Source organism: Pongo abelii, chromosome Y, assembly GCF_028885655.2.
Source record: "Pongo abelii isolate AG06213 chromosome Y, NHGRI_mPonAbe1-v2.0_pri, whole genome shotgun sequence".
Lineage (NCBI taxonomy): Eukaryota > Metazoa > Chordata > Mammalia > Primates > Hominidae > Pongo > Pongo abelii.
In genome coordinates this window covers 50,662,906-50,784,801 of record NC_072009.2, presented here as the reverse complement: position 1 = coordinate 50,784,801, position 121,896 = coordinate 50,662,906, and the positions used below count along the sequence as shown (strand labels likewise).

Here is a 121,896-nt window from a genome sequence, read left to right as displayed (position 1 = left end):
CCATTGCCGCTCTAACCGATACCACGGCTGCTGCTGCTGCTGTTGATACTCTTCTCCGGAAAGTATTCTCTGCATTCCCTTCTTTACAGCATCAGTAGTCCCCTGTTAAAAATTTGGGATGGGTGCATCTCACTGATGTTTGTAGGTTACCTGCCCAAGATGTAGCTGCAAGACAGGCTGAGAAAATAAGACTATTTATTCATAAGGTGAAGCATTCTCAAATCCAGAGGGGTGCAACTTGTTTATGACAAGCGCTCTCTATGGCAATGTTTCTCGACCGTCAGTGTGCCCATGGGCCATTTGGAGATCTTGTTAAAACGCAGATTCTGATTCGGTAGGTTTGGCATGGGACCTGAGATTCTACAGCACCCACGTGATGTGAAGTTGCTGACCTGAGGATCATACACTGAGTAGCAAGCCTCCATAGCACCAATAGCACCAATTTTCAAATTTGGCTCCATATTGGAGTAACAAGAGAAACATTTCCTTAAAAAAAAAATATTGACTTCTGAGCCCTGCCCTCAGCTGATTTAATTGGTTTGGGGTGAGGCATGGACACACAAATTTTTTAAGTTTCTAATATACTCAGATAGCTTTCACTGCAGGATCCAACTTCTTGTCTCTTTGCAAGGTTATTTTAATTTCATTTTTCTGAGAAGGAGTCTCACTGTGTCACCCAGGCTGGAAGGCAGTGGGGGCAATCTTGGCTCACTGCAACCGCCACCTCCCAGACTCAAATGATCCTCCCACCTCAGCCTCCTGAGGAGCAGGGACCACAGGTGCACACTGCCACACCCAGCTAATTTTTGGTATTTTTGGTAGAGACAGGGTTTTCCCATGTTCCCCAGACTGGTCTCAAACTCCTGAACTTAGGCAATCCATCGGGCTCAGCCTCCCAAAGTGTGAGAATTACAGGTGTGAGCAAATAAGCCCACCTGCAAGGTTACTTCTTTTCTCCAGCTTCCAGGACTTCCACTTCTCCCCCCCACCCCCTTGCTTGGTTTCTCCCCTTGTAATTTGATTATTCTCATTTATTAGGCAGAACAATTTGAAACTCTACTCTTTAGTCCCTTGGGCCTAACTTTGCATACCTAAAGCTCTATAGAGTTCTGCCAATCCAGTGTTTCCCAACTGTGCTTTAGGAGCACAGAAGAACTGGCAGAGGTGTTCAAAGACACCAGCATGTATACATCTTCTCCCCCAACGTATAAGAAAGAAATATAGAGATTTATTTCTGAGCTGATACAAATTACGCCACTAATCTTACTTAACACATTGAAATGGATACAATCAGTTTTGATCCTAAAAGTTTTTTAAGAGATTTCATAAGATTTCAAGAAAACAGCACCAGCCTTTGAAAAATTCATGATCTAAAGAAAAGTAAATTCTAAGAATCACTTATGAAATATAAAATACAAATAATGTTTGATCCCTTGACCAGCTAACCTTTAACAAGAAAATGGGTGAAACTGTTCAGAACTGTTAAGAACTAACACACAAATCCAGAAAACGTTAAAACTCCTAAGCAGGAGAAATTTTTTAAAACTCCACACCTACTTACATCACTGTGAAAGTTCAGAACACCAAAGAAAAACTGATCTTACACAGCAAAAAGACTGGCAGCAGATTTCTCAGCTGCAATAGAAACTAGAAGATAACAGAGTAATATGCTCAATATTCTGAGAGGGAAAATACTTTTAGACCTAGAATTATGTATTCAGTAGAATTATGAAACAACAGGGAAAAATCAAAATATTTTAGGTAGAAAAAAACCCAAGGGTTTACCACATCACACTGTCACACAAGGAAATTATAAGGAATTTGCTACAGGCATAAGGAAAATGATTCAGAAGGCAGATCTGACATATGCAAAGGAATGGTAAGCAAAATGTTATTACATATGTGGATGCGTCTAAAAAACGATGTCTAATTTATATGACGAAACCAGGATAGAGCTAAAATAGTGAATAACATATAAACTGAGAGAGGGGAGGGTTTCTAGAGCTAAAACATCCTGAAAGCCTTTGTATTATTCAAGAGGAGAGTAAAGCTATGTATTAGCTTTATATTTTAAGTTTACATTTTAAAATAGTACAACAGTCACTTAAAAATATAGACTGCATTACTCCAAATAAGTTGAGGAAAAAAACAACGTGAGAAAAAGAAAACAAAAAAAACACACCAAAAAAACGCGTACACACGTGAGCATATTACTGTTATCTTCTAGTTTCTATTGCTACTGAGAAGCTTCTTCTGTAAGTTTTAACTTTCTTGTTTGTATGCCATTCTTATTCAAGGTAAGTAGTGTTCTACAAATTTTTACTGTGAGCGTGTCCTTAAAGGATCACTTTCTTTCAGCCTAGGTTGTAGAAGGATTCATCCAAGTCGGCTTTACGTTTGCTTCTGCCAGGCATTCTAGATGCCCCATGTCTAGGACCTCTTTAGGCAGGAGAGAGGGTGATGGTGTAGGAGGACCCATTTCTTGGCTTGCAGATTCCAATAACACGTTATAGATTTAAACCCCAAACTTTGATGAAATGCAGGTCTAGGGTTTCAAAATTTAATGAGAGTTAAATACGTATTTTCTTCATCCAGAGATGGGGCAGGCTTCCTCATCTGCTCGTTCATGGGTGATGATTTACATTTTCCCCACTCTATCCTTTTCCTAAGGATTTTAGGGACAACGGCTTTTCGCAGAGTACTCAGCTCCAGCTCCCACCTTCAGCCCTTAACCTCCTGCCCCTAAACATCCAGAACTCAAGTTAGAGAGAGTAACATTTTGCCCACACCTAGGAGGACCAATCCTTCTGGTTTCCTTAGGGACACAGGAATTTCTCAGTGCTAAAACCAGTAAGTCCTGGGCAAACCAGTATGACTGGCTGCCGTACAACCCAGCCCCCATATCCAGGGCAAGAGAAGAATCAGTTGAACAATTCATTGCTCTGGTTTTCAGTTTATTTTTGGTACTTGGAATTTCCCTCCTTTTTTTTTTATGGGTTTATCTGCCTATTGGAAACAAAACGTTATTATTTTTTGTTTTTTATCCCGCATTACTAGATGTCAGTAGTGAGACACTTCCCACGTTATAGAAGTCCAGCATTTTGCCAGTTCAAAACGTCACATTTTAATTCTTTCCGTCAGTACAGAAGTGAAGTTTGAGGATAAAGGTCATAGCCACTTAGCCCTGTGTGTATAACAGGGTGCTGGAGTGGTCCCCAAAGTTATGTGATTGGCTCCACCACCTGCCCCACAGCTTGCTCCCGCTCTAGGCCCTTGCTCTGATCTTGAGAATGTTCTATAAGTCTCTAGGCAGGCCTAGCGTCTTCCTGTAAGTCCTAGAAGGTGAATTCTCCCATTAAAATGTAAAATCCCTGAGCAAAGAGATACTATTTTATTCTGTTCACTCCTGCATCTGCAGTAGCTGGTAATCACAAGCACTCAGTAACTACTTCTTGAAAGAACGAACACCCTGAATGTCAAAACTGGCATTTCCTCCCATCCAATCCCTTGTATCTCAAACTTGACAGAAAGGAGTCCAAGTTTCTGGCCTGTTGATGTCTCCCTCCCTTTTCCACAGACTTGCTACTATTTATTTCTGTAGGTACTTTAAAAGATTTTGGGGTGGGTGTGACGCTAACAGTGATTGTGCTAAACCTGTGCATTCCAGAAGCCATTTTGAAACTACAGCCCAGACACATTCTCGTTTTTTAAAACTACACCATATATTTCAGTATGCATACTTATTTCAAGGGTGTTTTGGAGGCGATGCGTGTGCCTGTCGGTCTACGTGAGGGCGGTGCCTGCCTGGGACCAGCACACACGCACTGCGTACCCTGCGTCCTCTACCCACCCACAGCGTGGGGGACGCCGTCATCCCCCGCAGGCCTCCACCCTCCAGGGGGCGTGAGCGCTGCCACCCATTGGCTGAGGCCGATACCACGCGCCCCGATACCCGGCACAGGAGCCACCTCCCAGAGGCCCCCGGTCCACGCCTCAGTCGGCCTGCGCGCCTCAGCCTGGCGGTTCTACCTCCGAGGGTTCACCCGCCCTTGGTTTTCCTTACACCTTCGCCTTTGGCTCCTTTGACCACTCGAAGCCCCACAGCGGGTTCCAGCGGACTTCACCAGCGGACCCAGAAGTGGTGGGTGAAACACAGCCTCTGTTCCTCCTTGAGCCTGTGGGGAGCTGCTGCCTGCCGCCATCATGGTGAGTTGAAGGAAAGACCTGAGGGGCGAGGCCTGTGGGGTTTTCACCGGTGGGTGAAACCAGGCTGCGCCTTATCCTCGGTTTTCCTGTTTCGGGGCCACCCGCCTGGACGCATTAGGAGCCGTGACCCGCAGGGTGGGGCGAGGCGGCCTGGCAGCAGTGCGGCCCACACACAGAGAGAGGCAGGCACAGAAGTGGCGGGACAGCGAGCATGGCGTGGGTCCCCAGGACGCGCTGCCTCACAGTTCGCTTGCAAGGGCCACAGCCTTCGTGCAGAACCCATTTCCTGCCCCAGGTTCTCTCCTGGTAGCGATTTGGGGTGTGGGTTCCCCACCCCCACGCGTCCCCACCTCCACTCCTAGGCGCCCTTTCCCCCTCCCCGACTCCCATGCGCCCCCACCCCGCCAACTTCATTTCTGACGCTCTCCCGGTGGCTCTGCAAGATGGCCGCGGGCCTGCTGAGGGACTTGGCTCCCTTCAATTGGGAGGGCCGGAACTTCTTCAGGAAGTGGTTCCCTCCTGGTGCTTGTACTGGGTGGGGTGGGTTGGTGGGGTTTGTGGGGGCCTGAGTGTGCTTGTACTGGGTGGGGTGGGTTGGTGGGGTTTGTGGGGGCCTGAAGGCATGGCCCACTAGCTGAGGGGGCTGGGTGGGAAGTGCCTCTGGTCCTTTCGCGGCTAGCGGCTGCTGGGGACTTGCTGATGGCGGCTCCCTCCTGCGGCGGCGACAGGCACAAAAGCTCACTCGACGCTATCTTTGTGGCAAGAGGTTGGCTTCAGTAGTTACCGTTGAGAATTTTAGAATTTTTAAACTCCAGGCACAATTTTTCCCTTCTAGATAAACCAGGAATCTTTGACAAAATGTCCAATTGGTAGATAATGTTGGGTGTGCATTCCTGCGAGTTTGGTAAATGCCCAGCGTTCGTTGAGCGCCGTCACAGATGTGGCTCTGAATACGCTGACCAAACACTGAGTCAAACACACGTGTTACATGCTCTGTGTGTGTGTGTGTCTGCATTGATAATTCTGTCTTTTCATTTTTAGAGATAAAAGGAGTTTTACACACGGTTTATATTACCATGTATAAACATTAAATATATATAAGCAACTATTATGTGTCATAAGTGTGCAACATGTTATCCATGCTAATAAAAAGTCACCTTGATTTATAAGTTACAATTATTTACAATAATACTTTTCATTTTTAGAGGTAAAGGGAAGAAATGCTTACAGTTTCATTAGGTTTTTTTCCTGATTATAAAAGTAGTATATTTACTCATTTGAAAACAATCACAGTAAGAAAATAGCAGTCCATCTTAATACCAACACATAAAACCACAGTTAAATTTTGATGCATGAATGCCCTTCCAGCTTATTTTTGTGCGTGTATTGCGATTGCATATAGATAGGCCAACTTTTACAAAAGTCACATAGTACTGCTTAATACTATTTTACAACTTGCAGCTTTCAGTTAATGTGGGTATTATTCTGAAGATAACTTTCAGTATATCATGTTAAAAATTATGCTGTTGTTTTACTGAATTCCCTTATGATGAATACTTTTTCAGTATTGAAACTATCATGGGCTGGGCGCCGTGGTTCACGCCTGTATTCCCAACACTTTGGGAGACTGAGGTGGGCAGATCACTGGAGGTCAGGATTTCGAGAACAGCCTGATTAACATGGTGAAACCCCATCGGTACTAAAAATACGAAAAATTAGCCAGGCATGGTGGCGTGCACTTGTAATCCCAGCTACTCGGGAGGCTGAGGCAGGAGAATCATTTGAACCTGGGAAGCAGGTTGCAGTGAGCTGAGATGGTGCCACTGCATTCCAGCCTAGGCAAGAAAGGGAGACTCAGTCTCAAAAAAAGAAAAAAAAAATGCTGTGAATGTCGTTGTGTAAATTAATCTTGGCACACTTGTACTATTAATTCCTTGAGATGAATTGCTGTAAGTGGCATTGCTGGGTGGAAGTGCTTTGCCACTTCATAACAATTTTAAATTATGCTCCTCATTAGTATAGTGGTGAGTATCCCCCTATCAAATTATGATAGACCTTTTCCAAGGTACTCTTGGTAAAGCATGTGTCAGTATTTTCCCACTGATGGTGGGTAGAGTGATCTCTGTTCCACACCCTTTCTAATGAACGGTATTAGGATTTTTTACATTGTCAACCTAATAGCTGGATAATATTACACTATGTTGATGTGCACTTTTTTAAATCATCAATGAAGTTGATCATTGATCATTAGCTTTTTAAATTTCCTTTTTAATTTTATTTCCCTTATTGACTCATAAAAACTCTGTATTAATACTCGCAGTTGTCATACATAGTGGGAAAATACATATAGTAGTAACGATGAGGAGCCGTGGTGCCCTTACCTTATTCCTGTTTTCAGTGGAGATGGCTGTAGTATTTCACTGTAAGCTTAACGATAGGGTAGAATTAGATTGATAGAAAATAAGAATCCTCTATTTCTATTTTACTTAGGTTTTTAAAAGATTGAAAAATGAATGCTGTATTTTATTAAATACTTTTTCAATGATGAATTAAAGTAGCGTATCCTGCGAATGGAGTATTCTTGCATTGCCAATATAAACTATATTCTTTACTACTGGAGTTTTGCATTTGTGTTGAGGAGAGGGTTGGACCATCTTGATGAGGCTTTGTTGCTTATATGCTGTTGACCTTTGTAAAATGCATTGAGAAGTACTTTTTTCCTCTTTGAAAATTGAAGAAAAGAGTTTAAATTTCTTAATCTCTTCTTCTGTGTCTTCTATCTTTACTTCAGGTTTCTGGTATCTGTGTGCACCTCTCTCTGAAACACCACATACACCCAAGTTGCCTGTTTCTTCACAAGTTGAAAAAACTCCCAGGGAAACTAAGCCAAATACCATTGGGTGTTCTTTTTCAAGATTGTTTGGGAAAAATTAAAATTTCTGTACAAGTTGACCATGTCGTTGATTTCAAAATTTATCCCTATAGAGTTTGTGCATAACATTCTTTTGTGACCACGGGCCACAACCCATTTTTCAGGTCTCAATATATATTTTTGCTTTTTCTTGCTTAGTTTTGCAAGGATTGTTTATTGCTTGAATTTCATCCTTCCCGCCCAGCACTCCCTGAGAATCTGCTCTTGGATTAACTTCTGATTTTCACGTCGTATTTTCTTAATTTTAGCATTCTCTTTATTTGTTCCTCTTCCTATTGTTGTGAATGTAACTTTGATGACTGCAAATGATGGGCTTTTTCCTGGCCGGTTTATGTAAATATCAGTTTGCTTACATGTTCACATAGTAATTGCATTAGATAATACTGGCAAAGGAGCTGACGTCGCAGGAGTTTAATGATAATTTTTTCCAGCTTTTAGCTGTCTTTGTCACTTGATTGTCCGTCCGCATATAACAAGAAATGTGCTTGCTAGAAATTTGCAATGAGAGTTGTGTATATGATGGTCTTGAAGCTTACCCCTGTTTACTATTCCAACATTTCTCATTTCAAAATTCACCAACTCACTTGAAGGTATGATTAAGAAAATTACTTCTTTAAAGCAGTTTGTTGGCAGGATGCTATTGACGGTTATGATGGTACTTTCTTTAAAATTAAACTTCAGCTTATCCTAAGCATTCCTTTATATTTTTGACCATAGTTTAGAAATAAGCAAAGGCTATCTATTGATTGTGTTTTTTTTTTTATATATATATATGTACATTATATAATTATGTATAAATACACACAGAGTCGGAATTGAACAATCCCTGCTAGTCAAGCCGTGGTAAAAATGAGGTACATTGCCAAAAATGAAGTACATGGCTTACTTTGTTAGCTTTGAGCGCCACCTGCTCGCTGAGGACTAGGACGTGATGGTGACTTGCTTAATTTAAAATGTTGCCACGCTGTTAAAGAGATTCAGTGAATTTTATATGTACGATTCCAGTTAAGCAGGCAGCCAGTTTGTAAGATCCAAGCTAAAGTCAAACTTCTTATAAAGTCAAATGCCTTTTTTCCTCTTTCCCAAACTGAGTATCCATTTTACTAATTATGTATAGAGTATGAGAATCAGAAGAGACACCCGAGGCCTTTTCCGGCCATTTTGTTTTCAAGCAAGGAAACTGAAACTGAGGTCATGAAAAGATTCACTTTCGTGAGCAATGGAAATCAGGTTCTTCCCAAACAAGAATTTTCCTCTTCAATTCTTGTGTCACTGTCACAAGGTTTCTTAACCAGACCCTTTGCAAATTTGGCACCAAATAATTCTTTATTGTAGGAGGCTGTCTTTGCATTGTAGGATGTGCAGTAGTATGCCTGGCCTTCAGCCCATCAGATTCCAGGAATACCTCTCAGTTGTGACAGCCAATCTCTAAACGTCGCTGAATGCCCCTGGGGCTCAAAAATCTTGCCCAGTTGAGAATCAGTGCATTTCCATAACCTGTCATGATCTGACGCAGGTTTCTGCCAGATGTTACATTTCTAAATTAAAATACATCCAAACACTGTGGTGCAGAGACAATACCGTAATATAGCTTGCTTATCAAAGAAAAACATATCCAAAGTTCATCCACAAATCAAGGGGGAGTTGAAAAGGAGAGAAAGAAACTACAAGAGTTTCAGAATTTCTTTTGTTTTGTTTTGTTTTATTCTGTTTGGGATTTCTGAATGAAGTGAGAAGGAATCGGTAAATTGTCTACAAGGAAGGGCAATCTAAGCAGGTTCCCAGTAGTTCAAGATAATGCAGCTTAATGTCATTTGGAAAAAACAATAATGGAAGACATTTTTAGAAAGGAAAAACTTTAAAAATAGTGTTGTAAATTTTTCTTCCACATCATTGTCATGAAATAACGCTGTTAAAGGAAAGAATTAGGAATGAGTTGCAAACCCAAAATAGCAGGTACAAGCACGAAAGAATAGAGAAATGCAGTAACCTCGGCTTTAGTTGATGTGACAATTTAGATTTCATGTGTAGTAAAGCTGTGTAGACTCAGTAACTTCTAGCATCTAATTAGCGAAGCAGGAACCCACCTTTCTTCTTAACTTCTGTAACATTACTGTGTTGTTCAAAAAGATGTACAGTTTCTTTCGTCTTTTGTTTTCTTTCAGACAGGTGTATGTGTAATAGTTTTGTCTTTTGCAGCTGTTTGTACTTACCTTTTAAAGTCAACAGCACTTCATCAATGATTTTTAAGTTATTGATGTGTCATAGTTTCCTGATGTTTCAATTAGTTCTTAATTAAAATTTTTTTCAAAATAAGTCAGCTAAATAGTGAAGCCAAAAAAGAAACTTGAAAACAAATCGGCTGAAAAGAAATTCAAATAACAGGACACTAACTTACATTGGCATTACCACTTTTACCACTTTATACGTACAAAATGAATTCACAGATGTTATCTCATTTCATTCTCAAAGCAGTTTGCCCACACATACGCAGTTGGCAAATAGGTGGCTTTTAACCACTTACCTGTAAGTGACATAAACCTAGATCTCCTGACTAAATTAATTTTTGTTTCACTGTGCTATATTGTTTGTCCAACATATATATTAGTTACGAATACTACTTCAGAAAATTTTACCTTAACCTTAGAGTCAACAGTGGAAAGAATAAAGACAGTTCTGATCAGAATCTAGAAAATTAATGAGTTATATGTATGTGTTTTTTTATCTGAAAATAAAGATGGCATGATTTATATCTATCAGCCCACTGTGAAAATTAGAATTATCAGATGGACTGATTTCGTGTTACTCAGGAAGAAAAATGTTATTTCAAAAGACGCTTTGAACACCCTAGCGTTAGGGAAGAGGATTATAAGAAATTGGTTTAAAACATTGAGGCTTATTTTCTTTCTGGTGCGGCTTTTTTGTTTGTTTGTTTGTTTTGTTTTTGTAAGGTTTATCTTTAGTCTACTCAGTAAAGTGAAAAGTTGTTCATGAATATAGAACAGGATGATTTTAATAACTTTAACTTTTACAAATCTAAACTTTCTAGTTTGGGGTGTCTTTTTTAACTACTTCACAGAGTATTTTCACAAATACTGACTGAGTATTCTTCCACAGCATTATACAAGACTCGGTGATGGGTGGCAGTAGGTTTAAGAAAGTACTATATCCTTTGGTTAAAATTCCATGCTGATGTCCTCTGATTAGTTTAAATCCTGAGCCTGCACTGAGCTGCACTGGTGACTAATTGACAATGAAAGTAATTTATATAAAATATACTTAAAATACAAAAATGATATTTCACATTGTGTATGGGTTTTGCCTGCATATGTAATTATGATGTCTACTTTCCAAATTACAGTCTGCTGCAAATCCTGAGACTCCCAACTCAACCATCTGCAGAGAGGCCAGCACCCAGTCTTCATCAGCTGCCGCTAGCCAAGGCTGGGTCTTACCAGAAGGCAAAATCATGCCAAACACTGTTTTTGTTGGTGGAATTGATGATAGGGTATTGTATTCATACCTCATTTTTACCTTAAAATACATTATGAACAATGGGATTTGGGCCCTGTTACAAACTTAATGTGTTTTTGTACTTCATGGAGGTTTAGAATTGCTTTTAGGTTTGACCCATAGGTACTAAAAATATCTTTGACAAAGAGCTACTGGTCATTTTGGGGATAAATGGGGAAGAAATTTCCCCCTCATGGTAGTAAAATTGTAGTAAAGTTGAAATTTTTGAATGCTGAATTTTTACTCTGACGTTCAATTCTGTTCCATAGACGGATGAAGCTGAGATCAGAAGCTGCTTTGGTAGACACGGTTCAGTGAAAGAAGTGAAGATGATCACGAATCGAAGTGGTGTGTCCAAAGGGTGAGTAATTTTATCAAAAATATCTGAACTCTAGTCCCCTGTTCTATAGGTATGAGACAAGACTTCAAAACTGATATTCTGACCCTTGTATAAATGAAATTGTTGCGGTGTTAATTTCTTTCACGTAGGGGATAAAAGGTTATTACCAGTTCTTTTATTTAATCATTTTTCTAATGTTTGATTTGAGATGTCTGCAATTTTTATTTCATACAGATGAGTTAATCAGTTTTCTCACATAATTGTTTTTTTCATACGCTGCACCGCATCTTAAATTTTAACCACCTTGTCTTAGATAGTAAGTTAAATTCAGGTTCACAGATGTGAACTCTTTGTCAATCAATGAAGTTTTCACACTGCCCTAATCTAGCACATTTTGACATAGTTCTGCTTAAGAAAAAGTAGTATTTGTAGAGGATCTGTCATGTGCATGTTAGCAAATACTTATCATGGTATATTATTCAACTTTGGTCATGATCACTTCTGTATATAGAATAGTAGACGTTCTGAACCATGTACTGTATGATGGTGATTTTATGCTTCATTTATCTGCCTTTATAGCTATGGATTTGTTTCATTTGTTGATGACGTGGATGTCCAGAAGATAGTAGAAGTAAGTAGTCTAATAGAAAAATCTCTTATTTATCTTACTGATACGACGTTGAGTGTTAGTGATATACTCAGACTTGTGTAAAATTTGGAGAAAGCTAGACTTCCTGTTCAAAATCCAAACTCAGAGTAACCTCCCATAACTTGATAGATGCTGTTTATTTTTGACTGGACACCTAGGTTCACGAACTACAGACAGGAAGGGTTGGAGTCAGGGTGATGAAAAGTTTTTGATCAACTTTCACTTGATGCCTCTTGACACTGATTAGAGTGGCAAGGGTAAGTAAGGTAGCTTCATGATGACAAAATTTAATTTGGTGCGTAGTTGTCACTGATCGTCTATGATGATAGGCACTTTAGAAGACGTTAGGTGTTTACCCAAGTCTTGGAAGCTAAGACTTGAAAATGGATTCTAGTTTTGTTACTGTTCTCTTTTCAGTCACAGATACATCTCCAGGGTAAAAAGCTGAAGCTGGGCCCTGCAATCAGGAAACAAAAGTTCTGTGAGTAGGAAAAGAAATTGTTCTTTTTTGACCCGGGTAGCTTTTCAAATAACTAAAAGTAGGCTTTTTTCTTCTTGCTTTTCAAAAAGGTGCTCGTCATGTGCAGCCATGTCCTTTGGTATTTAATCCTCCTCCTCCACCACAGTTTCAGAACGTCTGGAGGAATCCAAACACTGAAACTTGCCTGCAGCCCCTAATCACGCTGAATCCTGTAACTCAGTACGTTCAGGTAAGAACTGCTTATGTTCCTGTTCTCTTGTTTATTGTAGTCATCCTTGCGTCTGTGGAATTGTATCTACACTTTCCATAGTAAGTGGCAATGGAATCCCTGTTTGAACAGTGTGAGTAATGGGAAATTTGTTACTTTTGTTAGAAATTTCTTATTCTTAGTGTTGGTTATTTGAGCTAAAAATCTTGCCAAGTATATATTGGCAAGGCTTTCTCTCAGAAATGACCTCTTTAGACACATGAACAAATCTCTTCCTATCTCTTCCTTTTTCACCCCATATAACTAGTTCCTAAAGTATTTGGAAGCCGCTCTCCTTATGTGTCTGCCTAATTTATTGTTCTCTAAGGTTAGGAGTTAACCCAGCTATTCTTTGCTTGCAATGCTTTCCAGATGCCTCGTCATATAAATTGCTGACTTCTGGATATATTCTGGTTCTGGGATGGGTAGATTTCTGATCTCTTTTACTCTATTTATAAATCCCGTGAGTTTCTGGCATGTCATTTCTCTGATGCTGGTTGCTTTGATATTTAAAGTGGGATTTGACATCCTCTGTCACTTAGTGGTGATAAATAAGGTTTATTTTGTTCTTCGTTCCTTTCATTTCTGTGTGTGTTTAAAAGACCTTTTCTTTGACGGAAAATAAAGTAACAAAATAGTAGTGAAATAGTTCTTCAGTGTCTCTCATTTGTTGATATTTTCCGTGTACTTGAAACGTGTAGGGTACACGTCGTCTTCTTTTTCCTTCTCGGAGCAGTGGCTAGAAGAAAAGCCCTACTTGTTTCTAGCATTTACGGTGAGCCATTACTGAATGTGGGTGTATTCATGAATGCTGCTACCTGTGTGTTTTTAATTAGTAAGTATTTATTGAAACGTCGAGGACATTATACTGTCTCTTTTCCATTTGTGGTGTATATACTGCCCTTACTTTTAGGAAATGAAGTACAGAGAAAGCCGTAACATCTGTCGAAGAACTACAGTATTACCCTATAGTATTGTCAAATACAAAACAGTCTGGAAGTATTTTGCCAAAGAAGGAGCGAATGTATTAACTTAACTTAGGTTGAAATCTGTCTTAATAGAGCCTTATCACCAGTGTAAGAAATAACTTCTGGGTGGGCATAAGTACGCAGTATAAATAAAGTAAACTTTGGCTGGTGCAATAGTCACTTCTTTTGTCATTTGTCTCTTCCTCCTCCCCACCCAAAGGGTAGCGCTTGACAGAGAATGTTTGTTTCTTCATGAAGTCAGTCATTCTTTTAGAATTCTACATTGCTGTGTATAGAAAAGTAATTACTATTTCAAAGTTTTTCGTATTTTTGTTATATTGGGAATGGTAATTCTTTCTAATTAAAAAAAAAATGTTTTACCGTATTAATCCGTTCTTTCTGTAAACTTTATTTTCAGGCTTATCCTGCTTACCCAAATTCAGCAGGTCAGGTCATCACTGGATATCAGTTGCTTGTATATAATTATCAGGTAATTGAAGAGGGAGTAAAACGATTTACTTTCAGCTACTATTGAGGCCTCCCACTTGTTTATACAAATTGCCTGAATAGTTTGTCATTTTAAACTAGTGAAATGTACCTAAAATTTAAGAAAACACTTAGAATTAGCGTAATGAAGCCCTCTGTATCGTTTAGAAGTGATGAGAGAGTATTGTGACAGGAGGGTACTTAGCAATAACTTTTCTGTAGAACAATTTCTGAGATTTGTGTTTCCGTCTTTGTTTCAGCATGTATTTTGTTATGTTTGCTGTTGAGGGTACCTAGCGATAACTTTTCTGTAGAACAATTTCTGAGATTTGTGTTTCCGTCTTTGTTTCAGCATGTATTTTGTTCTGTTTGCTGTCTAAGAGCTGAAACATACAGACTGACTTTGCTGAATTTTATAGAGATACAGAGTGAAATAAAAGCTTTACCCAATTCTTAGAGCACGGAATTCCAGTTGTATTTTTATTTTAGCTTGCTGCTTCATGTTAGTAGTTCTCTGGGTGTCGTTTCAACGATACGACTATATCTGTGACCCATAATCATATGTGTGGTAACAAATTCAAAGAATTAATATCTTTGAGAGTTCCACAATGCCATTTCCAGAAAATTGGGGAAAAGGTGAGGTTTTGTATGTAGAAGTAACCACAAGAAACTTCAGGGATTAGAAACCTAAAGTACTTCTTTTTTGTATTCTGTTTCTTTTGTTCTATTATCCAAGGAGCCAGCATGAGAAGTACTTCAATATTGTGTATCTCATGTGTTTTTGAAAATGTACAGGAATATTTGAATAATTTTGGTTTCCTTTTTTTTTGCTTGCTTTTTTTTTTTTTTTTTTTTTTCCCCAAGATGCCACCACAGTGGCCTTTTGGGGAGCAAAGGAGTTATGCTGTACATCAGGTGAAGTGAATGCGCCAAACGTATACTCCCTGTTCTTCCTTGATTTTTTTCTATGTCATATATGCCTGTAAATTTTTTAAATCATTCTTTGTATTAAAGTGGCACGTTTTGTTACTTTCTTTTAACCCAATTATAAACTCCTATGGGAGCAACAGTGCCTTTTTCTCTCCCAGGTTTTTGCATGCTTAAGCAGTGGCTGGTCCACATAATGATAAGAATTCAGTTACTTTTTGATAGACTATACAATCCATGAAAGGTAGTATTAATGTGGCTTTAGAATGAGCATGTATCTGCCTGGAATCTGCCTCTGGCTTTACCCTCCGTAAGAAAAATCTGTTAAAGAGAAACAGAAATGTTTTGCTATTAATTACTCTTAAATAAGAATAGGAAGAAAAAAGAGTATTACCTCTAAATCAGCCGAACTGCTTTCCCCCCATATAACTAGTTCCGAAAATATTTGAAAGCAGCTGTCTTCATGTGTCTGCCTAGTTTATTCTTCTCTAAGGTTAGCAGTTCATCCAGCTATTCTTTACTTGCAATGATATCCAGATGCCTCCTCATGGAGATTGCTGACTTCTGGATATATTCTGGTTCTGGAATGGGTAGATTTCTAATGTGTTTTACTATATTTATAAATCCCGTGAGTGTCTGGCATGTAATTTCTCTGATCCTGGTTACCTTGATATGTAAAGTAGGATTTGACATACTCTGTCACTTACTGGCGATAAGTAACGTTTATTTTCTTTTTAGTTTGTTTTATTCATGTCTTAGTTTAAAAGACATTTTCTTTGATGGAAAATAAAGTAAGAAAATAGTGGTGAAATAGTTCTTCAGTGTCTCTCGTTTGTTGACATTTTCCATGTACTTGAAACAGGTAGGGTATACCTCTGCCTCTTTTTCGTCCTCTGAGCGATGGCTAGAAAAAAAGCCCTGTTTCTCACATTTACTGTGAGCCATTCTGTAATCTGGGTGTATTCATGTGTCATGCTGCGTATGTGTTTTCAGTCAGTAAGTATTTATTGAAACGTAGAAGACATTATACTGTCTCTTTTCCAGTTGCGGATTATATACTGCCCTTAGTTTTTTGAAATGAAGTACAGAAAAAGCCATAACGTTTGTAGGAGAACTTCATAATTCCCTATAATATTGTCAGATACGAAACCCTTTAGAAGTATTTTAACAAAGAAACAGCAAATGCATTAATTTAACTTACATTGAAGTCTGTCTTAATAGAGCCTTATCACCAGCGTAAAAAATAACTTCTGGGTGGGCATAAGTACACAGTATAAATAAGGTAAACCTGTCTGGCGAAATAGTCACTTCTTTTGTCATTTGTCTGTTCCCCCTCCCCACCCAAAGGGCAGCACTTGACAGACTCTTTCTTTCTTCATAAAATCAGTCACTCATTTAGAATTCTGCAACGCTGTATGTAGAAAAATAATGTTTTAAAACTATTTCATAGTTTTTTATATTGGGAATAGTATTTCTAATTAACAAAATGTTTTATCATATTCGTTCATTCTTACTGTAAACTTTATTTTTAGGCACATCCTACTTACCCAAATTCAGCAGTTCACGTCATCACTGGATATCATTTGCCTGTGTATAATTATCAGGTAATTTAAGAGGGAGTAAAATGATTTACTTTCAGATACTATTGAGCCCTTTTTTTGTACAAATTGCTTGAATAGTTTGCCATTTTAAAGTAGTGAAACGTACCTAAAATTTACGACAACACTTAGAATTAGTCTAGAATGAAGGCCTCTGTATTATTTAGAAGTAATTGCGTTACATTTTGACACGAATGTACTTAGCAAAAACTTTACTGTAGAACAGGTTTTTGAGATGTGGTGTCCCTTTCTATATTGTAGCATGTTTATTTTCATCTTGCTGTCAAATAGCTGAAACATCCAGACTGACTTTTATCAATTTTTTAGAAAGACAGAGTGAAATAAAATTACTACCCACCTTTTAGAGCACAGAATTTGAATTATATTTGTATTTTAGCTGGCTGCTTCACATTAGTCGTCCTCTGGGTCTCTTTTCATAGCCGTGACTGTATATATGACCCATAATCATATCTATGGTAATCAATTCCAAGAACTAATATCCTTGAGATTTCCACAATACCAACCCCAGAAAATTGGGAAAAAGTTGAGGTTTTACATACAGAGGTAACATCAAAAACGTCAGGGATTAGAAACCTAAAGTAATTCTTTTTTCCGTTCTGTTTCTTTTATTAGAAGAACAAATTAAAGGAGCCAGCATATGTTCTTCAATATTGTGTATCTTAAGTGTTTTTGAAAATGTGAAGGAATATTTGAATGATTTTTGTTTCCTGCCTCTACTAAAAGTACAAAAAATTTTGCCAGGCGTGGTGGCGCACACTTGTAATCCCAGCTACTCGGGAGGCTGAGGCAGCAGAATCACTTGATCTTGGGATGCAGATTGCTGTGAGGTGGGATTGTGCCACTGCACTCCAGCCTAGGCTGCAAAGAGAGACTCAGTCTCAAAAAAAAAAAAAGATGCTATGAATATCTTTGTGTAAATATCTTGGCACGCTTGTACTATTAATTTCTTGAGATGAATTGCTATGAATATCTTTGTGTAAATATCTTGGCACGCTTGTACTATTAGTTTCTTGAGATGAATTGCTATCAGTGGAATTGCTAGGTGAAAGCACTTTGCCCCTTTTATAACAATTTTATAACTAATTCTCCTTTTTAGTATACTGGTGAGTATCCCCGCTTATCAAATTATGATACACCTTTTCCATAGTACTCTTGGTAAATCACGTATTAGTGTTTTCTCACTGATGGTGTGTAGAATGCTGTCTTTTCCACACCCATTCCAGTGAAAGTTATTAGTATTTTTTAAATTGTCAGCCTAATAGCCGGAAAATACTACATTATGTTGATGGGCACTTTTTAAAATCATCGTTGAAGTTGATCATTGATGTTTAGCTTTTTAAATTACCTTCTTAATTTTATTTTTCTTACTGATTCATAAAAAGCTTTTTGTTAGTATTCACTATTCTAATACTAATAGTATTCACTATTAGTTATACATAGTGGAAAAAACATATAGGAGTGATAAGGAGGTGACCTGGTGCCCTTACCTTATCCCTAATTTCAATTGAGTTGACTCAACTAGTTCACTTGTAAGCTTGATGATAGGGTAGAATGAGATTGATCGAAAAGAAGATTCCTCTTTCTCTGAAATTTGACTTGGGGTTTTAAAAAATTTAAAAATGAGTGCTGTATTTTATCAATTGATTTTCAGTGGTGAATTAAAGTAATGTATCCTGCAAATGGAGTATTCTTGCATTCCCAATATAAACTTAGACTCTTTATATACGGCTGGAATTTCCCATTTGTGTTGAGGGCAGGGATGGATCATCTGGATGAGGCTTTGTTACTTATATGCTTTTAGCTTTGTAAAATGCGTTGAGAAATACTTTCTTCCTCTTTGAAAACAGTTTCTGCATAGCACTCTTTTATTATCTGTGGCCACAACCCATTTTTCAGGTCTCATATATACTTTTGCTTTCTTGTGTTTTCTTGCTTTGTTTTGCCAGGATTGTTTGTTGCTCGAATTTCATCCTCCCCACGCACCACTCCCCGAGAATCTGCTCTTGGATTTACTTAAGGTTTTCATTCTGATTTTCACGTCATATTTTCTTAATTTTATCACTCTCTTTATTTGCTCCTCTTCCTATTGCTGTGAATGTAACTTTGCTGACTACAGATGATAGGCTTTTTCCTGATCAGTTTATGTAAATATTTATTCCTATAGAAAAATAATATATATAATATAAATTTATTCCTATAGAGATTGCACGTAGCATTCTTTTGTAACCGCTGGCCACGACTCATTTTTCAGGTCTCGTATATATTTTTGCTTTTTCTTGCATAGTTTTGCAAGGATTGCGTATTGCTTGAATTTCATCCTTCCCACGCAGCACTCCCCAAGAATCTGCTGCTGCATTAACTTCTGATTTTCCCGTCATATTTTCTTAATTTTAGCATTGTCTTTATTTGCTCCTCTTCCTGTTGCTGTGAATGTAACTTTGATGACTACAAATTCTAGCCTTTTTCCTGGCCAGTTTATGTAAATATCAATTTGCTTACATGTTCACTTAGTAATTGCATTAGATAATACTGGCAAAGGAGCTGACATCGCTGGAGTTTAATGATAATTTTCTCCAGCTTTTAGCTGTCTTTGTCACTTGATTGTCTGCATATAACAAGGAATACGCTTGCTAGAAATCACAGTGAGAGTTGTGTATATGATGGTTTTGAAGCTCACCCGTTTACTATTCCAACATTTCTCACTTCAGAATTCACCAACTCACTTGAAGGTATGATTAAGAAAATTACTTCTTTAATGCAGTTGGTTTGCGGGATGCTATTGACAGTTACGATGGTACTTTCTTTAAAATTAAACTTTAGCTTATCCTAAGCATTCCTTTATATTTTTGGCCATAGTTTAGAAAAAACCAAAGGCTATCTATTGATTGTGGATTTATATATATACATATATATACACATATAAAATATTTATATATAAATAAATATATTATATATAAAAATAGATGTAGAAAATATTTATATATAACATTTATGTAAAATATATATAACATTTATATAATATCTATATATATAACATTTATATAATATATATAATTATAGATATATATAATATTTATATACACATAATATTTGTATAGATATATAATATTTATATAGATATATATACCTTACATAATTATGTATAAATACACACAGAGTCGGAATTGAACAATCCCTGCTAGTCAAGCCATGGTAAAAATGAGGTACATTGCAAAAAATGAAGTACGTGGCTTACTTTGTTAGCTTTGAGCGCCACCTGCTCGCTGAGGACTAGGACGTGATGGTGACTTGCTTAATTTAAAATGTTAGCACGCTGTTAAAGAGATTCAGTGAATTTTATATGTACGATTCCAGTTAAGCAGGCAGCCAGTTTGTAAGATCCAAGCTAAAGTCAAACTTCTTATAAAACCAAATGCCTTTTTTCCTCTTTACCAAACTAAGTATCCATTTTACTATTTGTGAATAGAGTATGAGAATCAGAAGAGACACCCGAGGCCTTTTCCGGCCATTTCGCTTTCAAGCAAGGAAACTGAAACTGAGGTCATGAAAAGATTCACTTTCGTGAGCAATGGAAATCAGGTTCTTCCCAAACAAGAATTTTCCTCTTCAGTTCTTGTGTCACTGTCACAAGGTTTCTTAACCAGACCCTTTGCAAATTTGGCACCAAATAATTCTTTATTGTAGGAGGCTGTCTTTGCATTGTAGGATGTGCAGTAGTATGCCTGGCCTTCAGCCCATCAGATTCCAGGAATACATCTCAGTTGTGACAGCCAATCTCTAAACGTCGCTGAATGCCCCTGGGGCTCAAAAATCTTGCCCAGTTGAGAATCAGTGCATTTCCATAACCTGTCATGATCTGACGCAGGTTTCTGCCAGATGTTACATTTCTAAATTAAAATACATCCAAACACTGTGGTGCAGAGACAATACCGTAATATAGCTTGCTTATCAAAGAAAAACATATCCAAAGTTCATCCACAAATCAAGGGGGAGTTGAAAAGGAGAGAAACTACAAGAGTTTCAGAATTTCTTTTGTTTTGTTTTATTTTATTCTGTTTGGGATTTCTGAATGAAGTGAGAAGGAATCGGTAAATTGTCTATGGGGAAGGGCAATCTAAGCAGGTTCCCAGTAGTTCAAGATAATGCAGCTTAATGTCATTTGGAAAAAACAATAATGGAAGACATTTTTAGAAAGGAAAAACTTTAAAAATAGTGTTGTAAATTTTTCTTCCACATCACTGTCATGAAATAACGCTGTTAAAGGAAAGAATTAGGAATGAGTTGCAAACCCAAAATAGCAGGTACAAGCACGAAAGAATAGAGAAATGCAGTAACCTCGGCTTTAGTTGATGTGACAATTTAGATTTCGTGTGTAGTAAAGCTGCGTAGAATCAGTAACTTCTAGCATCTAATTAGACTCAGTAACTTCTAGCATCTAATTACCAAAGCAGGAACCCACTTTTCTTATTAACTTTGATAACATTATTGTGTTGTTCAAAAAGATACACAGTTTCTTTCGTCTTTTGTTTTCTTTCAGACTGGTGTATGTGTAATAGTTTTGTCTTTTGCAGCTTTTTGTACTTACCTTTTAAAGTCAACAGCACTTCATCAATGATTTTTAAGTTAATGATGTGTCATAGTTTCCTGATGTTGTTTCAATTAGTTCTTAATTAAAATTTGTTTCAAAATAAGTCAGCTAAATAGTGAAGCCAAAAAAGAAACTTGAAAACAAATCGGCTGAAAATAAATTCAAATAACAGGACACTAACTTACATTGGCATTACCACTGTTACCACTTTATACATACAAAATGAATTCACAGAGGTTATCTCATTTCATTCTCAAAGCAGTTTGCCCACAGATACATAGCTGGTAAGTAAGTAGGTGGCTTATAACCACTTACCTGTAAGGGACATAAACCTAGATCTCCTGACTAAATTAATTTTTGTTTCACTGTGCTATATTGTTTGTCCAACATATATATTAGTTATGAATACTACTTCAGAAAATTTTACATTAACCTTAGAGTCAACAGTGGAAAGAATAAAGACAGTTCTGATCAGAATCTAGAAAATGAATGAGTTATATGTATGTGTTTTTTTAATCTGAAAATAAAGATGGTATGATTTATATCTATCAGCCCACTTTGAAAACTAGAATTATCAGTCGGACTGATTTCGTGTTACTCAGGAAGAAAAGTGTTATTTCAAAAGATGCTTTGAACACCCTAGCGTTAGCGAAGAGGATTATAAGAAATTGATTTAACACATTGAGGCTTATTTTCTTTTTGGTGCGGGGTCTTTTTTTTTTTTTTAAGGTTTATCTTCAGTATACTCAGTAAAGTGAAAAGTTGTTTATGAATGTAGAACAGGATGATTTTTTAAAAAATTTGTTCATTCATTTATTTATTATTATTATACTTTAGGTTTTAGGGTACATGTGCGCAATGTGCAGGTTAGTTACATATGTATACTTGTGCCATGCTGGTGCGCTGCACCCACTAACTCGTCATCTAGCATTAGGTATATCTCCCAATGCTATGCCTCTCCCCTCCCCCCACCCCACAACAGTCCCCAGAGTCTGATGTTCCCCTTCCTGTTTCCATGTGTTCTCATTGTTCAATTCCCACCTATGAGTGAGAATATGCGGATTTTGGTTTTTTGTTCTTGGCGATAGTTTACTGAGAATGATGATTTCCAATTTCGTCCATGTCCCTACAAAGGACATGAACTCATCATTTTTTATGGCTGCATAGTATTCCATGGTGTATGTGTGCCACATTTTCTTAATCCAGTCTATCCTTGTTGGACATTTGGGTTGGTTCCAAGTCTTTGCTATTGTGAATAATGCCACCATAAACAGACACGTGCTTGTGTCTTTATAGCAGCATGATTTATAGTCCTTTGGGTGTATACCCAGTAATGGGATGGCTGGGTCAAATGGAATTTCTAGTTCTAGATCCCTGAGGAATCGCCACACTGACTTCCACAAGGGTTGAACTAGTTTACAGTCCCACCAACAGTGGAAAAGTTTTCCTATTTCTCCACATCGTCTCCAGCTCCTGTTGTTTCCTGACTTCTTAATGATTGCCATTCTAACTGGTGTGAGATGGTATCTCATTGTGGTTTTGATTTGCATTTCTCTGATGGCCAGTGATGGTGAGCATTGTTTCATGTGTTTTTTGGCTGCATATATGTCTTCTTTTGAGAAGTGTCTGTTCATGTCCTTCGCGCGCTTTTTGATGGGGTTGTTTGTTTTTTTCTTGTAAATTTGTTTGGGTTCATTGTAGATTCTGGATATTAGCCCTTTGTCAGATGAGTAGGTTGCGAAAATTTTCTCCCATTTTGTAGGTTGTCTGTTCACTCTGATGGTAGTTTCTCTTGCTGTGCAGAAGCTCTTTAGTTTAATTAGATCCCGTTTGTCAATTTTGGCTTTTGTTGCCATTGCTTTTGGTGTTTTAGACATGAAGTCCTTGCCCATGCCTATGTCCTGAATGGTAATGCCTAGGTTTTCTTCTAGGGTTTTGATGGTTTTAGGTCTAATGTTTAAGTCTTTAATCCATCTTGAATTGATTTTTGTGTAAGGTGTAAGGAAGGGATCCAGTTTCAGCTTTCTACATATGGCTAGCCAGTTTTCCCAGCACCATTTATTAAATAGGGAATCCTTTCCCCATTGCTTGTTTTTCTCAGGTTTGTCAAAGATCAGATAGTTGTAGATATGCAGCGTTATTTCTGAGGGCTCTGTTCTATTCCATTGATCTATATCTCTGTTTTGGTACCAGTACCATGCTGTTTTGGTTACTGTAGCCTTGTAGTATAGTTTGAAGTCAGGTAGTGTGATGCCTCCAGCTTTGTTCTTTTGACTTGGTGATGCGGGCTCTTTTCTGGTTCCATATGAACTTTAAAGTAGTTTTTTCCAGTTCTGTGAGGAAAGTCATTGGTAGCTTGATGGGGATGGCATTGAATCTGTAAATTACCTTGGGCAGTATGGCCATTTTCATGATATTGATTCTTCCTACCCATGAGCATGGAATGTTCTTCCATTTGTTTGTATCCTCTTTTATTTCCTTGAGCAGTGGTTTGTAGTTCTCCTTGAAGAGGTCCTTCACGTCCCTTGTAAGTTGGATTCCTAGGTATTTTATTCTCTTTGAAGCAATTGTGAATGGGAGTTCCCTCATGATTTGGTTCTCTGTTTGTCTGTTGTTGGTGTATAAGAATGCTTGTGATTTTTGTACATTGATTTTGTATCCTGAGACTTTGCTGAGGTTGCTTATCAGCTTAAGGAGATTTTGGGCTGAGACAGTGGGGTTTTCTAGATATACAATCATGTCGTCTGCAAACAGGGACAATTTGACTTCCTCTTTTCCTAATTGAATATCCTTTATTTCCTTCTCCTGCCTCATTGCCCTGGCCAGAACTTCCAACACTATGTTGAATAGGAGTGGTGAGAGAGGGCATCCCTGTCTTGTGCCAGTTTTCAAAGGGAATGCTTCCAGTTTTTGCCCATTCAGTATGATATTGGCTGTGGGTCAATATTGTCATAGATAGCTCTTATGATTTTGAGATACGTCCCATCAATACCTAATTTATTGAGAGTTTTTAGCATGAAGGGTTGTTGAATTTTGTCAAAGGCCTTTTCTGCATCTATTGAGATAATCATGTGGTTTTTGGCTTTGGTTCTGTTTATATGCTGGATTACATTTATTGATTTGCGTATATTGAACCAGCCTTGCATCCCAGGGGTGAAGCCCACTTGATCATGGTGGATAAGCTTTTTGATGTGCTGCTGGATTCGGTGTGCCAGTATTTTATTGAGGATTTTTGCATCAGTGTTCATCAAGGATATTGTTCTAAAATTCTCTTTTTTGGTTGTGTCTCTGCCCGGCTTTGGTATCAGGATGATGCTGGCCTCATAAAATGAGTTAGGGAGGATTCCCTCTTTTTCTATTGGTTGGAATAGTTTCAGAAGGAATGGTACCAGTTCCTCCTTGTACCTCCGGTAGAATTTGGCTGTGAATCCATCTGGTCCTGGACTCTTTTTGGTTGGTAAGGTATTGATTATTGCCACAATTTCAGATCCTGTTATTGGTCTATTCAGAGATTCAACTTCTTCCTGGTTTAGTCTTGGGACAGTGTATGTGTCGAGGAATTTATCCATTTCTTCTAGATTTTCTAGTTTATTTGTGTAGAGCTGTTTGTAGTATTCTCTGATGGTAGTTTGTATTTCTGTGGGATCGGTGGTGATACCCCCTTTATCATTTTTTATTGCATCTATTTGATTCTTCTCTGTCGATTTTGTTGATCCTTTCAAATTTCTTTTGAAATTTCTAGGAATTGAAATACAAATTCCTTTTGTATTTCTGTGGGATCGGTGGTGATATCCCCTTTATCATTTTTTTATTGCATCTATCTGATTCTTCTCTGTCAATTTTGTTGATCCTTTCAAAAAACCAGCTCCTGGATTCATTAATTTTTTGAAGGGTTTTTTTGTGTCTCTATTTCCTTCAGTTCTGCTCTGATTTTAGTTATTTCTTGCCTTCTGCTAGCTTTTGAATGTGTTTGCTCTTGCTTTTCTAGTTCTTTTAATTGTGATGTTAGGGTGTCAATTTTGGATCTTTCCTGCTTTGTTTTGGGGGCATTTAGTGCTATAAATTTGCCTCTACACACTGCTTTGAATGCATCCCAGAGATTCTGGTATGTTGTGTCTTGGTTCTCGTTGGTTTCAAAGAACATCTTTATTTCTGCCTTCATTTCGTTATGTACCCAGTAGTCATTCAGGAGCAGGTTGTTCAGTTTCCATGTAGTTGAGCGGTTTTGAGTGAGATTCTTAATCCTGAGTTCTAGCTTGATTGCACTGTGATCTGAGAGATAGTTTGTTATAATTTCTGTTCTTTTACATTTACTGAGGAGAGCTTTACTTCCAAGTATGTGGTCAGTTTTGGAATAGGTGTGGTGTGGTGCTGAAAAAAAGGTATATTCTGTTGATTTGGGGTGGAGAGTTCTGTAGATGTCTATTAGGTCCGCTTGGTGCAGAGCTGAGTTCAATTCCTGGGTATCCTTGTTGACTTTCTGTCTCGTTGATGTGTCTAATGTTGACAGTGGGGTGTTAAAGTCTCCCATTATTAATGTGTGGGAGTCTAAGTCTCTTTGTAGGTCACTCAGGACTTGCTTTATGAATCTGGGTGCTCCTGTATTGGGTGCATGTATATTTAGGATAGTTAGCTCTTCTTGTTGAATTGATCCCTTTACCATTATGTAATAGCCTTCGTTGTCTCTTTTGATCTTTGTCGGTTTAAAGTCTGTTTTATCAGAGACTAGGATTGCAACCCCTGCCTTTTTTTGTTTTCCATTTGCTTGGTAGATCTTCCTCCATCCTTTTATTTTGAGCCTATGTGTGTCTCTGCACGTGAGATGGGTTTCCTGAATACAGCACACTGATGGGTCTTGACCCTTTATCCAGTTTGCCAGTCTTGTGTCTTTTAATTGGAGCATTTCGTCCATTTACATTTAAAGTTAATATTGTTATGTGTGAATTTGATCCTGTCATTATGATGTTAGCTGGTTTATTTTGCTCGTTAGTTGATGCAGTCTCTTCTTAGTCTCGATGGTCTTTACATTTTGGCATGATTTTGCAGCGGCTGGTACCGGTTGTTCTTTCCACGTTTCGCACTTCCTTCAGGAGCTCTTTTAGGGCAGGCCTGGTGGTGACAAAATCTCTCAGCAGTTGCTTGTCTGTAAAGTATTTTATTTCTCCTTCACTTAGGAAGCTTAGTTTGGCTGGATATGAAATTCGGGGCTGAAAATTCTTTTCTTTAAGAATGTTGAATATTGGCCCCCACTCTCTTCTGGCTTGTAGAGTTTCTGCCGAGAGATCCGCTGTTAGTCTCATGGGCCTCCCTTTGAGAGTAACCCAACCTCTCTCTCTGGCTGCCCTTAACATTTTTTCCTTCATTTCAACTTTGGTGAATCTGACAATTATGTGTCTTGGAGTTAGTTGCTCTTCTCGAGGAGTATCTTTGTGGCGTTCTCTGTATTTCCTGAATCTGAATGTTGGCCTGCCTTGCTAGATTGGGGAAGTTCTCCTGGATAATATCCTGCAGAGTGTTTTCCAACTTGGTTCCATTCTCCCCGTCACTTTCAGGTACACCAATCAGACGTAGATTTGGTCTTTTCACATAGTCCCATATTTCTCGGAGGCTTTGCTCGTTTCTGTTTATTCTTTTTTCTCTAAACTTCCCTTCTCGCTTCATCTCATTCATTTCATCTTCCATCGCTGATACCCTTTCTTCCATTTGATCGCATCGGCTCCTGAGGCTTCTGCATTCTTCACGTAGTTCTCGAGCCTTGGTTTTCAGCTCCATCAGCTCCTTTAAGCACTTCTCTGTATTGGTTATTCTAGTTATACATTCTTCTAAATTTTTTTCAAAGGCTTCAACTTCTTTGCCTTTGGTTTGAATATCCTCCCGTAGCTCAAGAGTAATTTGATCGTCTGAAGCCGCCTTCTCTCAGCTCGTCAAAGTCATTCTCCGTCCAGCTTTGTTGCGTTGCTGGTGAGCAACTGCGTTCCTTTGGAGGAGCAGGAGAGGCCCTCTGCTTTTTAGAGTTTCCAGTTTTTCTGCTCTGTTTTTTCCCCATCTGTATGGTTTTGTCTACTTTTGCTCTTTGATGATGGTGATGTACAGATGGGTTTTTGGTGTGGATGTCCTTTCTGTTTGTTAGTTTTCCTTCTAACAGACAGGACCCTCAGCTGCAGGTCTGTTGGAGTACCCGGCCGTGTGAGGTGTCAGTCTGCCCCTGCTGGGGGGTGCCTCCCAGTTAGGCTGACCGGGGGTCAGGGTCAGGGACCCACTTGAGGAGGCAGTCTGCCCGTTCTCAGATCTCCAGCTGCATGCTGGGAGAACCACTGCTCTCTTCAAAGCTGTCAGACAGGGACATTTAGGTCTGCAGAAGTTACTGCTGTCTTTTTGTTTGTCTGTGCCCTGCCCCCAGAGGTGGAGCCTACAGAGGCAGGCAGGCCTCCTTGAGCTGTGGTGGGCTCCACCCAGTTCGAGCTTCCCAGCTGCTGTGTTTACCTAAGCAAGCCTGGGCAATGGTGGGCGCCCCTCCCCCAGCCTCGCTGCCGCCTTGCAGTTTGATCTCAGACTGCTGTGCTAGCAATCAGCGAGACTCCGTGGGCGTAGGACCCTCTGAGCCAGGTGCGGGATATAATCTCCTGGTGCGCCGTTTTTTAAGCCCGCCGGAAAAGCGCAGTATTCGGGTGGGAGTGACCCAATTTTCCAGGTGCCGTCTGTCACCCCTTTCTTTGACTACGAAAGGGAACTCCATGACCCGTTGCACTTCCCGAGTGAGGCAGTGCCTCGCCCTTCTTCAGCTCGCGCACAGCGCGCGCACCCACTGACCTGCGCCCACTGTCTGGCACTCCCTAGTGAGATGAACCCAGTACCTCAGGTGGAAATGCAGAAATCACCCGTCTTCTGCATCGCTCACGCTGGGAGCTGTAGACCGGAGCTGTTCCTATTCGGCCATCTTGGCTCCTCCCCTAAATTTTCAACTCAGGATGATTTTAATAACTTTAATTTTTACCAGTCTAAACTTTCTAGTTTTGGGTGTCTTTTTTAACTACTTCACAGAGTATTTTCACAAATACTAAATGAGTATTCTTCCACAGCATTATACAAGACTCGGTGATGAGCGGCAGTAGGTTTAAGAAAGTACTATATCCTTTGGTTAAAATTCCATGCCGATGTCCTCTGATTAGTTTAAATCCTGAGCCTGAACTGAGCTGCACTGGTGACTAATTTACAGTGAAAGTAATTTATATAAAATATACGTAAAATACAAAATGATATTTCACATTGTGTATGGGTTTTGCCTGCATACGTAATTATGATGTCTACTTTCCAAATTACAGTCTGCTGCAAATCCTGAGACTCCCAACTCAACCACCTGCAGAGAGGCCAGCACCCAGTCTTCATCAGCTGCGGCTAGCCAAGGCTGGGTCTTACCAGAAGGCAAAATCATGCCAAACACTGTTTTTGTTGGTGGAATTGATGATAGGGTATTGTATTCATACCTCATTGTTACCTTAAAATACAATGGGATTTGGGCCCTGTTACAAACTTAATGTGTTTTTGTACTTCATGGAGGTTTAGAATTGCTTCTGGTTTGACCCATAGGTACTAAAAATATCTTTGACGAAGAGCTACTGGTCATTTGGGGATAAATGGGGAAAAAATTTCCCCCTCATGGTAGTAAAATTGTAGTAAAGTTGAAATTTTTGAATGCTGAATTTTTACTCTGACGTTCCATTCTGTTCCATAGCCGGATGAAACTGAGATCAGAAGCTGCTTTGGTAGATACGGTTCAGTGAAAGAAGTGAAGATAATCACGAATCGAAGTGGTGTGTCCAAAGGGTGAGTAATTTTATCAAAAATATCTGAACTCTAGTCCCCTGTTCTATAGGTATGAGACAAGACTTCAAAACTGATATTCTGACCCTTGTATAAATGAAATTGTTGCGGTGTTAATTTCTTTCACGTAGGGGATAAAAGGTTATTACCAGTTCTTTTATTTAATCATTTTTCTAATGTTTGCTTTGAAATGTCTGCAATTTTTATTTCATACAGATGAGTTAATCAGTTTTCTCAAATAATTGTTTTCTTCATACACTGCACCGCATCTTAAATTTTAACCACCTTGTCTTAGATAGTAAGTTAAATTCAGGTTCACAGATGCGAATTCTTTGTTAATCAATGAAGTTTTCACACTGCCCTAATCCTAGCACATTTTGACATAGTTCTGCTTAAGAAAAAGTAGTATTTGTAGAGGATCTGTCATGTGCATGTTAGCAAATACTTATCATGGTATATTATTCATCTTTGGTCATGATCACTTCTGTATATAGAATAGTAGAAGTTCTGAACCATGTACTGTATGATGGTGATTTTATGCTTCATTTGTCTGCCTTTATAGCTATGGATTTGTTTCATTTGTTGATGATGTGGATGTCCAGAAGATAGTAGAGGTAAGTAATAGAAAAATCTCTTTCTTATCTTACTGCTACGACGTTTAGTGTTAGAGATATACTCAGACTTGTGTAAAATTTGGAGGAAGCTAGACTTCCTGTTCAAAATCCAAACTCAGAGTCACCTCCCATAACTTGATAGATCCTGTTTATTTCTGAGTGGACACCTAGGTTCACGAACTACAGACAGGAAAGGTTGGAGACAGGGTGATGAAAAGCTTTTGATCAACTTTCACTTGATGCCTCTTGACACTGATTAGAGTGGCAAGGGTAAGTAAGGTAGCTTCATGATGACAAATTTTAATTTGGTGCGTAGTTGTCACTGATCGTCTATGATGATAGGCACTTTAGAAGACTTTAGGTGTTTACCCAAGTCTTGGAAGCTAAGACTTGAAAATGGATTTTAGTTTTGTTACTGTTCTCTTTTCAGTCACAGATACATCTCCAGGGTAAAAAGCTGAAGCTGGGCCCTGCAATCAGGAAACAAAAGTTCTGTGAGTAGGAAAAGAAATTGTTCTTTTTTGACCCGGGTAGCTTTTCAAATAACTAAAAGTAGGCTTTTTTCTTCTTGCTTTTCAAAAAGGTGCTCGTCATGTGCAGCCATGTCCTTTGGTATTTAATCCTCCTCCTCCACCACAGTTTCAGAACGTCTGGAGGAATCCAAACACTGAAACTTGCCTGCAGCCCCTAATCACGCTGAATCCTGTAACTCAGTACGTTCAGGTAAGAACTGCTTATGTTCCTGTTCTCTTGTTTATTGTAGTCATCCTTGCGTCTGTGGAATTGTATCTACACTTTCCATAGTAAGTGGCAATGGAATCCCTGTTTGAACAGTGTGAGTAATGGGAAATTTGTTACTTTTGTTAGAAATTTCTTACTCTTAGTGTTGGTTATTTGAGCTAAAAATCTTCTATATACTTTGTGAGACTTTCTCTGAGAAATGATCTCTGTAGACATACGAACAAATCTCTTCCTATCTCTTCCTTTTTCACCCCATATAACTAGTTCCTAAAGCATTTGGAAGCCGCTCTCCTTATGTGTCTGCCTAGCTTATTGTTCTCTAAGGTTAGCAGTTAACCTAGCTATTCTTTGCTTGCAATGATTTCCAGATGCCTCCTCGTATAAATTGCTGACTTCTGGATATATTCTGGTTCTTGGATGGGTAGATTTCTGTAGCTCCTCTTTACTTGCAATGCTTTCCAGATGCCTCCTCATATAAATTGCTGACTTCTGGATATATTCTGGTTCTGAGATGGGTAGATTTCTGATCTCTTTTACTCTGTCTATAAATCCCGTGAGTTTCTGGCATGTCATTTCTCTGATGCTGGTTGCTTTGATATTTAAAGTAGGATTTGACATCCTCTGTCACTTACTGGTGATAAATAACGTTTATTTTGTTCTTCGTTCCTTTCATTTCTGTGTGTGTTTAAAAGACCTTTTCTTTGATGGAATATAAAGTAACAAAATAGTAGTGAAATAGTTCTTCAGTGTCTCTCATATGTTGACATTTTCCATGTCCTTGAAATGTGTAGGGTACACCTCCTCTTCTTTTTCCTTCTCTGAGCAATGGCTAGAATAAAAGCCCTGCTTGTTTCTGGCATTTACGGTGAGCCATTACTGAATATGGGTGTATTCATGAATGCTGCTACCTGTATGTTTTTAATTAGTAAGTATTCATTGAAACGTCGAAGACATTATACTGTCTCTTTTCCATTTGTGGCTTATATACTGCCCTTAATTTGTGGAAATGAAGTACCGAGAAAGCCGTAACATCTGTCGAAGAACTACAGTATTACCCTATAATATTGTCAAATACAAAACAGTCTGGAAGTATTTTGCCAAAGAAATAGCAAATATATTAATTTAACTTACGTTGAAATCTGTCTTAATAGAGCCTTATCACCAGTGTCAGAAATTACTTCTGGGTGGGCATAGGTAGACAGTGTAAATAAGGTAAACTTTGGCTGGTGCAATAGGCACTTCTTTTGTCATTTGTCTCTTCCCCTTCCCCACCCAAAGGGTAGCACTTGACAGGGAATATTTGTTTCTTCATAATGTCTGTCATTCATTTAGAAATCTGCATTGCTGTAGGTAGAGAAACAATTACTATTTCAATGTTCTTCCTATTTTTGTCACGTTGGGAATGATACTTCCTTCTAATTAAAATAACAGTGTTTTACCGTATTAATCCATTCTTTCTGTAAACTTTATTTTCAGGCTTATTCTACTTACCCAAATTCACCAGGTCAGGTCATCACTCGATATCAGTTGCCTTTATATAATAATCAGTTAATTGAACAGGGAGTAAAATGATTTACTTTCAGCTACCATTGAGGCCTTCTGCTTGTTTATACAAATTGCCTGAATAGGTTGTCATTTTAAACTAGTGAAGTGTACCTGAAATTTTAGAAAACGCTTAGAATTAGCGTAATGAAGGCCTCTGTAGTATTTAGAAGTGATGAAATAATATTTTGACAGGAGGGTACTTGGCAATAACTTTTCTGTAGAACAATTTCTGAGATTTGGTGTTCCCATCTTTGTTTTAGCATGTATTTTGTTATGTTTGCCGTCAAAGAGCTGAAACATGCAGACTGTCTTTCATGAATTTAGAGATACAGAGTGAAGTAAAAGCTTTACCCAATTCTTAGAGCACAGAATTCCAATTGTGTTCTTATTTTAGCTTGCTGCTTCATGATAGTAGTTCTCTGGGTCTCTTTTCAATGATACAACTATATCTATGACCGATAATCATATGTGTGGTACCAAATTCAAAGAATTAGTATCTTTGAGAGTTTCACAATGCGATTTGCAGAAAATTGGGAAAAAGGTGAGATTTTCTATGTAGAAGGAAGAACAAGAAGTTGAGGGATTAGAAACCTAAAGTACTTATTTTTTCTATTCTGTTTCTTTTATTCTATTAACCAAGGAGCCAGCATGAGAAGTACTTCGATGTTGTCTGTCTCACGTGTTTTTGAAAATGTGTAGTAATATTTGAATAATTTTGGTTTCCTTTTTTTTTTTTTTTTTTCCCCCAAGATGCCACCACAGCGGCCTGTTGGGGAGCAAAGGAGTTATGCTGTACCTCAGGTAAAGTGAATGTGCCAAACGTACACTCCCTGTTCTTTCTTGATTTTTTTCTATTTCATACGTGCCTGTAGTTTTTTTAAATCGTTCTTTGTATTAATGTGGCACATTTTGTTACTTTCTTTTTAACCCAATTTTAAACTCTTATGGGAGCAACAGTGCCTTTTTCTCTCCCAGGTTTTTGCATGCTTAAGCAATGGCTGGTCCACATAATGATAAGAATTCAGTTACTTTTAGATTGACTATACAGTCCATGAAAGGTAATATTAATGTGGCCTTAGAATGAGCGTGTATCTGCCTGGAATCTGCCTCTGGCCTTTCCCTTCGTAAAAAAAAAAAAAAAAAAAAAAAAAAAAAAAAAAAAAAAAGTGTTCAAGAGAAACAGAAATGTTTTGCTATTAATTACTCTTAAATAAGAATAGGAAGAAAAAAGAATACTACCTCTAAAACACCCGAACTGCTTTCCCGCCAAATAACTAGTTCCAAAAATATTTGAAAGCAGCTGTCTTCGTGTGTCTGCCTAGTTTATTCTTCTCTAAGGTTAGCAATTCATCCAGCTATTCTTTACTTGCAGTGTTTTCCAGATGCCTCCTCATATAGATTGCTGACTTCTGGGTATATTCTGGTTCTGGAATGGGGAGATTTCTGATGTGTTTTACTATATTTATAAATCCCGTGAGTGTCTGGCATGTAATTTCTCTGATCCTGGTTACCTTGATATTTAAAGTAGGATTTGACATACTCTGTCACTTACTGGTGATAACTAACGTTTATTTTCTTTTTAGTTTGTTTTATTTATGTCTTAGTTTAAAAGACATTTTCTTTGATGGAAAATAAAGTAAGAAAATAGTGGTGAAATAGTTCTTCAGTGTCTCTCGTTTGTTGACATTTTCCATGTACTTGAAACGGGTAGGGTATACCTCTGCTTCTTTTTCGTCCTGTGAACGATGGCTAGAAAAAAAGCCCTGTTCCTCACATTTACTGTGAGCCATTACGTAATCTGGGTGTATTCATGTGTGATGCTATGTATATGTTTTCAATCACTAAGTATTTATTGAATCGTAGAAGACATTATACTGTCTCTTTTCCAGTTGCGGATTATATACCGCCCTTAGTTTTTTGAAATGAAGTACAGAAAAAGCCGTAACATTTATAGGAGAACTTCATATTACCCTGTGGTCTTGTCAAATACAAAACCCTTTGGAAGTATTTTAAGAAAGAAAGAAAGCAAATGCATTAATTTAACTTACATTGAAGTCTGTCTTAATAGAGCCTTATCACCAGAATAAGAAATAACTTCTGGGTGGGCATAAGTACACAGTATAAATAAGGTCAACTTGTCTGGTGAAATAGTCACTTCTTTTTTCATTAGTCTGTTCCTCCTCCCCAGCCAAAGGGCCTCACTTGACAGAATCTTTCTTTCTTCATAAAATCAGTCACTCATTTAGAATCTGCGGTGCTGTATATAGAAAAGTAATGTTTTAAAACTTTTTCATAGTTTTTTATATTGGGAATAGTATTTCTAATTAACAAAATGTTTTACCGTATTCATACATTCTTGCTGTAAACTTTATTTATAGGCATATCCTACTTATCCAAATTCAGCAGTTCACGTCATCACTGGATGTCATTTGCTTGTATATAATTGTCAGGTAATTTAAGAGGGACTAAAATGATTTACTTTCAGATATTATTGAGCCCTTTGTTATACAAATTGCTTGAATAGTTTGCCATTTTAAAGTAGTGAAATGTACCTAAAATTTAAGACAACACTTAGAATTAGTCTAGAATGAAGGCCTCCGTATTATTTAGAAGTAATTGCATAATATTTTGACAGGAATGTACTTAGCAAAAACTTCACTGTAGAACAGTTTTTTGAGACTTGGTGTCCCCTTCTATATTGTAGCATGGTTTTTTTTCATCTTTGCCGTCAAATAGCTGAAACATCCAGACTGACTTTTATCAATTTTTTAGAAAGACAGAGTGAAATAAAATTACTACCCACCTTTTAGAGCACAGAATTTGAATTATATTTGTATTTTAGCTGGCTGCTTCACAATAATAGTCCTCTGCGTCTCTTTTCATAGATATGACTGTGTATGTGACCCATAATCATATCTGTGGTAATAAATTCCAAGAACTAATATCCTTGAGATTTCCACAATACCAACCCCAGAAAATTGGGAAAAAGTTGAGGTTTTACATAATAGAGTTAACAACAAGAACGTCAGAGATTAGAAACCTAAAGTAATTCTTTTTTCTGTTCCGTTTCTTTTATTATAATAACAAATTAAAGGAGCCAGCGTATGTACTTCAATATTGTGTTATCTCATGTATTTTTGAAAATGTGAAGGAATATTTGAATGATTTTTGTTTCCTGTCTCTACTAAAAACACAAAAAAATTAGCCAGGCGTGGTGGCGCACACTTGTAATCCCAACTACTCGGGAGGCTGAGGCAGCAGAATCACTTGATCCTGGGACGCAGGTTGCTGTGAGCTGAGATTGTGCCACTGCACTCCAGCCTAGGCAGCAAAGAGAGACTCAGTCTGAAAAAAAGCGATGCCATGAATATCTTTGTGTAAATATCTTGGCACGCTTCTGCTATTAATTTCTTGAGATGAATTGCTATCAGTGAAATAGCTAGGTGAAAGCACTTTGCCCCTTTTATAACAATTTTATAACTACTTCTCCTTTTTAGTATACTGGTGAGTATCCCCGCTTATCAAATCATGATGCACCTTTTCCACAGTACTCTTGGTAAATCACGTATTGGTATTTTCTCATTGACGGTGTGTAGAGCGCTCTCTTTTCCACACCCATTCCAGTGAAAGTTACTAGTATTTTTTAAATTGTCAGCCTAATAGCTGGAAAATATTACATTGTGTTGATGCCCACTTTTTAAAATCATCGTTGAAGTTGATCATTGATCTTTAGCTTTTTAAATTAGGTTTTTAATTTTATTTTTCTTACTGATTCATAGAAGACTTTGTATTGGTATTCACTTTTGTCATACATAGTGGAAAAAATATATAGGAGTAATAAGGAGGTGCCCTGGTGCCCTTACCTTATTCCTATTTTCAGTTCAGTTGACTCAACTAGTTCACTTGTAAGCTTGATGATAGGGTAGAATGAGATTGATCGAAAAGAAGATTCCTCTATCTCTATTTTACTTGGGTTTTAAAAAAATTTAAAAATGAGTGCTGTATTTTGTCAAATGATTTTCAGTGATGAATTAAAGTAATGTGTCCTGCAAATTGAGTATTCTTGCATTCCCAATATAAACTTAGACTCTTTATATACTGCTGGAATTTCCCATTTGTGTTGAGGGCAGGGATGGATCATCTGGGTGAGGCTTTGTTGCTTATATGCTTTTAGCTTTGTAAAATGCGTTGAGAAATACTTTCTTCCTCTTTGAAAACAGAGTTTCGGCATAGCATTCTTTTATTATCTGTGGCCACAACCCATTTTTCAGGTCTCATATATACTTTTGTTTTCTTGTGTTTTCTTGCTTTGTTTTGCCAGGATTGTTTATTGCTTGAATTTCATCCTCCCCACGCACCACTCCCCGAGAATCTGCGCTTTGATTTACTAAAGTTTTCATTCTGATTTTCACGTCGTATTTTCTAAATTTTATCACTCTCTTTATTTGCTCCTCCTCTTTTGCTGCCAATGTAACTTTGCTGACTACAAATGATAGGCTTTTTCCTGGTCAGTTTATATAAATACCAATTTGCTTACATGTTGACACAGTAATTGAATTAGATAATACTGGCAAAGGAGCTGACCTCCCAGGAGTTTAAATAACGATAATTTTTTTGCAGCTTTTAGCTGTCGTCGTCACTTGGTTGTCCACATGTAACAAGGAATGTATTTGCTCTATGTGGCAATGAGAGTTGTGTATATGATGGTCTTGAAGCTCACTCCTGTTTACTATTCCAACATTTCTCATTTCAAAATTCAACAACTCACTTGAAGATATGATTAAGAAAATTACTTCTTTAATGCAGTTTGTTTTCAGGATGCCATTGACGGTTACGTTGGTACTTTCTTTAAACTTAAACTTTTCTTATCCTAAGCATTGATTTATATTTTTGGCCATAGTTTAGAAGTAACCAAAGGTTGTCTGTTGATTGTGGATTTTTATATATACATTATATAATTATGTATAAATACACACACGTGGGAATTGAACAATCCCTGCTAATCGAGCCATGGCAAAAATGAAGTACATTGCAAAAAATGAAGTACGTTGCTTACTTTGTTTGCTTTGATCGCCACCTGCTGGCCGAGGACTAGGACATGATCATTACTTCCTTAATTTAAAATATGATGACTCTATTAAAGAGATTCGGTGAATTTTATATGTACGATTCCAGTTGAGCAGGCAGCCAGTTTATAAGATCCAAGCTAAAGTCAAACTTCTTATAAAACCAAATGCCTTTTTTTTCTTCTTTACCAAACTACGGTTGTTTCGGGTATCCAAATGAGTATGAGAATCAGAAGAGGCACCAGAGATCTTTTCCAGCCATTTGTTTTGAAGCAAGGAAACTGAAACTGAGGTCATGAAAAGATTCACTTTCGTGAGCAATGGAAATCAGGTTCTTCCCAAACAAGAATTTTCCTCTTCAATTCTTGTGGCACTGTCACAAGGTTTCTTAACCAGACCCTTTGCAAATTTGGCACCAAATAATTCTTTATTGTAGGAGGCTGTCTTTGCATTGTAGGATGTGCAGTAGCATGGCTGGGCTTCAGCCCATCAGATTGCAGGAATACATCTTAGCTGTGACAGCCAATCTCTAAACGTCGCTAAATGCCCCTGGGGCTCAAAAATCTTGCCCAGTTGAGAATCAGTGCATTTCCATAACCTCTCATAATCTGATACAGGTTTCTGCCAGATGTTAGATTTCTAAATTAAAATACATCCAAACACTATGGTGCAGAGACAATACTGTAATGTAGCTTGTTTATCAAAGAAAAACATAGCCAAAGTTCATCCACAAATCAAGGGGGAATTGAAAAAGAGAAGAACTACAAGAATTTCAGAATTTCTTTTGTTTTATTCTGTTTGGGATTTCTGAATGAACTGAGAAGGAATTGGTGAATTGTGTATAGGGAAGGGAAATCTAATCAGGTTCCTAATAGTTCAAGATAATGCAGCTTAATGTCATTTGGAAAAAACAATAATGGAAGACATTTTTAGAAAGGAAAAACTTAAAAATAGTGTTTTAAATTTTTCTTCCACAACACTGTCATGAAATAAAGCTGTTAAAGGAAAGCATTAGGCATTAGTTACAAACCCAAAATAGCAAGTACAGGCAGGAAAGAAAAGAGAAGTGCAGTAACCTCGGCTTCAGTTGATTTCACAATTTAGATTTCATGTATAGTAAAGCTGTGTAGAATCAGTAACTTCTAGCATCTAATTAACAAAGTAGGAACTCCTTTCTTACTACTATAACATTATTGTGTTGTTCAAAAAGATACACAGTTTCTTTCGTCTTTTGTTTTCTTTCAGACAGCTGTATGTGTAATAGCTTTCTCTTAGGCAGCTTTTTGTGCTTTCAGAGTCAACAGCACTTCACCAGTGATTTTTAAATTAATGATGTGTCGTAGTTTCCTGATGTTTCGATTAGTTCTTAATTAAACTTTTTTCAAAATAAGTCAGCTAAATAGTGGAGCCAAAAAAGAAACTCGAAAACAAATCTGCTGAAAATAAATTCAAATAACAGGACACTAACTTACATTGGCATACCACTTTTCCACTTTTACCACTTTATACGTACAAAATGAATTCACTCATTTATATCTATCAGGCCACTGTGAAAATTAGAATTATCACTTGGACTGATTTTGCGTTACTCAGGAAGAAAAATGTTATTTCAGAAGATGCTTTGAACACCCTAGCGTTAGGGAAGAAGATTATAAGAAATTGGTTTAAAACATTGAGGTTTATTTTGTTTTTGGTGCGGCTTCTTTTTTTTTTTTTTAAGGTTTATCTTTAGTCTACTCAGTAAAGTGAAAAGTTGCTCACGAATGTAGAACAGGATGATTTTAAAACTTTAATTTTTACAAATCTAAACTTTCTAGTTTTGGGTGTCTTTTTTAACTACTTCACAGAGTATTTTCACAAATACTGAATGAGTATTCTTCCACAGCATTATACAAGACACGGTGATGAGCGACACTAGGTTTAAGAAAGTAGTATATCCTTTGGTTAAAATTCCATGCTGATGTCCTCTGATTAGTTTAAATCCTGAGCCTGCACTGAGCTGCACTGGTGACTAATTTACAATGAAAATAACTTATGTAAAATATATTATACTTAAAATACAAAAATGATATTTCACATTGTGTATGGGTTTTGCCTGCATACGTAATTATGATGTCTACTTTCCAAATTACAGTCTGCTGCAAATCCTGAGACTCCCAACTCAACCATCTGCAGAGAGGCCAGCACCCAGTCTTCATCAGCTGCGGCTAGCCAAGGCTGGGTTTTACCAGAAGGCAAAATCATGCCAAACACTGTTTTCGTTGGTGGAATTGATGATAGGGTATTGTATTCATACCTCATTGTTACCTTAAAGTACATCATGAACAGTGGGATTTGGGCCCTGTTACAAACTTAATGTGTTTTTGTACTTCATGGAGGTTTAGAATTGCTTTCAGGTTTGACCCATAGGTACTAAAAATATCTTTGACAAAGAGCTACTGGTCATTTTGGGGATAAATGGGGAAGAAATTTCCCCCTCATGGTAGTAAAATTGTAGTAAAGTTGAAATTTTTGAATGCTGAATTTTTACTCTGACGTTCCATTCTGTTCCATAGACGGATGAAACTGAGATCAGAAGCTGCTTAGGTAGATACGGTTCAGTGAAAGAAGTGAAGATAATCACAAATCGAAGTGGTGTGTCCAAAGGGTGAGTAATTTTATCAAAAATATCTGAACTCTAGTCCCCTGTTCTATAGGTATGAGACAAGACTTCAAAACTGATATTCTGACCCTTGTGTAAATGAAACTGTTTGCGGTGTTAATTTCTTTCACGTAGGGGATAAAAGGTTATTACCAGTTCTTTTATTTAATCATTTTTCTAATGTTTGTTTTGAAATGTCTGCAATTTTTATTTCATACAGGTGAGTTAATCAGTTTTCTCAAATTGTTGTTTTCTTCATACACTGCACAGCATCTTTAATTTTAACCACCTTGTCTTAGATAGTAAGTTAAATTCAGGTTCACAGATGTGAATTCTTTGTTAATCAATGAAGTTTTCACAGTACCCTAATCCTAGCACATTTTGACATAGTTCTACTTAAGAAAAAGTAGTATTTGTAGAGGATCTGTCATGTGCATGTTAGCAAATACTTATCATGGTATATTATTCATCTTTGGTCATGATCACTTCTGTATATAGAATAGTAGAAGTTCTGAACCATGTACTGTATGATGGTGATTTTATGCTTCATTTGTCTGCCTTCATAGCTATGGATTTGTTTCATTTGTTGATGACGTGGATGTCCAGAAGATAGTAGAGGTAAGTAATTCAATGGAAAAGTCCCTTATTTATCTTACTGATACGACGTTTAGTGTTAGTGATATACTCAGACTTGTGTAAAATTTGGAGAAAGTTAGACTTCCTGTTCAAAATCCAAACTCAGAGTAACCTCCCATAACTTGATAGATCATGTTTATTTTTGAGTGGACACCTAGGTTCATGAACTACAGACAGGAAAGGTTGGAGACAGGGTGATGAAAAGTTTTTGATCAACTTTCACTTGATGCCTCTTGACACTGATTAGAGTGGCAAGGGTAAATAAGGTGGCTTCATGATGACAACATTTAATTTGGTGCGTAGTTGTCACTGATCGTCTATGATGATAGGAACCTTAGAAAGCTTTAGATGTTTACCCAAGTCTTGGAAGCTAAGACTTGAAAATGGATTCTAGTTTTGTTACTGTTCTCTTTTCAGTCACAGATACATCTCCAGGGTAAAAAGCTGAAGCTGGGCCCTGCAATCAGGAAACAAAAGTTCTGTGAGTAGGAAAAGAAATTGTTCTTTTTTGACCCGGGTAGCTTTTCAAATAACTAAAAATAGGCTTTTTTCTTCTTGCTTTTCAAAAAGGCGCTCGTCTTGTGCAGCCACGTCCTTTGGTATTAAATCCTCCTCCTCCACCACAGTTTCAGAACATCTGGAGGAATGCAAACACTGAAACTTGCCTGCAGCCCCTAATCACGCTGAATCCTATAACTCAGTACGTTCAGGTAAGAAGTGCTTATGGTCCTGTTCTCTTGTTTATTGTAGTCATCCTTGCGTCTGTGGAATTGTATCTACACTTTCCGTAGTAAGTGGCAATGGAATCCCTGTTTAAACAGTGTGAGTAATGGGAAATTTGTTACTTTTGTTAGAAATTTCTTACTCTTAGTGTTGGTTATTTGAGCTAAAAATCTTCTATGTACTTTGCAAGGCTTTCTCTCAGAAATGACCTCTTTAGACACATGAACAAATCTCTTCCTGTCTCTTCCTTTTTCACCCTATGTAACTAGTTGCTAAAGTATTTGGAAGCAGCTCTCCTTATGTGTCTGCCTAGTTTATTGTTCTCCAAGGTTAGCGGTTAACCTAGCTATTCTTTACTTGCAGTGCTTTCCAGATGCCTCGTCATATAAATTGCTGACTTCTGGATATATTCTGGTTCTGGGATGGGTAGATTTCTGATCTCTTTTACTCTATGTAAATCCCGTGAGTTTCTGGCATGTCATTTCTCTGATGCTGGTTGCTTTGATGTTTAAAGTGAGATTTGACATCGTTTGTCACTTACTGGTGATAAATAACATTTATTTTGTTCTTCGTTCCTCTTATTTCAGTGTGTGTTTAAAACACCTTTTCTTTGATGGAAAATAAAGTAACAAAATAGTAGTGAAATAGTTCTTCAGTGTCTCTCATATGTTGACATTTTCCGTGTACTTGAAACGTGTAGGGTACACCTCTTCTTCTTTTTTCCTTCTCTGAGCAATGACTAGAAGAAAAGCCCTACGTGTTTCTAGCATTTACGGTGAGCCATTACTGAATCTGGGTATATTCATGAATGCTGCTACCTGTATGTTTTTAATCAGTAAGAATTTATTGAAACGTAGAAGACGTTATACTGTCTCTTTTCCAGTTATGGCTATATACTGCCCTTAATTTGTGGAAATGAAGTATAGAGAAAGCCGTAACATCTGTCGAAGAACTACAGTATTACCCTATAATGTTGTCAAATACCAAACAATCTAGAAGTATTTTGCCAAAGAAATAGCAAATGTATGAATTTAATTTACGTTGAAATCTATCCTAATGGAGCCTTATCACCAGTGTAAGAAATAACTTCTGGGTGGGCATAAGTACCCGGTATATATGAGGTAAACTTTGGCTGGTGAAATAGTCACTTCTTTTGTCATTTGTCTCTTCCCCCTCCCCACCCAAAGGGTAGCACTTGACAGACAATTTTTATTTCTTCATAAAGTCAGTCATTTAGAAATCTGGATTGCTGTACGTAGAAAAACAATTACTGTTTCAAAGTTTTTCATATTTTTGTTATATTGGGTATGATATTTCTTTCTATTTAAAAAAAATGTTTTACCGTATTAATCCATTCTTTCTGTCAACTTTATTTTCAGGCTTATTCTACTTATCCAGATTCACCAGATCAATTTATATCTATAAATTCCGTCATCCCTGGATATCAGTTGCCTGTATATAATTATCAGGTAATTGAAGAGGGAGTAAAATGGTTTACCTTCAGCTACTATTGAGGCCTTCAACTTGTTTATACAAATTGCTTGAATAGTTTGTCATTTTAAAGTAGTGAAATGTACCTAAAATTTAAGAAATCACTTAGAATTCGTGTAATGAGGACCTCTGTGTTACTTAGAAGTGATGAAATCAGATTTTGACAGGAGTGTACTCAGCAATAACTTTTGTGTAGAACAATTTCTGAGATTTGTGTTTCCGTCTTTGTTTCAGCATGTATTTTGTTATCTTTGCTGTCAAAGAGCTGAAACATCCAGGCTGACTTTCATGAATCTTGCAGAGATATAAAGTGAAATAAAAGCTTTACCCAATTCTTAGAGCACAGAATTCCAATTGTATTTTTATTTTAGCTTGCTGCTTCATGGTAGTAGTTCTCTGGGTCTGTTTTCAACGATACAACTCTTATCTATGACCCGTAATCATATGTGTGGTAACAAATTCAAAGAATTAATATCTTTGAGGATGCTACAATTCTATTTCCAGAAAATTGGGAAGATTGAGGTTTTCCATGTAGAAGTAACAACAAGAACTTCAGGGATTAGAAACCTAAAGTACTTCTTTTTTTCTATTCTGTTTCTTTCATTATAACAAAGGAGCCATCATGATAAATACTTCAATATTATGTAACTCACGGGTTTTTGAAAATGTGTAGGAGTATTTACATAATTTTGGTTACTTTTTTTTTTTTTTTTTAAAAAGATTCCACTGCACTGGCCTGTTGGGGCGCAAAGGAGTTATGTTGTTCCTCTGGTAAAGCGAATTAGTGAAACATATACTTCCTCTTCTTTCTTGATTTTTTGTGTGTCGTATGTGCCTATAAATATTTTAAATCATCCTTTATATTAATGTGTTACGTTTTGTTACTTTCTTTTTAACCTCCCATGGCAGCAACAGTGCCTTTTTCTCTCTCAGGTTTTGTATACTTAAGCAATGGCTTATCCACGTAATGACAAGTGTTCAGTTACTTGTTGGTAGATTATTTAATGTAAGAAAGGTAGTCCTAATGTGGCTTTACCTAAGAACGGTAGTATTAATTTGGCTTTAGAAGAGCATGTATCTGATTAGAATCTGCGTCTGGATTTACCAAGCATAAAAAATTTGATAAAGAGAAACAGAAATGTTTTTCTGTTAATTACTCTTAAAGAAGAGTAGGATTAAAAAGAGCATTACCTCTATAACACCTGAGCTGCTTTCCCCCATGTAACTAAAATATTTGAAAGCAGTTCTTCTCATGTGTCTGCCTACTTTATTCTTCTCTAAGTTTAGCAATTAATCCAGCTATTCTTTATTTGAAATGATTTCCAGATGCCTCTGCATATAAATTGCTGACTTCTGGATATATTCTGATTCTGGAATGGGTAGAGTTCTGATAGTTTTAGATATCTGTAAATCCCATCAGTTTTTAGCATGTAGTGTCTCTGATCCTTGTTACTTTGCTATTTAAAGTAGATTTGACATACTCTGTCACTTATTGGTGATAAATAACGCTTATTTCCTTCTTAGTTCAATTTATTTATATCTTAGTTGAAAAGACATTTTCTTTGATGGAAAATAAAGTAACAGAATAGTAGTGAAATAGTTATTCAGTGTTTCTCATTTGTTGACGTTTTCCCTGTGCTTGAAACACATACGGTATACCTCATCTTCTTTTTCCTTCTCTGACCAATGGCTAGAATAAAAGCCCTACTTTTAACATTTACTGTGAGCCATTACCGAACCTGGGCGTATTCATGCCTGCTGCGTACCTATATGTATTCAAACAATTAGTATTTATTGAAACATATGAGACTTTATACTGTCTCTTTTCCAGTATTGGATTATATACTGCACTTCGTTTTTCAACATAAAGTACAGAAAACGCCATAAATTCTGTAGAACTACATATTACCTTATAATATTGTCAAACACAAATCGGTCCGGAAGCATTTTTACAGCGAAATAGCAAATGTATTAATTTAACTTACATTGAACTCTGTCTTCATGTAGCCTTATCACCAGTGTAAGAAATAACTTCTGGGTGGGCATAAGTACACAATATAAGTAAGGTTAAGTTTGCCTGGTGAAATAGCCAGTTCTTTTGTCATTTGTCTGTTCCCCCTCCACGCCCAACCGTAGGACTTGACCGAGAATAATACATTCTTCATAAATCAGTCAGTCATACACAATTCTGCATTGTTGTATATAGAAAAATAATTAGTATTTCAATGTTTTTCATATTTTTGTTCTACTGGGAATATTTCTTTCTAATTAAAAAAAAAGTTTTACCTTATTAATTCATTCTTTCTGTATAATTTATTTTCAGGCATATCGTACTTATCCAAATGCACCAGTTCAGGTCATCACTAGATATCAGTCGCCTGTATATAATTATCAGGTAATGTAAGAGGAAGTAAAATGATTTGCTTTCCGATATTATAGAGGCCTTTAACTTGTTTATACAAATTTCCTGAATAGTTTGTCATTTTAAACTAGTGAAGTGTACCTAAAATTTAAGGCAACACTTAGAATTAGTGTAGAATGAAGACCTCTGTCTTATTAAGAAGTAATGAAGTAATATTTTGACAGGAATATACTTGGCAGTAACTTTTCTGTAGAACAGATTTCTGAGATTTGGTGTCCCCTTCTTCATTTCTGGATTGTAGTATTCATCTTTGCTGTCAAATAACTGAATGAAACATCCAAAGTTGACTTTGCTGAATTTTGTTAGGGAGATAGAGTGAAGTAAAATTATGATCCACTTTTTAGAGCACAGAATTCCAATTATATTTTCATTTTAGCTGGCTGTTTCACGGTAGTAATTCTCTGGATCTCTTTTCATAGATAGGACTATGTCTGTGACCCATAATTATATCTGTGGTGATAAACTGAAAGAGCTACTATCTTTGAGGTTTCCACATTGCCAACTCCAGAAAATTTGGAGAAAGGTGAAGTTTCATATATAAAAGTAACAAGAATGTCATGGACTAAAAACATAAAGTACTTAAGTTTTCCATTCTGTTACTTTTATTATAATGAAAAAGGAGACAGCAGGATAAGTACTTCAATATTGTGTTTCTCATGTGTTTTTGAAAATGTGTAGGAATATTTTAATAGTTTTGGTGTCCGTTTTTTTTTTGGTTTTTTTTGTTTGTTTGTTTGTTTTTTTAAAGATGCCACCATAGTGGCCTGTTGGAGAGCAAAGGGATTGTGTTGTACTTGACGTTAAGTGAATTAGCCAAACGTACACTTCCTGTTCATTCTTGATTTTTTTCCATGTCATATGTGCCTATAAATATGTTTAAATGATTCTTTATATTAATGTTTTATTTATTTGTTTTTTTACTTTCTTGTTAACCCGATTATAAACTCCAATGGGAGCAACAGTGCCTTTTTTGCTCTCAGGTTTTTATGTGCTTAAGCAATGGCAGGTCCACATAGTGATAGACTATATAATCAAAGAAAGGTAGTATTCACGAGGCTTTAGAATTAGTATGTATCTGCGTAGAATCTGCCTCTGGCTTTACCAGCAATAGAACATTTGTAGAAGAGAAACAGAAATGCTTTGCTGTTAATTACTCTTAAATAAGAATAGGAATAAACAGGAGTATTACCTCTAAACCACCTGAGCTGCTTTCCCCCCTTATAACCAGTTCCTAAAGTGCATGAAAGCAGCTCTCCTTACGTGTCTGCCCACTTTATTCTTCTGTAAGTTTAGCAGTTCATCTAGCTACTCTTTATTTGAAATGATTTCCAGATGCCTCCTCATGTAAATTGCTGACTTCTGGATATATTCTGGTTCTGGAATGGGTAGATTTCCGATGTGGTTTGATATATATATATAAATCGCGTGAGCTTCTGGCATCTGATTTCTCTGATCCTGCTTACATTGATATTTAAAGTAGGATTTGACATACTCTATCACTTACTGTTGATAAATAATGTTTGTATTCTTCTTAGTCTATTTTATTTGTCAGTTTAAAAGACATATTCTTTGATGGAAAATAAAGTAACAAAATAATAGTGAACCAGTTGTGCAGTGTCTCTAATTTGTTGACATTTTCCACGTGCTTGAAACATGTATGGTATACCTCTTCTTTTTCCTTCTCTGAACAGTGGCTAGAAAAAAAGCCCTACTTGTTTGTGTCATTGACTGTGAGCCATTACTGAATCTGGGTGTATTCATGTATGCTGCTGCCTGTATGTTTTCAAACAATAAGAATTTATAGAAACATACAAGACATACTTTCTCTTCTGCACTATTGGATTATAGACTGCACTTAGTTTTTCGGAATGAAGTACAGAAAAAGCCATAACATCTATAGAACTACATGTTACCCTATAATATTGTCTAATACAAAACAGTCTAGAAATATTTTTACAGGGAGATAGCAAATGTGTTAATTTAACTTACATTGCAATCTGTCTAAGTGGAGCCTTATCACCAGTGTAAGAAATAACTTCTGGGTGGGCATAAGTACCCGGTATATATAAGGTAAGCTTTGGCTGGTGAAATAGTCACTTCTTTTGTCATTTGTCTCTTCCCCCTCCCCACCCAAAGGGTAGCACTTGACAAGAGAATTTTTATTTCTTCATAAAGTCAGTCATTTAGAAATCTGCATTGCTGTACGTAGAAAAACAATTACTGTTTCAAGGTTTTTCATATTTTTGTTATATTGGGAATTGTATTTCTTTCTATTTAAAAAAACGTTTTACCGTATTAATTCATTCTTTCTGTCAACTTTATTTTCAGGCTTATTCTACTTATCCAGATTCACCAGGTCAATTTACATCTATAAATTCCGTCATCCCTGGATATCAGTTGCCTGTATATAATTATCAGGTAATTGAAGAGGGAGTAAAATGGTTTACTTTCAGCTACTATGGAGGCCTTCCAACTTGTTTATACAAATTGCTTGAATAGTTTGTCATTTTAAAGTAGGGAAATGTACCTAAAATTTAAGAAATCACTTAGAATTCGTGTAATGAGGACCTCTGTGTTACTTAGAAGTGATGAAATCAGATTTTGACAGGAGTGTACTCAGCAATAACTTTTGTGTAGAACAATTTCTGAGATTTGTGTTTCCGTCTTTGTTTCAGCATGTATTTTGTTATCTTTGCTGTCAAAGAGCTGAAACATCCAGGCTGACTTCCATGAATCTTGCAGAGATATAAAGTGAAATAAAAGCTTTACCCAATTCTTAGAGCACAGAATTCCAATTGTATTTTTATTTTAGCTTGCTGCTTCATGGTAGTAGTTCTCTGGGTCTGTTTTCAACGATAACAACTCTTATCTATGACCCGTAATCATATGTGTGGTAACAAATTCAAAGAATTAATATCTTTGAGGATGCTACAATTCTATTTCCAGAAAATTGGGAAGATTGAGGTTTTCCATGTAGAAGTAACAACAAGAACTTCAGAGATTAGAAACCTAAAGTACTTCTTTTTTTCTATTCTGTTTCTTTCATTATAACAAAGGAGCCATCATGATAAATACTTCAATATTATGTAACTCACGGGTTTTTGAAAATGTGTAGGAGTATTTACATAATTTTGGTTACTTTTTTTTTTTTTTTTTAAAAAGATTCCACTGCACTGGCCTGTTGGGGCGCAAAGGAGTTATGTTGTTCCTCTGGTAAAGCGAATTAGTGAAACATATACTTCCTCTTCTTTCTTGATTTTTTGTGTGTCATATGTGCCTATAAATATTTTGAATCATCCTTTATATTAATGTGTTAAGTTTTGTTACTTTCTTTTTAACGTCCCATGGCAGCAACAGTGCCTTTTTCTCTCTCAGGTTTTGTATGCTTAAGCAATGGCTTATCCACGTAATGACAAGTGTTCAGTTACTTGTTGGTAGATTATTTAATGTAAGAAAGGTAGTCCTAATGTGGCTTTACCTAAGAACGGTAGTATTAATTTGGCTTTAGAAGAGCATGTATCTGATTAGAATCTGCGTCTGGATTTACCAAGCATAAAAAATTTGATAAAGAGAAACAGAAATGTTTTTCTGTTAATTACTCTTAAAGAAGAATACGATTAAAAAGAGCATTACCTCTATAACACCTGAGCTGCTTTCCCCCATGTAACTAAAATATTTGAAAGCAGTTCTTCTCATGTGTCTGCCTACTTTATTCTTCTCTAAGTTTAGCAATTAATCCAGCTATTCTTTATTTGAAATGATTTCCAGATGCCTCTGCATATAAATTGCTGACTTCTGGATATATTCTGATTCTGGAATGGGTAGAGTTCTGATAGTTTTAGATATCTGTAAATCCCATCAGTTTCTAGCGTGTAGTGTCTCTGATCCTTGTTACTTTGCTATTTAAAGTAGATTTGACATATTCTGTCACTTATTGGTGATAAATAACGTTTATTTCCTTCTTAGTTCATTTTATTTATATCTTAGTTGAAAAGACATTTTCTTTGATGGAAAATAAAGTAACAGAATAGTAGTGAAATAGTTATTCAGTGTTTCTCATTTGTTGTCGTTTTCCCTGTGCTTGAAACATGTACGGTATACCTCATCAATGGCTAGAATAAAAGCCCTACTTCTAACATTTACTGTGAGCCATTACCGAATCTGGGTGTATTCATGCCTGCTGCGTACCTATATGTGTTCAAACAATTAGTATTTATTGAAACATATGAGACTTTATACTGTCTCTTTTCCAGTATTGGATTATATACTGCACTTAGTTTTTCAACGTAAAGTACGGAACACACCGTAAATTCTGTAGAACTACATATTACCTTATAGTATTGTCAAACACAAATCAGTCCGGAAGCATTTTTACAGGGAAATGGCAAATGTATTAATCTAACTTACATTGAACTCTGTCTTCATGCAGCCTTATCACCAGTGAAAGAAATAACTTCTGGGTGGGCATAAGTACACAATATAAGTAAGGTTAACTTTGCCTGGTGAAATAGCCAATTATTTTGTCATTTGTCTGTTCCCCCTCCACGCCCAACCGTAGGACTTGACCGAGAATAATACGTTCTTCATAAATCAGTCAGTCATTTACAATTCTGCATTGTTGTATATAGAAAAATAATTAGTATTTCAATGTTTTTCATATTTTTGTTCTACTGGGAATATTTCTCTCTAATTAAAAAAAAGTTTTACCTTATTAATTCATTCTTTCTGTATAATTTATTTTCAGGCATATCGTACTTATCCAAATGCACCAGTTCAGGTCATCACTAGATATCAGTCGCCTGTATATAATTATCAGGTAATGTAAGAGGAAGTAAAATGATTTGCTTTCCGATATTATAGAGGCCTTTAACTTGTTTATACAAATTTCCTGAATAGTTTGTCATTTTAAACTAGTGAAGTGTACCTAAAATTTAAGGCAACACTTAGAATTAGTGTAGAATGAAGACCTCTGTCTTATTAAGAAGTAATGAAGTAATATTTTGACAGGAATATACTTGGCAGTAACTTTTCTGTAGAACAGATTTCTGAGATTTGGTGTCCCCTTCTTCATTTCTGGATTGTAGTTTTCATCTTTGCTGTCAAATAACTGAATGAAACATCCAAAGTTGACTTTGCTGAATTTTGTTAGGGAGATAGAGTGAAGTAAAATTATGATCCACTTTTTAGAGCACAGAATTCCAATTATATTTTCATTTTAGCTGGCTGTTTCACGGTAGTAATTCTCTGGATCTCTTTTCATAGATAGGACTATGTCTGTGACCCATAATTATATCTATGGTGATAAACTGAAAGAGCTACTATCTTTGAGGTTTCCACATTGCCAACTCCAGAAAATTTGGAGAAAGGTGAAGTTTCATATATAAAAGTAACAAGAATGTCATGGACTAAAAACATAAAGTACTTAAGTTTTCCATTCTGTTACTTTTATTATAGTGAAAAAGGAGACAGCAGGATAAGTACTTCAATATTGTGTTTCTCATGTGTTTTTGAAAATGTGTAGGAGTATTTTAATAGTTTTGGTGTCCGGTTTTTTTTTTTTTTTTTTTTTTTTTTTTTAAAGATGCCACCATAGTGGCCTGTTGGAGAGCAAAGGGATTATGTTGTACTTGACGTTAAGTGAATTAGCCAAACGTACACTTCCTGTTCATTCTTGATTTTTTTCCATGTCATATGTGCCTATAAATATGTTTAAATGATTCTTTATATTAATGTTTTATTTATTTGTTTTTTTACTTTCTTGTTAACCCGATTATAAACTCCAATGGGAGCAACAGTGCCTTTTTTGCTCTCAGGTTTTTATGTGCTTAAGCAATGGCAGGTCCACATAGTGATAGACTATATAATCAAAGAAAGGGAGTATGCACGTGGCTTTAGAAGTAGTATGTATCTGCGTAGAATCTGCCTCTGGCTTTACCAGCAATAGAACATTTGTAGAAGAGAAACAGAAATGTTTTGCTGTTAATTACTCTTAAATAAGAATAGGAATAAACAAGAGTATTGCCTCTAAACCACCTGAGCTGCTTTCCCCCCTTATAACCAGTTCCTAAAGTGCATGAAAGCAGCTCTCCTTACGTGTCTGCCCACTTTATTCTTCTGTAAGTTTAGCAGTTCATCTAGCTACTCTTTATTTGAAATGATTTCCAGATGCCTCCTCATGTAAATTGCTGACTTCTGGATATATTCTGGTTCTGGAATGGGTAGATTTCCGATGTGGTTTGATATATATATATAAATCGCGTGAGCTTCTGGCATCTGATTTCTCTGATCCTGCTTACATTGATATTTAAAGTAGGATTTGACATACTCTATCACTTACTGTTGATAAATAACGTTTGTATTCTTCTTAGTCTATTTTATTTATGTGTCAGTTTAAAAGACATATTCTTTGATGGAAAATAAAGTAACAAAATAATAGTGAACCAGTTGTGCAGTGTCTCTAATTTGTTGACATTTTCCACGTGCTTGAAACATGTATGGTATACCTCTTCTTTTTCCTTCTCTGAACAGTGGCTAGAAAAAAAGCCCTACTTGTTTGTGTCATTGACTGTGAGCCATTACTGAATCTGGGTGTATTCATGTATGCTGCTGCCTGTATGTTTTCAAACAATAAGAATTTATGGAAACATACAAGACATACTTTCTCTTCTCCACTATTGGATTATAGACTGCACTTAGTTTTTCGGAATGAAGTGCAGAAAAAGCCATAACATCTATAGAACTACATGTTACCCTATAATATTGTCTAATACAAAACAGTCTAGAAATATTTTTACAGGGAGATAGCAAATGTGTTAATGTAACTTACACTGCAATCTGTCTTAATGGAGCCTTATCACCAGTGTAAGAAATAACTTCTGGGTGAGCTTAAGTACCCGATATATATAAGGTAAACTTTGGCTGGTGAAATAATCACTTCTTTTGTCATTTGTCTCTTCCCCCTCCCCACCCAAAGGGTAGCACTTGACAAGAGAATTTTTATTTCTTCATAAAGTCAGTCATTTAGAAATCTGCATTGCTGTACGTAGAAAAACAATTACTGTTTCAAAGTTTTTCATATTTTTGTTATATTGGGAATTGTATTTCTTTCTAATTTTAAAAAACGGTTTACCGTATTCATTTTTTTCTGTAACCTTTATTTTCAGGCATTTCCTGCTTATCCAAATTCACCAGTTCAGGTCACCACTGGATATCAGTTGCCTGTATATAATTATCAGGTAATTGAAGAGGGAGTAAAATGGTTTACTTTCAGCTACTATTGAGGCCTTCCAAGTTGTTTATACAAATTGCTTGAATAGTTTGTCATTGTAAAGTAGTGAAATGTACCTAAAATTTAAGAAATCACTTAGAATTCGTGTAATGAGGACCTCTGTGTTACTTAGAAGTGATGAAATCAGATTTTGACAGGAGTGTACTCAGCAATAACTTTTGTGTAGAACAATTTCTGAGATTTGTGTTTCCGTCTTTGTTTCAGCATGTATTTTGTTATCTTTGCTGTCAAAGAGCTGAAACATCCAGGCTGACTTTCATGAATCTTGCAGAGATATAAAGTGAAATAAAAGCTTTACCCAATTCTTAGAGCACAGAATTCCAATTGTATTTTTATTTTAGCTTGCTGCTTCATGGTAGTAGTTCTCTGGGTCTGTTTTCAACGATAACAACTCTTATCTATGACCCGTAATCATATGTGTGGTAACAAATTCAAAGAATTAATATCTTTGAGGATGCTACAATTCTATTTCCAGAAAATTGGGAAGATTGAGGTTTTCCATGTAGAAGTAACAACAAGAACTTCAGGGATTAGAAACCTAAAGTACTTCTTTTTTTCTATTCTGTTTCTTTCATTATAACAAAGGAGCCATCATGATAAATACTTCAATATTATGTAACTCACGGGTTTTTGAAAATGTGTAGGAGTATTTACATAATTTTGGTTACTTTTTTTTTTTTTAAAAAAAGATTCCACTGCACTGGCCTGTTGGGGCGCAAAGGAGTTATGTTGTTCCTCTGGTAAAGCGAATTAGTGAAACATATACTTCCTCTTTCTTGATTTTTTGTGTGTCGTATGTGCCTATAAATATTTTAAATCATCCTTTATATTAATGTGTTACGTTTTGTTACTTTCTTTTTAACCTCCCATGGCAGCAACAGTGCCTTTTTCTCTCTCAGGTTTTGTATACTTAAGCAATGGCTTATCCACGTAATGACAAGTGTTCAGTTACTTGTTGGTAGATTATTTAATGTAAGAAAGGTAGTCCTAATGTGGCTTTACCTAAGAACGGTAGTATTAATTTGGCTTTAGAAGAGCATGTATCTGATTAGAATCTGCGTCTGGATTTACCAAGCATAAAAAATTTGATAAAGAGAAACAGAAATGTTTTTCTGTTAATTACTCTTAAAGAAGAGTAGGATTAAAAAGAGCATTACCTCTATAACACCTGAGCTGCTTTCCCCCATGTAACTAAAATATTTGAAAGCAGTTCTTCTCATGTGTCTGCCTACTTTATTCTTCTCTAAGTTTAGCAGTTAATCCAGCTATTCTTTATTTGAAATGATTTCCAGATGCCTCTGCATATAAATTGCTGACTTCTGGATATATTCTGATTCTGGAATGGGTAGAGTTCTGATAGTTTTAGATATCTGTAAATCCCATCAGTTTCTAGCATGTAGTGTCTCTGATCCTTGTTACTTTGCTATTTAAAGTAGATTTGACATATTCTGTCACTTATTGGTGATAAATAACGCTTATTTCCTTCTTAGTTCATTTTATTTATATCTTAGTTGAAAAGACATTTTCTTTGATGGAAAATAAAGTAACAGAATCGTAGTGAAATAGTTATTCAGTGTTTCTCATTTGTTGACGTTTTCCCTGTGCTTGAAACACGTACGGTATACCTCATCTTCTTTTTCCTTCTCTGACCAATGGCTAGAATAAAAGCCCTACTTTTAACATTTACTGTGAGCCATTACCGAGTCTGGGTGTATTCATGCCTGCTGCGTACCTATATGTATTCAAACAATTAGTATTTATTGAAACATATGAGACTTTATACTGTCTCTGTTCCAGTATTGGATTATATACTGCACTTAGTTTTTCAACATAAAGTACAGAAAACGCCATAATTCTGTAGAACTACATATTACATTATAATATTGTCAAACACAAATCAGTCCGGAAGCATTTTTACAGCGAAATAGCAAATGTATTAATTTAACTTACATTGAACTCTGTCTTAATGTAGCCTTATCACCAGTGTAAGAAATAACTTCTGGGTGGGCATAAGTACACAATATAAGTAAGGTTAAGTTTGCCTGGTGAAATAGCCAGTTTTTTTGTCATTTGTCTGTTCCCCCTCCACGCCCAACCGTAGGACTTGACCGAGAATAATACATTCTTCATAAATCAGTCAGTCATACACAATTCTGCATTGTTGTATATAGAAAAATAATTAGTATTTCAATGTTTTTCATATTTTTGTTCTACTGGGAATATTTCTTTCTAATTAAAAAAAAAGTTTTACCTTATTAATTCATTCTTTCTGTATAATTTATTTTCAGGCATATCGTACTTATCCAAATGCACCAGTTCAGGTCATCACTAGATATCAGTCGCCTGTATATAATTATCAGGTAATGTAAGAGGAAGTAAAATGATTTGCTTTCCGATATTATAGAGGCCTTTAACTTGTTTATACAAATTTCCTGAATAGTTTGTCATTTTAAACTAGTGAAGTGTACCTAAAATTTAAGGCAACACTTAGAATTAGTGTAGAATGAAGACCTCTGTCTTATTAAGAAGTAATGAAGTAATATTTTGACAGGAATATACTTGGCAGTAACTTTTCTGTAGAACAGATTTCTGAGATTTGGTGTCCCCTTCTTCATTTCTGGATTGTAGTTTTCATCTTTGCTGTCAAATAACTGAATGAAACATCCAAAGTTGACTTTGCTGAATTTTGTTAGGGAGATAGAGTGAAGTAAAATTATGATCCACTTTTTAGAGCACAGAATTCCAATTATATTTTCATTTTAGCTGGCTGTTTCACGGTAGTAATTCTCTGGATCTCTTTTCATAGATAGGACTATGTCTGTGACCCATAATTGTATCTATGGTGATAAACTGAAAGAGCTACTATCTTTGAGGTTTCCACATTGCCAACTCCAGAAAATTTGGAGAAAGGTGAAGTTTCATATATAAAAGTAACAAGAATGTCATGGACTAAAAACATAAAGTACTTAAGTTTTCCATTCTGTTACTTTTATTATAATGAAAAAGGAGACAGCAGGATAAGTACTTCAATATTGTGTTTCTCATGTGTTTTTGAAAATGTGTAGGAATATTTTAATAGTTTTGGTGTCCGTTTTTTTTTTGTTTTTTTTTGTTTGTTTTTTTTTTTTTTTTTTAAAGATGCCACCATAGTGGCCTGTTGGAGAGCAAAGGGATTGTGTTGTACTTGACATTAAGTGAATTAGCCAAACGTACACTTCCTGTTCATTCTTGATTTTTTTCCATGTCATATGTGCCTATAAATATGTTTAAATGATTCTTTATATTAATGTTTTATTTATTTGTTTTTTTACTTTCTTGTTAACCCGATTATAAACTCCAATGGGAGCAACAGTGCCTTTTTTGCTCTCAGGTTTTTATGTGCTTAAGCAATGGCAGGTCCACATAATGATGGACTATATAATCAAAGGTAGTATTCACATGGCTTTAGAATTAGTATGTATCTGCGTAGCATCTGCCTCTGGCATTACCAGCAATAGAACATTTGTAGAAGAGAAACAGAAATGCTTTGCTGTTAATTACTCTTAAATAAGAATAGGAATAAACAAGAGTATTACCTCTAAACCACCCGAGCTGCTTTCCCCCCTTATCGCCAGTTCCTAAAGTGCATGAAAGCAGCTCTCCTTACGTGTCTGCCCACTTTATTCTTCTGTAAGTTTAGCAGTTCATCTAGCTACTCTTCATTTGAAATGATTTCCAGATGCCTCCTCATGTAAATTGCTGACTTCTGGATATATTCTGGTTCTGGAATGGGTAGATTTCCGATGTGGTTTGATATATATATATATATAAATCGCCTGAGCTTCTGGCATCTGATTTCTCTGATCCTGCTTACATTGATATTTAAAGTAGGATTTGACATACTCTATCACTTACTGTTGATAAATAACGTTTGTATTCTTCTTAGTCTATTTTATTTATGTGTTAGTTTAAAAGACATATTCTTTGATGGAAAATAAAGTAACAAAATAATAGTGAACCAGTTGTGCAGTGTCTCTAATTTGTTGACATTTTCCACGTGCTTGAAACATGTATGGTATACCTCTTCTTTTTCCTTCTCTGAACAGTGGCTAGAAAAAAAGCCCTACTTGTTTGTGTCATTGACTGTGAGCCATTACTGAATCTGGGTGTATTCATGTATGCTGCTGCCTGTATGTTTTCAAACAATAAGAATTTATAGAAACATACAAGACATACTTTCTCTTCTGCACTATTGGATTATAGACTGCACTTAGTTTTTCGGAATGAAGTACAGAAAAAGCCATAACATCTATAGAACTACATGTTACCCTATAATATTGTCTAATACAAAACAGTCTAGAAATATTTTTACAGGGAGATAGCAAATGTGTTAATTTAACTTACATTGCAATCTGTCTAAGTGGAGCCTTATCACCAGTGTAAGAAATAACTTCTGGGTGGGCATAAGTACCCGGTATATATAAGGTAAGCTTTGGCTGGTGAAATAGTCACTTCTTTTGTCATTTGTCTCTTCCCCCTCCCCACCCAAAGGGTAGCACTTGACAAGAGAATTTTTATTTCTTCATAAAGTCAGTCATTTAGAAATCTGCATTGCTGTACGTAGAAAAACAATTACTGTTTCAAGGTTTTTCATATTTTTGTTATATTGGGAATTGTATTTCTTTCTATTTAAAAAAACGTTTTACCGTATTAATTCATTCTTTCTGTCAACTTTATTTTCAGGCTTATTCTACTTATCCAGATTCACCAGGTCAATTTACATCTATAAATTCCGTCATCCCTGGATATCAGTTGCCTGTATATAATTATCAGGTAATTGAAGAGGGAGTAAAATGGTTTACTTTCAGCTACTATTGAGGCCTTCCAACTTGTTTATACAAATTGCTTGAATAGTTTGTCATTTTAAAGTAGTGAAATGTACCTAAAATTTAAGAAATCACTTAGAATTCGTGTAATGAGGACCTCTGTGTTACTTAGAAGTGATGAAATCAGATTTTGACAGGAGTGTACTCAGCAATAACTTTTGTGTAGAACAATTTCTGAGATTTGTGTTTCCGTCTTTGTTTCAGCATGTATTTTGTTATCTTTGCTGTCAAAGAGCTGAAACATCCAGGCTGACTTCCATGAATCTTGCAGAGATATAAAGTGAAATAAAAGCTTTACCCAATTCTTAGAGCACAGAATTCCAATTGTATTTTTATTTTAGCTTGCTGCTTCATGGTAGTAGTTCTCTGGGTCTGTTTTCAACGATAACAAGTCTTATCTATGACCCGTAATCATATGTCTGGTAACAAATTCAAAGAATTAATATCTTTGAGGATGCTACAATTCTATTTCCAGAAAATTGGGAAGATTGAGGTTTTCCATGTAGAAGTAACAACAAGAACTTCAGGGATTAGAAACCTAAAGTACTTCTTTTTTTCTATTCTGTTTCTTTCATTATAACAAAGGAGCCATCATGATAAATACTTCAATATTATGTAACTCACGGGTTTTTGAAAATGTGTAGGAGTATTTACATAATTTTGGTTACTTTTTTTTTTTTTTTTTAAAAAGATTCCACTGCACTGGCCTGTTGGGGCGCAAAGGAGTTATGTTGTTCCTCTGGTAAAGCGAATTAGTGAAACATATACTTCCTCTTCTTTCTTGATTTTTTGTGTGTCGTATGTGCCTATAAATATTTTAAATCATCCTTTATATTAATGTGTTACGTTTTGTTACTTTCTTTTTAACCTCCCATGGCAGCAACAGTGCCTTTTTCTCTCTCAGGTTTTGTATACTTAAGCAATGGCTTATCCACGTAATGACAAGTGTTCAGTTACTTGTTGGTAGATTATTTAATGTAAGAAAGGTAGTCCTAATGTGGCTTTACCTAAGAACGGTAGTATTAATTTGGCTTTAGAAGAGCATGTATCTGATTAGAATCTGCGTCTGGATTTACCAAGCATAAAAAATTTGATAAAGAGAAACAGAAATGTTTTTCTGTTAATTACTCTTAAAGAAGAGTAGGATTAAAAAGAGCATTACCTCTATAACACCTGAGCTGCTTTCCCCCATGTAACTAAAATATTTGAAAGCAGTTCTTCTCATGTGTCTGCCTACTTTATTCTTCTCTAAGTTTAGCAATTAATCCAGCTATTCTTTATTTGAAATGATTTCCAGATGCCTCTGCATATAAATTGCTGACTTCTGGATATATTCTGATTCTGGAATGGGTAGAGTTCTGATAGTTTTAGATATCTGTAAATCCCATCAGTTTCTAGCATGTAGTGTCTCTGATCCTTGTTACTTTGCTATTTAAAGTAGATTTGACATATTCTGTCACTTATTGGTGATAAATAACGCTTATTTCCTTCTTAGTTCATTTTATTTATATCTTAGTTGAAAAGACATTTTCTTTGATGGAAAATAAAGTAACAGAATCGTAGTGAAATAGTTATTCAGTGTTTCTCATTTGTTGACGTTTTCCCTGTGCTTGAAACACGTGCGGTATACCTCATCAATGGGTAGAATAAAAGCCCTACTTCTAACATTTACTGTGAGCCATTACCGAATCTGGGTGTATTCATGCCTGCTGCGTACCTATATGTGTTCAAACAATTAGTATTTATTGAAACATATGAGACTTTATACTTTCTCTTTTCCAGTATTGGATTATATACTGCACTTAGTTTTTCAACTTAAAGTACGGAAAACGCCGTAAATTCTGTAGAACTACATATTACCTTATAGTATTGTCAAACACAAATCAGTCCGGAAGCATTTTTACAGCGAAATGGCAAATGTATTAATTTAACTTACATTGAACTCTGTCTTCATGCAGCCTTATCACCAGTGAAAGAAATAACTTCTGGGTGGGCATAAGTACACAATATAAGTAAGGTTAACTTTGCCTGGTGAAATAGCCAATTATTTTGTCATTTGTCTGTTCCCCCTCCACGCCCAACCGTAGGACTTGACCGAGAATAATACATTCTTCATAAATCAGTCAGTCATTTACAATTCTGCATTGTTGTGTATAGAAAAATAATTAGTATTTCAATGTTTTTCATATTTTTGTTCTACTGGGAATATTTCTTTCTAATTAAAAAAAAAGTTTTACCTTATTAATTCATTCTTTCTGTATAATTTATTTTCAGGCATATCGTACTTATCCAAATGCACCAGTTCAGGTCATCACTAGATATCAGTCGCCTGTATATAATTATCAGGTAATGTAAGAGGAAGTAAAATGATTTGCTTTCCGATATTATAGAGGCCTTTAACTTGTTTATACAAATTTCCTGAATAGTTTGTCATTTTAAACTAGTGAAGTGTACCTAAAATTTAAGGCAACACTTAGAATTAGTGTAGAATGAAGACCTCTGTCTTATTAAGAAGTAATGAAGTAATATTTTGACAGGAATATACTTGGCAGTAACTTTTCTGTAGAACAGATTTCTGAGATTTGGTGTCCCCTTCTTCATTTCTGGATTGTAGTTTTCATCTTTGCTGTCAAATAACTGAATGAAACATCCAAAGTTGACTTTGCTGAATTTTGTTAGGGAGATAGAGTGAAGTAAAATTATGATCCACTTTTTAGAGCACAGAATTCCAATTATATTTTCATTTTAGCTGGCTGTTTCACGGTAGTAATTCTCTGGATCTCTTTTCATAGATAGGACTATGTCTGTGACCCATAATTGTATCTATGGTGACAAACTGAAAGAGCTACTATCTTTGAGGTTTCCACATTGCCAACTCCAGAAAATTTGGAAAAAGGTGAAGTTTCATATATAAAAGTAACAAGAATGTCATGGACTAAAAACATAAAGTACTTAAGTTTTCCATTCTGTTACTTTTATTATAGTGAAAAAGGAGACAGCAGGATAAGTACTTCAATATTGTGTTTCTCATGTGTTTTTGAAAATGTGTAGGAATATTTTAATAGTTTTGGTGTCCGTTTTTTTTTTGTTTTTTTTTGTTTGTTTGTTTGTTTTTTTAAAGATGCCACCATAGTGGCCTGTTGGAGAGCAAAGGGATTGTGTTGTACTTGACGTTAAGTGAATTAGCCAAACGTACACTTCCTGTTCATTCTTGATTTTTTTCCATGTCATATGTGCCTATAAATATGTTTAAATGATTCTTTATATTAATGTTTTATTTATTTGTTTTTTTACTTTCTTGTTAACCCGATTATAAACTCCAATGGGTGCAACAGTGCCTTTTTTGCTCTCAGGTTTTTATGTGCTTAAGCAATGGCAGGTCCACATAATGATAGACTATATAATCAAAGGTAGTATTCACATGGCTTTAGAATTAGTATGTATCTGTGTAGCATCTGCCTCTGGCATTACCAGCAATAGAACATTTGTAGAAGAGAAACAGAAATGCTTTGCTGTTAATTACTCTTAAATAAGAATAGGAATAAACAAGAGTATTACCTCTAAACCACCTGAGCTGCTTTCCCCCCTTATCGCCAGTTCCTAAAGTGCATGAAAGCAGCTCTCCTTACGTGTCTGCCCACTTTATTCTTCTGTAAGTTTAGCAGTTCATCTAGCTACTCTTCATTTGAAATGATTTCCAGATGCCTCCTCATGTAAATTGCTGACTTCTGGATATATTCTGGTTCTGGAATGGGTAGATTTCCGATGTGGTTTGATATATATATATGTAAATCGCGTGAGCTTCTGGCATCTGATTTCTCTGATCCTGCTTACATTGATATTTAAAGTAGGATTTGACATACTCTATCACTTACTGTTGATAAATAACGTTTGTATTCTTCTTAGTCTATTTTATTTATGTGTTAGTTTAAAAGACATATTCTTTGATGGAAAATAAAGTAACAAAATAATAGTGAACCAGTTGTGCAGTGTCTCTAATTTGTTGACATTTTCCACGTGCTTGAAACATGTATGGTATACCTCTTCTTTTTCCTTCTCTGAACAGTGGCTAGAAAAAAAGCCCTACTTGTTTGTGTCATTGACTGTGAGCCATTACTGAATCTGGGTGTATTCATGTATGCTGCTGCCTGTATGTTTTCAAACAATAAGAATTTATTGAAACATACAAGACATACTTTCTCTTCTGCACTATTGGATTATAGACTGCACTTAGTTTTTCGGAATGAAGTACAGAAAAAGCCATAACATCTATAGAACTACATGTTACCCTATAATATTGTCTAATACAAAACAGTCTAGAAATATTTTTACAGGGAGATAGCAAATGTGTTAATTTAACTTACATTGCAATCTGTCTTAATGGAGCCTTATCACCAGTGTAAGAAATAACTTCTGGGTGAACATAAGTACCCGATATATATAAGGTAAACTTCGGCTGGTGAAATAGTCACTTCTTTTGTCATTTGTCTCTTCCCCCTCCCCACCCAAAGGGTAGCACTTGACAAGAGAATTTTTATTTCTTTATAAAGTCAGTCATTTAGAAATCTGCATTGCTGTACGTAGAAAAACAATTACTGTTTCAAAGTTGTTCATATTTTTGTTATATTGGTAATTGTATTTCTTTCTAATTTTAAAACACGGTTTACCGTATTCATTTTTTTCTGTAACCTTTATTTTCAGGCATTTCCTGCTTATCCAAATTCACCAATTCAGGTCACCACTGGATATCAGTTGCCTGTATATAATTATCAGGTAATGTAAGGAGTAAAATGTTTGCTTTCAGATATTATCGAGGCCTTAAAGTTGTTGATACAAATTTCCTGAATAGTTTGTCATTTTAAACTAGTGAAGTATAGGTAAAATTTAAGAAAACACTTAGAATAAGTCTAGAATGAAGACCTATGTATTACTTAGAAGTAATGGAATAATATTTTGACAGGACTATACTTGGCAATAACTTTTCTGTAGAAGAGTTTTCTGAGATTTGGCCCTTCTATATTTCAGGATATAGTTTTCATCTTTGCTGTCAAATAGCTGAATGGAACATCCAGAATGACTTTCATGAATTTTTTAGGGATATAGAGTGAATAAAATTATTACCCAATTCTTAGAGCACGTAATTCAAATTATAGTTTCATTTTAGCAGGCTGCTTCACCACAGTTGTTGTCTGGTTCTCTTTTCATAGTAGATAGGACTCTATCTATGTCCAATAATCATATCTGTCATAATAAATTGAAAGTAGTAACATCTTTGAGATTTCCACAATGCCAAATCCAAAAAATTGGGGGAAAGGTGAGGTTTTATATTTATATGTGGAAGTAACAAGAATATCAGGGATTAGAACCATAAAGCACTTCTTGTTTTCCATTCCGTTTCTTTTATTATAATAACAAAGGAGCCAGTATAAGTACTTCAATATTATATATATCATGTGTTTTTGAAAATGTTTAGGAATATTTGAGTAATTTTGATTTCCTGTTTTTTTTTTTTTTTTTTTTTTTTAAGATGCCACTGCAGTGGCCTGTTGCGGAGCAAAGGAGGTAGGTTGTACCTCGGGTAAAGTGAATTAGCCTACCATGCACTTCCTGTTCTTTCTGGATTATTTTCCATATCATATATGCCTATAAGTATTTTTAAATGGTTCTTTATATTAATGTGTTACATTTTGTTACTTTCTTTTTAACCCAGTTGCAGTCTCCCATGGGCACAACAGTGCCTTTTTCTGTCTCAGGTTTTTGTGTGCTTAAGCAGTGGCTGGTCCACATAATAAGTGTTCAGTTACTTGTTGATAGACTGTGTAATCTAAGAAAGATAGTATTAATGTTACTTTAGAATTAGCATGTATCTGCCTAGGGTCTGCCTCTGGCTTTACCAGCCACAAAAAACTTGTTGAAGAGAAACAGAAATGTTTTGCTGTTAATTACTCTTAAATAAGAGTAGGAATAAAAAAGAGTATTACCTCTAAAACACCTGAGCTTCTTTCCCCCCTTATACCTAGTTCCGAAAATATTAGAAAGCAGCTGTTCTGATGTTTCTGCCTAGTTTATTCTTTAAGGATAGCGATTAATCTAGCTCTTATTTACTTGCAATGATTTCCAGATGCCACCTCATATAAACTGCTGACTTCTGGGTATATTCTGGTTCTGGAATGTATAGATTTCTGATGTCATTTACTATACCTATAAATCCTGTGAATTTCTGGCATGTAATTTCTCTGATCCTGATTACTTTGATATTTAAAGTAGGATTTGACATACTCTATCACTTATTGGTGATAAATAACGTTTATTTTCTTCTTAGTCCATTCTCTTTATGTGTTAGTTGAAAAGACATTTTCTTTGATGGAAAATAAAGTAACAAAATAGTAGTGAAATAGTTCTTCAGTGTCTCTCATTTATTGACATTCTGCATGTACTTGAAATGTGTAGGATTATACCTCTTCTTCTTTTTTCTTCTCTGAACAATGGCTAGAGAAAAAGCCCTACTTGTTTCTAACATTTACAGTGAGCCGTTACTGAATCTGGGTGTATTCATGTATGCTGCTTCCTATATGTTTTCAAACAATAAGTATTTATTGAAACATATAAGACATTGTACTGTCCTTCTCCAGTTTTGGATTGTATACTGCCCTTAGTTTTTCGAAATGAAGTACAGAAAAAAACATAACATCTGTAGGAGAACTACATATTACCGTGTAGTATTGTCAAACACAAAACTATCTGGAAGTATATTGACAAAGAAATAGCAAATGTATTAACTTAACTTACATTGACATCTGTCTTAATGGAGCCTTATCAGCAGTGTAAGAAATAACTTCTGGGTGGGCGTAAGTAGACAGTGTAAGTTAGGTAAACTTTGCTTGGTGAAATAGTCACTACTTTTGTCATTTGTGTGTTCCCCTGCCCCACCCAAAGGGGCTTAGCACTTGATAGAGAATATTTCTTTCTTCCTAAAGTGATTCATTCATTTAGAATTCCGCATTGTTGTATTTAGAAAAGTAACAAATATTTTAAAGTTTTTCATTTTTTTTTTTAAATTTTGGGAATAATATTTCTTTCTAATTTAAAAAGATGTTTTACCGTATTCATTCTTTCTGTAAACTTACTTTCAGACATATCTTACCCAGATTCACCAGGTCAGGTCACCACTGGGTATCAGTTGCCTGTATATAATTATCAGGTAACTGAAGAGGGAGTAAAATGATTTATTTTCAGATACTGTTGAGCCCTTTAAGTTGTTTATACAAATTTCCTGAATAGTGTGTCATTTTAAACTAGTGAAGTGTACCTAAAATTTAGGAAAACACTTGCAATTGGTCTAGAATGAAGCCCTCTGTATTATTTAGAAGTAATGGATTAACATTGTGACAGGAATATAGTTAGCGATAACTTTTCTGTAAAACAGTTTTCTGAGATTCTCTGTAAAACAGTTTTCTGAGATTCATTGTCCCCATCTGTATTTCAGCATGTAGTTTTTCATCTTCACTGTCAAATAGCTGAAACATCCAGACTGACTTTCATCAATTGTTTAGGGAGATAGAGTGAAATAAAATTATCATCCCATTCTTAGAGCACAGAATTCCAATTATATTTCTATTTTAGTTTGCTGCTTCATAATAGTAGTTCTCTGGGCCTCTTTTCATAGATGTGACTATATCTGTGACCCATAATCATATCTATGGTGATAAGTAATAAATTGAAAGAACTCGTATCCTTGAGATTTCCACAATGCCAACTCCAGAAAATTGGGAGAATGGCGAGGTTTTACATATAAAAGTAACAAGAACGTCAGGGGTTAGAAACATAAGTACTTCTTTTTTCTACTCTGTTTCTTTCATTTTAGTAACAAAGGAGCCAGCATGATAAGTGCTTCAATATTGTGTATCTCATGAGTGTTTTAAAATGTGTAAGAATATTTTAATAGTTTTGGTTTCCTTCCTTTTTTTTTTTTTTTTTTTTTTTTAAAGATGCCACCATAGTGGCCTGTTGGGGAGCTAAAGGGGTTATGGAGTAAAGTGAAATTAATGAAACATAGACTTCCTCATCTTTCTTGACTTTTTTTTCTATGCCATATATGCCTATAGATATTTTTAAATGGTTCTTTATATTAATGTTTTATGTTTTGTTACTTTAACCCAATTGTAAACTCCCATGGGAGCAACAGTGCCTTTTTGTCTCTCAGGTTTTTGTGTGCTGAAACAGTAGCTGGTCCACATAATGATAAGTGTTCAGTTACTTGTTGATAGACCATATAATCCAGGAATGGTAGTATTAACTTGGCTTTAGAATTAGCATGTATCTGCCTAGAATATGCCTCTGGCTTTACTAGCCATAAAAAATTTGTTGAAGAGAAACCGAAATGTTTTGCTATTAATTTCTCTTAAAGAGGAATCGGAATAAAACGTTTTGCTATTAATTCCTCTTAAAGAGGAATTAGAGTATTACCTCGAATACACCAGAGCTGCTGTCTTACATCACGACCGGATATTTGAAGGATATAATAAGTGTTAAAATTCTCAAACACTCCCGTACTACCTTTGTTTCTTAGAATCCTTCTACCTCTGATTATGTTGATGCCTGGAAGAGATTTTAAAACCAAAGGCTGCCTTAATGTATTTCGACTTTTCGTTTAAAACAAGGTTTCTGAAGTAGCCCAATTGAATTTCAACACAACCTACGTTGAAACTTTTGATACCAGCTCACCTTTTTGAGGAATAAATAAGTAGCTTTTAAACGTATCTGTGTATCTGTTTAATTACACTTTCATTATTTTAAATATAGGCCTTATTCAGCTCTTAACTATCACTGTGGAGAAGTTGATAACAGGAGGTGATGTTGTGCCAAATGAATGCTCAATTCATGAAGCTACCACACCCTCTGGAAATGGCCCACAGAAGGAAGGCAAACATCTAACTTTGAATTTTTTTAAAATATGTATTTTGTGTTTTTTTCTAGTTTTAATAACTTTTTTTGAGAAGCAAACAGTTTTGCCCAAATTTTAAGATGTTAGCCATAAATCACGGAGCTTAAATAATGGACCGATACTCAGAAGTTAATGTGAAGGTTGTTGAAATTTCAGATACCCCAAATATTCAGTATGTACATAAAGTTTCTGATTCAGCAGTCGTTTCCTGTATTTCAGTTCCACTAATTTTAAAAAGCCATTCTTTAATAAATACTGTATTAATATGATTTGGAAGAATGCTATGGGAGGGTTTCCTCTAGAATTCTACTCAAAAGAAGAATTCGTATGAATTACATGTCCCTTTTCTTTTACCACAGTTTTGATCTTAAGCAGTGAAAAATATTATTTAAATAAGCATTCTATCCATAACATTATATGTGGCAGAAGTTTCCAACAGTGGTGAAGTCAGGAGTAATTATTCAAATACTGAAGTAGACAGCGTTGTTTCTGTTTTTTATCATTACTGCAAATTTCTGTAATAACAATACTGTCACTCTTGCATCACATATGTTCTGTTAAATAGGTGGGAGTGTGGAAGTAGTTGATGTACTGGTAATAGGTATAATACCCAAGAAATCCCATTGGAGTGTAAATTCCTTGATTTGATATTGGATTTTAAATAGTGAATAAATATTAAAACATACTCTTACAGTGTAATTGGCAGGTTTTGTCCTGAGTTTTTTTTTTTTTTTTTTTTTTTCTTGAAACATTGGAGTTCACTTAGGGATTTAACAAACTGAGCTTTTTAAACCAGTATTGTATCGCTAAGGTTCTAAAATAATTCTTTGATTTGTCAGAAAACTTACATACTGAGGATATGTGGTAGGAATTACAAGTCACATTTTTATGAATTTTTTTTTTTTTTTTTTTTTTTTTGAGACAGGGTCTTCCGGTGTCACCCAGGCTGGGAGTGCAGTGGTGTGATCTCGGCTCACTGCAACTTCCGTCTCCTAGGTTCCAGTAATTCTCCCTACCTCAGCCTCCTGAATAGGTGGAATTACAGGCGCCCGCCACCCAGCTAATTTTTGTATTTTGTAGTGGAGAAGGGGTTTCGCCGTGTTGGCCAGGATGGTCTTGAACTCCTGACGTCAGGTGATCTGTCTGCCTCGGCCTCCCAAAATGCTGGCATTACAGGTGTGAGCCACTGTTGCCAGCCTCTTTTAGCATTTTTTGCGTTTCTTTAGAAATAAACTAATATGTTCAGTAAACCATCAAAATAAAAGAAACACACACCCTTATTAAGAGCGAGTGAAAGAACGAGTTGTCTTTACATTACTGAAAACTTGTGTGTTTCAGAAATCTGTGGACCGAAGCATACAGATGGTGGTATCTTGTCTGTTTAATCCAGAGAGCAGACTGATAAATTCTGTTGTTACTCAAGATGACTACTTCAAGGTATGAAAGGAATGGTATGCATAATTAAAAAGCCCACTTGTTCCCTCTCAAGTTAGCTGTTTTCCTTGTGGTACATGTATTTTGAGATTTCTTAGAGGAATTTTTTTTTTTTTTTTTTTTTTTTTTTTGAGACGGAGTCTCGTTCTGTCACCCAGGCTGGAGTGCGGTGGCACCATCTAGGCTCACTGCAAGCTGCAAGCTCAACCTCCTGGGTTTACTTAATGCCATTCTCCTGCCTCAGCCTTCCAAGTAGCTGGGGCTACAGGCGCCCACCACCACGCCCAGCTAATTTTTTTCTATTTTTAGTAGAGACGGGGTTTCACCGTGTTAGCCAGGATGTTCTCTATCTCCTGACCTCGTGATCTGCCCGCCTCAGCCTCCCAAAGTGCTGGGATTACAGGCGTGAGCCACCGCGCTCGGCCTAGAGCATTTAATTGAACTGTTGGCATTTGACTGTAACCCAGTAAACCAGTGTGGGTTTTACTTGGCAGTATATTTTCTGCTGCCAAACCTTGATATATATATGTAGTCGAATTTAGGGAAGAACCCTGCGGCAGAAATCTGTAATTGAAAGGGTTTACTAGAGAAGAGAGTTAGTTGACTACCATGACCAAATAGTAAAAGAAAATTTTAGATACAGAAAGCAGATCTTGGCCGGGTACAGTGGCTCACGCCTGTAATCCCAACACTTGGGGGCTGAGGTGGGTGGATTGCTTGAGCTCAGGAGTTTGAGACCACCCTGGGTAACATGGCAAAACACCATCTCTACAAAAAAATACAAAAATCATCCAGTTGTGATAGTACATGCCTGTAGTCCCAACTACTCCAGAGGAGTCTGAGGCAGGAGGATTGCTTGAGCCTGGAAAGTTGAGGCTGCACCGAGCCGTGATCGTGCCATTGTAGTCCAGCCTGGGCAACAGAGTGAGAGACCTTTCTCTCAAAAAAAATAAAAAAAAGAAAAGAAAAGTAGAACTTAACACGTGCGTATTGGACTAAAGAGAAGAAAAGAAATGGTTTATTCAGATGATACACCTGAACAGTGTGAAGGGAGAAAAGGGGTAAAATGAAGCAGTAAAAAGTTCAGTAGAAAGAAAGAAAGGTTGATTCAGAGTTGGTGAAGTGGAAGAGAATGTGGCTAGTTGAATTCCAGAAAGATCTGATTTCTGCTCCCACTTTCTATCCATGTTGGATAGATAAATCTTTTATTAAGGTTCTAGTTTTTACAAGTCTAGAATGAGAAGGTACAGGACTAAAGGTTTCTGGGTTCTTGTGGTTTTAAGTCTATAAATATGAAAAAGAACTAACCTGGTCAGCCCAGTGGGAGAAAAATACTATGGTTAATAAAGGGAAGGTGTTTTTTAAGTAACAATTTTATTGAAATAATAGCAGTAATACAATTTATGTATTTAAAGTGTGCACTTCACTGTTTTTTCGTATATTCAAGGTTGTGCAACCATGTCCACAATCAATTTTAGAATATTTAAATCACCCCAAAAATCACCCCACTACCTTAGCAGTCACCTGCTATTTTCCCAGAACTTGTGTATCCCCAGGCAACCACTAATTTACTTTCTTCCTCTGAGGATTTTCCTGTGGCGGACATTTCTTGTATATGGAATCACACATAATGATGTGGCATTTTGTGACTGGATGTTTTCACTCAGCTTAATGTTTGTAAGGTTCGTCAGTATTCTAGCACTTATCAGAACTTCATCATTTCTTTTCATTTGTAGATATTACTTTATTCTGTTTATGCGTTCATCTGTTAAAGACATTTGGATTATTTCCATTTTTTAGCTGTTATAAATAATGCTGTGAACATTCACGTACAAGTTATTGTGTGGACATACGTGCTTGCTTCTCTTGCGTATATACTTGGGAATGGAATTGCTAAGTCATATTCAACCTTTAGTGGAACTGCCAGATTTGTCAAAACTGGCTACACACTTTACATTAGAAAGAAAATGTTTAACCATCGCTTTGTGTCTTAAAACACAACCAGCTTTTTTTCATCTGTGAATGGATATGGGATGAAGCTTAAGACTTTTTAAAAGGTTGTATTATGGATCATCTGTATAATGTAGAAGAGTAGAGGCACATAGCAGAATTAAGTTCTTAACATCTTTGCAACAGGGAGTAAACATATTTAAATTTGACATTTGTTCTCTTGTTGCTTCATTCTACATAGATAGTATAATTTAGAAAAGAAAGAACTGGAATTGTACATCAGCTTACCTTGCCCAAAGTTCTGATTACATTGGTGTCTGCAGTAGTACTTAAATGATGTTCAAAGCAGAAGACAGTCTTTCGTGTGTTTTTGTTTTGTTTTGTTTTGTTTTTGTTTTTTTGTTTTGTTTTGTTTTGTTTTTTGAGTTGACCTCATTTGGTCATCCAGGCTGGAGTGCAGTGTCGCAATCACAGCTTACTACAACCTCAAACTCCTGCACTCAAGGGATCCTTCTGCCTCAGCGTCCCAAATAGTTAGGACTGCAGACTTGCACCACCACACTTAGCTGGTTAAAAAGATTGTTTTCTTTTTTTTTTTTTTTTTTTGAGGTGACCTCATTTGGTCATCCAGGCTGGAGTGCAGTGTCGCAATCACAGCTTACTACAACCTCAAACTCCTGCACTCAAGGGATCCTTCTGCCTCAGCGTCCCGAATAGTTAGGACTACAGACATGCACCACCACACTTAGCTAGTTAAAAAGGTTTTTTTGTTTGTTTGTTTTTGTTTTTGAGATAGAGTCCCACTCTGTCACCCAGGCTGGAGTGCAGTGGTGCGATCTTCGCTCACTGCAAGCTCTGCTCCCTCCCAGGTTCACGCCGTTCTCCTGCCTCAGCCTCGTGAGTAGCTGGGACTACAAGGACCTGCCACCACGCCCAACTAATTTTTTGTGTTTTTAGTAAAGATGGGGTTCCATCCTGTTAGCCAGGATGGTCTCGATCTTCTGACCTTGTGACATGCCTGCCTTGGCCTCCCAAAGTGCTGGGATTACAGGCGTGAGCCACCGTGCGCAACTCCTGGGCTCAAGTGATCCTCCTGCCTCAGCCTCCCGAAGTGCTGGGATTACAGGCGTGTGCCACCATGTCCGGCCCAGAAAATATTTTTTTAAACTTGAGTTCTCAAGTTTAAAACTTGAGAACTCAAGTCTGGTGTTAGACAAAAGACTCCCTTTGAAACTTGCAGAGTTTTCTGCTTATTTGGGAGAGGAATCAGAAGTTGGCATCCTGCAGTTGTCTAACATCTAGACCTATTTTGATTGACTGCATGTTGTTATATTGAATTAGAATGCCTGAGATATTTTTGAATGTATTTACAATTTCCATAGCTGATTTCACTCTTCATTGTCTTAATTATCCAGCCCTTTCACAATCTTGCTTCCTACATGACCTCTGAAGATACATGTTGGTGTCCAGTTTTCTAGATTTTAACCTAAATAGATTATCACTCTTTTGACAGATGAGGTAACTTCCAGAAGCCACTTTTATGGCTTGAAATGAAACTGAAGCCTTAAAAATGAAGGCTGAAAATGAAACTGAAGTCTTAAAAAAAGGGCACAGCTTTGTAGAAAAGGAAATGTTATTACTCATTTACTCATTCCCATTCCTCCTTGTAAGGCCTCTCACTTTTCTTTGCATGTCTGTAGGCAACATAGAGTGAAAATAAAGTTTTGCATGTATTTTAAAGTTTTATCTTCCTTTCTAAAGAATGGCATGTCTTCACAGGTTAATGATACGTCTTTAAATGCCAAAACTTACATATTTTAATCTAAAAACATGAACTTTCAGATTGGAGAGCTGTTCGCAAGCTGTAGTTGCTATTAAATGCAGTTCAATTAGTGAAAAAAAGTATTTTTTACAATTACATTTTCTACCAGCTGTCTTTGGGACATCACTGCAAAATTATTAACTAAGAAGTACATAAAATGATACTGAGTTTAAGTCCTGTTATTTCTGAGTTTACTGGAATTTGTTTTCTTTAATTATTGATTTCTTTTTTAACTGTTTAATAAAACTAGCCATCTTGGTACATTTATCATCCCAGTGTTCAAATATGCTTCCTGAAAAGAATCATCTTTTTTTCTTATTATTTGTAATGTTTAAACTCAAAACAAACGGTTTAAGTTTTGACGACTTTCAGACCCATAGTAGTCATCAGAAATTTTCGGTAAAATAAAAGGACTATTTCTGTCTTTTCCAGGATAAAAGAGTGCATCGCTTCAGAAGAAGTTTGACAGTATTTAAATCTGTTTGATCCTCTCGGCTGTCTAGTTCTGTGGGAAGTTGGTGGTTTTGAATATTAAGCTAAAAGTTTTCCACTGTTCCAGAAATTCTGAATTTTGGTAAATCACACTGAAACTTTCTGTATAAGTTGTATTATTAGACTCTCTAGTTTTATCTTACATTGAAACTGTTCTTCCTTAGATGTTTATTTAGAACCTGGTTCTGTGTTTAATATATAGTTTAAAGTAAAAAATAATTGAGACTGAAAGAATGTTAAGATTTATCTGCAAGGATTTTTAAAAAAATGAAATTTGCATTTTAAGTGTTTAAAAGCAAATACTGATTTTCAAAAACAAGTTTTTAAAACCTGATTTGAAAGCTAAGAATTTTGATAGTCCGAACACAAGCATTTCACTTCTCCAAGAAGTACCTGTGAACAGTACAGTATTTCAGTATTGAGCTTTGCATTTATGATTTATCTAGAAATTTACCTGAAAAGCAGAATTTTTAAAACTGCATTTTTAATCAGTGGAACTCAATGTATAATTAGCTTTATTGAAGTCTTCTTATCCAAACCCAGTAAAACAGATTCTAAGCAAACAGTCCAGTCAGTGAATCATAATGTTTGTTCAAAGTATGTTATCTTTTATCTAGAATCCACACATATATATATATATATATATATATATATATATATATATCCAATTCGATTGGGATAGTAATTAGGTAACTAAAATTCTGGGCCTAATTTTTTAAAGAATCCAAGGCAAACTAAACTTTACTAGGTATATAACCTTCTCAATGAGTTACCATTCTTCGTTTTTATTAAAAAAAAATTGTTCCTTGAAATGCTAAACTTAATGGCTGTATGTGAAATTTGCAAAATAACTGGTATTAAAGAACGCTGCAACTTTTTTATGTCACTCAAAGATTAATCAGGAATTGCTTTTATAAAAACATTGAAGTATTAGTTACTTGCTATAAATAGATTTTTATTTTTGTTGTTTAGCCTGTTATATTTCATTTTGTAAAATAAAATATGTCCAGAGGAGACAAAATAGGTAGTTTTGATATTTCTAAATCACGAAAGTTGTTTAGTAAGTATATCTTAAGAATCTGCTAGAGTTAAAGTTAACGTTGTTTCTAGATTAGGTAGTGTCCTCATTTTATATTGTGACCACACAGCTAGAGCACCGGAGCCCTTTTGCTATACTCACAGTCTTTTTTTCCCAGCCTCTTTTACTAGTCTTTCAGGAGGTTTGCTCTTAGGACTGGTGATGTAAAGAATGGAAGTAGCTGTATGAGCAGTTCAAGGGCCAAGCCGTGGAATGGTAGCAATGGGATATAATACCTTTCTGAGGGAAACATTTGTATCAGTATCATTTGATCTGCCATGGACATGAGTTTAAAGTGGCTTTCTGGCCCTTCTTTCAATGGCTTCTTCCCTAAAACATGGAGACTCTTAAGTTAATGTAGTTACTATGGGCCATATTAGTAATGCCCACTGGGGTCTATGATTTCTCAACATTTTCATTCTGAATCTGAAGGAGAGAGTATTTTAACTTTAGAATTCTCAAGAGGGCTTTATTACACCTCAGAAATCAAAAGCACCATGAATTTGTCCATTAAAAATCACCCATAGTTTTTTTAGTGCTTTAACATTCTGATGTACATCATTCTGTGATTAAATCTCCAGATTTCTATAAATGATACCTATATTCTAAAGAGCTAATTCGGATTATTCCGATATGACCTTAAGGAAAAGTAAGGGAATAAATTTTTGTCTTTGTTGGAGTGAAGTATTTAAAAGCGTAAGGTAAAAGAGATATTAAGTCCTAAACCTTTCAAAATGGAAAATTAATTCTGAACTTAGAAAAATGTTTCTGCTACCTGTTGCTGATACTGTCTTTGCATAAATGAATAAAAATAAACTTTTTTTCTTCAAAAGTGTTTCTGGCTTTCTGATGTAATAATCTAAAATGGTGGGGAGTTGTGTGGGAACTGTGTAACAAGGTGTAAATTCGTATAACAAGCTTTAGATTCTCAAAATGCAGAAGTATAAAGTTCAATTTACTAATCTGTCTGAGTTAGCCCATAAAATCAAATGTAGGTACAAAGATAAATTTAAGAGGTGCATCCACAGCAGTGCGGAATAGGAATGCTGATGAACGCATCCAACTCTGCTATCTCACGGCTAAGGTCCCTCACATTTTGGATGCTATGAAGCATTTTGTGTACTGTACACTTTGGGCCTAGTCTCTAGATCATTTATTTTGGGGTATTGCAGTTGCCTAATGGAGCTTAAATTTTTTATATTGCATGTACTTCATGTGGATACAATCAAAAAAATCAGTACCACTTCTTCTAGCTCTAGTGTTGGTACTCAGTTCTATAAGCTGAGTCCAATGGAGAGGAAACTCTCCTCAGACACTCTTGTATTTCATTACTTAGTAAGCTTGCTGATTCATAACCATAAAGTTGACTCCAAGGATCTGCAGGATAGCAAACAGTGCTTTGTGTGTCACCAAAGATTAAATTGTGATGTTTAGTGTCCAATAATAGGCTAAAAATTGGTAATTCTTTTATGTGCATATGTGTATATATGTATACATGTGTCTATATATGCATGTATCTATGATTGCATGTATCTGTGGTTACATACATACTACCGATTATCCAGAATATTTGGTTCTAGCTGATGAAGCTAGTAAGTTTTCAGTATTTTCAAACCCCAAAACTAGATTACATATGCGTTAAGATAGTTGCTTTACACCAGCTTGTTTCTAGTTTCATATTAAATTATTAACACAAAAATCTTTGGAATTGAAAAACAACAGTTGAGCACTTTTTTGTAAAAAGTTCAAGTTATGGCGAAATCAGCTCTAAAAAGGTTGGTCACCTCCAAGAGTGTATTCTGCATGTTGGTTTTTTCTTCATGTAAAATCAGATTACCTTTAATGGAAAATAACTTCAAAATTGACAGTACCTGTCTTGCAGGGAAGTCATTGACTCTTAAAAATAAATACTCCACAGCACTTCCCTCGTTATAAAGCACCTCTAGCCCTTCTTCACGAAATTTTTCTTGGCTTTTTTAAAAGGTAAACTGATAAACATGGGCTGCCACATTGCTTAATCGCCTTGCCTACTTCCCTTGCTGTCAGTTGAGGGTAATAAGGAGCAGCAACGATAAGGCAGCATGCCACCTTGCTTTCACAAAGATGCCAATAGAGAAAGTGGGGAAACATAAGGGAGAGAAAAGTAGCATTATTTTCCCTTGACCACGTCTTGCGAATGGGCCAGCTATTGAGTATGATCATTTGGAGTCCCTAGGTAAGGATTGCTCCTGTACATATTTTGATAACTGTAATCTATCCCTTCCCAACATGGGTAGTATGTCTGTGTATGTAACTGGTGGTTGTGAGCAATTCCTTACCACTCATCAAAGACAGGACTTTCCATCTTTAGACAGTACATTTTGTAGTAGAAAACAATAGACATAAGTTCAAACTATGAACAGATGTTTTTGAATGCTCATGCAAAATATTCAGTCTGCATAGCAAATAAATAATAGGTAATTCAACATTGCATTTAGAGTTAAAAACATCTGTCCAATATGGCTGTAGCTGTGGGCCAATCCCAAGAAAATGCAAAAAAAAAAATTGTCTCTTGGTACAGAAGTTGAAACTACCACTGTACAATTAAACTCTATGGTCGCTATATTTTACATTTTTAACTGATCTGAAACAGTTTTCTAGTTAAAGTCTCTAGTTCGTTTTCCCAAGACAAGGCTTTGTATCTTATGTGCACCTTCATTAATGCTGCATGCCAGGAATGTGCCTTTTTCCACATGAAACTTCAAGATACCAACCAGTTCACTAGGTCTTTAACAATAGAAGAAATACTTGCATGACTGGGATATTCAGGTCATGAACACTCCTTATAAATTTGAAGCAATAGTATAACATTTTAAGCACTTTGGAAAACTGGAGGTTTCATAATCCTCAATCAGATCTTTTTATAGAAAAATCTAGCAAAAATACACTAAGGTTCTAATCACATCTATTATCTTTGCCCAAAATAAAATGGATAGAGACACACTCCGTTCTGGCTCAATCTTAGATGAAACTTCAGAAGAAAGGCAGTTGATAATGATACAACCAGGCCAGCTGTTTAAGTGGACATGTCCCCTCTGCCCTTCTACATTTGTTTAAAAATTTTGATATGACTCTTCCCGCCTCCTTCACACCCTCCATAAATCTGACTAGGCCAATAAGAATGGAGAGAGGTAATTTAAAAGGCAGAAGACATTTTCTCTTCGTTTTTACCTATGCTGATCCTCTACCTAGTGTTGGAGCAGCTTCATTGTGAGTAAAATCTGAACAGTGTTTAAGCAGTAAAATGGCTATATTGAGAAAAGTGTGACCTGCACTTTTTATTTTTTTTTTCCCTGAACATGACTTGGTTGTTGCTCATCATTTTGGTTGGTGATGTGTTTTTCACAAACCCATATGCTCACCATCCAAAGTTGTGTCCATGTTTAGATCAGTTCAATATTTGATAGGGCAGGTTTCCTCAAGATACCAATTTTACAGGGAAGTCAAAGAGCATCAGAGCTATCATAAGGGGTGTTTTTCAGAGGCCAAGTCCTGGGCCCCATTCTCAGATGCTCCTGTGCTAATGCTCTGGATGGGCCCAGTAATCTGCATTTTTAACATGTGCCCCAGGTGATTCTGACCAGTGTAACATACTTTGAGAAATATGGCCTCAGTTGTGGAGCTCTCATTATATCATCTCAAGCTACCCCTGGATTTAGGATAGAAACGGCCCTGTCAGGTCAATTATGACTTTCAGAAAGGATTCCGTTGGCTTAATTCACCGAATTCATCTTTCCCTGCCAAGCCCGTGCCTGGGAATGCCGTCTGTCCACAGGCAAGAGTAATTCATGAGTGGGCTGAAATAGATGGAACAAAAAGTTTGAAAATCAAGACTTGTGGCCAGAAATCAGTGACAGGAGGGAGTGACTACAGAGGCAAAGCTGGGTTCCAAGGCCAAGAGCAGGCAAGCCAAGGGTGAGGGACTAGGCTCCAGTGGGAGGGGGCAGAGTGGATATCGTGAGGACAGAAACACTGTGTTTGCCTCCTGGAGTGAAGAACTATGCCTTTGACTCACTTGACAAACTTTACAAATAGTATTACCCATGGTTCTTAGAAAAGTATGGCCTGACATTGCTCCTTTTCCTGCTGTGGAATTAACTACTACCTTTTACATCTTTAAGCAAGAATGATAATAACAAATCAATATCAAAAAATATGTTGAGATCAAGTTCCAGAGACAGCCTTAGGCATTTGATACCCATATTCTTTTTGTATGTGTCTTTGTGTTTTAAAATTTCACATTTAATTCACTCAAAAGTATAAAAATATTTATTTAAAGAATAATAAATACCCAAGTTGGCTTGAGAAATAGAAAATTTCATTAATTAAAAAAAGTGCCCTCCCTGATCACACCCTCTTCCTCCCCAAGAAGAAGAAACCACTAAATTGAATTTTGGTTTAATCATCAACTGAATAAAATGTTTCTTTTCCCAAGATTTTGAAATTTAAGAGAACATATACTGAATTTTTTTTTTTTTTTTGGCACATTGTTAGACTCATCCGTGTTGACTTGGAGGTTGTATTTATTTTCACTGCTTTTTAGTTGTATCAGTTGAATATTTTATGGCTTATTATTTCCCTTGCTGGGGGACAATTGAATTTTATTCTTCATTTTAAAATTTTAAATGTAAATTGTGTTGATTCGTTGATTGCTGTTACAAACTATGCTCCTACGAACATTGTTAAATGCCTCTGATCACTTAGGTACTTGAATGTCACAATAAAGAGTGAACTTTAAATCCCAGCCCCAAATACTTCCTGAGTAAGCTTGGATGAGCTTCTCACTGAGTCTTGGTTTCCTCCTTTTTAAAACAACGATACTAATATCTACTTCATAGTGTTACGATGAGATTATATTGGGCAACGCATCAATGTGGTTAGCTTGCCATCCACAAATCTACCCACCTGCCTCCCACTCAAACCCACCTAAGTTTTCTGTAGCCTTTACATTTCAGTAACTAGAACTTCACAAGTGGTCTATGTACAGAGCAGCCATGGTTTGGTGAATGACTGTGTCCTGAAATGTAGTCTTTTGTGTATCTTCTTTGGTGGTAGGAAGGAGCTCATTATGCTAGGCTCTTCAGGATATTTTCTAGAATAGTTCCCTTTTTCTGAGAGGGCCTTGAATGAGTAGAACACTAACAAATGAGTGAAATAATGGTACATAGGCCAGCATTCCCTAAGCACAATTTCTGTTTTTCCTTCATGGAATGCTGGAGGTGGCAGGCAGGATTTCATATCCCATTCTTCTTATCACATGCATACTCCCTGATATTTGTATAGGATTTTAGGGTTTTCAGAGCTGCTTCGTATATATGATTTTGTTCAGTCTTCGTCAACTCCTTTGAAGTGCTTGACATGTCTAGGTTTTAGGTGTGATTTTCTTAAATTTACACACCCTGGGATTCAGATAAATAAGAAACTGAGACTTTACATCTGGGCCATTGCTTTTTATACTATCTCATAGATAGCAGACTCTCCAAATCAAAATACAGAAATATTTTCACTAATACATAATAATTATACACATTTATGGGATATCTCTGACAATTTCATACTTCCATACAATGTGTGGTGATCAAAACAGGGTAATTGGGATATCCATCACCTCAAACATTTATCATTTCTTTGTGTGGGGAGCATTTTCTACCTATTTGGAACTACACAATAAATTATTGTTAACTATAGTCACCCTCCTGTGCTGTCAAACACTAGAACTTATTCCTTCTAACTGTATTTTTGTATCCAGTAAACAACCTCTCTTAATTCCCCTCCCCCAACCCCAACACTCCCTCTCTATAGGCTCTGTTAACTACTGTTCTACACTTTACCTCCATGAGATCAATTATTTTGGCTCCCACATATGTGTGAGAATAACGACATTTGTCTTTCTGTGCCTGGTTTATTTCTCTTAAAATAATGTCCTCGGTTCCATCCATGTTGCTGCAAATGACAGGATCTCATCCTTTTTAATGGCTCAGTAGTACTCCATTGTGTAGATGTACCACATTTTCTTTATCCATTCATCTGTTGATGGATACTTAGGTTGGTTCCAAATCTTGGATATTGTGAATAGTACTGCAATGAACATGAGAGTGCAGAGATCCCTTCAACACGCCATGCTGTTTTGGTTACTCCTACAGTTTTGCAGTACATTTTGAAATTTGCTAGTGTGATGCCTTCAGCTTTATTCTTTTGACTCAGGATCGCTTTCACTGCTTGGAGTCTTTTGTGGTTCCATAGAATTTTATGAGTTTTTTTTTGTTCTAATTTCTATGAAGAAGTATTTGGTATTTTCACGGGGATTGCATGAAATCTGTAGATCACTTTTGGCAGAATTGGTTATTTTAACAATATTAATTCTTCCAACCTGTGAACATGAGGTTGGGGTGTCTTTCTACTTTTTTGTGTAATCTTTAATTTATTTCATAAGTTTTTTAAATAGTTTTCCTTGTAGAGGTTTTTATCTCATTGGTTAAATTTATTCCCAGATACTTTATTTTATTTTTTGTACCTATTGTAAATGGGATCGCTTCCTTGATTATTTTTTCCTGCTGGCTTGTTGTTGGTACACAGAAATTCTACTGGTTTTGTATATTAATTTTGTGTACTGCAAATTTACAGAATTCATTTATCACCTCTGAAAGTTTTTTGGTAGAGTTTTAAGGGTTTTGTGTGTATAAGATAATGTCATCTGCAAACAGGGACAATTTGACTTCTTCCTTTCCAATTTGGATGCTCTTTTTTTTTTTTTTTCCCTTGCCTAATTGCTGTGGCTAGAACTTCTGGTACTATGCTGAATAAAAGTTGTGAAAGTGGATATTTTTGTCTGTTCCATATGTTAGAGGAAAACCTTTGAATTTTTCCCTGTTCAGTGTGATGTTGGTTGTGGGTTTGTTATATATGGCCTTTATTGTGTTCAGATATATTCCTTTTACCTCTGACCTGTGGAGAGTTTTTATCATGAAGTCCTGTTGAATTTTATCAAATGCATTTTCTGCATCTATTGAGATGATCAAATGGTTTTTGTTCTTCACTCTGTCAATGTGATGTATCATATTTAAGGTGGCTTGCATATGTTGAAATATCCTGTCATTTTGTTAATTATTTTCTGGTTGTTTTGTATAACGTTTGTTGATTTCTTTCTTATTGTTTATCATTGCAGTTTAGTATTTTCCTGTGGTGACAAAGTTTGATTCTTTTTCCTTTCTCCCTTGTATATCTGCTCTATTGGGATGAATCCCTTGCATCTCTGGGATAAATCCCACTTGAGGTCATGGGGAATGATCTTTTTAATGTGCTTAGTATTTGGTTTCAGTTTCTTAGTATTTGGTTGAGGTTTTTTGCGTTTATGTTAATCAGAGATACTGGTCTATAGTTTTGTTTTTTTTTGTTGTGTCCTTCTCTGGATTTGGTATTAGAGTAATGCTGACCTGAAATAATGAACTTTGAAGAATTCTCTCCTCTTCAACTTTCTGGAAGGGTTTGAGAAGGATTGCTATTATTTATTTAAATTTGTGGTGTAATTCAGCATTGAAGCCCTCAGCTCCTCAGTTATTTGATGAGAGGCTGTTTATTACAGATTCAATCTTGTTACTCATAATTGGTCTGTTCAGGTTTTCTATTTCTTTCTTTGAGACGGAGTCTCTCTCTGTCACCCAGGCTGGAGTGCAGTGGTGCGATCTTGGCTCACTGCAAACTCCTCCTCCCAGGTTCATGCCATTCTCCTGCCTCAGCCTCCTGAGCAGCTGGGACTACAGGCACCTGTCACGATGCCCAGCTAATTTTATGTATTTTTAGTAGAGATGCGGTTTCACCATGTTAGCCAGGATGGTCTCGATTTCGTGACCTCATTATCCGCCCACCTCGGCCTCTCAAAGTGCTGGGATTACAGCCATGAGCCACCGCGCCCGGCCCAGGTTTTCTATTTCTTACTGGTTCAATCTTGGTAGGTTTTATGTGTCCAGGAATTTGTCTATTTCTTTCTGCTAGGTTTTCTAATTTTTTGGTGTATAGTTGTTCAGAATAGTCTCTAATGATCCTTTATATTTCTCTGGTAGTCTCCTATTTCATTTCTGATTTTATTTATTTGGGTCTTTGTCTCTTTTATTCTTGGTTTGTGTAGCTAACCATTTGCAGATTTTATCTTTTCACAAAACCAACTTTTTCTTTTGTTGATCTTTTGTATTTTTGTAGCTCCCATTTTATTTCTGCTCTGATCTTCATTATTTTTTTCTTCTACTAATTTTGGTCATGGTTTGCTCTTACTTTTCCAGTTCCTTGATATACATTGTTAGGTTTTTAATTTTCTTTCCACTTTTCAGATATAGGTATTTATTGCTGTAAGTTTCCCTCCTAAAATGGCTTTGTTGTATTGCATAGGTTTTCAGATGTTGCTATTTTCATCTGTTTCCAGAAATTTTTAAATTATCTTTTTAATTTTTTCATTGACTTACTTCTCATTCAGGAGCATGCTGTTTAATTTCCATGTATTTGTATAATTTCAAAAGTTACTCTTGTTATCGATTTCTAGTTTTATTCCATTGTGGTAAGAGAAGATACTTACCATGTTTTCAGTTTATTTAAATTTGTTGAAACTTCATTTTGTGGATGAACATGTGGTCTTTCCTCAAGAACATTCCATGTTCAGAATTTACTGATGAAAAGAATGTGTATTCTGCAACTATAGGATGAAATGTTCTAGAAATGTCTGTTAGGTCTGTCTGGTCTGAGATTCATTTCCTGTTCAACGTTTCTTTGTTGGTTTCTGTATATATATATATATATATCTGTCTAATGCAGAGAGTGAGTGTTGAAGTCCCCAACAATTACTATATTGAAGTCTGTCTCACCCTTTAGATTTAATAATATTTGGTTTTTATATATCTGGGTGCTCTGATGTTGGGTGAATATATATTCACAATTGTTATATCTTCTGGTTCAATTGGACCCTTTATCATTACATAATGACCTTTTTGGTCTCTTTTTACAGTTTTTGACTTTAAGTCTGTTTCATCTGATATGCATAGCTACTCTAATTCACTTTTGGTTTTTGTTCACATGGAATATCTTTTTCTGTTCCTTCACTTTCAGTCTATGTAATCACACAAGTGTCTTTACAGATGAAGTCAGTTACTTGTAGGCAGCATCCGGTTGGGTCATTTTTTTTTTTTCTCAGTCCATTCTGCTAGCCTAAGTCTTTTATGTGAGGAATTTAATCTGCTTACATTCAAGGTATTACTGACAGGTGAGGACTTACTCCTGTCATTTTGTTAATTATTTTCTGGTTGTTTTGTATATCCTTTGTTCATTTATTTCTGTCTCATTGTTTATCATTGCAGTTTGGTCATTTCCATAGTGATAAGATTTGATGATTATTCCTTTTTTTGTATATCTGCTTTACCAATGATCTTTACACTTGTCTATGTCTCTATAATAATAATAATAATAATAATAATAATAAACAAAACAAACAAAAAAAAAACAGAAAAAAAAATAGTGACACATCTTTTTACTTCCAGATGTAGGACTTCCTTAACCATTTCTTGTAAGGCCAATCTAGCAGTGATGGACTCCCTCAGTTTTTGCTTGCCTTAGGCAGACTTTATTTCTCCCTCATTTATGAAGGATTGCTTTGCTGGGAATAGCATTCTTGACTGATTTTTTTTTTTTTTTAGCACTTTGAATTATATCATCTCATTTTCTCCTGGCCTGTAAGATTTCTGCAGAGAAATCCACTGCTAGTCTAATGGAGATTCCCTTAAATGTGACTTGATGCTTTTCTCTTGCCTTTGTAGAGAAAGACTTTCATGTGCATCTGAGTTTTAGTGTGCCAGTTGAGAAGGGTGTAGTGACTCTTTTTCAAGATAGGTGAAATGGTATGGCCTCATGCAGCTTCTTTGGCTTCATTCAATATCAGCAGTAGCTGTGGGTACCTCAGTTGCCTAGACCATAAAAATTTGTGGTAGTCATGGTGGCATAAGTTGTTAATATCCTCCGTATCAAAGGCTTTGGGGGTTTTCTTCATTCTCATTTTCCACACACTGGGTAGATTTAGACTAGAGTATCCTTTCTGGATTCAAGTCTGACATGGCCTTTAAGTAGCTATAGCAGTGCTGGGTTCCAGGTTTAGGTGTTCCAAATGGCTATGGTGCTAGGTTCCTAGGCTCAAGGTCTCATGAACTGTTTGTGGCACTTGGATCTTGGGGTGCTTGTTTATTCTCTGTGGTGAGGTTGAATGCAGGTTGCCCAAAGATGTGTGACTCTGAGGTACCCCCTAGCAGCTTGTTTACAGGGATTTGGGTTGCAGCTGTGATTCTATCCCTAGTGGCCAGGGAGCAGCACTGGACGAACTCTGGTGAAGAAGGGGTGCTCTGGATGTTTGGACCTAGGGATGGCAGGGTAGTGCTGCAATTCGGGAACCTAAGCCAATAGGTATCAGTGGCAATGTGGGTCCCATTGTAGTAGTAGTAGTAGTAGTAGTAGTGGTAGTAGTTGTAGCTGTCGTAGAAGTAGTTGTAGTAGTAGTTGTAGTTGTAGTTGTTGTAGTTGTAGTAGTAGTAGTAGTTGTTGTAGTGGCAGTAGTAGTGACTCTAGACATTGTGATGGTGGAGTCAGCAGTATTCCAGATTCTCTGAGGCCAGGTGTAGCAGTAGCAAGTACCCTGAGGCCAGATGTAGCAGTAGCAAGTAGCAAGTGGAGAACAGCTGTCCTTTGGGCCGTGTTAGGCAGGAAACAGCACCGTGATGATTTTACTTTCCAGGGAGAGGGGTGTCTCAGCAGCTCCAGCTCTAGGTGGCTAGTCCAGCTCTCCAGGGAGTTAGGATACTAGAGTTGTCTGGCCTGTAGGGCTGACTGTCTCAGTTCAGCCACGGTTTTGCTTCTCTGGGATGCAAGGTACTGCAGCAGTTTAGTTCAGCTTGGCCAGGGCACTGATTCCCCAGGTGGCCCAGACACCATTTTCTGGGACACAGGGCACTGCTAAAACTTAGGCACAGGGAGACATGACTGCTCAAAGTGACTAAGGTATTGTTTTCTTGGAGACAGGGTACTGTTTCAGATCTGGCCTGAGGAGTCAGGGGAAGAGTAGGTGGATCAGCTCCACCTCCACTTGGCCCCAGGAGAAGTGTGTAACAGCTGCTTATAGCTCACCTTGGGGATGTTCAGTCACTAGGCTGGGGGTGTTGTGGTGGCAGTTTAGCCTCAGGGGTGAAGGGGCCCTGTGCCTACTTGAACCCTGAGCACAACACACTCCAGCCGTAGGTCTAGCTGCAAGATGGTATATAGCACAGTAGACATGTGGGCCACAGAGGAGAACATAGTTTTAGCTACTTCTCTGAAGGGAGCACAGCTTTGTGAACTCTAGACAGCTCCTTCAGGTGGGCTTAGGTAGTGCCTGTGAGGACCGTAGGCCACCTCTGCCATGGTGAGGTCTGTGGATGTCCAAGATGTTGATCGGGGTTGCTGGTGTTCTCTTGCTTACCTCCTCACTGTATGAAGAAGTTCCTCTTTGTTCCTAGCTTACCTCAATTTGGGGATGGAGTGGTGAAGGCCTGGCATTTCCTTCCATTCTCTTTGTAGCTGTTCTGTTTCTGTGCTCATCAGGGTTCCTGCTATTCCTCTGAGTTTCTCTGGAACTCTCCTTCAGTTACTCTCATTAAAATGTCGTCTTTTTTAGTCTTTCTGGCATCTGTGATGGAGACAAGCTCTAGGGGCTTCTAGTCAGCCTTGCTCTTAATTAATCCAAGAGACAGAAATATTTTTGACTGGGCTTTATAAAAGCTATAACCAGGACTATAATGTGAAATGGACAACTTAAAATTTGAGGGAGAAAAAAATTTACTTGGAATAGGTTGAGCTAAAATTTACCATGTGTCAGCAGGCTCTGTACAAAATTGCGTTCAGTAACTCCCCTCATTTAATCCTTACAACACCCTAGTGAAGTTAGATATTATTCTTATTTTTTGTATGTGAGAACAGAAATACTTATACTATAAAATATCTTAGCTGATGTCACAGAGTTAGTTAGCTACAGAGTCAGGGGTCTGACTGCAGAGCCCCCCAGTTTACCACCCTAAATTCCTCTGTCACTTAAACTTCAATCCTTTCTCACTCCATGCCCTTTTCTTAGAAGGCAGTGGTTTACATAGAACAGATCTGATTTGTTTAGAATATGGAGAATCTTTTTAAAAATTAATTTGTTGAGGTGAAATTAAAATAATGAAATTAACCATTTTAAAGTAGCACTAAGTAGATTCATAATGTCATACAAACAGCACCTCTATCTTAGTTCTAAAATGTTTTCATCATGCCAAAGTAAAAATACCTTTAAGCAATTTTTCCCCATCCCACTACAACTGCAATCATTGGAAACCACCAATGTGCACTCTTACCTTTTCTGGATATGTTGTATAAATTGAATCATGCAGTATGTGACCTTTTATCTGCTTTCACTTAGTATGTTTTGTTCACTTAGCATACATTGTAGCAGGTATCAAATACTTCATTCCTTTTCATGGTTGAATAATATTCCGTTCCATGAATATACCACATTATGTTTATCCATTCCCCCTGCTGGACTTTTGGGCTGTTTCTACTTTTTGATTATTGTAAATAGTGCTGCTATAGACATGTGTGCACATGTACTTATTTATGAGTCCCTATTTTCTTCTTTTTTAATACTTTTATTTTAGGCTTGGGGGCACATGTGAAGGTGTGTTACATAGATAAACTCGTGTCATGGGAGTGTTTGTTGTACAGATTATTTCGTCACCCAGGAGTTAAACCCAGTACCCAACAGTTACCTTTTCTGCTCCTCTCTCTCCTCCCACCCTCCTGCCTCAAGTGCCCCTCAGTGCCTGTTGTTTCCTTCTCTGTATTCATAAGTCCTCATCATTTAGCTCCCACTTATAAGTGAGAACATGCAGTATTTGGTTTTCTGTTCCTGCACTAGTTTGCTGAGCATAATGGCTTCCAGCTCCATCCACGTTCCTGCAAAAGACATGATCTTGTTCTTTTTGTATGGCTACATAGTATTTGATAGTGTATGTGTACCACATTTGCTTTATCCAATTTGTCATTGATGGGCATTTAGGTGGATTCTTTGTTTTTGCTATTGTGAATAGTGCTGCAATGAACATTTGTGTGCATTTGTCTTTAAGGCAGAATGATTTGTATTCCTCTGGGTATATACCCAGTAATAGGATTGTTGGGTGGAATGGTAGTTCTGCTTTTAGCTGTTTGAGGAATTGCCATACCGCTTTTCATAAGGGTTGAATGAATTTACGCTCCACCAATGGTGTATAAGGGTTCCCTTTTCTCTGCAACCTCACTAGCATCTATTATTTTTTGTTGAGTTCCGATTTTTAATTCTCCTGGGGGTATACACAGAAATGAACTTGGGGGTCACATGGTAATTCTGTGTTTAATCCTTTGAGAGATTGCCAAACTGTTTTCCACAGCAGCCGAACCATATTGCATTATAACCAGCAATGTACAAGTTCTAATTTCTCACCAGCACTTGTTAATTTTCTGTTTAAAAAACGTATGGCTATCCTAGAGGCTGTGAAATGATACTTTGTTGTGGCTTTTATTTGCATTTCCCTAATGACTAATGATATTCAACATTTGTAAATCATGTTTGTTTGCCATTTGTATATATTCTTTATAGAAATACCTATTCAGTCCTTTGCTCATTTTTAAATTGGATTGTTAGGTATTTTTGTAGTTGAGTTGTTAAAAGTTGTTTATATGTATGTTCTCAATACCAGATCTTTATCAAAAATGTGATTCGCAATTATTTTCACCCATTTTGTAGGCTGGATTTTTACTTTCTTGGTAATGTCCTTGCTTTGATGCATAAAATTTTAAAATTTTGACAAAATATAATTTATCTTTTTTTGTTTTTCATGCTTTTGGTGTCATATGTAATAATCTATTGCTAAATCCACTTTCAAGAAGATTTACACCTATGGTTTCTTCTAAGGGGTATAGTTTTAGCTTTTATATTTAGGTTATTGATTCATCTTGAGTTAACGTTTTATATAGTATGAAGTAGGGTCTTGTCTTTCTTCTTTTGCATTTGGATATTCAGTGGTCCCAGCATCATTAAAAACAATTCTTTCCCCCACTAAAAGGTCTTGGTACCTTTTTGTTTGTTGAATAGTGATTGAAATCACTTTAGCTTAATCCAAAGAATCAATGAGACAAGGAAGGGCTGGGACTCTGCCGCATGTTTTCTTGATATGTCTGTCATCCATGCAGGTTCTTCTCAAGGTTCAAAGAAGGCCCATCCCAAGTGTCCTCCTCTCCACTGGCTGCTTCTCCTATTAGTAACAGACTCTAAAGTTTAGGAAGTCACCAGATTCTTCTCCCTAGTCCAGACCCACGAAATGGTTCTTTGTTGTTAGCAAGGATACAAATTGGATGCCATGGGTCTCATTCAGGCCCATTCACAGCCTTGTTGGTTTCACTTTTTCTTCCTTCCTCCTTTTAATTTTAACAGCTTCATTGCTGTTATTTAATATGTGCAGTACATAAACTGCACATATTAAAATTGTACACGTTGCTGAGTTTTGACATATGTATACAACTGTGAAACCATCACAACAGTGAAGATAAGAAACATTCCCATCATCTCATTGTAATTCATTCTCCAACCCACCCTCAACTAATAATCTGTTTTCTGTCACTGTGAATTACTTCAAGCTTTCTAGAGGTTTATATAAATGGAATCATACAGTATATACCCTTTGATCTGTGACTTCTTTCATTTCTCATAATGATTTTTAGATTTGTCTGTGTTGTTGCATGTATCAATAGTTTCTTCATTTGTATTGCTGAGTAGTATTTCATAATAAGGATTTTACACAACTTGTGCTTCCATTCTTATGCTGATGGGCATTTGGGCTATTTCAAGTTTGGGGCTATTGCAAATAAAGTTGCTGCTAACATTAGTGTGTAAGTCTTTGTGTAGAGGTATGCTTTTATTTCTTCTGGGCAAACACCCAGGAATTGAACAGCAAGGTTCTATGTTAGGTGCATTTTAAGTTTTTAAAGAAATTTCCACACTGTTTTCTGGAAACACACAAGAATAAATTAACATAATCTTATCTCTTGTCATCTTTGTGCTACTGTAATATTTGGAGGTTCTTTTAAAAATAAATGTGTACATCTTTGTCGCCCATGCGTTTGATTGCCTGGAGTAGATTTATTTGTTCTTTTTTGCACCTTCAATTCCTAAAACAGTCCTTTGCATAAAAGGATGGCTAATCAGCTTTGGATGAACGAATGTCAGATAATGGCTTATCTGAACCAAAATGAATGAGAGGGCAAAATTGGAGAGGATGAAAGGAGTAGAATAGGTAAATAAATAAAATAACACTGTCTTTGAAAATTATGCACGTAATTCATGATGGAAACAAATCCAAAAATAAAGAGTAGCTTAAAGAAGAAAATAAAAATCATCCATGATCCTTCATGTCACTCTTTAAAAAATTATTTTGTTGTTTTATTTTCTCTCCAGTATTCTCTTAAAGTTAAGGCCACTAGTTCTCAACTCTTCCTACACATCAGACTACTCAGGAAGCTCTTTTAAATAAGGTCTAATGTCTGGATTCCATTAGAGATTCTAATTTAATTGGTCTGAGGTGGAGTCTGGGTGTCAATAGTTTTTTTTTTTTTTTTTTAAATCAGTCTTTCAAAGGTAGTGATTTACATACAACAAAATGCATTTAAGTGTACAGTTCAATGAGTTTTGACAAGTATATATCCTCCGTATAAACACCACTCTAATCAAGTATACAATATTTCCATCATCTTCAAATACCCCACATTTCACCTCAGGCAACCCCTGATCTGGCTTGTTACTATAGATTAATGGTGATTATTTGAGAATTTTGTATACACAGAATCTAACAGTCTGGCTCAGAGTCATCACATAGTTACATATGTCCATAGTTTATTCTTTTTCACTACTGATTTGTATTTCATTGTATGGAGGTACCACATTTTGTTTATCCATTCACCCGTTGATGGATATCTGGGCTGTTTCCACGTGTTGACTGTCATGAATAGAGCTGCTGTGTACGTTCATGTAAGTCTTTGTGTGGAGATATGTTTTCATTTCTCTTGGGTAAATGTGTAGGAGTAGAATTGCTGGGTCTTATGGTAAGTGTCTGTTTAACTTTATAAGAAACTTACAAATCATTTTTCTTTTTTTCCAAGACAGAGTCTTGCTCTGTCTCCCAGACTAGAGTGCAATGGCGTGATCTCGGTTCACTGCAACCTCGGCCTCCCAGGTTCAAGCAATTCTCCTGCCTCAGTCTTCTGAATAGCTGGGATTACAGGCACATGCCACCATGCCCGGGTAATGTTTGTGTTTTTAGTAGAGGCGTTGGTTTCACCATGTTGGCCAGGCTGGTCTCCAACTCCTAACCTCATAATCTACCCTCTCCGGCCTACCACAGTGCTGGGATTACAGCCACGAGCCACTGTGCCTAACCTCCAAACCATTTTTCAAAGTAGTTGTACTGTTTCGCACATCCACCAGTGATGTGTGAGTGTTCAGTTGTCCTACATTTTTGCCACAACATCAATATTGTCAGTATTTTAAATTTAAACCATTATAGGGGTCATTAGCGGTTTCTAAAAGCTCCCCTAGAAATGTGTACTTCTCTGTATATAATACATAGTAAAAAGTGAAGAAAAAGTAACTCTCTAAACGATTGTAATGTGCAGTCAATGTTGAGAACCACCGAGAACCACTGAGCAAGACTAGACAGACAAGTCCCAGGTATTTAAATAATGACATATTTTCATTTGTGCATCATTTTTTTCTTACCCATTCATTTATTCAAAAAGAACTATACTAGCTCTTTACTAAGTGTCGGCAACATAGAGATCTACAACAATATTTCTGCCCTCAAGAAGCTGACAAATTTCTCTTTTCTCTTAAGAAAAAATTTCACCTGTGTGACCACAGTCATTTCAGACAGTTTAGTTTTTAATTGGTCTTTCTCAGTATTTTGCAGCCCTGGCCTTGAGTCAGTCCTGATGAGGGGGAAAAAGTAACGGGATCATTCATGGTATTTGAGACGTTGCTTTCTTGATTTTACTCTTTCCCTTCCCTGCTTCCTGTCTCCCGTATTTGCTTTCATACATAATTCAGCTTTGGGAACAGTGTCTTTAAATGAAGTCACCACATGAGCCATAACAATATAAATAAAACAAAAATACTTTGCCTCTGGAATTGGCATATTGGTGACTGCACTCCATAGAGGCTATGGCTGATTTCTAATTTTTGTATTTTATTTTTCTCTTTTGTTTCTTTGATATAGGAAATCTTCAATAAAAAGCGTATTCTAATAAAAATAAGACAAATTAGTGTAACATTATAAAATCCTCTCCAGAAGCCTATTAAATAAGTATAGTAGATGGGTAAGAAGTAATATGGCCTATAAACCCTACAAAACTCACATGTAAAATTATGTAATCAAACTGTAAAATATTCTCTTATTTGCTATTAAATGTGCACTATAAAAAGACTTTGAAATTGTACAATAATGTTTACCTCCTTGAAATTATTAGAAATAAGTACGTAATACTTAATTTCTGTGCAGAATTTTTTTAATATTCTAAGAACTGTTAAGGTCAGTGTGAGAAGTGTTAACATTGGCTGCCACTTGCTTACAAAAGAGGTTCTACATACAGCAACTGATAGGAGATTCCATTTTCCTTTTTACTGGGGCTTTAGTGATTTCAGAGACCCCAACATTCTTGTGAAAAATTGACTAAAGAAGTCCAATAATGAGTAGAAAGTTATTTGTCTAGCTGTTGGTTTAAAGAAATTTCATCCCCAACATAGGTGGCTTTTCATCAAGAAAATATTTTCCAGCACAATCTCAAGCCAATTTAATCCCTTGATTGTATTCTGTACCGTGCAGCAAAGCCAGTTTCCATGTTTGCTGTGTTTATTTTTATTTCGTTGAACTTTCTTTTCACTGCAATTCTTTCCTTATTTCCATTGTTTTTACACAAATTAGATTCATTGATCAGTTTTCTGTATCACATTAATTTTTCCTTATTTAGTTTCAACCACTGCAATTTTTGCTTTTGTTTTCCAAATCCAAATCTCCCTGACATCAAATGTTGCAAGTCTAAATGTAAAGAAAATGTCTTTTGCAGCAACTTGGATGTAACTGGAGGCCATTATTCTAAATGAAGTAACTTAACAATGGAGATCCAGAAACCATGTGTTCTCAGTTACAAGTGAGAGCTAAGCTATAAAGACACAAAGACATTCAGAGTTCTACAATGGACATCAGAGACTCAAAAAGGGGGAGAAGGTGGGTGAGGCATGAGGGCTAAAAACTACATTTTGGGTACGATATACACTACTCAGGTGATGGGTGCACTAAAATTTCACATTTCGCCACTACACAATTCATCCATGTAACAAAAAACCACGTGTACCCCTAAAGCTATCAAAATAAAAAGTAAAAACAAAACAAAAAATAAAATTTGAATGAATTTTATTAAAAGGATGCGAGCCTTCTTTCCATTTTTAATCAATAGCACTGTTGCCATGTGTGGTATCACCTGTTGTCAGTTTTATTTTATGCTGATTATTTCTACCAGCTGCAACAATTGGGAAATAGGCAAAAAGTTGTTTGTATTTATTTCCTAGATAATCAGTAACAAAATTCAGAGCAATCTAATGAGACAGAGTTATAGGTGCTCAGAAGAAGAAGAAAAGCTACAGTTGTGTGGAGCATGGATGGCTAAACTCTTGGTTAACTTGATGGGGTCAAAAGGACAAATGTGGGCCAGAGTTCAGATCTTTTGACAGGGTCAAAGGATCTGGCATCAGTCCCTGGCTGCTCTCTTCTAAGTTTTCAGTCTTGCTCTTCTCCATTCCTCACTGGACCCCGGGCCTCTTTGGAGCTGCCTGGACAGGAGCTCTCCTGGCCTCTGGCAAACTCCTGGCTGGGTTGTGGATGGAAATTCCTGGTACCCTTAGTTGAGTTCCTACAAGCTGAACGTTTCCAAAAGGAACTAATTTTACTTGAGCCAACTAAACAAAACTGAAATACGCACAGAAAATACAAAAGCACAGAAATAGATGAGGGTTCCATGCCATGGACATTTTAATCATGTGTATCAAGAACCTTTATAGAGTTCATGTCTGGCCCAGCCAATCCACTTCTGGGAAGTTATCTTAAGGTGATATACCGGAGATGAGTTGAAAGATGTGTATACGACATATTCATCAACAAAAATTGGAACAAGCTAAATATGTTCTAATAGAGGAATAATTCAAATAGAGTATTTTCATACCATTTAATACTCAGCTACGAAGCAGGGCTGGCAAACTTTTCTGGAAAAGAATAGATAGTAAGTATTGTAGATTTGTGGGCCCTGTGATTTCTGTCAGAAATAATCAATTCTGCTATTGTAGCACAGAAATGGCCATAGATAGTACATAAAGGAATCAGCACATTCATGTTCTGATAAAACTTTGTTTATTTATGAAAAAAAAAAAACCAGGTGGAATTGGCTTGTGAGCCTTAATTTGCAGACCCCTGGTTTATAGAGATGATATGGATTTGTATTTACTGACAAAGAGAGCTGATTGTAATATACTATTGGGTAAAAACAAAAGCAGATATCAGTATAGCATTTATGGTATGATGTCACTTATGCAAAATGAAGATTGGTACATATATATATCAGTACAGAAGTGTCCAAAGGATGTTCAGCAAATATTAATGAAGATATTATCACTAGGTTGAAGAATTTGAGATGATTTTTTTTCCTTTTTTTGTTTTCACATTTTTTCATTACTAGAAAAAATATTTTTATTTAATAATTCATACTCTTTGACAAAGTACTTCCATGGTTGTTGTTGGGGTTGCCGCACAGCTGTGAAGCCTGTGTAGTTGCACAATTCCAGGAGATGCCATCACGTGGACTACAATGTGAAGGATGCCCCCAGAGTTGTGTGATGAGGCAGTCTTCCCACCTCCCATTCTCTGTTCAGCTCTATCCAGTTAATTCAACAAGGATTTGTTTGGCATCTACTACACTAGACATTGTTCTAGACAGAAATATCAGGAAACAAAGCATATAAAAATGTTTGCCCTTGTAGCGCGTATGTTCTAGTGAAGGAGAAAGATGATAAGGAGAATAAGCAGTGACACATATGCAAGGTTAACAAGTAGTAATAGAGCAAGGTGGCAAGGGAGATCCACATGGCTTCAGCAGAGTGAGATTTCCATTTTAAATAGAATGGTGGCAGCAGGCCTTACTCAGAAAGTTACAAATGAGCAAATACTTGAAAGAGGTCAAGTAGGAAATCATACTGATATCTTGGGGAAGAGCATTGCAGACAGTGGGGACAGCTAGTGCATAGGGTCTGAGGGAAAAGCATGCCTAGTGATCTTAAGGAACAGCAAGTCTGTTGATTTTTTGGTGTAGCTGAAGTGGAGTGAGGGAAGAACACAGTGGCAGGAGTGAGGACAGATTGGTAATGGGTGGCCAGATCACAAAGGCCCTCAGAGATCATAGTGAGGACATTGTTTTTAACTCCGAATGAGTTCTTAGCCACTGAAATATTTTTGAATAGAGCAGTATTGATATTGTTTGGCTGTGTCTCCACCTAAATCTCATCTTGAAATGTAGCTTCCGTAATCCCCACATGTCATGAGAGGGATCTGGTGGGAGGTAATTGAATCATGGTGGGAGTGGGTGGTGGTTGCCATGCTGTTCTCATGATAGTGAATGAGTCTCATGGGATATGATGGTTTTATAAAGGGAAGTTCCCCGGCACACAATGTCTTGCCTGCCACCATGTAAGAAATGCCTTTGCTCCTCCTTTGCCTTCCACCATGATTGTGAGGCCTCCCCAGCCAGGTGGAACTGTGAGTCCATTAAACCTCTGTTTCTTTATAAATCATCCAATCTTTATTAGCAGCATGAGAACACACTAATACAAGTGGCAAGATTTGATTTATGTATTTAAGGAGTCACTCTAGATACTGAGTTGAGAACAAACTGTTAGGGTATTAGGGTAGAGGTAGCCCTTGACAGTGTTTTGCAATTTTGTTTTTTCTTACCTGTATCCCCCACTGGCCTGTAGATTCCTGGAGGTCAAGTAGCCCAGTTTTTGGTAGAGGGAATAGCCGGTAGGAAGAAGGCAGGCAGGGCAAATATTTACAACCTTCATTTTACGGAACAGAACATTGGAACTTAGGGAGGTTTAAGGGATGGCCGAGGGTCAGAACATGGTCAGCACCAGAAGAAAGGCCTTTCAATTGCAAGGTCACGGTTCCTTCCACACTGGGACAAGAGGCAGCACCTACAAGATAAGGTAGAGGTGAATGAACATAGGTGGCCTGAGTTAGATTCTGCAGAATTTTATGTCAGCCCAATGCATATAAATGACAATAGCTGACATCACATTAAAAAAAAAGATGCAACATCTCATGAGATCTACTGCATGCTCCTGATTAGGAAAAGGAATGTTGAAAAATAGCAATGAGTTTATAAAAATAGCATTTAGAGTATAATTCTCATTTTTTTAATACATGACTGCTTAAGAAAGATATTCATCAGATGTTAGCAATGCTTATTACTTGATGGTAGGATTTCAAAGAGTCTTAAATTTTCTTCTTTATTCTTTTCTGAATTATTTGAGTTTTTTGCAATGAGAGTGTGAAAACAGAAGAAAAAAAAAGTTTGATGTTAGAAAGATATCATTAAGCTAACATTTACACACTCTTTGCTGTTCTACAGCACCTGTAGTACCACTATTTCTTTGTAAATTCTTCCAGGGCAGAGACTGTGTTATATTCATTCTTCTTTGCCCAGCATGTGGAACCTCCTACAAAATGGGTGTTCACCAGGGTTTGTGGAACAAATGCAAAGTGCATTTGTCAACTGTAGCTTATATAATCTACATTAGACACCTAGGGGGGCTCAGGAATGACATGAACAGAGTTTCCAGCTGAGAGGAATTTCTTTTTTTTTTTTTTTTTTCTAGTTGGAGTTGCCATGGCACCCGGAAGTCCAGGGATCCTGGTAAGAAAGTTTTAAAACGCTGAAGTGGTAAGTTTGTAAATTTGTGATACCTGGTGTCAAGTCCTACTTCAGGAATCTACAAAAATTGGGCCTTTTGAATAGAAGTGTTTCAGTGAATAATCAGTGATGTGGCAACTTATTCTGATACTATTTCAATCTAGCTTTTTGATTTTAATGGCAGTTGCCTTTTCTATTGGGCTGCATCATTCCCAGGAAAGCCTTCTTTTAAAATCAATACAGGATGTGCATCCTAATACAAAAATCCCAAATCCAAAAATGCCCCTGAATCTGAAAGTTTTTCAGTGCTAACATGAGATAGAGAAACCTTTGCTTTCAGATGGTTCAGTGTACAAAAACATTGTTTCATACACAAAATTATTTAAAGTGTTGTATAAAATTACTTTCAGACTGTGTGCCTAAGGTATGTATGAAACATAAATGAATTCCATGTTTAGATTTGGGTCTCACTCCCAGATATCTCATTATATATATATGCAAATATTCCAAAACCAAAATCAAAATCAAAAACAAACAAACAAAAAAACCCGCCAAATCTGAAACACTTCTGGTTTCAAGCATTTTGGAGGAGGGATTTTCAACCTCTCCCTAGAGATTAATTTGTTTGATGTGGTCAATTGCCTGATTATTCAAACTCTTCAAAAAGTGCAGGGCTTTCCTCCATACCACCTGTTTAGGTTTTGAATCATTTAGAAAAAAAAAAAGTGACTGTCTTTAAGTCATTGATTAAAAATTAATAGCCTTAAAATGTTTCCATTCCTATTTTATTACAAATTATTGCTGGAAACAAGTTTTAATGGTGAGAAGGAAAGTTGTCACCCATAGGTTCAGGCATAATTTTTCAGTCTCCTTTACTCACTTAGCATTAGACTATAAACATTTTCACAATAGTTTTTTGAATACTTGCATAGCATTTGAACTTGCAAATTACCGTACTGTACAAAACCATTGCACAATTAGCATACATTCATATTAGTGTTAGTTTTTTAGTGATTTTTAATTGAACAAGGAAATTTCACATATTTGGCTCCATTCTGTAACTACAAGCAAAATTTTAACTGACTTTTCCCTGTTTCAGATCCTTAATTATTAAACTCATCTGACCATTTTTATTTTTGTTTATTTAATGGATGAAGATTGTATATACTCAAGGTGTACAACGTAATTATTTGATATACCTAAATTAGGTTGGTGCAATTAGTTGTGCACATGCAATTAGGTTGCACCAACCTAATACATTGTATAATTACTACAATCAAATTAATTAATACATACATTATCACCCATGCTATACATTAGATTCTCAGAAATTGCCCATCTTATAACTGAAAGTTTGTGCCCTTTGGTCAAAATCTACCCATTTCCCCCACCCCCATTCCCTGGCAACTGCCATTGTACTGTATGTTTTGATGAGTTCAACTCTCATATATTCTGCATATAATATACTGTTGACCCTTGAACAGCATGGAGTTTGAGCACTGACCCCTGCATAGTCACAAATCAGCATGTAACTTTTTCTTAAGACATGGGGTCTCACTATGTTGCCCAGATTGGCCTTGAATTACTGGGTTTTAGGGATCCTTCTGCCTGAGGCTCCTGAGTAGCTAGGACTACAGGTGTGTTCCACTTTGACCAGCTCTTGCATAAAACTTGATTCTCCAAAAACTTAACTACTAATAGCCTACTATTGACCGGTAGCCTTACCAATAACATAAACAGTTGATTAACATGTATGTTGTATATGTATCATATACTGTATTCTTATGCTAAAGTAAACTATAGAAAAGACAGTTTTATTAAGAAAATCATAAGGAAAAGAAAATATATTTACTATTCCTTAAGTCAAAGCAGAGAGGTCTTCATGATCCTTGTCTTCCTATTGGGTAGAACTGAGGAAGAGAAGGAAGAGGAGGATTGGCCTTGCTGTCTCAGATGTGGCAGAAACAGAAGAAAATTCACATAAAGAGGACCTGTACCATTCAAACTCATGATGTTCTATTAGTCTATGTGTTTGTTTTTATGCCAGTACCATAATCTTTAGATTAATATAGCTTTGTAACGTAGTTTGTAATCAGGAAATATGATGCCTCCAGCTTTGCTCTTCTTTGTCAAGATTGCTCTGTTCAGGTTTTTTTGTGGTTCCGTATGAATCTTAGAATTATTTTTTCTCTATCTGCGAAGAATGCTGCCATTGGAATTTTGATAGTGTTTGCAATGAACCTATAGATCACCTTGGGTAGTATGGACATTTTAATAATATTAATTCTGATACGTGAACATGTGATATCTTTCTTTTTATTTGTGTCATCTTCAATTTATTTTCTCAGTGTTTTATATACTGATATTTAAACTTCTTGATTAAATGTATTCCTAAGTATTTTTATTGTGCTTGATGCTATTGTAAGTAGGATTGTTTTCTTTCTTTCTTTTTCAGATGTGGTGTTTGGGTTTTTGTCCTTGTGATAGTTTGCTGAGAATGATGGTTTCCAGCTTCATCTATGTCTCTACAAAGGACATGAACTCATCATTTTTTATGGATGCATACTATTCCATGGTGTATATGTGCCACATTTTCTTAATCCAGTCTATCATTGTTGGAGTTAATGGGTGCAGCACACCAACATGGCACATGCATACATATGTAACAACCCTGCACGTTGTGCACATGTACCCTAAAACTTCAAGTATAATAATAATAATAATAATAATAATAATAATAATAATAAAAGTGCAATTCATTTTTAATGTTGATTTTGGTATTCTGAAACTTTACTGAATTTTTTTTTAGGTCTAACAGTTTTTTGGTGGAGTTTCTATATACAAGGTCATGTCATCTACAGAGACAATTTTGCTTCTTCCTTTCTGATTTGGACATTTTTTATTTCTTTTTCTTGCCTAACTGCTGTAGGTAGCACTTGTAGTACTATGCACAATAGAAATGGTGAGTGTGGGCACCCTTGTTCCTGATCACAGAAGGAAAGCTTTCTGCTTTTTACCATTGGGTATGATGTTGGCTGTGGGCTTGTCAAATATTCTGTTTTTTCTGTTGAGGAACATTCCTTGCATACCTAATTTGGTGACGGTTTTAACAGCATTTTGAAGTGTAAGTGACATAAAATAAGCAGCATATATATCTAGTGTACAATTGGATAAGTTTTGACGTATGTATATACCCATGAAGCCGATCAATACAGTGAACATAAACATCACCCCAAAAGGTATCCTTGTGCTCCTTTGTAATCTCTCCTTCCTGTCTCTCTCTATGTACCCTCTTCTCAGGCAACCACTGATCTCCTTTCTGTCACACAGATTGGTTTTAATTTTCTAGAGGCATATGCAAATGTAATAATACAGTAAGTAGTTTGTTTTGGTGTGGCTTCTTTTATTCAGCATAATTAATTTAACATTCATTCATGTTGTTATATGTATCCATAGACCCTTCTTGTTTTTGTTGAATAGTATTTCATTGTATGAATACACCAACGTTTCTTTACCTAGTTACCTGTTATGGACATTTGGGTTGTTTTCAGTGTGGGACTTTTACAAATAAAGCTGCTATAAACATTTATATATGAGTCATTTTATGATACGCTTTTAGTTCTCTTGGATGTACAAGTGCTGGAACATGTAGCAGGAATACGTCTGACTTTTTAAGAAACTGCTAAACAGTTTTCCATTTTTTGTTTCCAACAGTATATCAGTTCCAATTCCTCCACCTCCTTGACAACATTTGGTATTGTCAATCTTTTTAAATTTAGCTATTCTAGTAGGCACATAGTGCTTTTAATTTGTATTTTCCTAACTACTAATGATTTCGAACATCTTTTCATATGCTTATTTCGCATCCCTGTATCTTCTTTGTGGAAGTGTCTGTTCAAGTATTTTGCCCATTGTTTTACTGTTTTTCTAACTCAGTTTTGAGAGTACTTAAACATTCTGGATGAAGGCTGTTATCAGACATAGTCTGTGCAAATATTTTCTCCCAGATGGCTTGTTTTCTCGTTCTCTTAATAGCATCATCTGAAGAACAGAAGTTTTAAATTTTGATGAAATCCAATTTATCAGTTTCTTCTTTTATGGATCATGCTTTTGGTGTTATAGCTAAGAAATCTTTGCCCAATGCAAAGTCACAAAGATTTTCTTTTAGAAATGTTATCGTTTTTGGTTTCTAACTTAGGCCTGTGACCCATTTTTCAGTTCATTTCTAGGTATATTGTGAAGTATGGATTTTGCATATGGTAACCAATTATTCTAGCACCATTTGTTGAAAAGACTGTCCTTTCTCCACTTAATTACATTTGCACTTTGTAAACACACACACACACACATGCACACACAGACACACACACACTCCATATATATGTAGGTCTCTTTCTGGGCTCTCTATATTTTTTAATGATATCCCTTGTCTATTGTGATGTCAATACCCACTATTTTGGTTACCATAGCTTAGTAATAAGTCTTGAAGTGAGATAGTGTTAATCTGCTTCTTTTCCCAAATTGTTTATTGTTTTGTCTAGTATAGGTCCTTTTCGTATCCACATAAATCATAGAGTCAGCTTGTCAATTTCTATAAAATGTCTGCTAGGGTTTTGATTATGAGTCCATCGAAACCATAATTTGGAGATAATTGGCGTATTCATAATAATGAGTCTTTTAATACGTAAACATGGTCTATCTCTCCATTTATATAGGTCTTTAATTTCTCTTGGCAATGTATTATAATTTATAGTGTACAGGTCTTTCACAGTTTATGTCAGATTTATCCCTATGTATTTCATATTTTTATGTTATTCAAAGTATTTTTAAAATTTCAACTTGTGATTGTTCTTTGCTAGTCTGTAGAAATACAATTGATTTTTTATTGATATTTTATCCTAAAACCTTAGCTAAAATCAATTGTTACTTCTAACTTTTTTGTGTTTCTATTAGATTTTCTACATAGATGGTCATGTTGGCATATATAAAGACAGTTTAATTTCTTCCATTCTGGATGCATTTTTTTCATGTCTGATTATATGTTCCAGTGTCTCCAGCACAAGGTTGAATACAAGTGGTGAGAGCAGACATCCTTGTCTTAGTCCTGATCACAGAGGACATGCATTCAGTCTTTTATCATGAAGTATGTTTTTAGCTATAGATTTTTCATAGATGCTGTATTATTCAGGAGTCTCCAGAGGGACAGAACTAATAGGAGAGATGTTTATACGAAAGGGAGTTTATTAAGGAGTATTGACTCACCTGATCACAAGGTGAAGTCCCATGATAGGCCGTCTACAAGCTGACGAGCAAGAAAGCCAGTCCAAGCCCCAAAACCTCAAAAGCAGGGAAGCCAACAGTGCCACCTTCAGTCTGTGGCCGAAGGCCTCAGAGCCCTTAGCAAACCACTGGCACTAAGCCTGAGACTCCCAAAGCTGAAAAACATGCACTCCGATGCTTGAGGGCAGGAAGCATCCAGCACAGGAGAAAGATGAAAGCCGGAAGACTCAGCAATTCTAGTTCTTCCATGTTCTTTTGCCTACTTTATACTAGCTGTGCTGGCCGCTGATTAGATTGTGCCCACCCAGAATGAGGGTGGGTCTGCCTCTCCCAGTCTACTGACTCCAATGTTAATCTCCTTTGGCAACACTCTCACAGACACACCCAGGAACAATACTTTGCATCCTTCAAGCTAGTCAAGTTAACACTCAGTATTAACCATCACAGATGCCCTTTATCAGTTTGAGGAAGTGCTTTTCTATGCTTAGTTTGCTGAAAGTTTTTATTTAGTAATACATGTTAGATTTTCATCACCTGCTTTTTCTGTGTCTTTTGAGATGATCATGTGATTTATCTCTTTGCTAACATGGAGAATTGTATTGATTTATTTTCAGTGTAAAATCATTCTGAATTCCCGGGAAGTAAAATCTCAATTTATCATGATATTGTATCCTTTTTACATATTTTGAATTCAGCTTGCTAAAATTTTAATTTTTTTCTTCTATATTCATGAAGGATCTTGGCCTATAGTTTGCTTTTTTGTTACATCTTAGTAAGGTTTTTGTGTCATGGTAATTCTGGTCTCTTACAAGTATTCCGCATCTCATAAATTCTCTGGGATAGTTTGTATAGAATTGGTATTATTTCTTCATTAAATATTTGGGAGAATTCGCTGGCAAAGCTATCTGGGTCTCGAATTTCCTTTCTGGGAAGATTTCTAACTACAAATTGAAAATTTTTAAATTTATTTTTATTTATTCATTTATTTATTTTCTGAGATGGAATCTCTCTCTGTCACCTAGGCTGGAGCCCAGTGGTGTGATCTCAGCTCACTGCCACCTCTGTCTCCTGGGTTCAAGCAATTCTCCTGCCTCAGTCTCCCTTGCAGCTGGGATTATAGGTGTGTGCCACCATGCCCAGCTAATTGTTTTTGAATTTTTAGTAGAGACAGGGTTTTGCCATGTTAGTCAGGCTGGTCTCGAACTTCTGACCTCAGATGATCCACCTGTCTCAGCCTCCCAGTGTGTTGGGATTACAGGCATGAGCCACCGTGCACACCCTATATTGATTTTTTTTTAATATAAGGCTATTATCTGTTTCTTTGTGACTGAGCTTTGATATTTTATGTGTTTTAGGAAATTTGTTAATTTCATTTCCATTGTAAAATTTATGGGCATAAAATTTTAAAAGTGATATTCCCTTTTTATACTTTTTAATATCTTAGAAACTAGTGATACCTATTCTCTCATTCCTAATATGAAACATTTTGATCTCTCCTTTTCCCTAATCAGTCTGTCTTGAGACATATCCATTTTCTTTTGCTTTGTTTTTGTTTTTCCTCTCTGAGATGGAGATTCAGTCTTGTTGCCCAGGCTGCAGTACAATGGGTCGATCTCAGCTCAATGGGGCAACCTCTGCCTCCTGGGTTCAGGCGATTCTCCTGCATCAACATCCTGAGTAGCTGGGATTACAGGTGTGCACCACCAAGCCCAGCTAATTTTTGCATTTTTCAGTAGAGATGGTGTTTCACCATATTGGTAAGGCTCATCTAGAACTCCTGACCTCAGGTGATCCACCTGCCCTGGCCTTCCAAAGTGTTGGGATTTCAGGCATGAGCCACTGTGCCCAGCTCCATTTTATTTTTCTTGTCAAGAAACCAACTTTGTTTTTGTTGATTTTCTCTATTTTTGTCTTCTATTTTATTGATTTCTCTTTTGATCTTTATTATTTCCTACTGTCTGCTTCCTTTGAGTTTAATGTGAACTCTTGTTTTTATTATTTATTTCTTGATATGGATCCTGAGGTCATTGTCTGGAATCTTTTTTTTTTTTTTTGGTAAAATAGGTATTTGGTGTTATACAGTTCCATTAGTATTAGTATTAGTATTAGGTGCCAAATATTAGTGGCATCCTATGAATTCTGATATACTGTATTGTCATTTTCATTCACTTCAGAATATTGTGTAATTTCCCTTTTGATTTCTTCTTTGAACTATGAGTTATTTAGAAGCATGTTATTTAGTTTCCAGATATTTGGGTATTTTTCAGTTATCCCTCTTCTATTGATTTCTAATTTAATTTCACCGTAGTCAAAGAACATATTTGTATGACTTGAATCTTTTTACGTATATTGAGAATGGTTTTATGGCTCAGAATGTAGTTGGTCTTTGTAAATGGCCCATGTGTACTTGAAAATAATATGTATTCTGCCTCCATTGGATGGAGTGTTGTAAAAATGTCAATTAGGAGTTGTTTGATAGTATTGTTCAAATCTATTATATCCTTGCTGATTTTCTGTCTACTTGTTCTATTAATTATCGAGAAAGGATTATTGAAATTCCCAACTACAATTATGGATGTGTTTATTTCTCCTTGCACTCTATTAGTTTTGCCTCACGTATTTTGAAGCATTGTTATGAAGTACATAAACACTTAGGATTGTCACATTTTCATTAACTGACCAATTTGTCATGATGAAATGACTACAGTAACATTTTTCACTCTAAGATTTACTTCTTTTAGTATATTAATATAGCCTCTGTCAAGGGCTGAGCTGGAGAGAGAGCTGAGCTGCCAGGTTTTAACGTGGTCAGTTAAGAAAACGGCCAAACTTAAAAAAAAAAAAAAAAAAAAAAAAGAGACCATCAAGACTTTATTCACTTGTGCAGTAGTATAAGCAAGAAGCAAAAAAGGAATAAGTGGCAGCTCCCAGAATGTTCCATGTTTTCCCCCATGGAGCAGCTCAGAGGAGGGGAGTTTGGGGTATGGGGGTGATCATCTCCTGGCTTAGGGAGAGGGGCTGCCAAACATGAGCCTCCTGCTATTTTGCTCTTGCTGGGAATTTATGCACCCTGTGGTGAAGGGTGGGAGTTTGGGGACGGCTAGCAGTGGAAGATAATTAACACTGAGAACCACGGAGGTGGAGGTTGTTGCAGTGAGCCGAGATCGCGCCACTTCACTCCATCCTAAGCGACAGCATGAGACTCCGTCTCCAGAAGAAGAAGAGGAAGAGGAAGAATGGGAGGGGGAGGGGAGGGGAGTGGGGGGTGGGGGAGGGGGAGGCATGGGGGAGGGAAGAAGAGAAGAGGAAGACGAAGAAGAAGAAGAACAACAACAACAAGAACAACAACAACAAGAAGAACAGAGAAAAGCATGTTGTTCAGGTTACCCTCAAAAAGTTGGTCTCCAGTAGAGGCAGCCAAGAAAGACCTCTGCCAGGACCCCCCTGATCCAGGGACCTCTGCAAGGAAGTATCTGGGCTGGGAATGCAGGTATGTGTAAGAACATAAGTGCGGGGGGAAATGAGTCTTGGATACAACTCCCTTAGGATACTGTGTGCTCTGTGCACCGAGGCTGGGTGGGGAGCACCCATGGAACAAACCCTGTGATAAGGCCTTTGTAATGGCTGAAAACTCACACACAGCATTGGGTTTTGTCTCTCAGAAAACTGCTCAGCCACTCCAGCTTCCTCTTGACCAGTGTCAGCAATAGCATACCCTTGTCAAAACATAAGACTATTTTGCCAGGTCCCGTGGCTCATGCCTGTAATCCCAGTACTTTGGGAGGCTGAGCAGGTGGATCCTGAGTGCAGGAGTTTGAGAACAGACTGGCCTCAAGAAAAAAAATGTTTTTTTTCACTTTTAACCCACTTGTGTCTTTATATTTTAAAGGGCATCTCTTGCAGGCAGCACAAAGTTGTCTTGCATTTTTATCCAGTCTGACAGTCTGCCTTTTAATGGGGCTATTTGGACTATTTTTATTTAAACTTTTTATCTGTCATGGCCAACTTTCACTCTATCACATTGGCATTTGTTTCTTATTTGTTCCACCTGTTCTTTGTTCCTTTTTTCCTCCCTCTCTGTCTTATTTTAGATTAATTGGATTAATTTAGATTAACTAGATTGATTTGAATTAGTTGAGTATTCTTATGATCTATTTTATCTCCTTTATAGACTTATTAGCTATAACTCTTTGTTTTGTTATTTTAGTGGTAGCATACATCTTTTCTTATCACAATATACATTTGAGTGATATTATACCTCTTTATATGTGGTAGGACATCCTTAGATGAGTATACTTCTATTTCTCCCCCACCAGCCTTTATGTTATTGTGTTTGTTTTCCAATTTATATAAGTCATAACCCCAATAATACATGGTTATTATTTATGTTTAAATAGCCAATTATCTCTTATTTGGTAATTTTTATTGTGATAAAATATACCCAACATAAAATTTACCATTTTAACTGTTAGCAGTGGTGAATCCATACAAGACTGCAGCAACCTCAATTCTTACCTCCTTCAGAAGAAATAATTCAACCAAAGGGAATAAGGCATAGGGAGAAATTGAGGCAAGTTTAAGGGAAGGAGTGAAAGTTTATTAAGAAGTTTTAGAGCAAGAATGAAAGGAAGTGAAGTAGACTTGGAAGAGGGGTAAGCGGGTGACTTGAGAGATCAAGTGCAAGGTTTGACCTTTGACTTGGGTTTTTATGCTTCTGGGGTGATTGTGCCCTTCTCCCCTGATACTTCCCTTTGAGTGGCCTGCCAGCACTTAGTAGGGGCCACATGTGCAGTGTGTTTACTAAAGTTGTATGCAGGCTGCCTTGAAACATTTTTCCCTTACCGGTTGAGTATTCCCTAAGGAAGGTCATATACCAGTTCATTCCACCATTTTGCCTCTTAGTGTGCGTGCTTGAGTTCACTCACCCAACTCCTGAGCTCTAATCAGGAAGCTGCGGATCATCAGTTTCAGGTGTTTTCTATCTATTGGGAGACTGACTTTCCCTGGTGCCAGCTGCAACTAATTATTATTTTAGAGACAGTTTAACAATCACCTCACTATCACCTTATGGTCGCCTGACATTCCTGCTGAAGAGGGCCATCTCCTTCCCTGCTCATGTCTGCCTAACTACCTATGGTAACAAAAGCTTTTTTTTTTTTTTCTTTTGAGTCAAGGTCTTACTCAGTCACCCCAGATGTCGTGCAGTGGGGCAATCATGGTTCACTGCAACCTCAACCTCCAGGGCTCAATTGATCCTCCCACCTTAGCCTCCTGAGTAGCCAGGACTACAGGTGTGTGCTGCCACACCTGGCTAATTTCTGTATTTTTTGTAGAGACAGGATTTGCCTTGTTGCTTAGGCTGGCCTTGAATTCCTGGGGTCAAGCTCTCTGTTGGTCTCCACCTCCCAAAGTGTTGGGATTATAGGTGTGAACCGCCGTGCCTAGACCCCCAAAGTATCTTTTTTTCAGAAACAGTGTGATAGCTCTCAAACCATCACCTAACATTCCTAGTAGGAGGGGGAAGATCTCTCTCTTGCCCCAGTCATGCCTCTCTAACTACGTGTAACTAGTTAGCTCAGCTTACTGTTATAATTTTTCTCACGGATACAATTTTTGCAAAGGCACTTTCAGTACTACCAAAATAAATAGTAATCAACCATTTGGAAAGCATTTAGAAGTAATTGAAGTCCCTACTTACACCAAATGAGGAAAAGCCAAACTACACTGTGGGACACACAGTAAGGCCCTGCATCATTCAGCTGTTGCTGTGCAAACACCTCCTCAAGACTCCGCAGGATAAAGCAATGATCATTTATAATTGCTCACGTGTCTGCAGGTCAGCTGCTTTTTGGCTGACCTAGGCATGGCTTAGCTAGGCTGGCTCTGGAGTGTGTGTCTCTCATTCTCCTCTGGTGGCAAACAATGGCAGATGACAATGGCAAATGTGGAAAGCCCTTAAAACAGAAATCTCATAACGAGTTCCCTGTCACTCCCATTCATCTCAGTCTTTCAGCCAAAGCAACTGATATGGCCAAACCCCACATCAAGGGGTGGGGAAATATATTTTGCTTATTTATTAGTAGCAAAGTCACATGGTGGTCAGTGCAGAATGGGTCGAATGACACAACCTATCATCAGCCCTGAAGAAACTGGGTTTTTCAATGTTAGTAGTATAAATACTCATCATGGCCAATTTTATGCTGCCTTCTTTCCTTCACTCCATCCCTCCCTCCTCCACTTCTGCCCTCCTTCCTGTGTTTCCTCCTCCCTCCCTCATTTCTTCTGTCCTTCCCTCCTTTTCTTCCTTTCCTTCTCACATCCTCCTTTCCTTTCTTCCTCCTTCCCTCCTTTCTTCCGTATTCTCTGCCTCCTACTCTAGAATTGACATTTCACGACAGGCAATCCATGTCTGTCTTAGTCGTTGCTTAGAAGTACCTGGCACATAATGAAGGCTCAGTACATATTTCTGGAACAAATAGTTGACTAATTGAATAGATGATCCTTTCTTAATTCTGTACCAGGATTTAAGAATTATTCAAAGACGTCATTGTTTTAAAATGACCAAGTACTGCTCAGCACTTTCAAGTTCACAAAGCATGACTCATGCATCATCTCTGTGATCTGTACCCAGGTGCCATCCTGACAAAGCTGGGAAAGGCTTTTCTCTTCCTCCTCACTTTACAAATGAGGAAACAAAGACTCAGAGGGATGGAGGTTCCTGCTCAAGGCCAAACAGCAAGTGTGTATCCACAAGTCTGACTCTCAGTCTGGCAGTCTTCTCAGTGGTCTCCAGGAACTGTTTAGCTCTTGGGAGGATCTCACAAAGGACACCTGGAGGCTTCAGAGAGAGCTGTCCCAAGTAAGAGGAGAGAAAGACATGGTGGCAAGGAAGGAGGATTGACGACCAGGTAAGGCTTTACATAGACCTCTACCAGGCTGAGCCTCTGGCGTCAGGCCAGTAACATAGTAATTCAGGTCCCCAAACCTGATTCTGTCTCTAGATTCCCACTAACCTCCCCACAGACATGGATCATTGAGCCCCCCTTCCCCACATATAGAGTACCCCAGATAGAGTAGGCTCCACACCTAGCACCCACCTACTTGCAATACTATAGCAATGAACAGCAGAGTGCAAGCTGAGATCCACAAGCTGAACTTGGTCCCCAGGGATGATTTGTTTAGCCCCTGTACTGTTTAAAAAATTTACAAGCAGGATAAAAACCATTTACAAGCAGTATATCCCAAGTGGTTGGTCGATTTTGGTAAACAGTAAAATCTTGCCACACATCCTGGCCATTGTGGGCTGACAGTAGTCATCCACCTGAGATCAGATAAGTGTTGTCCAGTTCAATGCAGCCTATCAATGCAGCCAGTCAAACCAGTTCAATGCAGTCCAGTTCAATGCAGTTTCCTATCACCTCTCCAACTTTCAGGGGAGCCATTGACTGCAGTTTATTTTCATGCTGGAAGTTTTACTTGTGTCAAAAAACATATCTCTGAAACCGAAGCTTATACCAAAAGAAGAAAAACAAAATATGTAGAGCTTCATGATTTTATTACATCGACTCACAGGACCCTGAGTTGACAAGCCCTGGGCTATGCCTCAGTTTAAAATATATTCCTTCCTTCCTTCCTTCTTTCCTTCCTTCTTCCCTTCCCTTCCCTTCCCTTCCCTCCCTCCCTCCCTCCCTCCCTTCCTTCCTTCCTTTCTCTCCTTCCTTCCTCCTCCTCTCTTCTCTTTTTTCTTTTCTTTTCTTTCCTGACAGAGTCCCTCTGTTATCCAGGTATGGCATATAATACGTGCTCACACCACCACACCCAGCTAATTTTTTAATTTTTATTTTGAAGAAATGAGATATTGCCATCTTGCCCAGGCTGGTCTCTAACTCCTGGCCCCAAGTGATCCTCCTGCTTCAGCCTCCTAAAGCATTGGGATTGCAGGCATGAGCCACCTAGCCCAGTTAAGTACACCTTTTCCTAGTTCTGTCAACAATCTCACAAAGCTGGCATCCAGAACCCTCCTTTAGGTGAGGATCCTTGAGTTAAGAAGTGTTGAGAGACTTGCCCAAGGTTAAATAACTAGAAGTAGACACAGAATGTGAAGATAACATCTCATCCAGCACAGGCATCCCCATAAATTGCATTCCCACCCACACACCACCAGTGTGTTCATTGTGACAGGGTGTGTGACCTGACACAACAGCCCTTGTGTAATCTGACACATTCCCATTAGGTAGCAACATAAACCAACAAAGCTTTCCAGGACAATGCCTTTGTGGAAATTGGTTTTCTTGCGTTATCAGGGATTTTAAGGCAGAACGGTTTTTCCCCTCTTTCTGTCTCTCTCTCAAAAAAAAGCCCTTTCAATACCCAATATTGCATGGCTTTCATGCCAGGCATAAAATGAAATTTGCCATAATCCATTGCCTAGGGAGAAAGTCGTATGTGTGTGTCACAACTGACATCTGTTAAATTAAGTAAGCAAGCAATAAGAAGGTCTGAAATATATTCTTTGTTCAAGAAGTCTTGCAGACACTGATCAGCTGCCCTGTACAACTGAGAAGAGAACAAGCGCCTTTTTTTCCCCCCCAACGTGTGCCACTGAAAGCCTCCAAGGAGGACAAAAGCAGAGGATGGATGAACTTGCACACCATGAGTTTAGCACTTCTGTTTCAAGTTCAAGCAAAATGGCTGAGCACAGCAGGAATGACCACATTGCCAGCTCCATCATACCTGCTTCCTCCCCAGGGCTGAACAGGAGCTCAGGCTAGTCCTTCCTTACCTGCTACTTCTTTTGCAAAGTGTAGGAAGGTGTGAGGCTTCATCCAGACTACCTGATCAGTTTTGACCATCAGCATGTTATTATGGTGGATCTATTCTTAAAATACATTTGTCCTTTTGTTTTCCTCACTAGCAAGGAATTTTGAACCAATAGCTCCAGAGTTAGCCCTTGCAATTTATTAATCAAGCTTCATTATGAATATGAGAATGGGAACAGATGAAATTCCAATATGCAGCTGGAGTATCAGCTAAGATGTGGTCCTTATAGAGATATACTAGGATCATCAAATGAGAAAGAGAAGCTTTGCCTATGCAACCAATTATAACTGTGGGATGGTGTATTTTGGGTATTGGAATTTTTTGATGAAAATAAGGATAGGCAGAAAGCCCTTCAGTTTCAATCCTTTGTTTTGTCCTTTCCCTCATCCCTAGAAATAAGTTATGTATCTATGACAATAACAGTGAGTGCCTCCCAAAAGACCACACACGTTTTCAAACCTCCCCTGCAGTTGAATTGAACCATGTGGATGAGTTCTGGTAAACGGGAAAATATTTTCTTATATTTTCTTTGAGTTCTATTGTGGTTTTATTTTTGTATTTAATCCACATGGAGTTTCTTTTAGTATACTAGTTTCAAGGCAGTTGTTCCCAGACTATTTAATTAATCTTTCCTTTTCCTACCGATTGCAAATACCGATCAGTATATGATAAATTCTGATTTATGGTTCAGTAATCAATTTTCTCATTCCTATGTTGGTATCAAATTCCTAAATTGGAGTAATTTAAAAATATGTCTTACTATCTAGTAAGAGCTATCCCCTTTAATTTTTTAAATGGGGTCTCACTCTGTTGTCCAGGCTGGTCTTAAACTTCTGGGCTCAAGCAGCCCTTCTATCTCAGCTCAGGCTCCAGAGTAGCTGGGACTATAGGCTCACACCACCACACCTGACTCCTTTAAAAAAATTAATATAGTTATTTTACAAATGTATTCTTTGAATAGAATTTAAAAATCAGTTTTCTAAGTTAAAAAATCAAAGATTGACTAAATTCACAGGGTGTCTGGGAAATAATTGATATCTTGTCAGGCCTGAGACTTCTCATTCACATGTGTGAGGTTTCCCTTCATTTCATGTCTTCTTCCGTGTCCTTAGGCCATTTTGTATTTCTTCTGTGTTTGATTCTGAGTATTCTATGATTTTGGTTGCTTTTGTAAATGGGATATTTTTCTCATTTCTCATCATTTTTTTCTAATTTATTATGGCTGAATATTATTCCACTGTATGTATATATCACAATTTATTTATCCATTCATCCATCAATGGACATGTGGTTTGCTTCCACCTTTTGGCTAGTGTGCTGCTATCAACATGTGTATGCATGTATTTGCATCCCTGTTTTCAATTCTTTTGGGTACAGACGCCTGAGAGTGGAATTGCAGGGTCCTGTGATAATTCTGTGTTGAGTCATCTGAGGAACCACCAACTGTTTCCTGCAGTAGCTGAACCATATTACATTCCCACCAGCAATATACAAATTCCATTTTCTCCACATCCTCCCCAATACTTACTGTTTTCTGTTTTCTTTTTAAAAAATAATTGCCATCCTAATGGGTGTGCAGTGGTGCCTCATTTTTATTTGCATTTCCCTAATGATGAATGATGCTGAGCATGTTTTCATGTGTTTGTGGGCCATGGTCTATCTTCTTTGGAAAAATATCCACTCAAGTCCTTTTTCCATTGTTTAAGGGATGGTTTGTCTTTTTGTTGTTAGTTTCCTAACTTTTTGACAGGAAAAAAATTAACTGAAAGTTGCTGTGTTTCATAGGATACTTTCAAAAGCAACAACTAGAAGATGCAACTCAAAATAACTTAAATGATGAAAAATGTTAAATGTTTGAGTGATCAGGTATGGTTCTAGCATTCTCCACATATTAATTCATTTAATTATAACAAGAATACTACAGGGTAGGTATACAAATCATAAATATCAGGCACAGAGAAGTCAAAAGTCACACAGCTGGTAAGTGGTAAAGTTGGAATTTGAATCTAGAAAGTCTGACTCCGTAGTCTCATCTCTCAGTGACCAGGTAATAAGTCTACAGGGAGGCAGTACTGGCATTGGTTGGTTTAGCAGCTCAACCTAATACAGTAGTCTAGATTTGTCAATGTTCCTATTCTGTTACCCTAAGCACGTTGCCTTTGCCTCAGGGTCCTCCCCTCATGGTTGCAAAATGGCTTCAACAGCTCCAAGCATCATATTATCTCCCAGCAACATCCAAATGACAGAAACAGAAAGTCTCTTTGGTTTCTTCTTTTTTAAGAGTAAGGAAAACTTTTCTAGAAATACCTCCAGCAGACTTCTCATTGACCAGAATTGTGCCACATGCTTCATCCTAAACCAATCACTGACAAGGGGCACAGAACTACAATTTTGGACACAGACTAATCAAGGTTTATACCTTGAAACTTCAATGGAGTCCAGATTCTAAAAACTACCTGCTGCTCAGTTCCTGAATAGAAATCATTTTCTGTTAACAAAGAAGAAGGAGGTAATCACTGTCGAGTTGGTGACCAACAGCTGCTGTCACAATTGTCATTTACTTCTGTTAGCCTCAAGGTTAGTGATATCTTCTCTGTGGGCTGGTGATTTCTCACCCTCGATTTCTGCTAGGCCATGTGTCTGATATCTTCTAGGCCACAGATGCAACATGAACAAGAAAATCTGAATTCCCACCACACATTTGTTTGCAAAACTCTGTGTGCCGTTTCTTTCTACTTCTGACAGCTACCCCTACAGATCACAGAGGCAAGCATCTCTTTAGGGTGACCTTTGCATGTTTATGCTAATTGCAGATTAAAACTGTAAGCACTAACACTCATAATCTCCTAGCTTCCCACTGTAAAATGTCCCCCTAAGTGATATTTAATTTCACATGCTTGCCAAATCTTAAATCCAAAAGCAAAAGCTGATTTACCTCTGTACTGAAATTAAAGCTATACAAAGTTTTTGGCTTTGGGGGCACACATCACTCTTCTCAGTGGCCCTTTGTAGGTCAGATTTAAGTTAGGAGTCTCCCTGACATTTCAAAATGTCATCAAACTATCCTGGCTAAAAAGAAATGAAGAAGCTTTCTTCCACATTTATGCAAGTCACAGGAAATCTTTCTAAGGAGACAAAGTGAAATAGTCTTGGGACAAATATTTCACTCTGTGTTTATACAATGAATACACTGCACTGAGCATCTGTGAATTTTTCTGAACATTGCTCCTAATCCAATTTTAATGTATTTCCAGTCATGAAAACAAAAACAAACACACTTAACCTTCAAAAGGGAAGAGGAATGACTTTGACTTCAGGTTTTTCACAAATATCTGTAAATAGCCGAACAACCCAATCTACATGATGATCTTTCTGCTATTGCTGGATGAGTCAAGTTCTGCCTTCCCATTTACTCTGGAGCTCATGTGAGATGGTTGTGATTTAACCAGAGGAAGCTCAAGTCATAGGGCTTTGTGGTAGTGAGTTTTTCTTCAAAGAAAGGTAGTAAGTTTCCCATAATAGAAAGGATTCAAACAGAGGGTAGATGGCCTTTTGTCCAGGATTCTGTATAGTACAGGTTGAACTTAGAGAATTTACTGAAGGTCTCTTATTGAAGGTCTCTTTCAAAAGATCCTAGGAGAAGTCAGGAAAACAATCCTTATATACCTGTGATGTTTTATGAATCAGAAAACCCTTAGACATGGGCTTTGTCTCATTTAAATATCAAAACAACCCTATGAGGTAGGTGGGTTGATTATTTTTGTTTTACACATGATGAAATTGAGGTTCTGGTAGAGGTTAAGCAACTTATCTAGGGTCACACATTTAGGAAGCGAGGTCGTAGGACCTCCAGGTCAGAGTTATCTCCATCCTCAGGACAGGGCAGAGAGGAGGCAGGCCCATTCTGCATGGCTGGAGCATTGCTAGGCAGGTGGCTACACTGCTGGGCACAGAGAAGTGGTTGTGGCTGCTCCAGCCTTTCTCTTTCTCCTATGCCCTAAGGCTGGTCATCCACAAGGCTGTCTGTCCTCAAGGACCCCTATGTATTCTTTCTCAGCTGCTGCAGCTTGGAGCTGACCTGCCTCCCAAAAGCCAAGTGTGTGAAGCCTGTGATTTATACTTGCTTGGTGTTTCAACCCATGCCCCCTTGGTGTTTCAACCCATGCCCCAAATACACCTTTTTAAAAGGACCACCAGAGAAACACCTCCAAAGCAGGGGGCTATCAGGCAGGCTCTCTCTCAGCCCACAGTTTTGTCAAGGGAGAAGGGGAACACTTCTGCTCAGTAGGGTCATTCCAGTCATGCCGTACAGGCTACTCCACCTAGTCTGAATTGTGTGAGAACAGAAAACAAAATGCCACTGCTTGGTAGGGAAAGAATATTGGTGGAGGGGACAGGATGTTCCATTTCAATCTCCTCACAGCCCCCAGGCTCTGACATAGATGGGAGCACAGAGTCCCTTGTGTGAGGGCCTGGGAACTGAGCTTTCTTCCACATAGTTCTCCCAATCACATTATGCCCTTTTCTGGTAATTCAGTGGGAAAGGGATCCACCCAAGAGTCTGGGCTGGCCCATAAAACAAAGGTAAATATCCCAAAGTAAAAAATTATTGCCAATTACAGAGACCATGTGTTCACAGGAATAAACAGGAATACAACTGAGCGGAAAAATGTGTGTATCACCACACATTCCATCTGATCAGGCAAGAGATGGGCCAGAAATGAGTTTCATATCTTTTTTCATTTGGGTCAGCCAGAAGGGGATATATGAAAGGGAATAAAGTATACACAGATAGCTTCAAAAATAATATCTCTAAGCTTTTAGAAAGCCATCCAGTCTTGCTACTCCTAATGCAACAGGAAGTTGTTGCATTTTCGTTGAATCTGGAAGACTTTTCTCTCTCTGCTTGACTGTATTTGACCATACAGGATGAGCCTTGGGCCTGCTGGCAGTATGTTTTCTAACTCTGAGGGCCCGAGGAAACTGATGTTTGGAGAGAGGTCAGTGGCTTGCCCAGGGTTACACAGCTTGGAAATTTGAGGTCAGGACTTTCCCTGTCAGGTGCATCCCACACACCTGGACAAGACCCAGGCATGAGAGGAGCCAGACACCCACTGCACACCAAGGTGATGTGTGGGTCCTGATTTCCTCACTATTTTCACCCCAAAGGCTTTCTCACATGGGAGCTACACTGGGAGATATGTGCTGTCTAAAAGGAGGGATGCTGGGGACTATAAAGAGACACTCATGTTTCCTGTTCCCACACCAAAGGTTTGAGATGCAGGAGCTTAAAACCCTGACCCTTACAGTTCAGGTACTAAGTTGATGCCAGAAGCATTTGACTTGGAAGATGTAAATAAAGTTGGAAGAGATGGTTCTTCTCACTCCAGAGAGCGGGAGAGAAGAGAGACTAGGGACCATGAGAGTTTGGCTGTTGGTAAATGTCACTGAGAAAAGGGACTGTGCCTCATTCCTGCCACAGACCTTTCATAGCAGCACCCAAGGGAGATGTGGGAAATGCTGAGATGATTCACTCCAGCCTCAGGAAGCCCTGGCTGATGGGGCTAAGGCAGATGAGGTCTTTGTGGACCAATGATGGAGAGCATAGGAGAGCAAGGGCATCTCAGAGGCACAACAGAGTGGGTGGTGTTGGAAACCAGGTGGCCCCTGGGATTATGACTGTCACAAACCCTGGGAGTGATGGAGATAAATTATCAGCTGGGCCATATGTAGTTGTGATTTTTATAGTTTAGAAATGATCAAATAGCAGCAATTTCACATTGTTTTGTGTAACATCATTGGAAAGCCTGAACTGCCTGCTATTTCACTTCTACCATGCAGTAGAATAAGAGTTTGAAGTGGAACCAAATTCAGTCTTAGTCAAAGACAATCAGGCTTCTCACCCATCTGCATGGAGGCTATGTGTAGCACTAACCACACTGAAATGCCTCGACACTACCTCGCCACCAAGCAGTTCTGCAGATGCCTGATGGTTCAGATCTCCTTCCCCAGGAGACTCTAATTTGAATGGATTCTCCTCCACACCCTGTTGTTTAAGATTTACACATAGTTTTTGGTATTCTGATGGAACATGCTTGGGAGCTGAGGAAACTTGTTCTTTCCTCACAATCCAATCCAGTTTTCAGTCTTATGTATGTCATACACCTGTGAGCACAGGATGAGAGGAATATAGGTAATTTCAGGAAACATGCAGGAGCCTACCGTCGTCAACTTTACTTTTTAAATGGGTTAGGTTTTGCTTCATGTTGGGAAGCTTGGTTCCTCCTGAGTGGGGAATGGTAGCAGGGAAATTGCTACCATACGAGGTCAAATCGTCAGCCCTTTGTCCTCCTGGCATGACACAGGAGCCTGGGAAGGACAGAGGAAGTGGCTGCCAGGGAGGTTAGAAGGCACTCCTCCACAACAGCCATATCTAGGAATAGCATGGTGACTTGTACGCCATGGTTCTCAAATTGTGTGCTAAGGCTCTCTGATGTGCCTCAGTGAACACATCGGAACACTGCAAGACAGTTTAGCCTTTTGAAGGAAACTCATTAACATCTGTCAGATACTGTGCAAAAGCACTGGTTTCGATGGTTTTGCACACTATCTGAGTTTCAGATAGTTGCTATGATAAAAAAGATGCATTGTGAAAAAAATCAGTGTGAAATAGAAAATGACAATGGCAGTATCCAATCTGAGTCCAAGGTCTGAGTAACTGTTCAGTGCCCAACAGGCACACACCTCGCATTACTAAGAAATTGTGGCCGGGCGTGGTGGCTCATGCCTGTAATCCCAGCACTTTGGGAGGCTGAGGTGGGTGGATCATGAGGTCAGGAGATCGAGACCATCCTAGCCAACACGGTGAAACCCTGTCTGCATTAAAAATACAGGAAAAAAAAAAAAAAGCCATGCGTGGTGGCAGGTACCTGTGGTCCCAGCCACTCGGGAGGCTGAGGCAGGAGAATGGTGTGAACCTGGGAGGTGGAGCTTGCACTGAGCCAAGATTACACAACTGCACTGCATCCTGGGCAACAGAGCCAGACTCCATCTCAAAAAAAAAAAAAAAAAATTGTAATCATTTGAAAATAAATTAAATGTATTTTTATTTCAGTCCGTCTGTGTTATTTTTTCCTGAAGTGGCCAAGGTGTTTTCAGGACATAAATAATTGGTAAATTATTTGGACCCAATTCATAAACAAATTTTGGGGTATTTCTTTTGACCTGTATGTGCCATGAAAAAATTACAGAGCTACTAGGGGAGCTGTGATCTGGAAAAACTTGAGAATCTCTGTCTTAGTGAGACGTGACAGCGTGCTGGCAGCCCTCGCAGCCCTTGGTCGCTCTCGGTGCCTCCCCAACCCCAGCGCTCATTCTGGCTGCACTTGAGGAGCCCTTCAGTCAGCCGCTGCACCACGGAAGCCCTTCTCTGGGCTGGCCGAGGCTGGAGCCAGCTCCCTCCGCTTGTGGGGAAGTATGGAGAAGGAGGCAGGGGGCGGGGAGGGGTGAGGGGGGACGAGGGGAAACCGGGGCTGCGCAGGGTGCTTGCTGGCCAGCTAGAGTTCCAGGTGGGCATGGGCTTGGCGGGCCCGCATTCAGAACCTCCGGCCGGCCCTGCCGGCCCCAGGCAGTGAGGGGCTTAGCACCCAGGCCAGCAGCTGTGAGGGTGCGTCGGGTCCCCCAGCAGTGCTGGCCCACCGGCACTGCCCTGGATTTCTTGCCCAGCCTTAGCTGCCTCCCTGTGGGGCAGGGCTCCAGACCTGCAGCCCGCCATGACTGAGTCTCCCGGCCCCTACACCCGCCCGCCCGGTGGTCCCTACCCCACCTGCCACCCCAGTTTCCCCCCAACCCGCCCCCCAAGCCGCTGTCCCCACAGACCCATCCCCCCGCAATGGCTCCCGCCCCTGCATCCCCCCCCTCCCCACCATGGGTTCCTGCCTGGCCTGAGCCTTCCAGATGAGCCCCGCCCCCTGTTCCATGGCACCTGGTCCCATTGACAGCCCAAGGGCTGAGGAGTGCGGGCACATGGTGAGGGACTGGCGGGCACTCCACCTGCCTCCTGGTGTGAAATCCACTGGGTGAGGCCAGCTGGGCTCCTGAGTCTAGTGGGGACTTGGAGAACCTTTGTGTCTAGCCAAGGGATTGTAAGTGCACCAATCAGCAGTCTGTGTCTAGCTCAAAGTTTGTGAACACACCAATCAGCACCCTGTGTCTAGCTCAGGGTTTCTGGATGCACCAACAGGCACTCTGTATCTAGCTAATCTGGTGGGGACTTGGAGAATCTTTATGTGGAGCTAAGGGATTGTGAATGCACCAGTGGGCACTCTGTGTCTAGCTCAAAGTTTGTAAATGCACCAGTCAGAGCTCTGTGTCTAGCTAATCTAGTGGGGACTTGGAGAATCCTTATGTGTAGCTAAGAGATTGTGAATGCACTGGTAGGCACTCTGTATCTAGCTGAAGGTTTGTAAATACACCAATCAGCACTCTGTGTCTAACTCAGAGTTTTCAAATACACCAATCGACACTCCGTATCTAGCTAACCTAGTGGGGAGGTGGAGAAGGTTTGTGTCTAGCTCAGGGATTGTAAACGCACCAATCAGGGATTGTAAATGCACCAATTACCTGTCAAAACAGACCAATGAGCTGTCTGTAAAACAGACCAATTGGCTCTCTCTAAAATGGACCCACCAGCAGGATGTGGTTGGGCCAGATAAGAGAATAAAAGTAGGCTGCCTGAGCCTGCAGTGGCAACCTGCTCAGGTCCCCTTCCACACTGTGGAAGCTTTGTTCTTTTGCTCTTTGCAATAAATCTTGCTACTGCTCACTCTTTGGGCCCACGCTGCCTTTATGAGCTGTAACACTCACTGCGAAGGTCTGCAGCTTCACTCCTGAAGCCAGCGAGACCACGAACCCACCAGGAGGAATGAACAACTCCAGACGTGCTGCCTTAAGAGCTGTAACACTCACCGCAAAAGTCTGCAGCTTCACTCCTCAGCCAGCGAGACCAAGAACACACCAGAAGGAAGAAACTCTGAATACATCTGAATATCAGAAGGAACAAACTCCGGACATGCTGCCTTTATGAGCTGTTACACTCACCGCCAGTGTCCACGACTTTATTCTTGAAGTCAGTGAGACCAAGAACCCACCAATTCCAGACACATTTTGGCGACCACCAAGGGACTATCGCCTGTCACCAAGCAGTGACTACCATCGGACACCTTTTGCTTGCTATTCTGTCCTATTTTCCTTAGAATTCAGGGTCTAAATACCAGGCACCTGTCGGCCAGCCAAAAGCAACTAGTGCGGCCACCAGACTAAAGACACGGGTGTCAGGCTTTCTGGAAAAAGGCTCTCTAGCAACCCCCAACTCTTTGGAGTTGGGAGTGTTGGTCTGCCTAGAACAAGCTTCTGCTGTTCCTGTACTTCTGGGCTGAGCCAAGGGTCAACAGAGAGGAAAGCCACAGAGCTCTGGGATCCTGACAACATGTTGGTTGACCCTGCAGCCATAAGCAGAACTCTCAAAGGCATGTCACCCAAGCGAGACTCACCCATATATCTTATCTATCCTGACCCTTGCCCCCTGGGTCCAAATGCTTGCCACAGAAACTTCGTCTTGCCTCTCTTCTCTGAGGTTAGTCCTGCTTCTAAAAATTGTTACCTGTCTCTGGTGCTTTTCTAGTTTCTCCTATAAGAATGACTTCTAGTATAAACTCCAGGACTCTGTTACTTTCTCTAGGCACCCAGGCTCACCAATTGGAAAGACATAATTTTTGCCCAAAGCCCCATCATAGTGGGGACTACCTGGAATTTTAGGATCCCTTCTCAGACTAATAGGCCTAACCAAAGCTATTCCTGAAGTTAGGATATGGGGAGCCTCAGAAGTTGTATCCTTCCTATTCATGTAAGTGAGGACAAAAGGTGTCACTCTTCCAACCCTGGAGATCCCCTCCCTCCCTCAGAGTATGGCCCTCCACTTCATTTTTGGGGCATAACATCTTTATAGGACAGGGGTAAAGTCCCAATACCAACAGGTGAATGCTTAGGACTCTAACAGGTTTTTGAGAATGTGTCGGTAGGGGTCACTAAATCCGATTTTTCTCAGTCAGTCCTCTTTGTGGTCTAGGAGGACAGGCAATGGTGCAGGTTTTTGAGAATGCATTGGTAAGGACCGACCTTCCTTGGTCCTCCATGTGGTCTGGGAGGAAAACTAGTGTTTCTGCTGCTGCATCGGTGAGCACAAGTATTCTGACCAGCAGGGTCCAGGGAGCATTGTGGGTTCTTGGGCAGGGGTAGTTTCTGCTGCTGCATTGGTGAGTGCAAGTATTCTGATCAGCAGGGTCCAGGGACCGTTGTGGGTTCTAGGGCAGGGAGTGAAACAAAACAAGCCAAAACCACAGGCAGTTTTGTCTTTCAGGTGGGAAACACTCAGGCATCAACAGGCTCACCCTTGAAATGCATCCTAAGTCATTGGGACCAATTTAACCCATAAACCCTGAAAAAGAGGTGGCTTATGTTTTTCTGCACTATGGCTTGGCCCCAATATTCTCTGTCTGATGGGGAAAAATGGCCACCTGGGGGAAATAGAAATTACAGTACTATCCTGTAGCTTGACCTTTTCTGTAAGAGGGAAGGTGTGAAATACCTTATGCCCAAGCTTTCTTTTCATTGAGGGAGAATACACAACTATGCAAAGCTTACAATTTACATCCCACAGGAGGACCTCTCAGCTTACCCCTATATCCTAGCCTCCCTATAGCTCCCCTTCCTATTAGTGATAACCCTCCTCTAATCTCCCCTGCCCAGAAGGAAATAAGCAAAGAAATCTCCAAAGGACCACAAACCCCTCTGGGCTATCGGTTATGTCCCCTTCAAGCTGTAGGGGGAGGGAAATTTGGCCAAACCTGGGTTCATGTCCCCTTCTCCCTTTCTGATTTAAAGCAGATCAGGGCAGACCTGGGGAAGTTTTCAGATGATCCTGATAGGTACATAGATGTCCTACATGATCTAGGGCAAACCTTTGACCTTGCTTGAAGAGATGTCATGCTACCCTTAGATCAAACCCTGGCATTTAATGAAAACAATGTGGCTTTAGCTGCAGCCTGAGAGTTTGGAGATACCTGGTATCTTAGTCAGTAAATGACAGAATGACAGATGAAGAAAGGAACAAATTCCCTACTGGTCAGCAAGCCATCCCCAGTATGGATCCCCACTGGGACCTTGACTCAGATCATGGGGACTGGAGTCGTAAACATCTGCTGACCTGTGTTCTAGAGGGACTAAGGAGAATTAGAAAAAAACCCATGAATTATTCAATGATGTCCACCATAACTCAGGGAAGGGAAGAAAATACTTCTGCCTTCCTCTAGCGGCTACGAGAGGCCTTAAGAATATATACTCCCCTCTCACCTGAATCCCTCAAGGGTCAATTAATTCTAAAAGATAAATTTATTACCCAATCAGCCACACATATCAGGAGAAAGCTCCAAAAGCAAGCCCTGGGCCCTGAACAAAATCTAGAGGCACTATGAAGCCTGGCAACCTCGTTGTTCTATAATAGGAACCAAGAGGAACAGACCCAAAAGGAAAAGCGAGATCAGAGAGAGGCTGCAGCCTTAGTCCTGGCCCTGAGATAAACAAACCTTGGTGGTTCAGACAGGACAGAAAATGGAGCAGGTCAGTCACCAGTAGGTCTTATTGTCAGTGTGGCTTGCTAGGACACTTTAAAAAAGATTGTCCAGTGAGAAATAAGCTGCCCCCTCATCCATGTCCACTATGCCGAGGCAATCACTGGAAGGTGCACTGCCCCAGAGGACAAAAGTTTCCTGGGTCAGAAGCCCCCAACCAGATGATCCAACAACAGGACTGAGGGTGCCTGGGGCAAGTGCCAGCTCGTCATCACCCTCACTGAGCCCCGGGTATGTTTAACTATTGAGGGCCCGGAAATTGACTTACTCCTGGACACTGGCACGGCCTTCTCAGTGTTAATCTCCTGTACTGGATGACTGTCCTCAAGGTCTATTACCATCCAAGGAATCCTGGGACAGCCTGTTAACAGGTATTTCTCCCATCTCCTGAGTTGGAATTGGGAGACTTTGCTCTTTTCACATGCCTTTCTTGTTATGCCTGAAAGTCCCACACCCTTATTAGGGAGGGATATATTAGCCAAGGCTGGAGCTATTATCTACATGAATATGGGGAACAAGTTACCCATTTATTGTCCCCTACTTGAGGAGGGAATCAACCCTTAAGTCTGGGCAGTGGAAGGACAATTTGGAAGGGCAAAAAATGCCCACACAGTCCAAATCAGGTTGAAAGATCCCACCACTTTTCCTTATCAAAGACAATATCCGTTAGGGCATGACGCTAATAAAGGATTACAGAATATTGTTAAACATTTGAAAGCTCAAGGCTCAGTAAGGAAATGCAGCCATCCCTGCAACACCCCAATTCTAGGAGTACAAAAACCGAACTGTCAGTGGAGACTAGTGTAAGATCTTAGACTCATCAATGAGGCAGTAATTCCTCTATATCCGGTTGTACCCAACCCCTATACCCAGCTCTCAAATACCAGGGGGAGCAGAATGTTTCATGGTTCTGGACCTCAAGGATGCCTTCTTCTGTATTCTCCTGTGCTCTGACTCCCAGTTCCTCTTTGCCTTTGAGGATTCCACAGACCACATGTCCCAACTTAACATGGACGGTCTTGTCCCAAGGGTTTATGGATAGCCCTCACATGTTTGATCAGGCACTGGCCCAAGATCTAGGCCACTTCTCAAGTCCAGGCACTCTGGTCCTTTGGTATGTGGATGATTTATTTTGGCTATGGGTTTGAAAGCCTCATGCCAGCAGGCTACTCTAGATCTCTTGAACTTTCTAGCTAATCAAGGGTACAAGGTGTCCAGGACAAAGGCCTAGCTTTGCCTACAGCAGGTCAAATATCCAGACCTAATCTTAGCCAGAGGGACCAGGGCCCTCAGCAAGGAATGGATACAGCCTATAATGGCTTATCCTCACCCTAAAACGTTAAAACATTTGCCGGGGTTCCTTGGAATTACCGGCTTTTGCTGACTATGGATCCCCAGATGCAATAAGATAGCCAGGCCCCTCTATACTCTAATCAAGGAAACCCAGAAGGCAAATGCTCATCTAGT

At 37.6% G+C, this 121,896-nt stretch overlaps 1 protein-coding gene across 1 annotated transcript; it reads left to right on the top strand.

Annotated features, from left to right (window-relative positions):
- Positions 1 to 266: 266 nt before the first annotated feature.
- On the top strand, positions 267 to 67,155 carry LOC129053304 (deleted in azoospermia protein 1-like). Its single transcript, XM_054545373.1, has 29 exons — positions 267 to 334; positions 3,857 to 4,512; positions 6,527 to 6,645; positions 10,500 to 10,646; positions 10,921 to 11,012; positions 11,571 to 11,622; positions 12,058 to 12,121; positions 12,211 to 12,350; positions 28,279 to 28,425; positions 28,689 to 28,780; positions 29,340 to 29,391; positions 29,822 to 29,885; positions 29,975 to 30,114; positions 38,878 to 39,024; positions 39,299 to 39,390; positions 39,951 to 40,002; positions 40,438 to 40,501; positions 40,591 to 40,730; positions 42,123 to 42,212; positions 44,558 to 44,629; positions 46,985 to 47,074; positions 49,401 to 49,472; positions 51,820 to 51,891; positions 54,233 to 54,304; positions 56,667 to 56,756; positions 59,084 to 59,155; positions 61,511 to 61,582; positions 62,337 to 62,371; positions 67,092 to 67,155. Exons 1-29 carry the CDS (start codon positions 267 to 269, stop codon positions 67,153 to 67,155), a joined length of 3,129 nt encoding a protein of 1,042 aa, XP_054401348.1.
- The last annotated feature ends 54,741 nt before the right edge of the window (positions 67,156 to 121,896 follow it).

Excerpts from the sequence above, each read along its gene's own strand:
- LOC129053304 (XM_054545373.1), top strand. The coding sequence starts at position 267 with ATGTTTCTCGACCGTCAGTGTGCCCATGGGCCATTTGGAGATCTTGTT. Across the intron at positions 61,583-62,336 it reads TGCCTGTATATAATTATCAG|ATGCCACTGCAGTGGCCTGT; the intron begins GTAATGTAAGGA and ends TTTTTTTTTAAG. Across the intron at positions 62,372-67,091 it reads CCTGTTGCGGAGCAAAGGAG|AAATCTGTGGACCGAAGCAT; the intron begins GTAGGTTGTACC and ends TGTGTGTTTCAG.